At 40.4% G+C, this 144,179-nt stretch overlaps 1 long non-coding RNA gene across 1 annotated transcript; it reads left to right on the top strand.

The window, feature by feature from the left end:
- The first annotated feature begins 39,386 nt into the window (after nt 1–39,386).
- Nucleotides 39,387–113,178, top strand: LOC125162417 (uncharacterized). Its single transcript, XR_007151035.1, has 3 exons — nt 39,387–39,502; nt 71,927–71,991; nt 113,073–113,178. It is a non-coding gene; the product is annotated as an uncharacterized LOC125162417 (long non-coding RNA).
- Nucleotides 113,179–144,179: the final 31,001 nt, after the last annotated feature.

Raw genomic sequence — 144,179 nt, 5'->3', positions numbered from 1 at the left:
ACTTTGTGATTGATTGGTTATGAGTGATAAGGAAGAAGATGGAATTTAAAAACGACTTGTAGGGTTTGAATGGATGAGACAAAGAAAATGGTGGTAATAAAACTGGAAAGTTAAGGAAGGAAGATGTACATAGTTTTAAACATTTTAAATTTAACTACTGAAGGTATCTGGATAAATGTTCAATAGGAGCAGGAAATTTGTGATTAGAGTGTGGGAGAGGAATTAGTATTGTAAAAGTAAAGTTGTTAATACCTAAGGAATAAACATGCCAGTGCCAGCACATGGATGGACAGAGGCTGCTGGTTAGTTTTCAAGACAATTCCCCAGGGGTGCCTGAGTGGCTCAGTTGGTTGAGTAGCCTACTCTTGATATCCACTCAGGTCATGATCCCAGTATCCTGGGATCAAGCCCCGCATTGGGCAGTGCACTGAGTGTGGAGCCTGCTTTCTCTCTCTCCTCCTGTCCCTCTCCCCTGTTCAAGCTCTCTCTTAAAAAAAAAAAAAAAAGACAATTCCGCATAAGTATCTTGCATTTCTGCACATCTCATGAGTGAAGTACTTACTATCCTTCATTCAAAATATCTTTTCAAGGATGTTTGTATAACAATAGCCTTGGAAGATAGAGATAGTGCCTCCATCTAGAGAAAAAGCCACAAATGCTTACTGTGCAGTATAATAAAGATAATGTCTTCCTACAGAGCAAAGAGCAGGCTTGTTTACTCCCCAGGATGAAATATTTGGTTTCCCTAAGTTCAGAGTTCCTGTATTGTAACACAACCCACAGCTTACATAGGCGTCTATTTGGGGCCATCCACATTGCTTCCACAGTACTAGGGAGCAGTGGAAACCGATGTAAATGTGCTAACACTCATGCTACTTACTGTGCTGTGAGTAATAAAGTCCTCTGTCTCAGGCCCAGAGTCTTCTGCCAGCATCCATGAAACTGTCAAGGTAAGTTGTTAGCTTGCTTATAAATTTGGTAAAATCTTAGCCCTCTTCACCGTTCTTGAAAATTAGATGAAGAGCTCTTATAGAAGGGACAACTAGACAAGAATCTGGGTCTCAGATGACACTAGTCAAGGGTGAAACATACTGAGAGCAGAGAAACTTAGGCAGATGGAGATTGGAGCAGTATATTCAAGAGCTCGGCTGTGATGCCTGCCAAGCCCATAGTCCTCTTCTAAGAGAAACTACCCCATCTATAGCTCTGCTGCTGAGGGAAGGCTCCTGAAAGTGATATTCTCCACTATATCACCCTACATATCACCTTTTATCAATCTTATTGGCCCATAAAATCCATACCATAGACTGAATGTTTGTGTCCCCTGTCAACTCCATATGTTGAAATTCTAACCCCCATAGTATTAGGAAGATGATTAGGGGAGGTGATTAGGTCATGAAGGTAGAGTCCTCATTAATAGGATTAGTGTCCTTATAAAAGAGACCCCAGAGAGCTCCCTCACCCCTTCCACCATGGGGGTCACAGTGGTTCCAATGAACCAGGAAGTGAGCTGTCACCAGAACTCATCCATGCTGACACCCTGATCTCAGACTTCTCACCTCCAGAACTGTGAGAAATAAACTTCTGTTGTGTATAAAAGCCACTCAGTCTACAGTACTTAATATAGCAGCACAAACTGACTAAGACAATCCCTTTGGCTAAAACTTTTCCTACTGGGCTACCTTATAGGTATAGTCTAGCTCCTACTTTCAGACTAAATGTCCCCCTATTGTCCAAACAGCATGACCAGAGAGGTCACAATGTATGTTGGGCCCTTCATCTCAAGGTCAGGGTAGGAAGGAGTGAGGACTGAGCAAGAATGGGCCAGAGGAAATTGGACCCAGCTGTAGGAGGGTGCTCTATGCAATCCAGGGGGTCTGACAAATTCAGGCTTGATTTTGGGTGAATAGCAGAGACCCTGAAGCAGGAAGTGCAGACAATAACACAAGCCATGTAGACTGAAGTACTGTGGTCCTTAGAAGGTAGGCATAGGTAGACCCTGGCTGGGTTATTATTGTGTTGTGTTATTATAAGTGGGGAGGAGTGAATTCAGTTCAACACTTATTAAATGTCTGCTCTCTGCTAGGGTGTATGTAAGCTAGTGGGGAAATGACAGTATCTCAAAGATACACAAATAAATATTATAGAGCATAATGCATACAATAATAAAAGCACATGCCAGATATAGAGGAGATGAGCAAGTCATTGATTTGGGGGTATCCAGAGAAGGATCATTGAGGAGCAGACCCCTGTGTAGCATTTCAAAGGATAAACAAAATGAACGAGATTTTTCCTAAAGGTATGGAGTCTTTTGGAATACATGGCTCAGTCCAAAGTTTGGAGGAACAGGAAGGATACAGCAGGAATTAAGCAGGTGACAGAGGCATGACCAAGCGTTCCAGGATTCAAGGTCAGACTCTGAGCCCAGGATAGAACTAATCCTTTTTTTTTAAAGTTTATTTTTATTTATTTTGAGAGAGAGAGATAGAGAGCAAGTAGGGGAGGGGCAGAGAGAGAGAATCCCAGTCAGGCTCCATGCTGCCAGCTCAGAGCCTGATGTGGGGCTCAAACTCACAAACTGTGAGATCATGACCTGAGCCAAAATCAAGAGTCAGACACTAAACTGACTAAGCCACCCAGGCACCCTGAGAACTGATATATTAAAGAGGAAACTGGGCTCCAGGGTGGCTCAGTTGGTTAAGCGTCTGACTTCAGCTCAGGTCATGATCTCGCGGTCTGTGGGTTTGATACCCTCATCAGGTTCTGTGCTGACAGCTTAGAGCCTGGAGCCTGCTTCGGATTCTGTGTCTCCCTCTCTCTGCTCCTCCCCTGCTCACACTCTGCCTCTCTCTCTCTCTTTCTCTCTCTCTCTCTCAAAAATAAACATTAAAAAAAATTTTTGTTTTTTTAAAAGAGGAAACAGAGGCAGAACCTAGGCATGTGACAGGGCAGGGCAGAGGCAAGGAATAAGCAGGCATTAGTGAACCTGACAATACCAAAGCTGAGCACAGGCATGTGGGTAACAGGCTTCTGGTCCCGTGATTAATTCAAGACTTTCTTGGGTGGAATGGCTGATTTTGAAAGCATCTGCTTTTTGCTCTGTGCAGGCTCAGGGACAAGAAGACCACGCTTGATAGGGTGTCTCTCCCCAGTGAGTTTTGCTGAGTGAGGCCGGGTTAATTCCTTCTTCGTGAATTCTGCAATGTTCAGACTCTTGGCTCTCTGGATTATGAAAATAGCTTCCTAACTGGTTTCTCAGCTGTCTAACACAAGCTCCTCTGGCCCATCTTCCAGACAGCCCTAGGGGTGTTTTCCTAAATAGCAAATCTGATGATGTCATTTTCCTGCTTAGGATCCTTTGGTAGCTGCCCATTATCTGCCCCTGCTCTTTAACGAGGCCAGGGCAGATGTTCTGGGAAGATAATGAAGTTGAAATGTCAAGGCTCCCCACCTTCAGGTCCTGGGGGGCCCCTATTAGTGTGTTTACATGGCCATTTTATATTTCAGTTTTGTAAAGAGGGTCCCCCAAGCTCCAGCACCCACAAAACCCTCATGGGCCCTCCTATGCATCTCCCGAACTTCATCTGATGGCAGTTCTCTCTCTCTCTCTCTCTCTCTCTCTCTCTCTCTCTCTCTCTCTCACTCCCAGTAGCCTGAGGGTCTCTGGACACACAGTCTGAAACATTCTCCACCAAGCTGTTTGTTCTTCAGCAGCCTGATGAGGCATCTCTCCTGAGAAAAGACCGCCCTCATCCCCTCCCCCACCCATATCACCAAAAGTTCACAACCTCCTTCTCCATGCTACCCTGCACCATGGGTATACTGCTACATTCCTGCATATATCATGTCACCTGGCAGTTGTCTGCCCCACTGAACTAAAACCTGCCCTTACCCAGGTACTCCCAACACAAAAGCAGCATCTGGATGAAGGAGTGTCTCACATCAGTCTTGATGAACTGACATGAATTAAATGCCATTGCTGCCTCTTACAATTCATATTAGTCACCATTTATGGTGGACATACTAAGTATTATGGAATAAGTAAAGCATTTCAAATACATTATCTGTTATCCTCACAATAACTGAAGGTTGACCAAAGAGAAGATATCAGGTCTATCCACATGAAATTGCCAATATTTAGCTATCTTTGGTGTATACAAACAGCAGTTTCTTATGGTTCAATCTAATAGATTTAAACCCAGTCATCTGGCTCTAAGGTCAGTATTCTTTCCCAAAGAGAGGAAGAGCCATCCTGACTGGTTGAGGTAAAGAGGAGAGAGTAGAGAGCCGTACTTGCAAGATAAACCCTGATGGCTCACTGTTCCATGTGTAGGGAGATATGCATGCGATAATCCCTTTTAATTCTATGTTTTCTATGGGCCATACCACAGTCAAAACAATCAAAAGATTTTTTTTGTTTATCTTCTTCCTCTTCAAGTAAAAATATCCAAAAGGGAAGCACTCATTTTTTTTGGAAGGAGGAAGAAAAAACAAAAAACAAAAAAAAACCAGGAAAACAGAATGGATAGCATAGTTTTCTCTGTTAAGATTTTTAATAACAGCTCCTTGCTGGTCTTATAAATAGGAGAGCTCCCCTTTATTTATTTTACAAGATCATATTTTAAGTAACAGCAGCTTTCACATGACACTCCTTGCATAATGATTTTAAGAAGAGGAAATTGTGTTTATGTTTTGAGATAGCACTTAATTGCCAGGAACATAAGTAAAAAAGCCCGAGGCAGCATTACTATTGAAACCTGAGAGAAAATAGAAAGCTTGAGGTTCCATTACTGCAGTGTAAGGCAAAGTCATAATTAATATAATTTATAAAGAAGTTATTATCAAAGGGTACCTATGTCACCGAGCCCCACCAGCCCAAATTGTTGATCTAATTTAGTTAATAACTGCTTTGCCATAACCACTCCCATTACAGGCAGAAAAAAATTTGATAAATTCACATGGGCCACACCACAGATCCTTCATCAATTCAGCAAAGGCATTTTACACGTTGCCTGAGGAAGGATTTCAAATTGATTGTCTAGAGCAGGATGAGAGAGAACAAGAAGCTAAAATGGAAATCTGCAATTACAGTTCAGAATACCTTTAGGGAAGCTGAACCATTTCAAAGTACGGGTCAGCCATACCGGATGACAAATGAGAATGGCGAAAGACTTCTGACCACTGGCACCCTTCACAGTTCACAGAATGACTTTCACTTTTCCCTGGTCCCCCTTCTCCTTTGTCTTCCATTGTACCCCTAATGGGCACTGTTCATTTCATCCCCAGATGAAACCTTCCACAAATAGAATCACTCCCAGATCTTTCTCCCACCTGGTCACAAAATGCTCCCCTAGCAATCAGTCCCCAAACATGTTTGAATGCAGCTCTGAGGAAGACCAAGTTAGGCAGCTGCTGCCCCTGCCTTCACACTAATTCGGAGATCAGGGACCACAGGTTTGGTCCTGTGAGGAAGGTTTACTCTTTCTCCTTTGCTGCCATCCTTTATCCTTGCTTCTTCCTCCTCCTCCTTCCCACAGTCCCAGTCCCAAGCCAAGTTTCCTCTGGAGCAGAAGGGAAAATCTTGGTTCACAAAATCTAAACTCTGAAGACCAAAAGTGATGGGCACAAAGATTTGGCAGCTAAGGGGAGACAGATGAGTGAGGATAGCTAGATCCCACATAGTCAGTGATTTGCTTAAGGTCTTCAAGACTTGCATCGTCCAGGAAACCTGAGTGGTGACATTTTGTTGTACAATGGACTGCATCCTGCACTGGTAGATGTGGGTTCTAACCCCCTCTCTGTTACTAAGTAGCTAAGTGGCCTTCAACAAGCCACGTTGTTTCTTGGAATGTCTGTCTCCTCACCAATAAAATGCCTGGGTCAGACTAGATCGATAATTCTTGATCTTTCTTCTCTCTGTGACATGACATATTCTGTGATGATATCTCAGAAGTTGAGGTTACTCTTATGGGATAGAGCTATGTTCCTTAGCATCTTTTAATATCATGCCATCTTGTGTGTTTCTGTACCTGGGTGTGTCTCAGCCTGCCTCCTAGAAAATACCGAAATATCTGCTGAATAGAATCAAATTGGGTGACTCAAATGTCATTCCCTCTTTTGGGTGGGAAAGATTGCTTCTTTTCTCTCCCCCTCTTCATTGCCTTTTGTCTCCCTTCTCCTCCCATTCCTCCCATACTCCAAGAGTGCTTGGGCATTGGGACAGGTGCAGTTTGGCATAGAACCTATACTCATCGCTTTAATCCTTAGCCCATGAAGCACATCAAACCCCCAGGAGATCTGGGCTTTGCTTAGTGAGAGAACCAAATGTCAGTTTTCCTTTCCCTTTTCAGCAAGTAGCAAACAAGAATGTCCTGCAGAGGGCAAAAGCCAGATAGGCTTACATGGAGCACACTGGAGTCTTTTTGTTCTTGTCCTGCCTATATTTTGGAAGCTCCAGCGGGAATGTGGCCTGAATTTAAACACTCAGGGCCATGACCATTAACAGTGAGCACTTTTGTAGATTCATGCAGCCTCTCCTGCCTTTCCTCTCCCATGGCCTTGAATGATCTGTTGTTTGTGGACAATTCACTTGTTGTACTCCAGAGAGCAGGCTGATCCTGGCTCTCCCATTGTCTCTTATATGGGCAAACAAAAGCAGTCTTCTTAGGCCAGAGCACCAAGCTGATAAAAGACTGATTAAGGCCTCTTTTGTGGTGAAATTTAATAGGTCTGGGTTGGGCATTATATTTGATTAACCCCAACCAGTCATTACATGGAATTATATATACAGTAGGACTATGCCAACTGCTCTCAGCTGGGTGGAGCCTGTCTCAACTCCTGAATGGTGCCACGATACTGTAGGCAGAGCTGGTCATCAGCAAAACGGAAGTCAGTAAACTTGTCTCTGGGGCCTGCAGTTTTCCCTTTCACTATCTGTCCTTCTCCACCAACCTTTATATTCCCTCTTTTCCAGGCAAATTATTAGGTCCTTTCTGACAGGCAGGAAGACATCTGACAAATTCATTCACACAGAGTGATTTCATGGGTTATCCTTTCCAAGAGTAGCTGCAGTTCAAAGGAGGAACTTGGACTGGGAATCATGGTATTTTGAGGGGATGAAGCTCTCATGGTGGCTCAGAGGATGCCAGATTCCTTGGCCCACACTCTTCCTTCTTCCCAGAATTGGTCCAGGTGGTTTCTCCAAGCAGGCTCCCCACGGCTGGCCTCACCCTGGAGAAATGAAAGTAACTCTGGTTTGACCCTCAAGCCTCCCCTCCTGCCTGGCCCACCTTTTAAATTTCCTTTCTTTTTCCTGTCTAGGATTACCTGATTTTTTTATTACTTGATTTTTTAATCCATTATTGTTTCTCCAGCTACTTTTTAATGAAATGCATCTTCTTCAGAATGAGAATTCACCTGGTTTTGGAATGAAGATATTTTCTGGCTTATTGCTGTATAAGGAAGGTGAATGGATTAGTCTCTCCTTGGGTGCAAATAGCTGAATCTCTGATAATCTAGTGTGTGATTTAATCATTTATTCTTTTTCTGTTAAAAGTATGAACTTGTAATGGAAATAACAGCATGAATATCAACTATTCTTTAATTTTGAACACTTAGAAAACAAAGAACATAGAACAAAGTTCCAAGGAATATTACAACTGGACCAGTCCTTTATTCAAAAAAACACAAAATCTTGCCAGTCAGTCATATCAGTTAGATCTCTTTAGATTACAAATGACCGGAAGATCCAACCCAAACCGACTCAGGCAAAAAGCGATAGCTTTGACTCATGTCACTGGGGGCGCCTGGGTGGCTCAGTCAGTTAAGCATCCGACTTCTGCTCAGGTCATGATCTCGTGGTTTGTGAGTTTGAGCCCTGCATTGGGCTCTGTGCTGACAGCTCAGAGCCTGGAGCCTGCTTCACATTCTGTGTCTCTCCATCTCTTGGCCCCTCCCCTGTTCATGTTCTGTGTCTCTCTGTCTCTCAATAATAAATAAATGTTAAAAAAAAAATTTTTTTTTTTAAAGGGACAGCTTTGGCTCATGTGACTGAAAAATTCTTTTTAATGCTGGCACTGGAAATGGATGGGTGCAGGGACTTAATATGTCACCAGGACTTGGGTTTTCTCTCACTCTGTCTCTTGAGTCAGTACTCCTAGGTTTTAAAACATGAGCTCCTTGGGGCGCCTGGGTGGCTCAGTCGGTTAAGCGTCTGATTTCAGCTCAGGTCACGATCTCAGGGTCGGTGAGTTCGAGCCCCAAGTCAGGCTCTGGGCTGATGGCTCAGAGCCTGGAGCCTGCTTCCGATTCTGTGTCTCCCTCTCTCTCTGCCCCTCCCCCATTCATGCTCTGTCTCTCTCTGTCTCAAAAATAAAATAAACATTAAAAAAAAAAATTAAAAAAAAAAAACAACAACATGAGCTCCTTTCATAGTCAAACGAAGCCAAAACAATTTCAGATCACACATTCTCTTAGGTTTAAGTTCCACCTGGGAGAACTAGAGTTTGTTTCCCCAGAAGTCCCAGCAAAAGCCTTGTTTTTTCTCCTTGGCTCTGATCAGGTCATGTGACCACACCAGGAACCGTATAGGATACACTTATGGGTTCCTCCTCTGACATGAGAGGGGTTGAGGGGGAGGTCCTCAAGTGCATAGATGAAGAATGAGGAAGAATAGATACCTAGGAACTACAAATAGGATTGGAGTAAATAGAGGCCAACTAGCAGCATCCACTGAAATCATTCCTTCATTTTACTCTGCTTTCCCTTACTAGGGCTAAACAGAGAGCAGCTCTCTTACATTTTTTCTTAGGGTCAAAAGATTCCCAGGTGTTACGTGTTCTCTGAATCGGGCATTGGCTTCTGAGCTATACCAGCTTTGATATGAAAAGTCTTTGCAGAGTTGTTTTTTTTACTCCGGGGGTGGGGTGTGGAGAGTGGGATAAAGAAGGGGGTAACAGAGATGCTACTAGTTATAGTCACTCTTGTGAAGGGATATTGTTTTTCAGTTTTTGCTAATCTCAATTGAGATACCTGGGTTCTAGTCCCAGCTCTCTCATTAATTTCCTTTGTGAATTAGTGGTTTTCAGACTCTTTTCTTTTACTTTTCAAGTCTCTTTGCTAATGAACTGTTACTTTGAACCCAATAAACATGTGACAAAATAAGATTTTATTAATGTGCAAATGTTTCCAGACTCTCTTCCCTCCCTACTCCCCCTCTAATTGAAAGGATACTTTTTCATACTTATATTCCCCAACTCAAGAAGGGTTCATTTTTACCAGACTTTTGTGATTCAGGACTAGAACTAGAGTGAGGAAAATAAGGTATTGTATTAGCTTCTGGTACAAAATTAAGGGAGCTCCCAAAACTCAGTCATCAAAATAAATAATATTTTTAAAAATCAATATTAGTGCTGGGGCGCCTGGGTGGCTCAGTCAGTTGAGCGTCTGACTTTGGCTCAGGTCATGATCTCGCAGTCTGTGAGTTCAAGCCCCGCATCTGGCTCTGTGCTGACAACTCGGAGCCTGGAGCCTGCTTCCAATTCTGTGTCTCCCTCTCTCTCTGCGCCACTCCCCCCCCCCCCCCCCCCCGCCTCACTCATGCTCTCTCTCTCTCTGTGTCAAAAATAAATAAAAACATTTAATTTTTTTTCTTAAAATCAGTATTAGTGCAAAAAACGAAAAAATCCTTACAAGAAAAATATAAAAATTTTTTAAAAGACAGGCTCTAACAATGTTGAGCCAACTCATATTGGAGCCTGAGGCAAAAGGAAAAATGTGCGCCTTTATCTTAGTTCTTATGTATTTATTTTATTTTATTATCATCATTACTTTTTTTTAGAGAGAGCATGTATGCAAACAGGGGAGAGAGGCAGAGGGAGACAGAGAATCTTAAGTGAGCTCCACACACAGTATGGAGCCTGAGGTGGGGCTCAATCCCACGACTCTAGGATCATGACCAGAGCTAAAATCAAGAGTTAGACACTCAAACAACTTGAGCCACTTAGATGTCCCATATGTATTTATTTTAGTGGTTAATTTTTCCCCCAGAACACTAAAGTAGTTGAAAAAATATTGGAAAATTTAAAAGGTAGGTGTACTAAAACTCCATTATTTTAATTTTAAATATTTTACTTATATCAAAACCAGAATTTATTATAATTTTACCTTCTTCATTTTAATGGCAGAAAATTCATCAATGATGTTTTCATTAAAATACATTAACAATTAAAATTATATAAAAACATGTATATAGGTAGGGTGTACATTTTTAATTCGTGAAGCTGTTAGTAAGTAAAACCTGTTTTTCTAAAATTGCTTAACGTCTCCAGACGATTCCTTATGAACCTTTTAATAGTTTTTAAAACTAATTACATCTTAATTAACTTAATTTCATTAAATTATTATAGTAATATGTTAAACTGGAAAATTGAGTTAAAAAATCACTCAAAATCCTTTAACACTAAAATAATTGTTTTAGGGTACTTCCTTTAGTCCTTTTTGTATGTCTTTGTTTTCTATAATTGTAATCATTATATACAAATAATTTAGGTGTTTTTTTTTTCACTAAACCACTTACCCATGTTGCTAAATGGCCTTTATAATTATCACTTAAAATGACGGCAAAATATACCATTGAGTAAATTTCATAAGTTATCTATTACCCCATTATTAGACATTTGGATGGTTTCCAATTTTGCACTGCTATAAAAAGTGCTATTGCTTTTTCCATATATTGTTTATGCATGTTGCTTTTTCTACATTTTTTTTTTTTACTTTAAGATGGAATTTGTGAGCATTTGAAAAATACAATTAATTAGGCTTCTAATCAAAGATGGGGAGCTGAGCTGATGCCAAAAGTCCCTCTTCTTCAACCCAAACATGAGAAATGCTGGTCATTTGTGTAGCCAGCTCTGAAAACAAGAAAGGGGAATATCTATACGCCAGAAATAAAGGAGGAACCCACAACAATGTGAAGGATCTTTGAAGATGATGAGGCAGGGGACACAGAGTAAGAGTTGAACACAGGCTGTTTGAAGCTAAACTGCAGACTGTGTGCAGTACAGACAGCAGAGAATATCGGTTCCCTATAAGAAAAGCCTTCACTCCAATTCAGAAGTGAAGATTAATTTAGAAGTTAATTCTGAATTATTAGAAATAATTTTCAGGGGCATCTGGGTGACACAGTCAGTTAAGCCTCCAACTTCGGCTCAGGTCATGATCTCACTATTTGCGAGTTCGAGCCCCATGTTGGGCTCTGTGCTGGCAGTGCAGAGTCTGCTTGGGATTCTCTCTCCCTCTCTCTCTGCCCCTCCCCCACTCACACTTTTTCTCTTTCAAAATAAATAAATAAATAAATTTTAAAAAAGAAATAATTTTCAGTAAAGGGAAAACCATGACTTCCAGAGATATAAAGATCATCTGGTATCAAGACCCTGGTTGGGAAAGATGGGAAGAGCAAGATGGATGGAGAGGATCAGAGTATTAGACGGATATTTTTAAAAGGACCCGTACTTTTAAAATGTGTCAGATACACATTATATAATGTAGAAAGTCATACTTTTGGGGGCACCTGGGTGGCTCAGTCGGTTAAGCGTCCGACTTCAGCTAAGGTCACGATCTCGCGGTCCGTGAGTTTGAGCCCCGCGTCAGGCTCTGGGCTGATGGCTCAGAGCCTGGAGCCTGCTTCCGATTCTGTGTCTCCCTCTCTCTCTGACCCTCCCCCGTTCATGCTCTGTCTCTCTCTGTCTCAAAAATAAATAAACTTAAAAAAAAATTAAAAAAAAAAAGCAAGTCATACTTTTTAATATCTAGCTATAAAAACATATGCTGTTATTGGGGTCACTCTGACCTTTGGAGCTGTGCAAGACTGACTCATTCTGCAATTTGTTTAAAGTTCAGTGTCTTCCTCAAATTTTCTGGAAAAGTCCCAAGGGCAAATTTCTGGTCAATTTTAGTTCTCATCTCCTGCTTCTACAGAATTAATTGTGGGGGGATCATTTTGCTACTCCATACATGCTACCTTGATGACTATATAGACCCAGACTTCGAATCAGGTCTTCTTTTTGATTCCTGTTACCCCACCCCCAACCCCCACTGGTCACCACGGACTCATAAAGGTCATTGTGTGGATAGCAGACCGTAACGAAGGTTTGGAGTGGTGAGGGGTTATATTGCAGCAGTGCACAAAACTTATGGTAAATAGGTTATCATTCCTGTTTTTGAAGGTTTTTCACTCTGCTATGGCACATAGCTCAACCCTCTCTCTTCTCTACTCTCTGACACCCAAATTCCTATTCATTTCTATGCTCTCAGGACATGAATTTTTTTTTTTTAACCACAAGAGGCTTCCCAGAAGCAGTACTGTTCTTAGACCCAGATAAGAGGGGCCCCAGCTCACTGTACTTTAAAGGAGCCTGTTCCCTGCCACCCCTGCCCCACCTATACTACGAAGCATTCGATTGGCCAAGGAGACGTACCTACCCCAAGTTTGCCCTCCCTACTTTCCTGATGAGATATTGGGCTTCATGGCCATATGTCTTCTATGTTGGCTGTGGGCAGGGGTATGTTCAGAACTTGGCTGTGAAGGCAGAAGGGTTGTCACAAGGGTGCCAAAGTCTCCCTCCATGTGGGTTGTAATTGAGGTAAGAAGAAAGCCCAGGAGGTAGGGGTGGTTCATGGGCCGGGAGCCAGGATTGGGACCCAGGCCTCCATAGAAAACTGTGTTCTGGTTTAGAATTCTGAGGAGTTCATGAGGTCCAAATTCAAACCTGGCCTTCCAGGTTGTTAAAAAGAAATATTTGTCAAGTTAGGTGAGTAGAATACATTTTGTTTAACAGTTTATTAATTTGATTTATGACTTTAAGTCTTTACACATATAATATGAGTCTCCTTTGTCATTTTACCCAGCCCTTGCCCCACACTAATGTCAAAGCAAAAATTTGATTCCATCTTGAAGAATTCTGATTTTTTAGATATTTTGTTTCATTCTGTTACAATTACTCACAAACACAAACACACACACAGACACGCACACACAGGCTCTAAACATTCAAAGTCAAGACCAGATGAGTAGCTAATATGATATGATATTAAACCTGAGTTTGGGCAAGAGCTTCTTACATACCTCCAAGTTCAGGAGTGACCAAATAGGGATCTCAGCTAGTGGGAGTCCTGAAGTATACCTGTGGGAAAAGATATTATAATGCCAAATGTAGAAACCAGGCTGGGTGTGACAGACCCAAACTGCCTGAAGCCTCATTTGGTTTAGAAACCAAATTTCCCAATAGCTTGTACTGCTAAAAATGGAACTACCAGGGTTTGTACTTGCCTTGAGAATAAACACCATGAGAAAGATACAATGGGGATAATGAGCTTCATGTCAGCTCTGAGCTGTTAGGCTAGCAGGCTGGAAAAGGGACACTACAGCTGGTCGGGAGGGCTTTTCCCTCGAGTTTCTCTTGGCCATCTGTTCTGAACCATGCCATCAGCTTCCCATTGGAAAGGTCAGAATGCGTGTGTGGGTAAAGCCTAATGTTGTCTCCACATGCCCCGTTAGATGCAGCTGCTCTTGGCTTGGTCACGCCTGGGTTTGCACCCAGGACCCTCAAAAGCTCTGCGCATTATGGTAATTAGCCATCTGCTGCAGCCTTTCCAAGAGCGGCTGATCACAAAAGGAAGCCAGGAAGCTCTCTGACAACAGCAGAAATGGAGGCGGGAGTAGACGCCTCAGGCCACTCGCCCCCTCCTCCACTCCTCTCCAAGACCCTGAAACCTGAAGGGAACTGGTTCATCACTCAGCACAACCCCTCATCTCCTAGGACCCCAGGGAAAACAAGCAAGGGGTCTCCTCATTGATGCATGGCTGTCACCCATTCAAAGAGAGGAGCTGAACAGGGAACACGAGTCTGCTGAGACAATTACACTCTCTGTGTCGGTAGGCAGACACACACACCATTTGTTTGACAAGTGACTTTCTTTGGGGACTGGGTGACTAGAGATAGCAGGATTGGAAATTTTTAGATGATCGGTTCTTATTGAAACTCTAACCTTGTACTTAGGTATGTAGCTATATTAGTCCCTGATTAGTAGTAGTTATTGAGATCCTAAAATAATTTATGGTATATATATTTAGCAATAAATGTACAGTTACATAGGTGTGCAGTGAGAGCCAGATCTGTATATACCTGTGGGCAGAAATCTTGTTATGTATAAACAAGGATTTATACTTGTTTTTATATTTATACTTGTATAAACAAGTACTTCGAAGGATGGAACTTTATTATATATATATGAGTATGTACATATATAAGCTATAAGATAGCTCTAGGATACATAAGGATATATTTAGACATATCTATGTAGTACATATAGTTTAAGGTTTTTTGAACTTTAAATATGCATAAATGTATCCATAAATAGAGAGCTACATCTGCATGGGGAGGGGGTAGCATGTAGTACTCAGAACTTGGGAATTGGTTCAAGCCCCAATTCTGTCACCCCACATATATATGGTGGTGCTCATGGGAGGATTGTCCTCCTCCTTGTCATAGGAAAAGTGGAATAAAACAAATCTCAGACCTCAGTGGCATTGGCTGGATTTGACTGTGGCTATTTGAGAGCTCCAGGGGAGAATGGGAAGCATGGGTATGGTCTGGCAGCATGATAGGTAGGAGGTAACAAGAGGCTGGAGACCTGTTCTGGCAGGTGAGAGCATACGGGATTGGCAGGGGTTGGGGGCGGGGGTGAGTGGTCATGTTCATTATTATAAGGGCAAACCCAGAGCTGTGTGTACACATGCTCGGGGCACGGAGGGTGAATGGCTTAACTGAGAAAGTCAGGAAGAGGGAGTCATGGTAGAGTTCCCTTGAATCTGGTCTTGAAAAATGCACAAAGGAGTGAGGGAATGCATTTCAAGATAGAAATGGCATTTACAAAGGCATGGGAATGCAAGGTGTGTCCTGGTGAGGGTGAGATGTCTGGGGTGGCCAGAGCGTGGGGTGATGGAGATAAGACCAGAAAGGGGAGGTGAGAGTCTGAAGAAGGGCCTGTGAGCCCCCTGAATGAGCAAGGGCTTTATCCTGTGGCTGGTGGGGAGCCACCAAAAGGTTTTATTTAAGCAGGGGAGTTATGAAATCAGACTTAGGTTTGAGAGAGATCAGCCTTATAGCCAGGAGGGGACAGACTGGAAGTGGAAGGCTGGAAGGAGTTTTTACAGTTTTTTACAGGCTGGATGGGAGCTGATGGAGGCTGAGGCACTGGAGTTGGAGAAAAGGCAGTGAAGTGAAATCAAAAGCCTGTGGGGAGAATGCGTAGGACTTTGGGGCCTGAGATAAAACGAAGAAACATAAATGACTTGGGTTTCTAGCTGGATTGGTAGGGTAGAAGTTTATGCTCTTAACAAGACAGACAGTGAATACAGGAGGGTGGCTCTGGGTGATTGGGGGTTTCTGTTCTGGATATCCTGCAGAACAGCCAGGGAAATACTTCTAGAGTGGAGGAAAAGAAGTTCACACACACACACACACACACACACACACACACACACACGATCCCCTACGAAGAATAATTGGATAAGAAGTATGAGAAACCCATACCAGGAAAACACCAAAATACCTCCTATAATCCAGCCCCTGGTCTGCCTCAGACCTCTCTCCTGTTCACCCCACCTGCGTTCTCTGCTCTGGCTACATTGGCCTCCCTGCTGATTCTTGAACATGCCAAGCATGCTCTCATCTCCAGGCTTTAGTTCTAGTTGGTTCCCCTCATTCTTCTCCATTTTCTTATTAAAACAATTTTTTTAATGTTTATTTATTTTTGAGAGAGAGAAATAGAGAGACAGAGTGTGAATGAGAGAGGGGTAAAGACAGTAGCAGGCTCCAGACTCTGAGCTGTCAGCACAGAGCCCAGCATGGGGTTTGAACCCACAAACCTCAAGATCATGACCTGAGCTGATGAAGTCAGACTTTTTACAAAAGATAACCCCTTTTATGGCCATACCACGAAAGTCAAATAGGAATCGGTCTAAGTTATATCATTAAACAACTTTGTCAGAAAAATTATACACCTCCCCAAATAAGAAACACTTGCTTCATTCTTTCCTCTAAGGATCGTAATTGTTGTAATTATAAAGCACATTTTGTGAAATACCCATTAAAAATATACATTAGCTGACTGAGCCACCCAGGTGTCCCCTCCATTTTCTTATTTTATGTATTAATTGTGTGTTGCTTTGTTTCCCTGGGAGAACATACACTCACAAGGACAGGGATCTTTGTCTTTTTGTTCACTGATAGATCCCAAGCACTAAGAACCATGCTGGGGCACGTGGTAAACTCTCAATAAAAACTTGTTGAGTGAATTAATTTTAAAGTGAGTCCACTTAAAATGAGAACCACAATCGGATTGACAATTTATCTTTAAAAAGAGAAATGCAAATTATGAGTTTTTTAATGTATATTTCACAAAATATGGTTTATAATTATACACTTATGATCCTTAGAGGAAAGAATGAACCAAGTGTTTCTTATTTGGGGAGGTGTATAATTTTTCTGACAAAATTGTTTAATGATACAATATAACTTAGACCGATTCTTATTTGAGTTTTGTGATATGGCCATAAAACAGGTTATCTTTTGTAAAAATATTTGAGGCTTTATCAATTTTTCCCAAGTACTCCCCCCACCTTAGTATGCCATAAATAAATAAATTATTTTAAATTGAGATATGCTTTATATATAATGGAGTGCTCGAATCTTTTTTTTTTTTTTAACGTTTATTTATTTTTGAGAGAGAGAGACACACACAGCACAAGTGGAGGAGGAGCTGAGAGAGAGGGAGACACAGAATCTGAAGCAGGCTCCAGGCTCTGAGCTGTAAGCACAGAGCCAGATGTGGGGCTCAAACCCACAAACTGCGAGATCATGACCTGAGCCGAAGTCGGATGCTCAACTGATCGAGCCACCCAGGTGCCCCTGAAAAGCTCAAATATTAAGTGTACCATTCAACTGGATTTTGGAATTCATATCAGGACAGAACACTTCCATCCCTCCAGAAAGCTCCTTCACGCACCTTCCAGTCAGCAGTCCATCCCCAAGCAATATACAGTACATGGTTTTTTGAGTGTGTCAGGCTTCTTTCACTGAGCATGATGTATTCTGAGATTCTTCCATGTTGTTGTGTGTATCTATAACTCATTTCCTTTTATTCCTTAGTAGTGAGCCAAGGACTTCTCATATTTCAAAGGGCTCATTCTGTGGATTTTATCAATTGCTACTTGCTGTAACTCTGGCAATGGCTTTGCATGTGGTTCAACTAGTCCTTTTTTCATTTTTTTTTTCAACGTTTATTTATTTTTGGGACAGAGAGAGACGGAGCATGAACGGGGAGGGGCAAAGAGAGAGAGGGAGACACAGAATTGGAAACAGGCTCCAGGCTCTGAGCCATCAGCCCAGAGCCTGACGCACGGCTCGAACTCACGGACTGCGAGATCGTGACCTGGCTGAAGTCGGAAGCTTAACCGACTGTGCCACCCAGGCGCCCCTCAACTAGTCCTTTTAAACTTTCTTTCATTTGATGAAATTTTGTGTCTTTCTCTGTAAGACTTGCCACTTTGCTTTGCAATTAATTTCCATATATTTGCAGTGTGTTTTCAAGTGTATATCTAACAATGCATGAGAAACTGACCCAAAAAATTTGACCAAAAAAAATTAAAAAGAAGAGTATGTAGTAGACATCAGACATTACCAGTAAAAAAGGACGCTTACAGTAGAGACTAATTTTATTTTATTTTTTATTATTTTATTTTGTAAAGTTTATTTGTTTATTTTGAGAGAGAGAGTGTGTGTGCTCAGGGGTGGGGCAGAGAGAGAGGGAGAGAGAGAAAATCCCAAGCAGGCTCTGAGCTGTCAGCACAGAGCCAGATGCAGGGCTTGAATCCACCGACTATGAGATCATGACCTGAGCTGAAACCAAGAGTTGGATGACATTCAACTGACTGAGCCACCCAGGTGCCCCAGTAGAGACTAATTTTATAAGTGGTCACATTATTATTGTTTTGATCACTTTTCGTATTTTGATCACTTTTGCTTCACAAGGAAAAGTTGTAAATATAGGGACCAGGACAATGAACACTCTTATGTCAAGGACCCTTATTCCTTGTGAGCATGTGTGCACGGACACAATACAAATGAGTCCATACCTGGGAACTGAGGAATCACTTGTATGTACACTTTCACTAGCTTGTTGTTACTGTTCATTTGAGACTATAAAGTTGAACAAATCAGGCATAGATGTCTATTTGATTCAATTATGTGAAATTGCTGATCTTTAAGCATTTCTGATGTACAAAGCTAGCAATTTCATGGGGTTCAACTTCAGTTTTTATACTGCAAATTGCTACCCATTAATGGGTAATGAAATCAATTTAATAGACTAGGATCAGCATTTTTTAAAAATGAAATAAATTAGAGTAGAAAATATCAGAGGGCATCTCATGTTGTAAGAATAGTTAAGGCTTATTGAAGATTTATTCTGTGCCAGGCACTATTCTAAGTGCTTGTAAGCCTAAACTATTTATTATCATGATTATTATCAACATCATGATTATTAGCTGTATGCTAGCCTAGTGGACCAGGAAAGACTGATGATACCATGTTAAAACTCCACCTAGAAAATTCAAGACACCTGCAAGTCAAATTTTCTCACCATAGTACAACCACAAGACTAGTCCCAAATATTGCCTAGGGAAATTTCCAAAGCTGTGCTCTCATCATGATTCCAGGAAAACTAAGGACACAGTGTCTAACACATACTCTGTATTGTCTCTCCAAAAACTCACAAAAGGGTTTACATAATGGGTGGGTTCCTGAAAAGTTGAAAGCTTTTAAGAATCCAACTCGATAAGCATGCCTGATATATCTGCTTCTACTTCTGAGATAAGCAGGCTCAAATCAACTCCTTTACAGTACAAAAACCTCTCCAATTACATAAAAATGTGATAGTAAGTTCTTACAAAAAGTGAAGAATTCAATCCCTGGTCTTCTATCCCTACTATATCTTTCTAGAGAAAAGTAAATCTTTCCTGTCTAGTAACTGGTTAACTCTAGAAGAAATGTGTGCTCTTCATCCATATTTCTTAGGAAAATGAGAATAATTCAATTGCCAGTTTGCCTTTTCCACATTTTTCTAAAGCTGTAGGTTAAGTTTTTGGCTATGCAAGTAGCTGAGGGTGTGTCCTTTCTTCTTTTACTGTTTTTGTTGTTGTTGTTGTTGTTGTTGTTGTTAAAAGAAAATCCACCTCCACTCCCCACGCCCAGCAAAACAAAGAGAAAACACCCAACAACAAATTGAACAAATTGTAACCTGAAAACTTTTTTTTTTTTTTGTAGTAGGCTTCAGGGGCGCCTGGATGGCTCAGTCTGTTGAGTGTCAGTTACTTGATTTAGCACCAGGCACTTGATTTCAGCTCAGGTCATGATCCTAGGGTTGTGGGATTAGGCCACGTGATGGGCTTGGTGCTGAGTGTGGAGCCTCCTTAAGAGGCTCTCTCTCTCTCTCTCTCTCTCTCTTTCTCTCTTTCTCTCTCTCTCTCCCTCAGCCCCTCTCCCCTGCTCACTATAAATATAAATAAATAAGTTAATTAATTAAATAAGCTTCACACCCAGTGCAGAGCGCAAAGCTGGGATTGAACTCAGGACCCTGAGATCACAACCCTGAGATTAAGACCTGAGTTGACATGAAGAGTTGGACATCTCTGACTGAGCCCCCCAGGCATCCCTAACCTATACAACTTTAAATGTCTTTGTCGTTCTTCCCTTTATCCTGAACCCAATTTCTATTACATTAGCATATTATATTATTGGAGAAGAAGAAGTTCAGTGTCACTGTGACTACAAGGGAACCAAAGTACTTAACACAATATAGGAGCGTGAACTGCTACACCCAAAATACTGGTGTTTACAATGCAGGCCTCCTGCAAGCCTGGTGCCTAGAGCTGACAATGTAAATTACTGCCACTATAAAGCTTCTCTGCAAAGGGATTAGTCCTGCGGAGGTCGCTGGTGCTGGAGGAGCCTTTGTTGGCTAAGACAAAAATCCATCAAGTTAATTAGTGTTTTGAAAAAGACAATCCAAAACAGTAACAATCATGGTCAACAAGGAGGGCTCGATTTCTTGGGAACAAAAGCCTGGATGAGGGAGATGCCTTGCTATCTTATCATATGCACTACTTACAGAGGCCCTTGGTCAGTGGACTGGCCATTAAAGTAAATTCCTCAGTGGTTTTGGGTAGACTAAGTAATTTTTCTTTGATGCATATCAATTAAAGCAAATATTTATTGAGCACCTACTCTGCAATGTCCTGTCCTCTGCCTAACAGATTAAATTAAAATTTCAGGGACCTATTTTCTTCATTCCCAATAAACATTTAACAGAAGCCATGTCTCAGTACTTTATTATTTATTTATTTATTTATTTATTTATTTATTTATTTTTAATTTCTGAAGGATAGAGAGACAGAGTGTGAGCAGGGGAGAGGCAGAGAGAGAGGGAGACACAGAATCCAAAGCAGGTTCCAGGCTCTGGGCTGTCAGCACGCTTAACTGACTGAGCTACCCAGGGGCCCCTCAGTACTTTAAATTAATCCCCTTCATGCATACCTCCTTAAAAATCTGTCAAATGTGTCAAGTGGTTATTCTCAAACACTTCTATGACTCAGTATGTTTAGGCTGTTCCTGACTTTGGGACACTCAACTTTTGTACAACTCCTAAACAGCCTGTATTATACACTGAATTCAAATCATTTTTCATTAACCAGTATGTGAGCTAGTTTAAGTTTCTGCTTGCACCACTAGCCTCTCAATGGCATAATTCTGACAGGGGTCTCCTTTGCTTATCCAGAACTGTGTTGCAATTATTCAAATACTTCTTTTGCATATTGCTTTTATTTTATAAAAATAATTGATAAGTGGGAACAAAAAAAAAAAGAGCGATAAGAACATAGATCTCAAAACCAACATAATGGAGAAAGATGGAAATCATTAAGAGTACTAAAAGCTAAACATTTTCAGCCTCAATCTAACATTTACTGAACTTAAGCCAGTATTTTGCATGTTTAAATGGGAAGAACAAAATTAAACAGCATGCATGAAACCAGGAAATAGCTGGAAGATTGTATCTGAAGAAAAATATATAATTAAATATTTTTCTCATTTTTCCGGCCTTCTGCAAACAATCCTTCCCTTAGAACATGTAAGATGATCAACTTTCTAATATTCAACTTGCATATATATATTTTAGACATGCTACATGTACATGGAAAGGACTGCCTACCAAGAATCCTGCCTGTAAAACTTCTGTAGAGCAAAAGGAATCATTGTAATGGATGAAAGTCTTGTTGAGAGAATAAGTACCGGGTTTGCTTCTTGTCCTTCTGAAACCCCATTGAAGTAAAATGTGCTATTTACAAATCAAAACAAAGCAAAATTTAAAAGCCAGAAGAATGGAAGGGGCAGACTGAGCCCAGATGAGAGTTTTCAAGAGACTTCTAAAAGAGAAGAGAACTGACAGAGGAAACTTGTAGAGCAAGTTTGGAAAGCAGGAGCTGCTCCAAGACAAGGGCCCCTCCTGTCTTGTAAAATCGTGAATGAATTGAAGAGACTTTGCAAAGTACCTTTAATGGCAATAAGACAGGAGACAGAGAGTGCTTCCTTGGAGAATGAAATGAGGTCAAGAGAGCAAAGGTCAGATGCTGCGGGGATGGGAAAACGGAGAATCCCTCTGACCTTGAGGAAGGAGTAAGGCTAGAAAAGCAGAGAGGGTTCCTGCACTGTGACTCTGGGTTGACTTTGTCCCTGAGTACAAGGGTCCCCACACTGGGGAAAGGGTCCTATACTGCTGGCGTAGAAGCAGAAAGCCATTGGGCCTCATGGGACGACATTTTCCAGCCAGAACAGATGTCTTCAATGCTGACTGCAGTTACGAAGCAAACTCACTGTGAGACATGTCCAGAATCGATTCAATTGTATTGAAAGGAAGTAAAGAGATAGACATTTCTTCAACACATGAATCTTTGAAGAGCCACAGCCTCTACATTAAGAGGAGCAGGAGGAGTTTTAGTTGTACTTTGAATAATAGTAATTTTGAGTAACCTGTAAACCCATGAAAGAGAAGTTTTTAGCCAAAGGGGCCTTTTGACACTTAAATTTTAAAGAAGTTAGCAACTGTTATGCTTAGAACCAGCTTGCCTTCCAGGAACTTTTCCTCTCCTGTAAGCACCACCTGTCACTGCTAGATATGGTGTGGGTTCTGTCTGAGTTTCCCTTCCATGAATCACATATATTCTATCAAGTTACTTGGTACAGCTCAGTTTTTGCACCCTTATTGGGATGGGGGTGGTGGGTGCACAGAAAGGATAGAGGGCAGTGGCTGGCCTTCCTGAAAGGCAGGTTGGGAGACCAAGAAGTTCATCTTGCCAACTTTGCAGTCAACACGTGAGGCCTGCATTAACTCTCACTCCCTCTGGAACGCCTTCACCTGTGAGTGGACCCATCCCACACGCTGCCTCTTTTGTCTTGTCCCATACTGTACTTACTCAGAGTCGTCAATGTGCAGCCCATGTCTCTGGACTTGAAAGTTCCCAAGGGCAAGGGTGGTATCTCCTCTGATACCCAGTGTAGGACTGGCCTGCAATAAGGTGCTCAAGGAAAACACTCAAAAATTTTGATTTTATGGAAGTAATATTTGCAAGTAGCTGAATAATAGTCTCACCCCCCAGAGGTTTTATTTCTTCTGGTGGTGATCCCTGTTTCTTCACTTATGCTTATACTATTGTTCCTGATTCATGAACCTTAGGTGGTGTCTGTTGATTGGTTGCTATGTCGGATGAAGACTCAGCTCATTCATACACCATGCACCCCTCCAACCGCCCCTATAGCCTGCCTCCCAGTGTTCAGTTTCCCCAGTGGCTGCATCTTCAACGTCAAACAATGTATTTGGACCTCCATTTATTATTCCACTTAGACAGTATCTCCTGACTTCCTGGTTTTGACAGGAGGTTAATTATGCCCAGCCTTTCCCTCTCTACTCCCCACCCTTTCTGTTTCCCTATTTCTGCCAAGATTGATCAGATTAACATTCTCAAATTTGGTTAACATTAAAAAAAAATTTTTTTTAATGCTTATTTATTTTTGAGAGAGAGAGAGAGAGAGAGCACGAGCAGGGGAGAGGCAGAGAGAGAGAGAGACACACACACACAGAATCTGAAGTAGGCTCCAGGCTCTGAGATGTCAGCACAGAGCCTGACACGGGTCTCGAACCCATGAACTGCAAAATCATGGACCTGAGCCAAAGTCAGACACTTAACCGACTGAGCCACCCAGGTGCCCTGAAAATTTGGTTAACATTTACATTCTGTTCTGCCGCCAGACTGTCTTCAGTGATTTGCCCATTAGTTAATTCATTCATTCATTCTTCCAGTAAGTATTTATTAAGTGCCAAGCACTGTGGTAGGCACTAGGAATAGAGAAGTGAATACTGTTATGGAACCTGGTCTGGATCACCTGGCAGAAGAACCAAGTGGCACTCAGAGATCTTGGAAGGCAGGAGGTTTATTTCACACTGGTTGGCTCAGTGGAGATCACCCTCCAGAGGTCTGAGTCCTGAGTGTAAGCAGAAGGAACAATTTATACTCTGTTACTTCCGCATTCTGCCTTAGTAGTAATTTGGTGCGCGTGGCAAGCGGGGTAGAAGGAAGAACCCAGAAGGGGAATCTTTGGTTGGGGACTGGAATTTCCCTATCAGTCCTATCTGCCATCTTAGATTTTCCCCTATCACTGCCTCCTTTGATGCCCTTTTAAACAGATCTAGGCTGTATTAGAGGGCATCATCTTTATTCATTATGGGTTGGTCCTTTCTCTTAGTTCCCTGACTTTGGTTGTGACTATTCCTGACTGGTTGACAAAGTAACAGCATTCTTCTTGGAGGAAGATGCAGGTGCCCCCTTTCTCAGCAGTGAGGAGGTCAAGTACCTGTCTGTTCTGGAAGGCAACTCTTGCCAGGGAACTTATTTGGCTCTGCAGGGACACTAAGGAGTCGGCCACTTGTTAGTCCCACAGAAGAGCCTGTGCCTCCTATGCCAGTCCCTGTCCCCATGGCTATTCCTGCCCCTAGAAGGATAAGTAGTAACACTACTCATTTAGTCTGGGCCTTAGGGCTGAAGGTATATAAATGGGACCCAGATCGGAGGCAACCAATACCAACAAAACATCCTACCCATAAGAGGAAGGTGAGTGTGAACAGGAACCTCTCGCCGTTTTCCCGGCTTTCTGGGGCAACCTCTGCCAATCTGATGGCAAGGAGTAAGGACAGTCTATTTTATCGGACTGGCGATTCCTCAAGCTTCTGCCATGTGTAGACCAGCCAGCTTCCAGGGTGTGGCTGGAGCAGGGCTGAAGATCGGACTTGGGTCAGTCTTCCAAGTCTGGGTCTCCTCAGGATTGGCTCTCTTGACTTTGGAGTGGTAGACCCATGGAGTGATTACCTGTGACTTTGAGGGCAGTAGGGATGGTTGGAATAACGGTATGAGACCCAGTTCACTGTAGTTTGAGAGGGTCTTTTTTCCCAATCTTTGACCCAGCCTGAGTCCCCTAGTGAGAAAGGGTGTGCAGGGGATCCTAAAGAGATTGGGGCCATCTCTATCGTTGTAACTCATTTAGGGTGGTCCCTAAAGCTTGAAGTTGTTTTCTTATTCCCTTATCCCCTGTTTGGTGTAGGTTTCTGGGAGGCTCCCTAAACATGGAGTGCGGGGCTCCCATTTATTAGTTTAAAAGGGGAGAAACCTTGAGTTCGTGGTGTGCAATGGACACACAGGAGGGCCAGGGGCAACAGGTCCAGCCATGGGAGGTCTGTTTTCTGACAGAACTTGGCTAAGGTTCCCTTGAGGGTGCAATTCATCCACTCTGCTTTCCCTGAGTTTTGAGGCTGGTAAGCAGTCCACCACAAACGCAGGCCCGTTATTGTTGTGGATTGTGGCCAGTAAGCCGAACCAGGGGACGATTTCTTCTTTGAACTCCTGGTGCGGGGTCGCGGTGCAGAAAAGGGAGAAAGCTATGGTCTACCTCCTTATTAGCTGCTATCTTGGCCACTTTATCTTTTAGAAAATTCCCTTGTGCCGTATAGGGTTGTCGCCCTTCTGGTATCCTTTGCAGTGTAGAACTGCAACTTTTTTTGGAAGGCAGACAGCCTCAAGGAGCTTTAGTATTTCCTCCTTGTTTTTGATGGTCTTCCTTGCTGCGGTGAGGAGGCTCCTCTCTTTGTAGATTGAGATTGTTTGCCCTCGCTGATGGTGAGGGCCCGGACTAGGGCATGCAATTTAACCCATTGTGCTGACCATCCCACAGGTAGGGCATTGGCCTCTAGGACTTCATCTTTGGTTGTCACTGCATACCCTGCCTTTTGAACGCCCTCTGTGATGAAACTGCTGCTATCACTGAACAAGGTGAGGTCTGGGTTCTGTAGGGCCTGGTCATGCAGATCTGGACAAGCTTGCAAATACTTCATCAGTCACCTCAGAACAGTCATGATCTGTTTTCCTTCCTCAAAAGGTAGGAAAGTTGTGGGGTTCAGTGTGACCCGTGGATTCTCACAGAGAAGCCCCTGGTATTGTGCTAGCTAAGAGTTGGAGAGGAAGCAGTGTCCTTGAGTGTTCATGAGAGATCTTGTCCCAGGGTGAGCTTAGAATTGTTGCTGCTAATGCCCTAAGACACGGCAGCCATCCTGTCACAACTGGGTCCAGCTTCTTAGACAGGTATGCTACTGGCCATTGCCAAGGGCCAATGGTCTGTGTGAGAACCCCGAGGGTGACCTTTTCCTTCCCATGCACAAAGAGATTAAAAGGCTTTTCTATATTTGGCAGGCCAAGGGCTGGTGCCTGCCCCAAGGTAGCCTTTATCTCTAGGAAGGCGGCTTCAGCCTCCTCTGTCCAAACAGGGGGTTCTCGATCCAGCCCTACCAAGAGGTTACAGAGAGGTCTTGCTATTGCTGAGAATATGGGAATCCAGATTTGGCAGAATCCTGCAGCCCCCAGGAATTTTCATAGTCCTCTCTTAGTTTGGGGCTAGAGTAGAGAGGTGATGACATTTTTTTCTCTCTGGACCTAGTGCTCTTTTTCCTTGGGTGAAAAGGAAGCCTAAGTATGGGACTTGTTGTTGGCATATCTGTGCCTTTTTCCATGAGACTTGATACCCTGAGTCTGACAGGAGTTGGAGGAGGGCCCCTGTGCCCTCTGTGCAATTCTCTCAGGTATTGCTGGCAAGGAGGAGGTCATCCACATACTGGAGAAGGCTGCAGTGTGTGGCCTTCTTTGGAAAGCTGGCAAGGTCTCCGGCTAGTGCCTCCCCACAGAGGGTAGGCGAGTTTTTAAAGCCTTGTGGGAGGCACGTGAAAGTCATTTGACACCCGGTGTCTGGTTCCATCCATTTGAAGGCAAACAAAGGTTGGCTCTGGGGGGCCAAGCGGAGGCAGAAGAAGGCATCCTTTAAGTCTAGGCAGGTACACCAGCTGGCAGAGCCTGAGATCTGGCTGAGCAGGGTGTACGGGTTTGGGACCACTGGCTGTAAGACTTGAACTGGTCAGTACCCTCCTCCAGTCTTCTTGACTGGCAAGAGTGGGGTGTTCCAAGGCGATTGGCATTTCACCAGAATGCCTGCTTCTTGGATGCCTGCCTTTGCTTCTTGTGGGAGGGGGTATTGCCACTGTCTCTGTGGTGAAGCCTCTGGGATTAACTCTATAATGACAGGGACCTGGTAATGGGCAAGTCTGGAGGGGTTGTCCTCAGGCCACACAGTGGGGAAAGCAGTCCTGAATTCGGGCGGGCCACTTGATTGGGACTGGGCACAGAATAGCCTCTATTCTTTCTCTCTTGGTGTAGTGATTGCCATTATAAGAGGGCCTGATTCTTCTTGTCTTGGATCCATTCGGAGGCTTGTGCATCCTGTTGGCTTAAAGGTTATTTGGGTTCCCAGCTTGGAGAGTATGTCCCGCCAAGGAGAGAGATAGGGCACTCAGGTAGGTAGAGGTACTCATGCCGTACCATGTGGCCCCTGAGTTCACATAAAAGTCATAGTTTGGCCCCCTAATTTTATTTTGACCGTGGGCTCATGAGGGCCAAGAAGAAGTGAGTCCCCCTCAATCTGAATCTATTCCTGCTAGGCCTATGAGGTCTTTTTTGCAGGGTTTTTCTCTGTACCAGCTGGGTTTGGGACTTTCCCTGGTTGGGACATTTATTCTTTCAACATCCTTTCTCCTAGGAGTAGGTGCATTGATCCCTTGCTAAGGAGGTTCTAGGCCTCCCCTCTTTTGGTGGCTGGACTTTCCCTGTCCTTTTGTCCTGGCTCTCTTGTGCCTTGGGATCAAACGGGGTATAAATGCAGTAAGCTTCGAGTAGCCTCTCATAATAATCCCTGGGGGATTCCCCTTGCTGCTGGGCATATTCATGGGCTTCTTAGCCCCTGCTCGGATCTCCCAGAGGAGAGCCTCTTGGTATAGGTTGATGTGGACTGGTATCTGGAGAGCGCCTGAGCCTAGCTGAGCGTGCAATCTGGCCACTGGTCTGGGAGAGAGAGGATCTGCTGAGTCCAGAGGTGGTGGGAAGACTGAAGGGACGGAGTGGGGAAGATTGCAAGATTGGTTCCTCCTCCAGATCACTGGCTAGAATTTGTGGAGGTCAGGACTTCTGTTGACCTTCCTTGGGCTACTTTGTCAAGGCAGCTAAAACCCTAGCCTGTCCCTGTTTGTTGTAGGTAAATCACACCCAAGGGGGAAGGGTTTGGGCAATCTCTAACGAGGAGTCTGATACATACAGGATATACAGGATACATACAGGAACTGATTGGGGTGATCTGGGTCTCTGGTGACAGAGTATAACACACCAGATGCAGCGGACCATTGGGACATCTAAGGTTCCCTCTGAGGGCCATCCTACCCCAAAAGTGGGCCATTCTAACTCACACAGGGTCCTTAACTTGCCAGGGGTTATCTTAATTCCATAGTCTCCTGAAAACCTCTTCTTTGGTCTGTCCTGACCCCATAATGTTCCCATGAGACAGAGTTGCAAAGACAGACAGAAAGGTAGGAGCACCCCCTCTAATGAGGAAACCAGTCAGATGCCCATCTGTCCGTGTCCTGAAGGAACTTAGGTGACACTTAGCTGTAGTGGTCTCAGCTTTGTGACTTACGATCAGAAACTATTCCGATGCCGCCATGGACTGTATGTGGTTCACTACGGAATCACAGACAGGCCCACTCTGTGGACTTTTGGGGACCTTAAAGGTGCCTGCCCATGGAGCCACAGAATCGAACTTGGCAGGCAAGCCAGACTGAGTTGCACATTCGCACTCACATACACACCAGAGGTTATTACATTTCTTCCCACAGAATTCCTACCTGTGAGATCTCTGAGGTCTGTGGGGAGTGATCAGGTCCCCCTTCCATCCCTATGCATGGGTCGGACTGAATTGGAGACCCAGGCCTTACCGATATCTGATGTCGGGTCCAGGTCCTCACCTGCCAAGTCTCCTCGAGTCCGGCGGGAATGGCAGAGCGGGACCAGCCTGAGGCGACCAAGTGGGAGACTGCCAAAAATCAGGTAGGGTGCGCCTTCTCCATTTCGATTCCTTACCGCCTCTCCGTTTTCCCAAACTGGTGGCAACAGTGGGCCAGGGCGGTTGGGTTTCCCGGTCAGGGAACCAAATGTTACGGAATCTGGTCTGGATCACCTGGTGGAAGAACCAAGTGGCACTCAGAGATCTTGGAAGGCAGGAGGTTTATTTCACACTGGCAGGCTCAGAGGAGATCACTCTCCAGAGGTCTGAGCCCCGAGCATAAGCAGAGGGAACAATTTATGGTCTGTTACTTCTGCATTCCGCATTAGTAGTAATTTGATGTGTGTGGCAAGCGGGATAGGAACAAGAACCTGGAAGGGGAGTCTTTGGTCGGTCAGGGACTGGAATTTCCCTATCAGTCCTGTCTGCCATCTTATAACAGATTTTTCCCTATCAATACAATAAGCAGCATTCTCCATGGAGCTTTCCTTCTCATAATGGGAGAGAAGTAAGTAAAATATATATTATGTTATCTGTACAAGTCCTAAGGAAGATAAGAATGTAGGGAAGAGAAAAGGGAGTGATGAGTACATAGATGTATGCACACACAGTCACAGTGACCCAAAGGGACTGAGGGAATTCTGGGGCAGGAGTAGGAAATAACAATGGTCCTGAGGCAAGAACATGCCTAGTTAGTTGAAGAAACAGAAAGAGAGCTTAGTGAGGTTGAAGGACAATAACAGGAGGTGAAGTCAGAGGAGCAATAGGGAGTGTGTGTGTGTGTGTGTGTGTGTGCATGTGCGTGTGTGTGTTAGTGTATATGTGCACTGCTCACATGCAGCTTGGTACAGCTATACAGCCATTGTGAGGGCTTTGGCTGTGATTCTCAGTGACATGATGTAACTGCTTTACCAGGGTCTCAGGAGAGACTGTAGAAGACCAGGGTGGAGGCAGTGAGACCAGTTCTCCAGTTCTCTGACATCAACAGGATATCCAACAGCTCAGTTTAATTCTGATACTAACTACCCGGAGTTAGCCCAGAGACCACACATTAAGGGCTCAGTCCTGTAACACCGCCCCACTTCAGTCCCAGGCCACAGTAGAGTACCCAGGCTACCATGACCTCCTCACCTCAGGTTCTAATTGCTTAGAACAACTCACACTTTACTTACTATTACCAGTTTGCTGTGAAGGATACAACTCAGAAAAACCAAAAGGAAGAGCTGCATGGGACAAGGTATGGTATAGAGAAGGGCACAGAGTTTCCATGCCCTCTGGGACTGGTCCCCTTCCAACTCCTTGATATGTTCACCAACTCAGAAGCTCCCCCAAACTCATCTTTTAGAGGTTTTGGGAACTCTTTGGACAAAGACTAAATGAATGTATTTTTTATTATACCACGCTTTGGTTTCAGTGTCATAATCCTTTGGGTTACTACAAAGGAGAATATTCTCAAATCCATGCTACCTTTTAGTTTGCTTCAGATTATTTTCTGAATAGATAATATGTTTATATGATCCAAACCCCAAAACGGTATAACAGTTATATGGTAAAAAATCTTGCACTCACATCTGTCTCATCTGCTTCATGTATAGACCAGGCATTCATTCATTCATTCATTCATTCACTTATTTTAATTTAGTTTAGTTTCTGCTTTTTTTCCTGGGAGTTTCTGAATTGCCTTTCTTTTTTTTAAAAAAAAGTTTTTAATGTTTATTTACTTTTGAGAGAGAGAGTGAGACAGAGCATGAGTGGGGGAGGGGCAGAGAGAGAGGGAGACATAGAATTCAAAGCAAACTCCAGGCTCTGAGCTGCCAGCACAGAACCCAATGTGGGGCTCGAACTCATGAACCGCTAGATCATGACCTGACAGAAGTTGGGCTGAGCCGACTAAGCCACCCAGGCACTCCTGAATTGCCTTTCTTTTTGAGGAAAGAAGGAATATGTGCCTTCTTTACTATGTATTAAACATTTTTTAGCTTCTTATTCCTTTTATTTATTGTTTACAATAGCTAATTCCACTTATATTAGGCATCTACAATAGTCAAATTTATAGAAATGGAGAGTAGAATGATAGTTGCCAGGGACTGGGTGGTTGGGGAAAAGATTTCCTGTTTAATGGATATAGAGTTTCTGTTTTGCAAGATGAAAAAATTCTGAAGATTGGTTGTACAACAATGTGAATATACTTAACACTACTGAACTGTAAACTTAAAAATGGTTATTTTATTTGTAATTTCTGAAAATTAAAAAATGCTTTTTTAAAAAAGGTTAAAAAACAAAAGTTTTACTAATATCTATGAAAGTTAGGACTCTAGGTTTAAATAATAATAATAATATAATACTATTATGATAAATAATAATTAAAATAATTATTATAAAGTTGCAGCTATTAATTATTGAGCATTTACTTAGTTACAGGATCTCTTTCAATTCTTAACACAACTCCCTGTGGTAGGCATCACCACCCCCATTTTAAGATGACAGTATTGACAAATGTTCCAAGGCCATCAGAAGGTCTCCCCACACTTTGAGATTGCTAGATGGTTTGGGTGGCAATAAAAAGCAGAAGAAAGAGGGCCACATTAGCAGCTAGGACCTTGGGCGCTTTGCTCAACTTCAGTGAGCTCCTCTGGATCAGAAATTTCCCCACTGTGCCCTGAGGAACTCCAACAGTTTCACAGAGACCCCCATTCTCACCCAGAAAGTGTGGGGATAGAGAGGTCAGGTGAACAGAGCTAAAATCCTGCTGAACCAAAGCAGTTTGCATTTTTCTGTTTTCCATTTTCACCCTGAAGAATGGGCTCTGCTGCTAAAAAGAAATTTGAAAATCACTGGATTCGATCATCTCTGAGCTCACATTTTATAGCTCAAATGAATCTTCCTAAACACTGCATCTCTGGAACTTGTGGGTGGGCAGTGTGACATAATTTGCAGGGCTCAGAGCAAAAGGAAAATGCAGGGCCCCTTGTTCATCAAGCAGTTAAAAAAAAAGTGCCATTAAAGGCACCAAAACATGAAACTTCTTCCTTTCTTCCGTGGTCTTTTCTCTCAACTTGTCATGGTGTTTTTATTTGCTATTTTATGGCATTTTTTAAAAAAAAATTTTTTTTTAACATTTATTTTTGAGAGAGAGACAGAGCGTGAGCAGGGAAGGGGCAGAGGGAGGGAGGCACAGAATCCAAAGCAGGCTCCAGGCTCCAAGTGTCAGCACAGAGCCCCACACGGGGCTTGAACCCACAAACCGTGAGATCATGACCTGGGCTGAAGTTGGACGCTTAACTGACTGAGCCACCCAGGCACCCTGCTATTTTATGTCATTCTAAGTAAAGAGAAATTAAAATTTTAAATTATTGACATAAAATTTACCATTTGTATTTATATTGGGAAATACTAGTTTCAAATGCAAATATGAGTATTCGACTCATATGCAGAATCGCTGAAATTATAATTTGTATTTCATAGCTCATGCATGCATATGTGTTTTGTTCTTACCAGAACAGTAGAAACACTATACAAAACTAACTCAGCTGTTTTTATTTGACATCTTGAGAGGCACACATTCTACCACCACTTACTCCCTTCTGATAAATAGGAAAGGACTCAGAAGAAGGGGAGCTGTGGGTTGCCCAATCTTTTCCTTCCTCCTTCTATGTCATCATTTTCAGCAGCAGTGGTTAGCTAATACAAGATAACAGGAGTAAGAAAGGATGGGATTAGGTTCCTTGGTGATTGGTGTTTCATAGGCTACCACTGCCTTCTTTTTGAGTGCAGAGGAAGCTCTGATAGCCTCTTGGGGCTGTCAGCACCCCTGTTTATTCAGTTGCTTTGATTTTACTTGCTTTGAGTCTCAGTGAACACATTGTGGGCCCACTGGAATCCTGTGCTCATAAGGGTGTGAGTACTATATTGCAAAGGAGGTGGTAAGGAACAGCAGTGGACATACATAATGTGTCTATCTCCTCTGTTCACATATGTGCTCCACTGTCCCATTGGACTGCATTTAAGAATACAGGTTCAGAGATGCCTGGGTGGCTCAGTTGGTTAAGGTTCCGATTCATTGATGGCTCAGGTCATGATCTCATGGTTCATGGGTTTGAGAGCCCAGCATTAGGCTCTGAGCTGACAGCATGGAGCCTGCTTGGGATTCTCTCTCTCTCCCTCTCTCTCTCTGCCCCTCCCCCACTAGTGCATGCACACACTCTCTCAAAATAAATGAATAAACTTAAAAATATATATAAAGAATGTCCATGTGACTTTGGTTAATAAGATGTGCATAAAGTAACATATGTCTCTTCTGGCCAGAAGCACTTACGAGCTGGTGTGTGATTAATTATTTATCTCCCTTTCCACACCACCGTGACTAACAATACCCACATGGTGGAGTCTCCACCAGCCTGGGTCTCTAAGTGAGAACAGTGTGAAGCAGAGCCCACCCTCCCACTACCTTCCTGCTGACCCAGAGTGGACCTGTAGCAAAAGAAAAACATAAACCTTTGTTATAAAGATTTGGGAGTTGTTTGCTATTAGTCTGGGCTATTGCCTTAAAATTATCTTTGGAATAGTTATAAAATGTATATTAAAAGCCAAACACTATAGCTTTTTTTAAAGTTTATTTATTTATTTTGAGAGAAAGAGAGAGGGTGAACGGAGGAGAGTTAGAGAAAAAGGGAGAGAGAGAATCCCAAGCAGTTTCAGTGGTGTGAGCACAGAGCCCGGTGCAGGGCTCGATCCCACGGACCATGAGATCATGACCTGAGCTGAAATCAACAGTAGGAAACTTAACCGACTGAGCCAGCCAAGCTCCCACTCCACCTTTTTAAAAAGGTGACTCAGTTTTCTTCTTGAAATAGAAATTACCTTTGGTAAGTTTTGTATTTGTTGAATATTTAATCATCATTAATTTTTATATGTGTGCTGTTTGAAGGGCAAAACACAAGGGTAAAATTCTAAAGGTTGAACCTAATTTTCCTTTGTATCTAAGGATCTCCACTAATATCCCAGAGTCACTGTAATATCCTAGAGTCCATATTTCGTGCTGTTGGGCAAAACGTTTCCTTTTAGCAAACTTGGGTGAATAGAGAAGATAATAACTCTGAGGAATCTTTTCCCTGGCTTCACTTCCAGTACTGGAGTGATCAGAAGTATTTCCCCCAAAATAGATACAAGGAAAAACAACAGGCCTGGATGACTGGGGCCTGAATAACTCTATACAACTGAAGTTCTCCCAAAGATATCACATATATGGTGCTTTTACTACTGATATTAAACTCCTCTTCTTTCTCTGATATCTGAAAGGATATACACTGCATCATTGAGGAGAGCTATTTATAAGAACATGGAAAACTTGTTTTAAAAGCAACTATCAAAACTGGCAGGGAAAGAGATTTGATGGATTCTTTTGTATTCAGAATTAATGCTCCAAGGAGAGAAAATGCCAATGAATGCAAAGGTCTGAGCAGCAAATTAACAATTCTCATGGTTGGTCTTGATATTTGATGGCAGATAAATTTCAATGAACTGAGTCTCCAGTTTCTTTCATAGAGAAACATAAAAGTCTGCTCTCTATAGACTTTAACAGATGGAAAAGAAATATACTGAATTATGTAAAATGCTAACTCTGAGATCCAGTTATTTGAAGGCTCATAAAAGTCCAAGTATACTCCATATGTTTGGAAATACCTGGTCACTGAAATTCGTAGACTTAATGTTTTCTGACTTCACTATCTTTGGATGGCCCTGAAGTTTCGATACAAGCAGAACCTTGTAGTTTTGTGAGAGCACAAATGTGAATAAATTGCCACAAGTCTGAGGTATCCAAGTCACTAACACCAATCCAGGAGGTGTGCCTAGCCTGCTGCCCACCAGCCCCAGCTCAGTGCAGTCTTGCTGTTCTCCATCATCAGCTGCATATGCAGTAAATCTCAAGAAGTATAAGAGGTATCATGTGTGTGTGTGTGCGCGCGTGTGTGTGTGTGTGTGTGTGTGTGTGTAGCCCTGCAAAGAAAAAGAAAGCTAGTCTCTCGTTCTAATGTTGTTGAAGAAAAGGTAAAACTCTCAGAAAGTAATTATTCTTAGGCAGAAAATACTTTGGGGATAATTACAAGCCATTGTTAAAATCTCTTTCATTTGAGGTTGATGATGTGATAAGTCACCCATATTCTATCTAAAGACACACAGACTGTGGGGAGGGGGTTGCGGGGAGAGGTTAGTTTACAACACTATTTAGCATCTTCCTGGCCAGGGCACAACTACTTTTCAAGTGAGAAATAAAACAATAAAAATTCAGTGAGGAAATGCACTGGAAATAATTACCTTTTATAGAAATGGGATTCAGGAGGTCTATAGAGGCATGTCCATGAAGCAATAGGCAATGTAGCTTCTACTACTGCAAAGAAAGCATCAAAAGTAAAAGTTGACTCAACAGTCTGGATAATGTGACACTAATAGGGGAGGTGGCCTCAGCTGACCCTCCTCTCAAGCTGAAGAAATTCATGCCCTAGCATAAATTCCTTATTCAACTCACAGGGAATCACCCTACATTCAAAGGCAATTACTTTGTTTCAGAAATACATTAAATGTTCATGCCAGGAAATGGATAGAGTTGCAAAGGAGACAAAAGGCAGTTGTCAATCATATTCTTTAATTTTTTTTTAAGTATTTATTTATTTCTTGGGAGACAGAGAGACAGAGTGCAAGCAGGGGAGGGGCAGAGAGAGAGGGAGACAAGAATCTGAAGCAGGCTCCAGGCTCTGAGCTGTCAGCACAGAGCCTGATGCGGGGCTTGAACCCACAAAGTGTGGCATCATGACCTGGGCCAAAGTTGGACACTCAACCGACTGAGCCACCCAGGCACCCCGATCATATTCTTTAAGGAGGCATTTATAGCATCAAGAATACCTTCTGAGGTGGGTCCTTGGCTTTCTGCATTCATATTGTATCTTCCTCTACGATCTCCTCACACTTCTTCCAGCTCTGAGGCTGGATAATCACTCAGAAGGGCAGGGGAACCCTGCCAATCTCCTGTGACTTGTCATTCTCCACTGTTCACACTTTTGAACAAGCACAATTGAATGGTCTCATCAGCATAGACTGGATTTTGCAGTTTCAGACCACTTTACAGATAATGTTAAATCAATCATTGTACAAGGTAGAATAGGTTTATTTTAGTTTATCTTGATAGTTCTATAAAAGACTCTGTTCCTATATTTAGACAATATTTAAAAGTTTGAGGGAATTTAAAACTTCAGTGATAATATAGTGCAGTTCATGGGGAAAATTGTATCTTGTGTTGATATTTATAAACTTACTTATTCACAACAAATGCATGACTTTAGGTGTCCAGACAGATACGAAGGACCTATGTTTTTTCGGATTAAACAGTTAACCATTTACATATATTTTTCTCTGCTTCATTCTGTATATTTTAAAAACCATTCTGTTTAAATAATGTCTCATTTTCAAGTAACAAAAAATTTTACAAAGTTGCAAGGAGAGAAAGAGTCAATGTAAATCAACTGTAACTCAGCTCTGGTGCTATGTGCCCCTAAGCCTAACAGAGCATGAAGGACTTGGAAATTAAGTCACTGTTTGAGAGTTAATCTTGTAAAGAAAACACTTATTAGATTGGAGTTCTAAAGAAGTTGGCTAAAAAGACAGACTGTCTCCCAAGTCAAAAGTTGGAAATACCTGGAAATCTAATAAAGATTTGCCCACTGCAGCTTTATCACCAATATTACTACACCTGAAGAAATTATGTCCATTTCTTGAAGTATGGCAGACTGGTCAACCCTTCAGGTAAAAACAAATAAAAAATAAAATAAAATAAAATTTACAACCATCTTTTTTAATGCATTAGTGATCTAGCAAGAAAGTGAGGAATACTGAGGCCAAAAACTGAGTGAAAAGGGATAAAATAACCCAGAGATATAAGCTGAGTAATAAAATTGATTTTTTTCATTGAGGGCATTTGCTGAACTAGGTAAACACAAACTTTGGTTTTTATGGCTTCATAGGTACTAAAGACAAGAGACAAAGTTCAGGGACCCCAAGAGTTGGGAGGGGACATCTATAATGAAATTAGGACCTTAAAAGCCTCACCCTTATTCTAGTGTAAGACGAGCAAGCAATAAATCTATTCACCCCAGAGAAACCACAGAAGACTGCAAGGAGAATTTTCTGCCTCAAATCTTACTAAGTAAAAGGGGTAAACAAAATCTCACTTGAGAATTTATAATCAAATGAATTTGCTTTATCTACATGATCAGGCTGAGGATTTAGCTTAAAGTGTTCTTGGGGAGAATGTGCCCTCAGGCACCTGGCAGAAGGAAACCTACCTTCATTCCAGACCTCAAAAATTCCCAGAGATAAACTTCTATAGAATGTAGTATATAATAAAAAACTAGGATATACAAAAGAAAACAAGACAATATGATGAAAGCCGGCAGAAATCAGAGTTAACGCCATCAGCTCATCAAAGACTTCAGGTACAGGAATTATCAGAAACAGAATATCAGAAACATAAAAGAAAATTATGGAGGAAATGAATAAAGAACAATAACATGAGTGAATCTCTGGAATCTAGTCCTGAAATCATTATTGCACTACTGCACTATATGCTAACTAACTTGGATGTAAATTAAAAAACAACAACAACAACAACACTAACATGAGGAATGACCAAGCATATTAGAGAATGAACCAAATAAACCTGATAGAAAGGAAACTTGGTAGTTGAAATTATAAATCAAATGGGTTTAACAGAAGATTAGATATAAAGAGAATTAGTGAAGGGGCGCCTGGGTGGCTCAGGTCATGATCTCACAGTCTGTGTGTTTGAGCCCCGTGTTGGGCTCTGTGCTGTCAGTTTGGAGCCTGGAGCCTGCTTCGGATTCTGTGTCTCCCTCTCTCTCTGCCCCTCCCCCACTCATGCTCTGTCTCTATCAAAAAATGAATAAATGTTTTTAAAAAATTAAAAAAAATTAGTGAAGCAGAATGTAGATCACAAAAATCTGCCATAATTTTACAGAAAGAAACAGGTATAGAGAATAAAAAAGAGAAAGACACAAAGTGAGAAGGTTTAAAATGTACCTGAATAGAGTTCTACAGTGTAATAGTTGGTGTTACTGTGTCAACTTGCCTAGGGCATGGTACCCAGATATTTGGTCAAACATTATTCTAGATATTTCGGTGAGGGCATTTTTTAGGCAAGATAAACATTTTAATCATTAGACTTTGAGTAAAGCAGATGACCCTCCATTATGTGGATGGGCCTCATGAAATCAGTTGAAGGCCCTGAGAGAAGACTGATCTCTTCAAGCAGAAAGGAATTCTATCAGCAGACTGTCTTTGGACACAGACTGCCACTCTTCTGTAAGTCTCCAGCCTGCCAGCCTACTCTGGATTTTAGACTCACCAAGCCTCCACAATCATATGAGCAAATTACATAAAATCTCTCTCTCTCTCTCTCTCTCTCTCTCTCTCTCTCTCTCTCTCTCTCCAGACACAGATGCACACACACAGACACACACATGCAGTGTTCATTCTGTTTTTCTGGAAAACCCTGACTAATATGTGCAAAGAAAGAGAGTGCAGCAATATTGAAGACATAATGCCTGAGAATTTCCCATAACTGATGAAAGACACCAATGTACAGATTTAAGAATATTCATGAATCCCTATGCATGATAAATACAAAGAAATCTGTAACTATACATGGCATAGTAAAGCTGGAGAACACCAGAAGCAAGGATAAAATCATAAAAGCATCCACAGAAGACAGAATACTTTCAAATGAATGACAGTGAGACTAACAGCACAGTGCTGGACAGCAACATTGGAAGTCAGAAGATCATGGAAGGATATCTTCATCTACCAAAAGGAAATAACTGCACCCTAGGATTCTATGCCTGAAAAGATTCCTTTTAAGAGTGATGAAGAAAGGGATAGAGATATTTTCAGACAAACAAAAGTGAAAGAAAGAAGTGAAAAATGAAACCATCAAAAAGTGAAATCATCCGAAGGGCCTTAGTAAAGGCTAAAGGATAGATTTCAGGGAGAAGGAAAGCAATCCTTTCTTCCATGTAGGGAGAGAACCCATACAGACAGGGATGCCTGAAGTGGGTGTGAGATGCAAGAAGAATGAAAAGCAACGGAAGTAATAAACATGCAGGTAGACATAAATAAACATTAACTGGGGCACCTGGGTGGCTCAGCTGGTTAAGCGACCAGCTTCAGCTCAGGTCATGATCTCACGGTTGGTGAGTTCAAGCCCCATGTCAGGATCTGTGCTGACAACTGGGAGCCCGGAGCCTGCTTCAGATTCTGTGTCTCCCTCTCTCTCTGCCCCTCCCCTGCTTTCACTGTCTCTCTCTCTCTCAAAAACAAAATGAAAACATAAAAAGTTAAAAAAACAAACATTAACTGCAAAAAATAGCACTAATGACATGTTATAGGATTAAAAACAGGAAAAGTACAAATAACAAGATATCTTCCCTCTGCTAGGTTGATAAAGACATACTTCCCATATCATCTTCTAAAATTGTTATTGTTTTTGCTTTCATATTTACATATTTCACCCACCTGGAACTCATTTTCATGTAAGATGTGAACAGGATGTCTCTATTAGTCAGCTTTGCTGAAGTAACAAACAACCCTCAAAATTTTAGTGGCTTGCACCAACATATATTGCTCTTATTAATGTCAGCAACTGCAGATTTGCTACTTCAGCTCTACCCTACGGTGTTTTTTCCTTGCAGGTCCCATGTGTCTTCTCATTCTGGAAACCAGGCAGAAAAGACAGCCCTTTATGAGATATGCCATTCTTGGGGCAGAAGGAAAGAGCTAGACCCTGTTAACTTAAATAACCTCCATGGATGTGGCATACGCAAGTGCTCAAGCCAGACACAGTGAGTTGGGAACATATGCTTCTTGTACAGGGAGGCATTACAAATCATATGGCAATGGGTAGAAGTATATAATCCTCTAACAGGAAAGAATACAAATCTAATTTACAAAGTTCCTCATTTAGTTTTTTCCCTATGTGATGCCCAGTTGTCCTGCTATGATGTACTGAAAAGTCTATTCTTTCCTCAGGGATTGCTTTGCCAGCTTTGTTCAAAGACCAAGCTTCCCACTTAGCTGTGCTCTTATTTTTTTCAATTTCTTTCTTCTTGTTCCCAAACCAGATCATCTTATTACTATAGTCTTTAGCAAGTCTTCATAACTGATTAACCAAATCTACTCACTTTGTTCAGGTGTATTTTGGCTCTTCTTGGATCTTTGCCCTTCCATAGACCTTTGTTGATTTCTGTAAACACCTGTTGGGATCTTGAATGGGTTTACATTTACATCTATTGATCAATTTAGAAAGAATTGGCATCTTTACAATATTGAATCTACTAATTCATTAACATGGCTATTTTGATCTTCTTTAATTTTTTCAGTGACATTTTATAGTTTCCTGAGTAGAGGTCATTATATTTTGTCTTAGATTTATTCCTAAGTGTTTTATGCTTTAGATGATTTTTTTAATTATATATTTCCTTTCATTTTGTTTTCAGTAGTGTTTTATGCCTTTAACTTTTTTGTTAATTTCTTTTTAATGTTTATTTATTTTTGAGAGAAAGAGAGAGAGAATAAAAGAGAGAGAGAGAGAGAGAGCATGAGCATGGGAGGGGCAGAGAGAGAAGGAGACAGAGAATCTGAAGCAGGCCCCCCTGCTGTCAGCACAAAACCCCGTGTGGGTCTCCAACCTGTGAACTGTGAGATCACCACCTGAGCCGAAGTCAGATGCTCAACCGACTGAGCCACCCAGGTGCACCACCTTTATTAACTTTTAATTTATATGTGAGATCCTCTTGAGTTTATTTTGTTGCAAAAATAAATCATTTTAACTTTATGTTTTTTGAAATATTAAGCCATCTGTACCAATAGTGCTTATTAAGAGTACATCTTCAGGGGCGCCTGGGTGGCGCAGTCAGTTAAGCGTCTGACTTCAGCCAGGTCACGATCTCGCGGTCCGTGAGTTCGAGCCCCGCGTCAGGCTCTGGGCTGATGGCTCAGAGCCTGGAGCCTGCTTCCGATTCTGTGTCTCCTTCTCTCTCTGCCCCTCCCCCGTTCATGCTCTGTCTCTCTCTGTCCCAAAAATAAATAAACGTTGAAAAAAACAAAAAAAACAACAACAACAACAAAAAAAAAAAGAGTACATCTTCAGGGTGTCTGGGTAGCTCAGTCAGTTGAGCGTCCGACTTTAGCTCAGGTCATGATCTCACAGTCCGTGAGTTCGAGCCCCGCGTCGGGCTCTGTGCTGACAGCTCGGAGCCCGGAGCCTGTTTCAGATTCTGTGTCTCCCTCTCTCTCTGACCCTCCCCCGCTCATGCTCTGTCTCTCTCTGTCTCAAAAATAAATAAACATTAAAAAATAAAAAATAAAAAAAAATAAACTACATGGTGATCTTAAAAAATAAAAGAGTACATCTTCTCCCCTTTGAATGCCATCTTTATCATATACTAAATTTCCATGAATGCCCCAGTTTTTTTTGCCCCTATCCAGTTTTCATGTATTTGGCCCATCCACCAATAATCTTTAATTATATTTTATTTCCCAGGCTCTATGTCTTTGCTGGTATGTAGGCTTTTTCTTTCTCATCTCTCTGTACTTTTTCTTAGATTAAGAAATTTTTGACTCTTATTCCTGATGCATAGACATGCAATTGATTTTTGTGTATTGATGTATTTACCAACCTTGCTGAATTCTAATAATTGTAATTGTTAATTCTAATAATTTACCAGGATGTTCATTTGGATTCTCTACTGTACAACAATATTATTTACAAATGAAGTATTGCCTACCAGGAAAGCTCACTCGAGCTTTGGTGTCCAGGGTTTGTTTGTTTTTTTTTTTAAGTTTTCTTATTTATTTTTGAGAGAGAGAGAACACACACATGGCAGAGAGAGAGGGGGAGAGAGACAATCCCAAGCAGGCTCCGTGCTGTCAGCATAGAACCCAACAGGGGGCTCCAACTCATAAACTGTGAGATCATGACTTGAGCTGAAATCAGGAGTCAGATTCTTAACCAACTCAGCCACCCATGAGCCCCAGAGTCCGGGGTTTTTATTGGGGTTCCATCATGTAGGCATAGAACACTTGTGTGACCAAACTTAGTTATTCAGTGGTCAGTGTCTCTGAAAGTCAGGTGTGGTGTGGGCCAATGCCCTCACCAAAAATCACATTGTTTTGAGCCCAAGTCTGGCTCTGTGCTGCACATGGCGCCTGCTCTTTTCTCTCTCAAAACAAAAAAAAACCATTAAGAAATCACATTGTTAGTGTACCCTGTTGGGTGTGGCCTGTGGCCCCAGTTATCAGGCAAGATAACTTGCCTGTATCAGATACTTATCATGCAAGATATTCTAAAGAACTGGTCAGAGAACAGCCCTTGGTTTAGAATGTAGAGGGTTTGGGCAGCTCAAGCCAGCTGAGTTAACCCCTTACTGTACATTTTATAGAGAGGGTTTTTGTTTTTGTTTTTGTTTTTTTCAGGGAGAGTTTGTTTTCAACAGACTCCCAAGTCACTTCTAGTTTAGAACTTATGGTTTGAGACTTTTGGGATTACCTAGGTCATATGAATTTGAGTTTAGCTCTGCTTATGGGTTGGCTCTCAGTTTTAAATGATCAGTGATCATTTTACCCCTCTGTTCTGCTCAGTGCCAGTGCAACACTCCTTGAAGTCATGTGTGTGTGTATATGTACATGTGTGTTAGGGTAGTACATTTAAATTTTTCCCCTACAATGAGGGCATAATGCTGCAACAAAGGATCCTAAATGGAATAGGCAGGTTTTCCTATTAGAGTTACCAATTTTAGGGGTCTCTAGGTCTTGTCTTCTGTCCTCAAGCTTCAACAAGCCATGACTATCAACCTAAGCTTAAGTTTGCCAAGTTAGACAAATGTCCTTGAGGGAAATGTGACTTAGGTACTCTTTGAGTCCCTTTTTTCCTTTAGATATTGCCCTGGTCACTCCTTGCTGTTTTACAGTCCTATTGAGTGCTTTTCAGAATGGGCTTTTAAGGGGCACCTGGGTGACTCAGTCAGTTCAGTGTCCTATTTTGGCTTGGGTCCTGATCTTACTGTTTGTGGGTTTGAGCCCTGCATTGGGCTCTGTGCTGACAGTACAGAACCTGCTTGGGATTCTCTCTCTCTCTCTCTCTCTCTCTCTCTCTCTCTCTGCCTCTCAGTCTCTGTCCCTCCTCCACTTGCACTTTCTCTCTTAAAAATAAATAAATAAATCTTTTTTTTAATAAAAAAAAGAATAGGTTTTTAAAATATATTTAATTCTGTACTTTAGATTTTTCCTTTTTTTTTTTTTGCAGGAAAATTTAGGAGGCTAGGAAACACCTAGACATCTATACTACTGTGGTACAAGACCAGTTCATTTGTTTTCATATTTTCTTTTATAAAATAATAAAGATATTGGGATGCCTGGGTGGCTCAGTCAGTTAAGCATCTGACTCAGGTCACAATCTCACGGTTCATGGGTTCGAGCCCTGTGTTGGGCTCTGTGCTGACAGCTCGGAGCCTGGAGCCTGCTTTGGATTCTGTCTCTCTCTCTCTCTCTCTCTCTCTGCCCTTCCACCACTCATGCTCTATATCTCTCTCTGTCTCTCTCTCTTAAAATAAATAAACATTAAAAAAAATTTTTTTAAATAATAATATATTTAAGGTCATAAATTTTCCTTTGACTATGACTTTTGCCATTTCCCATAGGTTTTATTATAAATTGCTATCCTTTTGTTAATGTCTAAATACATTGTGATCTCAGGTTTTATTTCCTTTTTGATGAAGGGGATATTTTAGAAAGCATTCTTTCATTTTAACGCGGTTAAGTGTTTCTATTTTGTTATGTTTTTATATTCTTCTGTTGATTTCTAGCTTAATTGAATTGTGGGCAGAGAATGTGGCTTGTACAATCTTTATGTCTCTGGAATCTATTAAGATTTTCTTTGGGCCAAGTACATGATCAATTTTTATGGATATGCTGTAAGCAATCAAAAAGAACGTGTTTTCTCTGTTTATAGAAACCCTGTGTAAACAGGGATAAGATTTGTGCTTTAAATTAATGTGCTTTTCTCTTTCACATTTCCATATTTGTGTTTTTCTTCCACTGCCCAGAGTAATCTGTTGCCTTAGGTGAAAATTTGGACAGTTACAGCAGGGTAAAAAGAGAGAGTGGTAGTCTATGTTCAGCTTTTGAACCAAAATAGAATTTTTTAAAATCTAAAGTAGAACAATATTCTTAAAAATCAAGCTTTCACCAGAGAGAAAAGGATTTTCTAAATTCCTTATGTTCATTAGCATATCCAAATACAGGCCTCAGGGATTTTTGCATGCTGCGGTTAAAGTAAACCACAAGTAGACAGAACTCAGTCTGTGAAGTCCTTGTTAGGAGATCACTTTTTCTGTCTTGCTCTTGTCTGCTGTAGTGGAAAAGGGAAAAGACTGTGTTCTGACCACCTTATTCTGGCTATCATCTTGGACAGAGTGGTTTTGAGGGTGATATTGGTCTTGATGGTAGGGCATAGTGGCTTCAAGCAATAAGATGTCAGAAAAGCTGGAATAAAAAAAGAAGGAGGTGGCGCCTGGGTAGTTCAGTCAGTTGAGCTTCCGACTCTTGATTTTGGCTTGGGTCATGATCTCATGGTTTGTGAGTTCGAGCCCCGCGTCCAGCTCTGCACTGGCCATGTAAGCCTACTTGAGATTCATTCCTTCTCTCTCTCTCTCTCTCTCTCTCTCTCTCCCTCCCCCACCTCAAAAATAAATAAATAAACACTTTAAAAGAAAAGAAACGAGAAAGAAAAGCTGTCATCAGAGTGGACTTGTACCTCCCTTCCATTTAGAACTGTTAGGAGCGTCTACCACTTAAGAGTGGCCTCCTCACCGTCATGTGGGGACAAGCCAGACTGTGATAATATAAGCATGGTCCTGTGGTGAAGGTAGGCAGAGAAAGGGCACAAGTTGGACCCCTTGTCTCCCTCAACCTCTGTGTGGTGTGGAAGCAGTCAGAAGTTCCCATATCCCCTCCAAAGTGGGTGGCTGGCTTCCAGAGTGAGGGTTGAGCTGACCTGGTCCCAGAAGCTGTAGGTGGATGGCAAAAGCTAGAGGTCTGATGTTAGTTTGGCGTGGAAGAACGTGCAAACCAGGCTTCCAAATCCTAAGCAGGGCTGTTAGAGCCTGCCTGAGTTCAGAGGAGGATAAGGAGGCTACCAGCCACAGACCTAAGCAGTGGATTCCCCCTAATTAGGTACATCAGGGACATCATTACAGAAACCTGGTGACTCTGAAGGCAACACCGGGTCCTGCCCACATAGATCCAAGCCCTCTCTGCTGAACCGCAGATATCCTTTTGAGAATGGTAGGGTGTGGAAGAAGAAATGCAGAACTCTGAGTATACACCCCAAAGAGACTAAAAGACCCAAGACAGACTGAGGTACCATTAGTTAGCAAAGGTAAGAACCACTCCTTTTAGTGCCAATGAGGAAAAGCTGGTGAGGAAGATTCGCTCATTATAAGGAATTGAGAAGCTACAGTTTTTAGACATAACTAAGTAGTTGTGAGTGCAAATGTGTGACTTCCTTAACACCCCGTTTCTCTGGGGCACATCAGATTGCTGCTTGTCTTATTCAAGTCCCTCATCTACCATTTGTCAATGTGAGCTGTCAAATTATTAAAGAGAAGTATTACCCCCTCCCCACTGAGAGTAGTTTTATCAACATTTCCGTTTCTGAGCAATTTTGCCATAAATACTTTTCTGTGTTGATGTTTGGTAACAACATATCAACATATATTTTCTTTGATGGGCTCTATTATTTATCCTTATAAAATATTCATTTCTGTCACATTTAATGTTTTTGGCTTTGAAATCTATCCTATCAGATGGTAACTTAGGGAGTCCTGCTTACTTTGTGTATTAGTTTCCTAGAACTACCCTAACAAAGTGCCAAATACTTGGTGGCTTAAAACCATGGAATTTTTTTTTTAACATTTATTTATTTTTGAGAGACAGACAGAGTATGAGTGGGGGATGGGCAGAGAGTGAGGGAGACGCAGAATCCAAAGCAAGCTCCAGGCCTGAGCTGTCAGCACAGAGCCCGACACGGAGCTCGAATTCACAGACCAAACTGTGAGACCATGACCTGAGCTGAAGTCAGACGCTCATCTGACTGAGCCAACCCAGGCACCCCCACAGAATTTTTTAAGATTTTTTATTTATTATTTATTCATTTATTTATTTTGAGAGAGAGTGTGTGTTCACGTGTGAGCAGGGGAGGGTAAGAGAGAGAGAGAATCCCAAGCAGGCTTAGCATGGAGCCTGAAGCAGGGCTCAAACCCACAAACTGTGAGATCATGACCTGAGTCGAAATCAATAGTCGGGACACTAACCTGACTGAGCCACCTAGGCGCCCCAAAGATTTTTTATTTTTAAGTAATCTCTACACCCACTGTGGGGCTTGAACTCACAACTCTGAGATCAAGAGCTGCATGCTCTTCTGACTGAGCCAGCCAGGTACGCTACAAACCACAGTTTATTGTCTCACAGTAGTGGAGGTTGAAAGCCTGAGATCAAGGTGTCAATAAGGCCATGGTCCTTATCTCTTCTAGCCTCTGGTGTGTGTTGGCAATTCTTGGCTTATAAATGCATCACTGCAGCCACATGGCCATCTTTTGCCTTTGTGTCTTCACATGGTCTTCCCTCTGTGCGTGCCCATGTCTGCTTCCAAATTTCACCATTTTATAAGGATACCTGTCCTACTAAATTGAGGCCCACCCTAATGACTCCATTCTAATTTGATTACCTCTGTAAAAACTCCATATCCAAATAAGGTCTCATTCTGAAGAACCAAATACAGTATGTTCTGAGGATTAAGACTCCCACATATCTTTTGAGGGGTTTATGATTCAAGCCATAACGCTTTGTGTTTGCATGATCTATTTGACTCTTTATTTCCAATTTTTATCATTTTGTTCCTAGTACATTTTTTTTGACAGAAAATATTTAAGAGTCTATTTTTATAGAGAATTCAATCCATTTATATAAATTTTAATGCTTTCATCTTATTTTACATCTACTAATATACTTTACTGTTACCTCTTTTCTCCTTTCCTGAATTCTGCTGGGTTAATCAACTCGTAACTATACTTCCCATCAAGATGAAACTGTTTGAATGCTTAATTTTTTTACTTCTTTCATTCTCTCCTTCCTCTTTGCCCCCATTTCTGTTTTTCTTTTTATTAAACTAATATAAAATTTTAGTTTCAGATTATTTTTACATACTTCCTTATAGAATGGCTCTTTCTGTTGCCAAGAATCTTTTCTTAATCCTTACACAGCAGTTTGCAATCATATCAGCATCAGCCATTTAGATTTAATTGTGTTTAGTTTATGGTTTACCACTGTTTCATATATTATAGTCTAACCCTATTTTGAGATCTTTGTTTTGAATTTTATTTTTATTTGGTTGGAATACTTCCCAAGCAATTTCTTGGAAATTTCTTCAGAAAGAGCATATGTCTATATATTTTTTGTGCCATTGTATGTCTGAAAAAAGTCTGTCTTTTGTTTTCATATATAATAATAACTTGGCTCAAAATAGGAATCTCAACTCATGGTCCTTTTCTTTCAAATGCATCTAAATGTTGTTTCCTTATATGCAGATGAGAAATCTGAACCTGGCCTGATTATCTTTTCATTTGGGCAATTACATCTCTGTCTGAAAGCTTGTAAGATCTCCTCTTCATTCTTAGGGTTTAGAAATTTCACTGAGATGTGGCCAGGTTGGTTTTTTTTCCTGAATTCTGCCCACCACTTTATGAGTTTTTTCTTTCTTTTAAAAATTTTTTTTAATGTTTATTTATTTTTGAAGGAGAGAGAGAGAGACAAAGCATGAGTGGTGGAGGGGCAGAGAGAGAGGAGGACACAGAATCCAAAGCAGGCTCTAGTCTCTGAGCTGTCAGCACAGAGCCCCGTGTGAGGCTCCAACTCATGAACAGTGACATCATGATCTGAGCTGAAGTTGGTTGCTTAACTGACTGAGCCACCCAGTCAGTTTTCAACTGAAAACTGACTTTTCAACCTGAAAAAATTTTTTAGTTCAGAAGAGTTTTTTCTCTATTTTCTTTTCTTTCTTTCTTTCTTTCTTTCTTTCTTTCTTTCTTTCTTTTTATAATTTTACCTGCTACAATCATTGTTTTTATCCATCTGGAACTTTTATGATTCCCAGGACCTTTGGCTTTGCCTTTCATGGATCACCTTTTTACTTTTGATTTCCCTTTATCATTTTGCTCAAGGATGCGAGATAAAGATTCCATTTATATGTTCAGATCATTCATTTTCCTTTCATCATCATCCATTCTCTTTTATACCTCTCTTGAATTTTTTGGTAACTTTTGTTTCAATATAGTTTTTAAAGTACAGAAAAGTTTCAAGAAAAGTATAAGACATCCCTCTTACCAATTGTTTATGGTTTTGCCCCATTGTCTGTGAAATTTTTAAGGAATCATATTTTAAATTTCTGTTTATTCATAGATAGTTTATAGTATTTGTTGCTGTCACAAATAAAGAAATTTTTATTATGTTTTCTGGATGGTTATGTTTGGCATATATGAAAGTTGGTGGGGGAATATTTATCTAGTAATCAGACTTGTTATTAAACTTTCACATTATTCCTACATTTTTCAATTCGTTTTTTTGTATTTTCTTAGTGGATGACCATATCAACTACAAATAATGACAACTTTATATTTTTCTTTCCTATAATTGAATGTCTTCCTACTTCCTTATGTTATTATTTTGACAAGGGTCTTCAGAATAATGTTGAATAACAAACACCCTGATCCTCCTGGTCTTATTCCTGATCTTAATGGGCTTTCCCAAGAAATTGAGGAATGTCCCCTGGCATTCACACACATAAAGAGTGATATTTGCTATTAGTTTTTGAAAAATGTCCCTTCTCAAGTTAAAGAAGTCCCATGTATTTTTAGTTTAAGAGTTTTGATTAATAATTGATGTTAAATTTCATCAGATCTCTCTTCTGTACTTACTATAATGAGCACATAATTTTTCTTATGCAATCTATTAATATAGTGAATCACATTAATAAATTTCCCAATGTTTAACCATCTTTACATCCAGGGCATACTGCTCATTGCTCAAAGCATATTCATCCTTGTGACATTGAGCTATGGCCTTCCTTTCCCCTGACTGTCCTGGTTTTACTGTCATAGTCACATAAGCTTCCCATCTTTTCCTATGCCCTTAAAAACATTTAAAATCAACTAAGAATATAAGGTGATAAAAGTTTGAGGAGTTAATAAATCTCTTGAAGGCCAAATCTAGAAAGTTAAAGTGAAAAGTAATGACAATAAAAATGTCCTTTACTCTTCTTACTTTTTGAGAACAAAATCTTTAAACATATCAGCTGATTTTCAGACATCCACTGGTCAGGGCCTCATGGACACCAAACCAAGGAAAAAGCATTGTCATTTCAGAAGTGTCAGAAACTTAGATTGGCCAAGTACTAAAAAATGTATGTAGCTTATAAAGTCTAATAGTACTAAAAGTGATAGAAGCAAAAACAAAAAACAATCACTGTCCTTCCTTCCTCTGCCTCCTCAGCCCCAAAGGCATCCTTTGATGTTTCTTCTGTTGTCACCATATTTCCAAGTCAAAAATTGAATGCTGCTTCTTTTGGTTCTTGTATATAATCTATTGCTTCCCTATTATGGTAGCTGAAGATCTTAACTTTCAAAAACTTTCTACTCTTTTCCCCATTCTTTGAAAATAGCTGTATCTTTTTTTTAAAAGAAAAATCCATAGTCATCTTTATGTTAAGTAAATCTTACACACTGCTGAGCTGAATGGTAATGCTCTTTTTTTTTAATTAATTTTATTTTTTAAATTTACATGCAAATTAGTTAGCATATAGTGCAACAATGATTTCAGGAGTAGATTCCTTAATGCCTCTTACCCATTTAGCCCATGCCCCCTCCCATAACCCCTCCAGCAACCCTCTGTTCTCCATATTTAAGAGTCTCTTATGTTTTGTCCCCCTCCCTTGTTTTATATTATTTTTGTTTCCCTTCCCTTATGTTCATCTGTTCTGTGTCTTAAAGTCCTCATATGAGTGAAGTCATATGATATTTGTCTTTCTCTGACTAATTTCTCTTAGCATAACACCTTCTAGTTCCATCCACGTAGTTGCAAATGGCAAGATTTCATTCTTTTTGATTGCCGAGTAATACTCCATTGTGTGTGTGTGTGTGTGTGTGTGTGTGTGTGTGTGTGTGTGTGTTACATACCACATCTTCTTTATCCATTCATCCATTGATGGACATCATTTGGGCTCTTTCCATACTTTGGCTATTGTTGATAGTGCTGCTATAAACATTAGGGTGCATGTGCCCCTTCGAAACAGCATACCTGTATCCTTTGGATAAATACCTAGTAGTGAAATTGCTGGGTCATAGGGTAGTTCTATTTTTAATTTTTTGAGGAACCTCCTTAATGTTTTCCAGAGTGGCTGCACTAGCTTGCATTCCCACCAGCAGGGCAAAAGAGATGCTCTTTCTCCACATCCTTGCCAACATCCGTTGTTGCCTGAGTTGTTAATGTTAGCCATACTGACAGGTGTGAGGTGGTATCTCATTGTGGTTTTGATTTGTATTTCCCTGATGATGAATGATGTTGAGCACTTTTTCATGTATTGGTTGGCCATCTGGATGTCTTCTTTGGAGAAGTGTCTATTCATGTCTTTTGCCCATTTCTTCACTGGATTATTTGGTTTTTGGGTGTTGAGTTTGATGAGTTCTTTATAGATTTTGGATCCTAACCCTTTATCTGATATGTCATTTGCAAATATCTTCTCCCATTCTGTTTGGTTGCCTTTTAGTTTGGTAATGCTTTTATTACATTTCCTTTCCTGCAAGTTGCTTTGATTTTTTTGTTGTTATTCTTTGCCTCATCTTTTCATTTGCTTACTTTTCCCTGAACCTATTGCTAAGTCTTCTAATATTCCCCAATAGCTCTGTAGAGTGCCTCTCAGTACAATTTCCCACGCCGTCAAATCTATTGGATAACCTCCCTTTCCATATGCCTCCTGCCAATCTGCTGTGATGCTCCCCTGGCCAAGGCACAACACTCAGCCTGTGAGTCCCTTTACTCCTTTCCTGCACTGGGTGCTCTGCTTTGTGTTTTCCTGTCTTCTTTCTTGATTTAGTCCCTCCTTTTGATGAAACACATATTCCAGTAGCTTCCTGTGAAAGGCCCTGGTAGTTTTAATCCTTTCCACTTGGACCTAGTACCTGAAACTCTGCTGAAAAGTTTTGAGACTTTGCATGACTGGCAATATCTTTATTATGTCATCATGCTCAATTTTCCAGGCCATAGCATTCTAAGTGGAAATTAATTTTGTGGGCATTATTCCTTTTCCTTCTGGCTTCTAACATTACTACTGATAGGTCACCATGATAATCTACTTATTCCCAATGCACCATATGTGATTGTTTTTTCTCTCTGAAAACTTTTAGGATGTTCTTGTCTCCAGTAAGAATAAGTAATATTGTGAAAAACTTCTGTGTGTCCAGAGACTACTCTTCCACTCTGATGTTATTCAGCCATGTGATCCTCCAACAACCCTATGAGGTTGTTGCTACTATAATTATTCTCATTTTACAGAAGTGGAAAACATGACACAGATAGATGAGGTTATTTTCCTCCTAGGGTTTATATCCAGCCCAACTCTACATACTCTTAACCACTATTCTTAGCTTCCTACGAATGCAAAGTTTCAGGCACTAGGTCCAAGTAGTAAGGATTAACACCACCTGCAGTTTGGCCCCTTGATCTATGCACAAGGTCAACTAACTAGGAAGCGGTTTCTCTGTATTAGCCTGCCTTGGACGTTTCCTAACAGGAACCAGCCAGTAGCACTTTTTACAGCCAGCAGGCAGGGAGCCTCCAAAGACAGAGCAGGTATCATTTTCAGCACGGTCTTTTACTACTTACAGCCAATGAGGAGCCTTGCAGAGGGTGAATCACTACTTGTAAGGCTGATGCAGCACCAGTCTTGACAATAGCAAGCACTCCCCTTTGTGACGTCCTGAGGTGTCTTGCACCCAGATGCTGCTAGTTGTTCATGCCTTATCTTCTGTACCTACTGTAGTCCTAGTGATTTTCCTCTTCTTATCTTTTAGAATACCACTGTAGGTGTCCATCATTGGCACATGGTTGATCTGTGTGTGATATTCTTTGTATTTTTTTGTTAACTTTTCCCACATTTGCATCTTCCTACCTAGACTGTGGACAGAACTATCTTATACATCTTCTAAGTCGTTGTAGCGACAAAGAGACAACATATATATACACATACATGCATATGTGTGTGCACTTGCCTTTTAAAGGCCTTTTATCATAGAACTAACATATCTTCATGCTAAAAAAATTAAAACAGTAAAGAAGGGTAGAAAATAAAAGTTACATTTTCTCAATTCTTTTGAGTCTCCCAAACTCCTGCTTGTATCTCCTGCCATCTCACTGCCTATTTCCACTCCACAGAAACAGCTCCATCCAGAAATTTTCTATGTATATAATAGCATATATATGTATTATATCTTTTAACATAAATGGGATCATGTGATGCATACAGTTCTGAAACTTGGCAGTTTCATTTGTTGTATTATTAACATCTTTCTGTAGCTGCAAATTCTTCCCCTTTCAAACAGCTGTGTAGTATGAATGAATCAATTTTTTAAAATCAGTCATCTATTGATGGGCATTTAAGTCCCATCTAGGTTGGGGTTTTTTGTTGTTGTTGTTTGCTTTGCTATTACAATCAATCTTGCAATGAGCTTCCTTGTAAAAACATCTGTAATCACTAATGCAAGCATATTTATAAATGAATTCATTGAAGTGGAACTTCTGGGTCAAAAGGTATATGCACTTGAAACTGTGATAAGTACAGCCACACTTATTTCCATGAAAGCTATTCCAAATCTGCTCTTACTGTGTCTAAGAGGGCTTCTTTCCTTCCATCATATCCAATTCCAGATCACATAGCTTTTTAATGTTCCTTTATCTACTTTGGAGAGAAATTTGCATCTCTTCGTCATTTCAATTTCTCTAATAATGATTGAAATTGAGCATATTTTTGGATATTTGTTGGCTACTGGTCTCACTTTTTTGCACTGGGCTGATTTTCATGTTCTCTGGCCATTTTCTAGTGGGCTATCCATTGGTTTGTTGGTTTTACAAGAAGTTTGTTCATTGTCTTGTGGCTTTTTTTGTTGGTGGTGTTGTATTCATGAAATTAGTCCATTACCTGTTATGTGTATTGCCAGTATTTTCCCTAGTTTATTGTCTATGGTTTAACCCTGTTTTTTCACTTTGTTACTTCTTATGCATGTATGGACATGGGGATGTATATGAACTAAGGCAACTGAAAAGAATAGAGGCTTGTTGAAACTCCCCAAGCTCATAGGAGTAAAGAGGATGAGGGGGCAGAGAACTTTCCAAGCTCTATTGCTCATGTGCATTTGCTCATTTTACGAGAATCTGCCTTACAGAGCAGCTAGGAAGCAACCATTATCTAAACTTAAGACTCCTGTTTACATAGTGTTCAGTAAAAAAAAAAAAAAAAAAAAAGGCAATAAAATAATCTACAAAAATACATTATGAGATAAAAACTAGCTTTCTCCTCCTCCACCCTACCCCAAGAAAGATTCTGGGATATCCAGGATTGAATGACATATTACTGTGAAACTTGTCCATGCCAACTCTTGGAACCAACTTAATTCTCATCAGCCACTATAATTTATTAACAGTGAGGTGAGAAAAGACATGAATCAGCTTAATGTGATATAAGTAGGGCGTTGCCATAGCAACAAGATGCAGTCTGTTTTCTACTATTTATGTATGGTTTATTTTCTCCAGAGCCTCTGAGTTATTGCTTGAAACAAATGGAATGAGAAACATCTTGTTCTGAACACCGTCCCCCACCCCTTAGAGTGTATGTGTATATAAAACCACATTTTTTTCCATGAGAGAAAAAAAACAAAAACACAAAATTAAAAAAAAAATTATGTTTATAGCAAAAAACTAACTACATAGTTTCCAATTCACTGTGATTTTACAGAACCCAAATGCTTTTTTTTAATTTTCACCTCTGAGACACACTATTCCTCACTGAAACCTCTGGGAAAAAACCCAAAACACATGCTAGAAGCAAACCCAAAGCTAATATTGTTTCTCAAAGGAAACATTCATATTTTCTACCCAGACCTCAGGACTGGCTGGAACCAACTCCCCACTCCTAAAAGAGCACACTAAGAGTGAGCAGACTAAGCCTAGTGACAAGTTTTTATTTCACTTGATCTCAAAAATTCAATAGAAAAGTCCAATCCAGGGAGGAAGCAAGGCTTGAGTTAGTGAGTCAGTCTACTTCCAGAGGGCACCACGGATCCTTTAGGAAGGAATCTTACCAGCCAGTAAACAGCCCCAACCTTGCCTGAAATACCTTGCAAGGAACAAGCACAGTTCATGAAGGATCCCTTTCATTTCCCGTGCTTTCCACTTTCCCTTGAGGATATAGATTCAGTTTTTAATTTTTTTAATGTTTATTTATTTTTGAGAAAGAAAGAGAGAAACAGCATGTGCGGAGGAGGGGCAGAGGGAGAGAGACACACACACAGAATCCAAAGCAAGCTCTAGGCTCTGAGCTGTCAACACAGAGCCCGATGTGGGCCTCAAATTCATGAGCCACGAGATCATGACCTGAGCCGTGGGGCTCAAACTCATGAGCTGTGAGATCATGACCTGAGCCAAAGTCAGACACTTAACCACTGAACCACCCAGGTGCCCCATAGATTCAGATTTTAGATGGAGTTGGTTATCTCCAGGCCATGGAAGAAGTCAGGGTTGCAGCTGAGCAGAAAGGGAAACAGGAATGAAGTCCTTTCATTGCCCTTTTTCCTCACCCTAACTCCTGGTTCCTATCACAATTGCCCCCATGCTCTGTAGAGACAGAAGGAGGCCTAAAACACAGGAGAAATTTAACTCTCAGTATCTTCACTCAACATTAAACATGAATTGATGTTTATTTGGCTATTTTATTTGAATCTTTCTGTCACTTCATAAGTTTAGCAAATCTTCCCAATCAGATCCTCGTGGCTGCCACCAGGCTTCTATGCTTGGCTGGGGGTTCTGCTGAAGAAGCCCAGAAATGACCAGTAGCACTCACCTTTCATGTAGATGCCTCCCAGATCTCAGATTCTAACATGCTCACCTTCAGGATTTCCAAATCCTACTGCTCCTCAGATACTCCTCTACTGCTTAGGTCTGGGAAGAAGGGAAATGGTGGGAGAATATTATAACCACTTCGGTGTCTGGGAAAGACCCTTCTCCCCACCCCATCTTCTGCTGGATTTAGGATGTCATTCAAGTGAATTCAAGCAGTTCTATGTTAGCCAGGCTCATTAGTCCATAGGTCCTGGATATCACCATATGACACCCTCGTCATTGGTAACCCACTGTGATTTACCACTAAGAGAGCATCTAATTCATACCATACTAGAATCTTCCTTTGAGTCATTTTCCTTCAAGGTTTGAAGCACTTTTGGCTATATTGAGCAGTGGAGTATCTTATTTATTTTTTAGGTATAATTTACATACAGTAAAGTGCAAAAATCCTAAGTTTGAAGAATTTTACTTATGTGTATACGCATAACCACCCACCAGGCCAATATACAGAACATTTCCAACACTTCAAAAGCTTCCCTATGATCCCTTCCAGTCTCAGCCCCTCCAAAGGTATATGCTATTCTGATTTCTATCATCAACACTTAGTTTTTCTTATTCTTGAAATTATATAAATGAAGTCATATAAACTTTTTTGTATCTGGCTTCTTTTACTCAGCATAATGTCATCTGTGAATGATATTATATGAGTCATTCATTTATTTTTAGCTGCATAGTACCCTACTCTATGAATATCCCACATTATATTTGTCCATTCTCTTACCGATGAACATTTGAGGGTTTCCTGTTTCAGGCTATTGTGAGTAATTTGGGACTTTATGGATATTCTTATATATCTCTTTTGATGGGCATTGCAATTATACAGAATTGAATTGGTGAATCACAGGTAGGTTTAGGCTTGGTAGTTACTATCAAATTTTCCAAAGTTGTTGAACCAATTTACACTCCCAACACATCCTTGGTAGCATGTAGTATGGTTAGTCTTTTAAACTTAAGCCATTCTAGTGAGTAGTACCTCACTGTGGCTTTAATGTGAATTTTCCTGGTGACTAGTGACATTGAGCACTTTTTCAAGTGCTGGGCCCAGGGCAAGTGGAGCACTCTGAGGCCTGCATTTGCTCACCACATCCCTGTGCCTGAGGGAGTGAAACCTTAAAGAACAACTAAAGAACACCATGACAGATGGAGAAAGAGAACACATAAGAAAGGATAAAGCACTTTTCCTGCTTTTTAAACAAGGGGCCCCACAAATTATGTGTTTGGGCTCCATCTTCAGTCTACTGAATTCAAATATTCAGGTAGGGTCTGGGGTCCTGCATGTTCATTAAGATGCCAACATGGTGGCCATGTTCTGTAGACATTTTTCAATCATCACATAAATATGTTCAGTTCTTGCAGGACTAGACAAACAAGTGAAGAAAGAAACAAACAAACCCTCAACACCCGCTCTCTGTAAGGCTCTTCACTGTGGCCTTGAAAGAGTCCTCTCTATGCATTGACTTAACTTTTATTTCAACCATCTCTCAGCCCACTGCAGATTTAAAGTCATTCCATAGAAACTGCTCTTGCCAAGGTCAACAAGTACATTTTAGCTTCAAAATCCCAAGATATTTTTTAGTTCTTGTAATAGAAACCTTAATTTAGATTATTTGCCTATCTTACAATATCTCTTTTAACCACCCTTTTTCCCAATCAGGACAGACCCCTAGGAGCCTAGTTTATATTTTGAGATCCTTCCCTCTGGCCACAGATAACTAAACCTGAACCTGTTCTAGGAAAATCAGATTCTTTCCTTCTTTCTTTCTCTGCTTTTCCCTTCCTCTCCTTCTCTCTACCCCCTTCCTCATATCCTACTTTCTTCTCTTCCCTTCCTCTCTCCTTCCTTCCCTCTTTCTGTCCCCTCTCTTCCCTACCCTGTCTCAAGAACTGAGATTCTAGTTTAGTCTGGGCAAGTCTTTAACTAGACAATCTGTACCCTCAAAACCATATGGTGACCATCTTCCAGTTCCTATGTAGCCTCATGAGCCAAGGAAAGAAAGATATCTGCAAAAAGAGAGGACATCAGATATGCTGAGAAAAGCTGCAAGGATGGTAAAAGCTTTAAGTTCTTACCTGCAGACCTTCCTGCTCTTGAGTCTATGTGACACTCCTGTTCTCTTATAATCTATCCTCTCCTTTTTCTGAGCTAACTTAAGTTGATCTCTGTTATCTGTAGCCAAAGAATCCTAATTAATACCACCCTTGTTCTTTTCAGCTTCTTGGAAGAGAAGACTCTTCTTGACTACTTTCTTCTTTATATGTGGATGACTCCACCCTACTGGGCTTCCTACAGTTTCAGTCCTATCTTCTTATTCTTCCATGCTGGATCCTTTCCTGCTTCTGTCCTAAATATGCTGTTCCTCGGGTTTGTCTCTGTGCCTTCCTTGTTTTCATTTCATAACCCCCTGTCTCAGTCATTCTATGTGTCATCTCTGTATGGAGGTTCCAGGCTTCACCTGTCCCCTGAGTTCTATATCCTGCTTGATTGCTGCTGACGTGGCCCACGAGTGCCTTAGATTCACAAGTCCAGAACCAGGGTCCTTATCATCCACTCCTCCCAAGCCCCCTCCTGGACATGTCCCTAATTCCTCCCTTTTGCTCCCTTACATCCACTATCACCCAGTCAGCAAAGCCCCTAGTCCTGTTCATTCAATTTCCTAAATATCTCTTGAAATCATTTGCTTTCCTCCATTTTCCCTGCCTCTAGGCTGGTTTACACATCCTTTCTTCCCAGCTAACCTGCTAATTGGTCATCTTCTAATATTGCCCTCCTCCCCACCAACCCAACCCTCTTTCTACTTTATAGCCAGAATGATCTCCCTAAAACAAAAGTCAAATGCACATGCTCCTCATCACCACTTTCCTGCAGCTAAAGGCTAGACTTTTTAATATAGTTCACAAGGCCCTGCATGATCTGCCCCCTGCTTGCTCTCAGACTTCAGCCTCTAACCATAGGAGATTACTCAGTGATCCCACATGCTGTCTCAGTGAAGATTCACATGCTCTCTGAATCCTCATGCCCTTGCACAGGCTGCTATCCCTTCCCCAACTCTTCTGGCCTCTCTGCCCCCTTCTCAACTTAGCTGACTTACTCATCATTCAGGTCTCAGCTTTAAAGTCTCTTCTGTGGTAGTCTTTCTTGACCCTCACCCCATAACTGCCCTCATCACACTCTCATGCTCCATTATAATTGCCTGTTTATGTATCTGCCCCTCATTAGATCATGAGTTTTATGAAGGCAGGGCCCATACCCTCACCTTCTAGCCAGTGCCTGGCACATGGTAGGGATTCAAATCTGTTGACTGAACAAGTGAATGTTAAAGCAATTCAAGTTCTTTAACATAAATGGAAGGCAGGTTTAAGGATGAGAAAGGTGAAATGAGATTAAAGAATAAGCAAGGCCCAGATATAGAGGAGATCACGTCTCAGGCAGAAGTTTGATTTTGATTCTGTCAGTAAGAGGGAGATGGATAAATCTTACTCCCCAAATTCACATTCACTCGAGATGATCAGTTGGTTTATCTCCCTATACCACATCACCTCTGAACTTCAGCTTATGCTCATTCCCTGCCTAAATTTCCACTCCTGTTTCAATCACATCTCACCTGCTCTCTGAAGCTTTCCCTGGCTCATCCAGACCCTCCCATTTCCTTAAGATTCCACAACATCCTAAGCAGGTACTACATAGTCTGTTACTTGATCGCATTCTCTGTTTCACTGTGTGCTGTTATCTACTATGGGTTACCTTATCCTTCTGTAAACCCAAATATAAGGAAGAGTGGCTACAAACAAATAAAAAAGGAGATGATGTTAAAAAAATAAAATAAAGTAAATAAGAAAATACAAAAATAAATAAAATATAAAAATAATTTAAAAATTTTTTAATAAAAAAATAAAATAAAAATAAAAAATAAAAAGGAGATGGTGTACACAAACATTGCAAAGAACATACAAATGAACATTATCCTTCCAAATTGTCTTTATTCAAAATAATCATAGAACTCTTCTCTGGAAAGGGCTTTAGATCTATCTTATGAACTGTATAAGAAATAGATTTGTTCATTATAACCCAAACAAATTTGTTTGGGCCCAAACAAATTTATTCAACTTGCTCACCCATGTTCTTTTTCAGACTCTGCCTCTGAATGACTTTTATATGTAATTGTAATAGCATGTTCGATCAGAAAAGCAGAACCACTATGAGTGATATAGATTGAGGGACTTAGACTTTACACAGTTACGAGAGGTGAAGATGCCTGTTCCTGTTGCCTCTGCATCTGGGGTGGGCCTGAGTTTCTTTAGACCAGCAGGGCCAGCAGTCCGGAAGGAAATCTGACATGAGGTGTGAGAGAATGAGGACAAACTGAACCCCATGTGGGTCTCTCTCTACTGCCACCTGCAGAAGGAGCTTTGCCCCAGAGCTGTACCTGTGTCTGGTGTCTGACCCTAGAGTCAGAGACCTGGGGCAGCAGTGCCTTGGCAGCTCCTCTGAACCCTGCTGCTGCACCAGGTCCACAAGGGGAGCCCCATGGACCAACAACAATGTGTGCAAGCTGCAGTGACACTTGATACCCTATGCTAACCTGCAAATTTTCTCATGACCAACCCTGAACCAGCAGTACCCAGAAGGCCATTCTGGGAAATGTAGTTCAGCTTACTAAGTTGATGGAGAACATAAACGGCGCAGTTATAAAACTCAAGCTGACCTCCAAGAGACAGTTTGCCACCACTGAAAGCAAATGCCAGTATAAGAGTTCCTGAAGAAGCCGGACACAAGCAAGGGTAGAATTTGTGGAATGAGTAGCAAATGCATCCAAGAAGTTCAGATTGATTTCTTTCAAAAAGGACAATGTTCATTTGGATATATAACGTTCTATTTCTTTATGGGGGGGGGGGGTGAGTCATAGTATTTTATAGTCATTCCTTCTATTTTCATTATTTTCCCCTTTGGTTCTCAAGTATACAAATCTTTTTTGGTGGTGGTGGTGGTGGTAGTGGTGGTGGTGGTTATATTTTAGCTCAAATGAGTATTGTGGCTCATTCATAAGTTCAAAAATAATGCAGAGGAATGAGTAGGTCCTGGGAAAGTATCCTAGAGCTGGCTAATTCCTTCCTCCTACCCAGGATATTCTTGCTACTTTCTCTTCTTATGGGACTTGTGGCCCTCTGGCCTTTCACCACTTGTGTGCAAGTTGTTATATGGCATATGTCAGCTTCCTTATTTTAGCTCTTTCTAAAGTCTTTCTTCTTTTGCGTTGATAATTTTAATACAGATGATCTTATTCTGGTCACCCTAGGCAAATCCAGAGGTCAGCAAAAACTGTCTGTGTGTGTAAAAAAACCCTAAATAACAGATGACATGGTTGATGCATCACACTTCAGTCAGCCTGATCCCAGTTTCTTTTTTTCATTTCTTGAACAAAACCCAGAGGCTTTTGATACCTAATATGATTACTAATGCATCTATCACCTGGACCACTGCTGCTGAATTTTTAAAAATTGTATTAAAATACATGTACTATTTTAATACAAATGTACTATTCTAACCATTTTTGGGCGTATGGTTCAGTAGTGGTAAGTACATGCACAATGCTGTGCAACCAATCTCCAGAGCTCTTTTCATCCTGCAAAACTGAAACTCTGTACCCATTAAATAACTCCTCATTCTCCCCTCCCCCCCAGCTCCTGGATACCACCCTTTTACTTTCTGTCTCTATGAATCTGGCCACCCTAGGTACCTCATGTAAGTGGAACCCTATAGGATTTGTCTTTTTGTGACTGACTTATTTCACTTAATATAATGTCCTCAGAGTTCATCCATGTTGTAACTGATGAGAGAATTTTCTTCATTTTTAAGGCTCAACACTATTCCATTTATTTTGTTTACCCATCCGTCCATCATTAGACACATGGGCTGCTTCCACCTTTTTGATCTTGTGAATAATGCTGCAATGAACATGAGTATAGAATATCTCTTTGTGACCCTGCTTTCAGTTGTTTGGGGTATACACCCAGAAGTGTAATTGTTGGATCATATGTTAATTCTATTTTTAATTTCTTGAGGAACTCCCATACTGCTTTCCATAGCACTATTTTACATTCCCACCAAAAGTGCACAAGTGTTTCAATTTCCCCACATCCTCACCAACACTTGTTATTTTCTGTAAATTTTTCTTTTTAATTTTTTTATCTTTATTTTTTGAGAGAGAGAGACACACAGAGTCAGAGCAGGGGAGGAACAGAGAGGGAGACACAGAATCTGAAGCAGGCTCCAGGCTCTGAGTGTCAGCACAGAGCCCGACACAGGGCTCAAACCCGTGAACCGTGAGATTATGACCTGAACCAAAGTTGGACGCTCAACCGACTGAGCCACCCAGGCACGCCTAAGTTTTTCGTTTAATAGTGAACATCCTAATGGGTGTGAGGTGATATCTTCTAGCAGTTTTGATTTGCATTTCCTTTTTTTTTAATGTTTTTATTATTTTTGAGACAGAGACAGAATGTGAATAGGGAAGGGGCAGAGAGAGAGGGAGACACAGAATCTGAAGCAGGCTCCAGGCTCTGAGCTGTCAGCACAGAGCCTGACATGGGGCTTGAACTCATGAACTGCTAGATCTTGACCTGAGCTAAAGTCAGAGGCTCAACCGACTGAGCCACCCAGGCACCCCTGATTTGCGTTTCCTTAATAATTAGCAATGTTGAGCATCTTTTCATGTACTTACTATCCATTTGTACATCTTCCTGGTAGAAATGTCAGTAACTCATTTCATTTTATTGCTCAATAATATCCCATTGTATTAATGTGCCACAGTTTATTTATCCATTCACATACAGAAGGACATCTTGATTGCTTCTAAGAATGCTTCTGTAACAATTGTGTCCAGGTTTTTGCATAAACATAATTTTTTAACTCATTTGGATAAATATCAAGGAGCATGACTACTTGGATCAAATGGTAGAGTACATTTAGTTTTGTAAAAAACAAAACAAAACAAAGAAACCAAAACTGCCAAATTGTCTTCCAAAGTGGCAGTACCATTTTTTATTCCCACCAGCAATGAAGGAGAGTTACTGTGGCTCCACAATCCTGTCAGCATTTGGTGTTGTCAAAGAGTAGAAGTTGGAATAGATGATATTAGGCCCACCATTTCCCCCAAGCCATGCTTTGGGGCTCCTACTGCTGTACTGAAATATATGTTTTGATGTCTTTCTTGAGGACAAGGACTGCTTCTCATCTTGGTATAGGAAGAAATATAGGGTCTGGCAAAAAATAAATGTTCACTATTTGTGTAAAAAGGAAGGAAGGAAGGAAGGAAGGAAACAGCCAGAAACACACATTTTGTATGCACTTTGCATCTGTGATTCCCCTATGCCTCATCCCACCTTTCAGCCTGGCCCCCAGGCCACATTCTTTTTCTTTAGCTCATAATTCCCCAACTCAAGGGAAAATATCCTTGCTGGACCGTGATTCTCAAAAGGAAGATTAGAAGAGTCCCAGTGACTTAAAAGGAATAATACTTGGTTAGCCCCTGAACAGATGCTGGCACTTTCTAAGGGAAGAATCTCATTGTAGGTTGTGCTGTTCTACGAACATTGGCCCTTGGCCAACCCAGAACTGAGGAACTTTCCTCCCTTCACTGAACATTTACAAATATATTTTTGGGTTGTTTTGTTTATTTGTTTTACAATAAGAATGCATGACTTTAGTAAGCAGAGGGACCCAGGATTTTTTAACTATAAAAATACACTTTATTCTTGGTAGAACATTGGTGAGAATGTTACTGTGCTCTATTTTTGTTGATTATTGTATTGAAATATGTATGTATAATGTGAACAATATTTTGGAATATTTTCACCCTTTATAACCCATAGTTCCTAGTTTTATTGAGGCTCCCATATTAACCAGAGTTTCTTCCATAGTGTAGAGAAGACAGATACTCCTTCAGCCATTTAGCCATGAAGCATGGTGTCCCCGAGGGCACTTTATTATTAGCTATGGCTAATAGCTAGGATAGGAGACTATGATAAGGATTGTTCATTCTTAAGAGGTAGAAGTGTGTGAAAGGAGAGACATAAGATCCAAAGGGAGATAGAGATGGTCAGAAGCCAATGCCAGGGATCTAAACTCTCCTTCCCAGCTGAGCCTCAAGATGAGGAGACTGTAGAGACAACTGGTTAGGTGCTGAGGTGCTCAAATCACTAGGATTCAATTACTCCATTCTTCAGGCATGGTATAACCCTAGGCTTCTAGGAGCCCAGTCTTTATCTTCTCTACATCCAACAGGGAGGGGGCATGATGGTGTGATCTCAGAGAGGACAGGCGAGCAGAGAAGCATAATTGGCTCCCTACAGCCTGTGTGTGGCATACGGAGAATCTAGCAGTTCCCAAGCACCTTAGCAAGGCAACACAAAGGGGCAAAGGCCTGATGGAATAACCAGTCTCAAGTCAGGATGAAGATGGCTCAGTAGGTAGTGCTTTTAAAAAATCAGACTCTAGGTATGGGTGCCAGTGAGAGACAAAAGACTAGATGAGGCCAGTCTAGGGGCCAGGCTAGGAAGCAGAGGTCACTCAGTGGATCTGAGTCTTCTCTTCTGGTGCCATGAAGTCATATAAGCTTCCACATAACCTGAAACATCATCTTGAAAAGGGGTGGGAGAGGAAGTGGGAGAACTAAGCATTTATGTAAACTTGGGGTCATTCAAAAGAGATTATTTAGATGGCACAAATAGAGATACTGGTGATTTGCAAGTTTAAAGATTGTTTCTTCCTCTTACTATTCCTGGGTAGGGAGCTTGATGGGAAAATTAGATCAGCTAAGGGAAAATAAGAAGTTTTCTTTCCTTTATACAATTGAGTGGTACAATGTATATATGCTGCCCTGCACATGTGGTGGTAGTTTGATGACTTCAATTGTTTTCCCCTTGGCTTTGTGTACTTTCTTGATTTGCACAATATTCAGTCCGAGGATCATTGGAAAACAAAGTACACACACACACACACACACACACACACACGTTGTAATATTGTAACCCAGTTACTACCATGACCACTGCTGATTTTGAGTCACCAGGCTCCACACCTGGTCTGAGGTCACCCTAGGTTCTAAAATCACCTGGAACACTTCTGTGAGCTGTCACTAAAATATTTTGCTGACTTTCTTCATCCCAGCTTTATATCCTTCTAGCAGAAACGTCCAGGAATTGTGTTATACTACCAAATTCTTAGAAGTAGTTTTCAGAGTGTTTTATTTGTATTGTCTCATATAATGCCAACAACTCTGTGAGTTAGATGGAAGAAATGGTAGTAGTTCTATTTTACAATTAAAAACAAACGAACAAAAACAAAAAGACTAAGCTCAGAAGCTTAAGTTGGGGCCCAGTCATAAAAACAGAAAGCAAACTAGGTCCTTCAACAGAGAGAATTTATTATAGGGAATTGGCTGCAGGCATTTGTATACTGGAACTGCTCATACTGATGTGGGGTCGGGAGGGAATGGTCAAGAAAGGATTCTTGAGACATTTTTGGTGCAAAAAGGTGTTTTCATTATGGCACAGGGATAGGACCAGTGGGCAGAAAGAGTTGCACTTTTGCTGTATGAACCTGGTGGTTATATGCTTACTGCTCAAGGGGGAGGGGACGTGCAATGAGTATTAGATCATAAATGTCTTCTGCGAATTTCTACTCTTAAAACTACTTTTGCAAGATTTCTCCACTGCTTATCATTCAGCTGAATGTTAACTATGGGTGAGATGTACAGGCAGTCATGTGACCCTTTAAGAATGTAGAAGCCAGCAACTATTTGATCATTATCGCAACTACAAGTCAGACTTCTGGGCTAAAGGTAAATGTTTTTCTGCTTCTATCCCTCATCAGTACCAGCTTAACTCCAGTGATGTCATGTTGGTAGTTGAAAATTATCCACAGTAAATTATTTATTTATGAAAATCAGCAATCATGAAAATTACAAATCAGGGTTCTTTTTGTTTTTGTTTTTCTGGAGAGCTGGTTATTAAATATTCACCATCACACCACTGGTTATAGGATTGGAGGACTGGGGTGGGGAGTGGGGGGAGGGAACATTGCTCCTCATCAGGCTCTGCCCTGGCAGCACAGAGCCTGCTTTGGATTCTGTCTCTACCTCTGTCTGCCCCTCCTCCTCTCATGTGTGCACAACTTGCTCTCCCTCTCTTTCTCTCTCTCTCTCTCAAAATAAATAAATGAACTTAAAAAGGGGGGAAGGGAACATTAAAGTAACGCAGAAATAGTGAATGGAGAAAGCGGCTACCACCCCAGGACTGGGAAACAAAGGAAAGAGGTAGGCTTATGAAAATCTAGGAGCTCAGAGGAGGGGCTCAGAGCCTGGGCTCAGACTATGGCGGGAGGGGGCGGGGGGGGGGGGGGGGGGGGGCGGGTAGTCACCTTCTTGAGGGGACGCAATGATGCTGCATGGGGGTGCTGAAAGCAACCGGAGGCCAGAACCTACCACCAACGCTTTGGGGGAGGTTGACAGGAATAGCGAGCCAACCAACGAGTGTGTCCTTCCTCCTCCTACCTTAAGCCCCCTCTAGCGCCCCTATCGGCAAAACTTAACAGGAGCAGCAACAAAAGAGAAATGTTTGCAGAGTTCCAGCTGCAGCATTTCATTTTTTTTTTTTTTTTTTTTTTTTTTTTTTTTTTTTTTTTCTGAAATTTATTGACAAATTGGTTTCCATACAACACCCAGTGCTCATCCCAAAAGGTGCCCTCCTCAATACCCATCACCCACCCTCTCCTCCCTCCCACCCCCCAACAACCCTCAGTTTGTTCTCAGTTTTTAACAGTCTCTTATGCTTTGGCTCTCTCCCTTTCTAACCTCTTTTTTTTTTTTTTCCTTCCCCTCCCCCATGGGTTCCTGTTAAGTTTCTCAGGATCCACATAAGAGTGAGACCATATGGTATCTGTCTTTCTCTGTATGGCTTATTTCACTTAGCATCACACTCTCCAGTTCCATCCACGTTGCTACAAAAGGCCATATTTCATTTTTTCTCATTGCCATGTAATATTCCATTGTGTATATAAACCACAATTTCTTTATCCATTCATCAGTTGATGGACATTTAGGCTCTTTCCATAATTTGGCTATTGTTGAGAGTGCTGCTATGAACATTGGGGTACAAGTGGCCCTATGCATCAGTGCTCCTGTATCCCTTGGATAAATTCCTAGCAGTGCTATTGCTGGGTCATAGGGTAGGTCTATTTTTAATTTTCTGAGGAACCTCCACACTGCTTTCCAGAGCGGCTGCACCAATTTGCATTCCCACCAACAGTGCAAGAGGGTTCCCGTTTCTCCACATCCTCTCCAGCATCTATAGTCTCCTGATTTGTTCATTTTGGCCACTCTGACTGGCGTGAGGTGATACCTGAGTGTGGTTTTGATTTGTATTTCCCTGATAAGGAGCGACGCTGAACATCTTTTCATGTGTCTGTTGGCCATCCGGATGTCTTCTTTAGAGAAGTGTCTATTCATGTTTTCTGCCCATTTCTTCACTGGGTTATTTGTTTTTCGGGTGTGGAGTTTGGTGAGCTCTTTATAGATTTTGGATACTAGCCCTTTGTCCGATATGTCATTTGCAAATATCTTTTCCCATTCCGTTGGTTGCCTTTTAGTTTTGTTGGTTGTTTCCTTTGCTGTGCAGAAGCTTTTTATCTTCATAAGGTCCCAGTAATTCACTTTTGCTTTTAATTCCCTTGCCTTTGGGGATGTGTCGAGTAAGAGATTGCTACGGCTGAGGTCAGAGAGGTCTTTTCCTGCTTTCTCCTCTAAGGTTTTGATGGTTTCCTGTCTCACATTTAGGTCCTTTATCCATTTTGAGTTTATTTTTGTGAATGGTGTGAGAAAGTGGTCTAGTTTCAACCTTCTGCATGTTGCTGTCCAGTTCTCCCAGCACCATTTGTTAAAGAGGCTGTCTTTTTTCCATTGGATGTTCTTTCCTGCTTTGTCAAAGATGAGTTGGCCATACGTTTGTGGGTCTAGTTCTGGGGTTTCTATTCTATTCCATTGGTCTATGTGTCTGTTTTGGTGCCAATACCATGCTGTCTTGATGATGACATTGGATGAGATGGACTTGACAGATATATTTAGAACTCTGCATCCCAAAGCAACAGAATATACTTTCTTCTCGAGTGCACATGGAACATTCTCCAAGATAGATCATATACTGGGTCACAAAACAGCCCTTCATAAGTTTACAAGAATTGAAATTATACCATGCTTACTTTCAGACCACAATGCCATGAAGCTTGAAATCAACCACAGGAAAAAGTCTGGAAAACCTCCAAAAGCATGGAGGTTAAAGAACACCCTACTAGCGAATGAGTGGGTCAACCAGGCAATTAGAGAAGAAATTAAAAAATATATGGAAACAAACGAAAATGAAAATACAACAATCCAAAGTCACATACAGAGGGTGGGTTGGGATGCGAATCAATTACTCGCACATTAAGCAATTTGCCTAAGGTTACATAGTAAGTGTGGTCTGTCTTGCTCACTGCAATGTCTCGGTGCCTAGAAAAGTGCCTAGTATATAATATACACTCAGTAAACATTTGGGTGAGGAAGGAAAGACGGCAAGCTAGACTAGTCCAATTCTACAGCACACATTTAAAAGCAAAGAGTCCAAAATATCCCTGGTTGTCTGCCCCACTGTGTAAGCACAATCATAGCACCAAGTATGTCTATACTTGAGCCACTCTCTCCCAGTTTGGCTGTAGGAACTAACTAAGGAGGTACTACTGCCTGGTGCTTTGGAGAAATGTAGATCTGGATTCAAATCCCAATTTCACTAGTCAAGAGTTGTGTAGCTTTGGGCAGATTACTCAGCATCCCTAAGCCTTGGTTTTCTCATCTGTATAATGGAGATGGTAATGATGTGCGAGCTTTAAATGAGGTAATTGTGCGTGGCACCTGCTCAATCAGTGCTCACTGTTACCATCACCCCCACCCCAACCCCAGAAGGGTGAGCAGGTAAGTGGTAGGCTGAGGCCAGTCAGGGACTAGCGAGCCTGTTGTTCTCGGCTTCCCACCCGGGCTCGTCAGAGCTGGCCAAGACCTGGGCTGGAGGAGTAGGGGGTCTGACCACGGCTGACACAGTCAAGCCTAGGGTTGGAAGATGGAGGCCAGATTGGCCAGGCCCAGGGCTCTGCAGCCCAGCAGGGTTCCAAACACCTCGCTTGGCACCTCATTCTCTGGAACCTGGAGATCCGAATCTGTGTTTCCCAATAGTTCCACGTTTCAAAGCAAGTTTACTCTAGCCCGAGACAAACGCGGGTGTGGCGGTTCCTTACATTCAAAACGAAACAAAAGAAAAGAAAACAAAGAGAACCCCCGCCCCCAACCCAGGAAGGCCTGCGGACTTTTCCCAGGCAAAAGTGCAGTGGGAGAGGAGCGGGTTCCTTTGCGGCTGCTGCCCGGCTCCAGAGCTTAGGAATACAGCCTCTTGGTGCTCCGGTTCGGGGTCCTGAGCCTCCAAGGCACCGGGGCCGCAGCAGTGGGGTTCGCCCTGCCCAGCGCAGGTCCCAACCGAGTGCCCAGTCGGCTCCAGGGCCGGGGAAGGCGGGAGCACAGCAGAGCTGCCTGCGCCCCGCCCCGGGAAGCACCCGCTCCCCCTGCCGGAATCCCGGGAATGTCGCCGGTCCGGAAAGCAGCTGGACGGCCTCTGGGCAGAGGGAGAGGTCAAACCTGGAATTTTCTTGGGCGCTTTTTCACAATATCCCCCCAAGCGTTTCAGTCCCATGACGTAGAAACCCACGGGGGGACGAAAAGGAAGCTGCCTTTTTCTCCGGGAAGACTTAGTTGCAGCAAAGGCACTCAGTCCCGCTCGTAGTCCCCCCAGATGCCTTTTTCAGGCTCGAAAGATCCCTTTGTGTCTGAGAGAGAAGCCCTTTCTCGCTTGGAAACCGACAGGGCCATCCCCGGGCATGCGTTTCCAGCTGGATTGTCGCCATCTCGTGGCAGGATTGGGTGGCCACACTGGTGCATAGGCCAGACCACCCTGCCTACGACTTTCTTGGGTCTCCAAGTACCTTTCCTTCTTTCCCCAACCAGTTAGCAATGGACATTTAAAAATCATGTTCTCAGGGCATAGGAGTTGAAGTGGTAATGCCTGTGTCCTCTCCACCTTCCAATTGCGTGTGCATGTGTCTTCCTAACGGCAACCAAGCGTTACTGGAGACTCCAGGAGAGAGCAGATGCCTTACTGAAGGGTTCTGCCTCCTGAGGCACCATGAGCAACTAGAACGAGGGGCCAATCCCCCACCAATTTCCCATGATACAAACTAATGATTAAGAAGACAGAGACGCACACTGTCTTGTTCCCACTGGTTTGTAATGTTATTATACTTGATGAGTATTATTAAAGGACCCCTGTTATTAAAGACTCCCTATTATTATTGTTGTTATTATTATTATTTAGCATTTATAATATATTCTGTATTTTCAAAGCACTCAAAGACTATTATCTCCGCCAGCTTTCCAAACACTCCAGAGAGGCAGTCTTCACTTTATAAAATAGGGAAACTGAGGCACTGTAATTAGTGCAAAGTTGATGGATTGATGAGTCAACAGTAGTCATTTCTTCCCAGATGATTATTGTCTTACTCCAAAGTGTCATAGATGCCAGTAGATGGTAAATAGACACCCTAACTTGGGAAACTAGTTCTCTCACCCACTTTTATGACCCATTGTAATCACATTAGAAACCCAGTCCCAGGAGTTTAAAACTTCCAAGTTATGTGTTCATTGCATTGAGCATATGGATGATGTTAATTGTATTTTATTTTATTTTTATAAGTCAAACACAACCCATTAAAAAAAAAGCAGGGATGTTGCAATCAATAAACCAGATGTATCTTGATTTGGAGAATAAATTGGTTTTCAAGACAAATACCCCATTCATTAGACACAACAAGCATAAAAAAGACCAATAAAAACCAATCATCTTATTTTAGTGTCTATTATCCTTTCAGAGACAAGAAAAACTATTTTCTACTTTCAGATTTTGTTTCTTCTTTCCAAAGATTTCAGTCTTATCAGTAGCCACACTCATATTACCACAGTACCTTAAGTTCCTTCAATAACAGCTTTCTCTCCAAAAGCAACAACAAAATAAATTACCTTGCTCTGCTCATAGAAAGTGCTCCTCTTCTTCCTCCCACCCCCTCAAAGAGAGAGAGAGAGAGAGAGAGAGAGATCCTGTCATTCTAGAAGTTTCCAATGGAAAGCTTTAGGCTTGAATTCAGAGCTGTGTCATGGTTGAGGCGAAGGAGAGTTTGAGAGACTTGTTCTACCATCAGTTGCTGAGTTAGCCTAGCCCCCCCCGCAAAGATACAATGTTGAGGAAGCTTGTCCTGGGAGCCTTCCCATAACCTTTAATGTTCTCTTTTTACCCAGTTCTTACCCAAAATAATAAATATCTAGATGTGCATCTTTTAAAGAAGTTAAGGGAGTTATTTGTTAGTTTGGGGTCTATCAGGTCGGCCTTCTCAACCTTTCTTTATATTCATTCAAGGGGTTCATTTTCTCAGAAGGAATGTATTTATAAATTGTATTAATAAATAGCTACAGTTAGTAGACCTATGATAAATTATTAATCCTCTGCAGCAATCCTTTGAAGTAGATTTTCATTATCACCGTTTTACAGGTAAGAAAACTAAAGTTCGAAAAAGCTCAGATAACCTGCCCATAGTCCCACAGCTAGGGAAGAGCCAGGATGGGTATACAAGGCTGCATCTTCTGTACACACAGAAATATGGAATTACTTACACTCACGGGAGTCCTTCAGGCAGGAAAACAAGACGCAGGAGTGTGATAGGTATATAGGAAATAAATTAAAAAATAATAGAGTGACAAAACATTCCCAGTCAGTAGGGAAAGAGTCCTGTGTACATACCCACCATTTACTGTGTCTATAGAGTGGACTCCTATAGGGCCAGATTGTAGGAGTTCAGTTTGCCAGCCAACCTCATCTTTTTGCTTTCCCTCTTAGGCCAGCTGGACAAGGTGGGATAGAATGATTAGTCAATGGAGAAGCACATGACTCTCCAAACTCTTTCCGACTCCACCTTCCAGCCAGTGGGGAGGAAGGTTCTTCAAGGAGATTCCAGCCTTTGCCAGATACAAAGAGAGTCCAAAGCCCTAGGCAATCCCAGTTGAAAAACAAATATATAGGCGTTTACTAGTGTGGTAAATGGGATTTTTCTGGGGGGAGCAGGATACACTGAGAAAGAAAGGTTGACATAACAATGGGGGAGGCAATTTCCACTCAATCGTGAGATTTAAAAAATTGGTTGGGAATTGTTAGACAATATAGAATGGTGTTTGAGAGTAGTTTTCTGGAGCCAGGCTGTCTGGATTGAAATACCAGCTCCATCATTTATTAGCTGTGTGAACTTCAGCCAGTAATTTGGCCTTTTCTATGCCTTGGTTTCTTCATCTGTAAAACAGGAGTGATTATAGTATCTGCCTCCTAAGGTTGATGTGAAGATTATGCAAATTAATGTATATGCTTAGAACAGTGTCTGGTCCATGGTACGCACAAATATTAGTTTCTATTATCATTATAGTGGAAAGAAACTTTTCAGCCAAACTTATCTGTGCTCCTAACACTGCTGGGTGATCCTAGGTAATTTATGCAACCTCCCAGAGCTTTACTGTCCTCATCTATAGCATAGGGTAATAACACGATCTTGTGAGGCCATTGTGAGGATTAAGTGAGTTATGCATAAAAATATTCATCATAATTTTGGTAATAAGTAGTGATTTAGTAAATTCCCATTTCCTTCCTTTCTTTGATTTAGCATTAATGATTTTTTTTTTTTGGTGTGTTTAGTGGTGGGAAGAGAATAGTAAAATTGAAAATATGCATAATCGAGAAATATATCTTATAATTAAACTAAATTGAAATATAAATTGAAATATATTTTATGATTAAAAAAAGAACTCTTTGCCTTATAGGGGTGTCACAGCACCTAGATACAACATGGCAACCAAGCAAGGCTATTCCTCAGGAAAACTGTAAGGTATGTCAACAGCAAGTCTATCTTCCCTTTTCCGTGCAGTGTTTTGGTCAGGTTCAACCTTGCCTCTTTCCAGACTGTCTGACAGCAGAATCTTGGGGAGAAGAGGGGGAGTAGGGTGAGGAAAGGGACTTGGAATGACTCACTGAGGGACTACGATGTTCACCATTGCTTTAGCTCCTTTCCCTTTTTCCTGAAGCCACAGTCAGCGGGGCTGAGGTGGAAGGAGAGGTTCAGTTTGGGCTAGTGACTCTCTGAGAAGCCCTGGGTCAGGGTAGGGTAGTTACCTACATCCCTGTTCCTCGGAAGACAGAATCAGCAACATCTAGGAGCTTGTTAGAAATGCAAAAGCTCAGGTCCCACCCCAGGCCTACTGAATCATAACATATGACAAGATTCCCAGGAATTTAGATGCACATCTAAGTTTGAGAAGGACTGAGCTAGAGCCTATGGAGTCTACTGTAGCTGCTGATCTGATTGGATGGCTGGCATTGGGACTTTTACTTCAAATTGTGTATCTCTTTTTCATTTCCTTTTTCCTGAATCCACACTGTGTGCTTTATAAATGGAGATGACAATGGCCTACTATGGCAAAAGTGGCTACTTTAATCGATCAGAACTCTCAAGAGGCCCAGAAGTGGAAGATGGTCCAGATGACAATTGAAAACTCACTTTGGAGGCAAGTAGGGTGGAGAGGGCAAAGATCTGTCAGTCAGGTGGTATCTATGGAGTACTCACTGTACACCAGGTCCCTACTATGTGCAAGCACTCTGGGTGACACAAACAAATAGCACGATGCCATGGAAAGCACTGGACTGGAAGTGTTCAGGAGATTGGGGACCGGGTCCAAACCTCCCTTTTAAGTAGCTGGGCAATTCCCCTTACCACCCCCCCCCCCCGCCCCCAGCATCTTTGTTTCCCATCTGAAAAACCCACGAGTCGGATTAGAAGACCCTAAATTCCCATCCAACTCTAAAAGCTCTGTGATTCCAATAATTCCAGCCCCAAAACCTTAGTCTAATTTGGTGGACAAAATGATTTTAAATGATTACACATGAAACAGAGGGCAACCCAGGACAGGATGTGATTAAGGGCTGAGTTGTGCGGAACTGGCAGCGTAGGGATTAAGGACTCCTGGAAGCTGTGTGTAAAGAGCAGGGTCTGGAACCTCCCTAAACTCCTCCCCTCGGTCTCAGAGCCAATACAGAAGGGGGCGGGCTGGACTTTCACGCTAGACCACAAGGTGTCGCTGTCATGATGTGAAATCCATGGCTGGCAGGGATGCTTCCTGGGAAAACCTTTGCTGCCCATCTGGGTAAAGGGACCAACGCTAGCTTCCAGACCTGAAAACACAGGTTTCTAAGGGTGCTGAGCAGCTTAGAGCACACGGTTGTCTTTTGTCTAAGCAGAAATCAGTGTGTACCCTCTACCCTGCCCAGATTGACTCAGACACCACAAAAGAAGTGACAAGCAAGAATGTCAGTGCAGGACGCATAAAGGAGCCCGCCTCCTTACACACGCGTGCGCACACACACACATACACACACACACACTTTTTGGACATCGAGGTATCAGGACCACCCCCCTTCCTTCCCACACTGGGTCTCTACCCCACAGATCAGCTCCTTGCTTGCCCAGAAGGCAACAAGGAATACTAGCCTAAACTAGAAGCCTTCGCTTCACTTGCTCACCCCCAGGAGAGTTTGCCCTGGCGGTGGAGACAAGAGGCTTCAGCACAGAAGCCTAAGACTCTAGGCTAGTCACTGCCCTGGAGTGAGCAGTGTCCACCCCAAAGCCAGCAGCACTCAACATTCTCTCCATGTCATTTCCCTCGAAAGGGGGATGTGTGTGAGTGAAAAGTAGTGTTTTTTAAGGCTCTACTATGTGCTGAGCTCTGACCAAGGTGCTTTACATATATTGCTCATGGGTCCACTTCCTCTGCACTGGTTCCCACTACTCACTCTCACTTTGCCCCCCTGAAAAACAACACAAACAAACTGAAAACCTCTAAATCTCCTAGGGAAATAACCAACAGTTACTCTGATGTGTAGGCGAAAGTGCACAGAACTTGCAGCCCCCACACCTTGGACATTTTCAGTTCTGTTTCTTGACAATCATGTGACAATACATATATCATTTAACCTTTCTGAGCCTCAATTTCCACATCTGTAAAATAAAGCAAAGTTATATAGAAACAACTTTTTTGTGTTTAGTTTTGTTGTTTTGATTTTTTTTTCTTGAGGTGTAATTTACATACTACAAAGTGCACATATCATCAGTGTATAGCCCATTGAATTTTCAGGCTAACCATCCCAACACCCAGACTAAAAACAGAACACTGCCAGTATCCCAGAGCCCATTACCCCCTCTTCCAGTCACTAACCTTCCCCCCTCCCTCCCACCAAGGTACATACTAGCCTGACTTGTAAGAATACAAATTCGTGTTTGCTATTTTTATATTTAATATAAGTGGAATCATACAATATGTACTCCTTCATTTCTGGTTTCTTTCACTAAACATCTTGTTTTTACAGGTAGCAATAGTTTGTTTTTTATTTTTGGAAGTGGCGGTGGGGAACATAAGCAGGCGAGGGGAGAGAGAGAAGAGGAGAGACAAGTGGGCTGTGCTGTCAGCATACAGCCTGACGTGGGGCTCAGACTCACAAACCATGAGATCTTGACCTGAGCCAAGGTCAAGAGTCAGATGCTTAACCAGCTGAGCCACCCAGGCACCCAATGGTTTGTTCTTTATACTTGCTGTATAGTACTTCACTGTGAATATACAACAATTTATCCACTCTATAGCTGATGGATATTTGGGTAATTGCTTGTTGGGGGACTATCATAAATAGTGCTTCTCTGAACATTCTAGTATCTCTTTCTCTTTTTTTTTTCAATTTTTAAAATCGTGGTTAACATGAAATTTACCACCTTACCAATTTTTAAGCATGCAGTTCGGTGGTATTAAATACATTCATAATTTTGTGCAACTATCACCAAAAAACATCTCCAGAACTCTTTTCATCTTATAAAACTGAAACTCTATACCCATTAAACACTAACTCTATTTCCTCCTCCCTCCAACTTCTGATAGCCACCATTCTATTTTCTGTCTCTATGATTTTGATTACTCTGAGTACCTTATATCTTTTGGTGAACATTTTGTATTCATTTCTGTTAGACACAGTATCTGTTAGACTAATATCTCTCATGAATGTAAATGCAAAAATCCTCAACCAAATATCAGCAAGTCAAATCCAACAATGTAAAAAAGAAAGACATTCGGCAATTAAATGGGATTTGTATCAGGTATGTGAAGCTGGTTAAACATTCAAAAATCAATGAATGTAATAAATCGTATCGGTAGGTTCAAGAAGAATACATCACATGATCATATCAACAGATGCAGATAAAGCATTTGACAAAATCACATTCATGATAAAAACTTTCAGTAAATTAGAAATAGAGGGAAACTTCTTCAACTTGATAAAGAATAGCCACGACAAATCTATAGCTAACATCATACTTAATCGTGAGAAGCCCAAAGCTTTACCACTAGTATCAGGAACAAGGAGCAACGTTGTCCTCTCTCACCCTCTCCCACTACTTTTCAACATCATACTGGAAATTCTAGCTAATGCACTAAGACAAGAGAAGAAAAGGAAAAATATGTATGTGTGTATATATATGTATATATATATACATATACATATACATATATATATATTGAAGAAATAAAACTGTCTTTGTTTACAGATGACATGATTGTCTATGTAGAAAATGTCTATGTAGAAAATCTGAAGGAATCAATAAAAACAATCCTGGAACTAATAAGTGATTATAGCAAACTTTTAGGATACAAAATTAGTTTACAAGTCACTTTTGTATATACCAGAAGTGAAATAGTGGAATTTGAGATTAAAACCACAATACCATTTCCATTAGCATCTCTCAAAATGAATTGCTTAGGTATTTATCTAACAAAATATGTATAAGATCTATATGAGGAAACCCATGAAACTGTGATGAAAGAAATCAAAGAAGAGCTAAATAAGTGGGGAAATATTCTATATTCATGGGTAAGAAGACTCAATATTGTCAGTATATCCGTTCTTCCCACTTTTATCTGTAGATTCAATGCAATCCCACTCATAAGCCCAGCAAATTATTTTGTGGATATTGACAAATGGATTCTAAAGTTTATATGGAGAAACTGAGACCCAAAATAGCCAACACAGTATTGAAGGAGGAAAACCAAGTTGGAAGACTGACAAGACCCAAATTTAAGACTAACTATAAAGCTACAGTAATCAACACAATGTGGTATTGGTGAAAAAAATAGACAAATTGATCAGTGGAACAGAATAGAGAGCCCAGAAATAGATCCACACAAATGTAGTCAATTGATTTTTCACAAAGAGCAAAGACAATACAATGGAGCAAAGACAGTTTTTTTCAAAAAATCATCCCAGAACAACTGGATAGCCACATACAAAAACATGAATTTAAATGCAGACTTTACACACTTCCTAAAAATTAATTCAAAAGGGTCACAAACCTATGCATGAAACACACAACTATAAAACTCGTAGAAGATAACCTAGGAGCAAATCCAGATGACCTAGGGTTTGGCAACAACTTTTTAGATGCAGCACCAAAGGTGTACTCTATGAAAGAAAGAAATGTTAGGCTGGATTTCATTAGAATTAACAAAAAAATTCCACTATGTGAAAGATATTGTCAAGAGAAGCTACAGACTGGGAAAGATGATTGGAAGAGACATATCTGATAAAAAACTATTACTCAAAATATAAAAATGATTCTTAAAACTCAACCGAAAGAAAAGTAACAAACTGATTTTAAAAATAGGCCAAATATCTCAGAAACACCTCACCCAAGATGTACAGATGGTAAAGAAGCATATGAAAAGGTGTTCTACATCAGATGTCATCAGGGAAATGCAAATGGAAACAACAATGAGATATCCCTATACTCCTGTTAGAATGACCAGATGAAACTGGCCCAAACTATATTACAAAGCTATAGTAAGCAAAACAGTATGATATTGACATGAAAACAGACACATAGATCAGTGGAAGAGAATAGAGAGCCCAGAGATAAACTTATGCATATATGGTTAATTAATTTATGACAAAGGAGCCAAGAATACACAATGGGGAAAGGATAGTCTCTTAAATTGTGTTGGGAAAACTGGACAGCCACATGCAAAGGAATAACACTGGACCCCTATCTTACACTATATACAGAAATCACCTCAAAATGTACTAAATACTTAAATGTAAGACCTGAAATCTTAAAGGTCCTAGAATAAAACATAGGTGATAGACTCCTTGACATCAATCTTGGCAATGATTGTTTGGATCTGGCCCCAAAAACAAAGGCGCCTAAAAGCAAAAGTAAGTAAGTGAGACTACACCAAATCAAAAAGTTTCTGCACACTTTGAGGCACCTGGGTGGCCTCATTTGGTTAAGTGTCCAGGTCTTGGTTTTAGCTCAGGTCATGATCTTATGGTTTATGAGATTGAGCCCCATGTTGAGCTCTGCACTAACAGTGGGGAGCCTGCTTGGGATTCTTTCTCTCTCTCTCTCTGCCTCTCCCTTGCTGGTGTTCTCTCTCACTCTCTCTCAAAATAAATATAATAAACATTAAAAAAAAAGCTTCTGCACAGCAAAAGGAACCATCAACAAATCAAAAGGCAACTTACAGAATGGGAGAAAATATTTGTAAATCATATATCTGATAAGGGTCTGATATCCAACATATGTAAAGAACTCATACAACTCAACAGAAAAAAAAATCTATTAAAAATAGCCTGAGGACCTGAATAGACATTTTCCCAAAGATATACAGATGGCTAGCAGGTAACATAAAAAGATGCTTAACATCACTAATCAGCAGGGATATGCAAATTAAAACCACGATTAAATATCACCTCATACCTGTCTGAATGACTAGTATCAAAAAGACAAGGAATAATAAGTGTTGGCAGGGTTATGGAGAAAAAGGAACCCCCATGCACTTGTTGCAGCCGCTATGGGAAACAGTATGGAGGTTCCTCAAAAAATGCAAAATAGAATTACCACATGATCCAGCAATTCTACTTCTGGGTATTTATCCAAAGAAAGTGAAATCACTACCACAAAAAGATATATTTGCACACACCATATTCCTTGAAGCATTATTTACAATAGCCAAGACATGGGAACAAATTGAGTGTTCTATGGATGACTAGACAATGTAAATGTGATATGTATAATGGAATATTATTAACCCATAAAAAGAAGGAAATCCTGCCACTTGAAACAATATTTATGGACCTTGAGGACATTATGCTAAGTGAGATGAGTCAAACAAAGACAAATACGAATTATCTCACTTATCTATGGAATCTAAAAAAAAGTAACTCATCAGTACAGAGAACAGATTGGTGGTTGCCAGAGGTGGGGATAGAAGATGGGAGAAATGGGTGAAAAAAAGAAAAAGGAATAGCCAACAGAACACTGATATTAAATTCTTGCAGGGATGTGGAGCAAGAGGAACTCTCACTTATTACTGGTGTAATGCAAAATGGTACGGCCACTTTGAAAGACAATTTTGTTTGGTGATTTCTTACCAAACTAGACATACTCTTACCATATAATCCAATAATCACGTTCCTTGATATTTACCCAAGGAAGTTGACAACTTAGGTTTATACAAAAACCTGTATATGGTTGTTTATAGCAGCTTTATTCATAATTGCTAACCTTGGAAACAACCAAGATGTCTTTCAGTAGGTGAATGGATAAACAAATTGGTACATCAGACAATGGAATATACTCAATCTAAAAAGAAATGGCTACCAAGCCATGAAAGGATATAGGGGAAACTTAAATGCATATTACTAAGTGGAAAGAAGCCAATCTGAAAAGGCTGCCTACTGTATGGTTTCAAGCATAATACATTCTGGGAAAGGCAAAACTATGGAGACATTAAAGAGATCAGTCATTGCCAGGGGTTTGTAGGGAGGGAGAGATGAATAGGTGGGGCATAGAGAATTTTTAGGGCAGTGATACAACTGTATTTTGCTGTAATGGGGGATATATACCCTTACAAATTTGTCCAAGCCCATAGAATGTACAGCACCAGAAGTGACCCCCAATGTAGACTATGGACTTTGGGTGACCATGATATGTTAATGTAGGTTCATTAGTTGTAACAAATATGCCATTCTGGTGTGGGAAATTGATAATGGGGGAGGCTAAGCACGTTTGGGGGCAGGAAAGTATATGGGAAATCTGCATACTTTCTGCTCAATTTTTCTGTGAACTTAAAACTGCCCTAAAAATAAATTAAATATATGTATAACACTTAATGCCTGGTAGGCTTCATTGCACATGGATAAGGTGGGGGGAACCAGCTATTTCTCTGGGAAGTTCCCAGATATCAGTCTGTGGAGCAGTGTTTCTATAGTAAGTTTCTCTAGAAAAGAATCCCCCAATCTCCCATTGAGATGGGATTATGCCAGCTGTCAGAGTTTTGAAAGTAGGAGGAGGGAATGGAACTGAGGATGGAACTACTCTTTCAACTTGTCCTCTTGTTTTCATTGTCACACCTCACACTCGCCTTCGTGTTTCTTGTGGATTTCCAAGTTTTTATCCCCTTCTCCTCAGTGTTCCTTTCTGAGAGTCACAGCTTTCTGCACTATGCAATCAATTATGTTTCCTCCATTATCTTTCTAACTTGCAAGAAATTGGTGGAATCTCTTGTGTGCTAGTCCCTCCACTTCCTCTTTTTTTTGAATCTTTATTTAACTTTTATCTCAGTGGCATAATTAGCCAATCTTCTCACCCGCCATAAATCAGTATGTCACTCTACATTCCTCTTTTTCCCCTCACTCTCACATCCAGTTTTTCATCAAGTCTAATTGATTGTTATATTTCAAGTATCTCCTGCATACATATCCACCAATACCACTTTAGATCTAGCCCTCCCCCTTGGACCATTTGAAAAAAAGAGATTGTAATCTAAGGGTAAGAGAAAGTCCTGAAGTGAGTATTTGCCTTTGTGTTTCAGTCCTGACCAGGAGAATGTGCACCAGTGTGAATGTTCCTGGCCATTTATTTGGCTGGTGTTCTCTAATAGAGAGATGGTTGTTATGGCAAAATAACAGTATTTCTTGGGATAACTCCTTCCTTTTATCCTGACCTTCTGTGCTTATCAAAGAATTTCCTGGAATGAATGTTATTTCTCATTTTCCTTCCTTCTGAGAGGAGTCTGGGTTGTACTATTGGTAACTATTACCGAAAAATAACCAATAGGTCTTGTGATTGGAAACCATGGAACCTGATTACCGTTGAGAGAACTGCATCTGTTTGACGTGATAAGCGAAGGGCCAGGTCCTAAGTCCATGATCACCCCAGAAAGTTCTGATGCTCTGGGGAAATGCAACTGTCCAGCCTCTCCCTCACCCTCTACGATATTCTGAAACAGTCTCTCCCTCACCCTCCACCATATTCTGAAACAGAACTCACCATACTTTCCGTGTTACCCAATATATTATCAAAGGATAGGCAGCATGGCTGCAATACAGGCAATCGAGAAATAAGCTGAGAAAATCTCATTATGTCAGACTGATGACTTCTTCTTTAGTAAGAAAATAGGTAGAGCCAAGCACTCACACACACACACACACACACACACACACACACACAAATGCACACACCGTATTATCTGTGTATATACACATGCACATAGAGAATTCATATTTATATTTATATCTCTAAGCTCTTCCATCACAACACATTCCTAAAAACTAGGACTCCTTTGGCTCTACTGGTTGCCAAGGTGATTCTTGCTGGAGTAAACACAGTTTTGCTGGTCGACTCAAACAGAGAGAGCTTCATTTAGGACACTTCGGGCTCTCTGTTAAGATCCCTCCCCTTTCCTGAGGTCCTTCTTCCTGCCCACTCCTTCCCCAGTGCCAGGAAGAAATGCACACTGCCAGCTGCAGAGCTGGCTCAAGGTCTGAGGAGCTCTGTGTGGGAATCCTCAGTTAACACATGAGCCCAAAAAGCAACAGGAAAAAAATCTCAGTGCTCAGCTGAATTCCAGAAGCCTACTCATTCCAATACTAACAGATGAGTAGGAGAACAGGAAGGCAAGTGTCATGATCCCACCCCTCCCATTTTCCCTGGCTCCCTCTTCTGACCCTTCCAGCCTCCTCCTCCTCTTCCCCCAATTCCTACATCTGAGGCAACTCTGATCCTTCAGTCTGGAGACCCGGCATCTTTCACTTCTCAGTCTTTCAATGTTTTGGTCTTTGAGCCAATGAAGGCTGTACTAAAACTCAAAGCAATTTTTTGAAAAGGATGTGATAAAAGAGCTTTGGAAAAGTTTAGTGTACCTTCCCAGGAAGACAGCAGTGCCTTAAAACAGCACAGTCTACATAGCCAGGGCATCCCTGTGAGTCCCTCTGACCTGGCCCAGGTGGCCAGAACAAGAAAGAAGGCCAACAGGGCCAGCTCCTCTCACATGTCATCCCTGGGCACAATTTTTGTCTCTAAACTCCAAAATTTTCATTTGTTCTTTTCTTTTCCCTTCCTTCCCCCTTCCTTCCCTCCCCCCTTTTCCTCCTTTCCTTCCCTCCCCTTTCTTCTTTCTTTCTTTCTTTCTTTCTTTCTTTCTTTTCTCTTTCTTATTTTCTCTGTCTCACTAATATGAAATGAAACAAGGGGACTTTCATTTTGAGGTCTGGCTGGGCCTTTGAATGTGCTCTGTTTCTCCCTAGATCACCCCAGAGGCAAAACTGTCTCTGCTGGTTTTTCCAAGAAATCCACTCATGCCAAATCTTGGTGAGTTTAGCCGAATTTTTATAAGATTTGGTGGGGTTACAAAAGAGGATCACATCACAAAATGAGGACTCTTTTCTCCTCTCACCAGCTGCTTCTTCCCTCTGCTCTCCCTCCTCTCTGCCTACCATCCCTCCAAATTCTTCCCATTCTCTTGTAGTGCTGACATCTGCCCCTGGGTGAGGATGAGGTGCTTGGGGGGAAGGTAGAAAAAGAGTTACAGGTATATTCTACCCCAAATTTATATAAACATATCTGTCAAAGTGCTCAGAAGAACAAATGCCTCTTTATTAACACAACTCACTCTCTTTAGAGCACAGTCATATTACAGATAGCAAATCTTTCCCCATGATATCAGGATATCTATGTATGTATGTATGCATGTATGTATGTATGTATGTATCTATCTATATCATGTTAGTAACACTAGAAATCACTTTTTCTGGGGGGCATCTGGGTGGCTCAGTTGGTTAAGCAGCTGACTCTTGATTTTGGCTTAGGTCATGATCTCATGGTTCATGGGATTGAGACCTGCATCGGGCTTCTTGCTGAGGTGGAGCTTGCTTGATATTCTCTCTCTTTCTCTCTCTGGCCCTCCCCCACTCACACACACTGTGTCTCTGTTTGTCTTTCAAAATAAATAAACTTAAAAAAAAGAAATCACTTTTTTTTTTTGTAGAGAAAGAGAAAATGAGAGGGTTAGGGATAGAGAGAGAGGGAGAGAGAGAATATCAAGCAGGCTCCATGCTCAGCTTGGAGTTGACCTGGTACTCAATCTCATGAGATCATGACCTGAGCCTAAATGAAGAGTCAGATGCCCACTGACAGCCAGAAATCACTTTTGACTCCAGACCCAAATAGACACTGTAAGCCTCTTTCTTTTCTGGGGGCTTGCTTTTGTCTCCTTGGAGAATATTGTTGTTTTTTGGTCAGCGCTGCTGCTCTCCACTCTACTTCCTGGTAGCTGGAGCCACCTCTATACCTCTTTCTTGTCACCAAAGGCTGTCCTGCTCCCTGGGGCTTGCCTAGTGGTAAACCATGTGGCCCTTGTAGCCAGTGATATTTTCCTAATGTAGAGGGGGTTTCTCTGTCTCGCATTCAGGTTTATGACTTTTATGGCTCTGGTTCTTAGACATAGGCCCTCCTGCTATAGCTCTTGTATGTGGCTCTTTTCTTTGAAGGATATCCCTCAATGTTGCACACAAAATATTCCTTAATACCAATCTATATGCACTATTCCAAGGCCAAATCCTACTGCCCTGACTCTCTTCTAATTCAGTGTCATCCATGGCTCTTCTTGGTGTGTAGAGTGGGGGTGGAAGGATATAATACTGTTAATTCTTGTATCCTGGGCATCTCCCAAACCATCTACCTCAAAGCCTCCCTGCTTCTCCCAGAACTCCTGTGTTTGTTGGATCTTCATGCAAATAAAATTCTTTTTATTTTATTAAAAAAAATATTTTAGTGTTTATTTTTGAGAGAGAGACAGAGCACATGCAGTGTGAGAGGGAGACACAGAATCAGAAGCAGGCTCCAGGCTCTGAGCTGTCAGCACAGAGCCCGACGTGAGGCTCGAACTCACGAACTGCAAGATCATGACCTGAGTTGAAGTCAGACGCTTAACTGACTGAGCCACCCAGGGGTCACATGAATAAAATTCTTTAAAGCCTATCCTGGCATTCTAGAACAGGGCTGTCTAATAGAAATGTGATGTAACTCCCATATGTAACTTTACATTTTCTAACAGCTACATTAAAAAGAAAAGAAACAAGTGAAATAATTTTAATAATATTTAAAATACTATCATAGTGGGGCGCCTGGGTGGCTCAGTCGGTTAAGCGGCCAACTTCAGCTCAGGTCACGATCTCGCGGTCCATGAGTTCAAGCCCCGCGTCGGGCTCTGGGCTGATGGCTCAGAGCCTGGAGCCTGCTTCCGATTCTGTGTCTCCCTCTCTCTCTGCTCCTCCCCCGTTCATGCTCTGTCTCTCTCTGTCTCAAAAATTAATAAATCGTTAAAAAAAATTAAAAAAAATACTATCATAGTAACAAATTATCATCATAAAAGAATTTAGTGAATATTTTTGGTAATAAGTCTTTGAAATCTAGTATGCATTTTATACTTACAGCATATCTCAGTTCAGACTAGCCACATTTCAAGTGCTATTGCTGTCATATTGGACAGTACAGTCCTAGAGTTTCAAGGGTTGGTATAGAAATAGGTTCCTCTCTTGGGGCGCCTGGGTGGCTCAGTCGGTTGGGCAGCCGACTTCGGCTCAGGTCATGATCTCGCGGTCCGTGAGTTCGAGCCCCGCGTCGGGCTCTGTGCGGAGCCTGGAGCCTGTTTCAGATTCTGTGTCTCCCTCTCTCTGACCCTCCCCCGTTCATGTTCTCTCTCTGTCTCAAAAATAAATAAACATTAAAAAAAATTAAAAAAAAATAGGTTCCTCTCATGTATACAAAATATGTACAGATGTATCAAGTACAAACTTCTCAGCTGAGCTTTTAAGGCCGTCTGTAATGGGCTCCACCATTCCAGCCAGGCTGGTCTTCTTGTTGGTGCTCTTTACCTCTATTTATTTCTGCCACTATGCTTAACCTTTGGTATTCTCCTAATGATCCTCTCTCTTTCCTCTTTGCTGTTCTAACTCCAAACCCGCTACACTTCCATTTCTTCCTAGACGACAGCAGTTCCAATTGCTCTTTCTCACAGCTTTCTAAGTAAATCTTTGTAGGTGGAACCATCCTCTCCACTAAAACTGGAAGCCTTTTTAGAAAAGTATCCATATTATTTATAATACTTTTCAGTCACCCATATGGTTTGTCCTAGCACAGTACACACTAAAAATGCCTTAAGGCTTAATAGGCTATTAGATATAGTTTTTATACCATTTCCTATGTACCTTGTCTCTCTAGTTAGATTGAAAACTCCTCCCAAATCATATGTTGGTTCTTTGTTGTTGTTGTTTTTTTTCAAGTGAGGTACAGTTGACACATAATGTTACATTAGTGTCAGGTATACAACATTGTGATTCCACAAGTCTGTATGTTATGCTGTGCTCACACAAGTGTAGCACCATCTGTCACCATACAACCCAATTACCATACCACTGACTATATTTTTATACCGTACCTTTTATCCCTGTGACTTACTCATTCTATAACTGGAAGCCTGTACCTCCCAGTTTCCTTCACTCATTTTGCCCCTTTCCCCATGGCAACTGTTAATGTGTTCTCTCTATTTATGGGTCTTTTTCTGCTTTTTGTTTGTTTGTTCATTTGTTTTGTTTTTTGGACTCCACATATAAATGAAATCATATGGTTTTTGTCTTTCTCTGACTGACTTATTTCACTTAGCATAATACCATCTAGGTCCATCCATGTTGTTGCAAATGGTAAGATCTAATTTTTTAATGACTAATATTCCATTATATATGTATACATATATTTATGTATATATATATAAGTCTCCCATCTTTTTTAAAAAATTTTTTTAACGTTTTATTTATTTTTGAGACAGAGAGAGACAGAGCATGAATGGGGGAGGGGCAGAGAGAGAGGGAGACACAGAATCTGAAGCAGGCTCCAGGCTCTGAGCTGTTAGCCCAGAGCCTGACGCGGGGCTCAAACTCATGGACCGCGAGATCGTGACCTGAGCTGAAGTTGGCCGCTTAACCGACTGAGCCACCCAGGCGCCCCTATAAGTCTCCCATCTTTATCCATTCATCTATTGATGGACACTTACTCTGGCTCCATATCTTGGCTATTGTAAATAATGCTACAAACAAACATAGGGGTGTATATATCTTTTTGAATTAGTACTTTCATTTTCTTTCAGTAAATACCTAGTAGTAGAATCACTGAATCATAAGGTAGTTCTATGTTTAACTTTGAGGAACCTGCATACTGTTTTCCACAGCAGCTGTACCAAGTTACATTCCCACCAGTAGTGCACGAGGGTTTCTTTTTCTTTATATCATCACCAACACTTATTATTTGTATTTTTGATTCTAGCCATTCTGACAGGTGTTAGGTAATATCTCATGGTGGTTTTGATTTGACTTTCCCTAAAGATTGTGATGTTGAGATCTTTTCATGTGTCCATTTGCCATCTGAATTTCTTCTTTGGAAAATGTCTATTCAGATCCTCTGCCCATTTTTTAAACAGATTATTTGTTTTTTGGTATTGAGTTGTATAAGTTCTTTATATATTTTGGATATTAACCCCTTGTTAGATATGTCATTTGAAAATAACTTCTCCTATTTAGTCGGTTGCCTTTTCTTTTGTTGATGGTTTCCTTCACTGTGCAAAAGCTTTTTATTTTGGTATAGTCTCAATAGTTATTTTTGTTTTTGTTTCCCTCGCCTGAGGAGATATATCTAGAAAAATGTTCCTAAGACTGTTGTCAAATAGATTACTGCCTGTGTTCTCTTCTAGCATTTTTGTGGTCTCAGGTCTCACATGTAGGTCTTTAAACCATTTTTAACTTATTTTTGTATATGGTATTTTAAAAAATGGTCCAGTTTCATTCTTTTGCATGTAGCTGTCCAGTTTTCCCAGAACCATTTATTGAAAGCGTTGTATATTCTTGCCTCCTTTGTTGTAGATTAATTGATCATATAAGCATGGGTTTACCTCAAGGGTTTCTATTCTGTTCTATTTATCTATGTGCCTATTGTGTGCCAGCACCATACTGTTCTGATTACTACAGTTTTGTAGTATATCTTAAAATCTGGAATTATGAAACTTCTAGCTTTGTTCTTCTTTCTCAAGATTCTTTTGGCTATTTGGGGTCTTTTGTGGTTCCATACAAATTTCAGGATTATTTGTTGCAGTTCTGTGAAAAATGCTATTGGTGTTTTGATAGAGATTGCATTGAATCTATAGATTGCTTTGGGTGGTATGGACATTCTAATAATATTAATTCTTCCAACCCATGAGCATAGAATATCTTTCCATTTGTTTGTTTTAGTTCTTTTTTTAATCTGTCAAATCACTTAGCACAAATTCTTCCAGGATTTCAATATCTAAGTTTAGCCAAAATTGCAAAGTATTTCACAGATTAGTAGGTGCTTTTGCATACATAATCTTATTTGATTCTCAAGACAACCCTTTGAGATAGAACTTACTGATATTATCATCACTTTATAAATGGTCAATGTGAGGCTCAGAGAAGGTGATTAATTTGCTTGAACTCACACAGCAGGGACATGCTAAAGAGTCCAAACATCTACTTACAAATGAGAAGCCTTGCTTTTCAAATCTGTGGTTATCACCTCTACCTCTGTCACACCCCACCCCTACTCCTTCCAAATCAAGGTGGAACCAGGAGTTTGGTTTTGCTTTATTTTAATAATTAATGTTCTCCAGGATATCCTTGAGCATCTGGTCCTGCTGTGTTCAAGAATAAACATTTGGGAACTACTCCTCAGACAATGCTATGTAGAGGGCAGCTCCCTTTTTTGCTCTTACGGGGAGAATTTCCAGGGCAAGACATCCTTGTAAGGGATCTCCCCACCTGCTTCTCTTCCCTGACCTGAAAAAAGAAAAGAATGTAAAGATTGTTAAATATGTGTGAATGAACACTGTTCAGTAATAGTTCTACCTAAATGTAAACTTTCATGATTATTGCTCCAACAATCCAGTGATAATAGTTCAGAACTTTGAGCCCACACATCCCCTTTCCACACAGAATGCCCCACACCCATTAAAAGCAGCATTATTAAAAACAGCAGCTACTGGGCGTGCTTGGAAATAAATCTTCTCAAGTAAATAACTTGGAATGTTTTTATTTTAGAATATCAAAGGGAGCCTGGACCACATTATGGCTAATTGACTACATATTTCCATGAGCAGAAATGAAGCTATATTTTAGTTATAAGGATACCAACCACATTGTCTTTAATGCTGGTTACCAGCTTTTAAAAAAGAGATGAGAGAGAGAAGCAAAAAGTGAACTGCACACAATTTCAGCCTAACTTAAATCTTACCCCTAGTTCCAGAACAAGTTGGTAATGGGGGAATGTGGTGCATGCATTTTGGCCTAATTATAGCATTTGTAACCATGCTGCCATGGCCCTACCTTTGTGTAGATCTCTTCTGATAAGGAAATGTTCTAATGGACAATGTTCTCTCTCTCCTTCCTGGAGGGAGCTGATTAAAGTAGCCTAGGATGACTAGAAAAACAGTGCGTTCTGAAAGCTGAGCATACTGGAAAGAAGAGCCATTCCTGAAGAAACATTTATAACAAAGTTGATCTTTTAAAATGATTTGCATAATTGTTTTTGCGTTACATGTTAATTAGGCTTAACAAGCATTATTTATTTTAGAACCTAACCAAACATATCTGGGCTTAACTGAGAGAGAGAAGTCCAAGAGGAGGGTGGAGAATTCCCAGTGTGGAGCCCTCCCTTGCAGCCTCTCACTGCCCATCTGTCTCAGGGGAAGGTCTGCAAATGAAGCCTCACCTAGCACCTTATCCTCCCTGTCTATCTCCTCCCTGTTTACTGTTAAGAAAATGGCTCAACTGGGGACTTCTAAAACCTCTAGGCTGTGGGTGGCCTTGATTAAATGCTCAAGGAAGACAAGAAGAGAGAGGAAAATCTTGACTGTCCAGAACACTTGGGTAATGAGTCTTACTGGGTGGTGGAAATTTCCCAGATAACTGAGCATTTGCTTCTTCAAGGCCTGAAGTTAACCATTTCAAATGGCAGTCTATATAAAATGTGTCACTCTTCTCTGAGTTTTTAAACAATAGACATAATTTAACATTTTCTTGACTGAGTCACAACAATTATACATTAACTTGTAATAGAAATACAATAGAAAGATGACTTCAGAGGTTGCTGAGCCTGTATGATGGTTTATTCCCATATTAAATGACTCAGATTTGTATATATGTAATTCCTTGTAATGACTTTTTGTAGTTTTTGTGAAACCTCCCTCTTTCTAGTCAGAGTACTAACCATGAGCAATCCTTTCCCCCTCTTTGAAGGGATAGTTTCAAAGAATAACTAGAATACCTGGAATAATGATGGTGTCTATATTGGGTGTAAAGTGGAGGTAAATAGGCTTTGATGGAGGACGTAAGATAGCAAATAGGACTTTCTGCCGAACTTCCTCACTGAGTTTTCTGTATGGTACGTTCTGTGTGGGAAGATTGTCAGAAAGCTGAATTCTGGAAAGGTGAAATGTTATTATAGCCACTCCAGGAAGTTGATTTGAAAACTCAGAAGGATGCTAAGGTGAGGTATGAATCTCCCTCACAGAATTTATAATAAAAATGATTTTTCCGAAGACAAAAGCAACATGTGCCAAGTTTAAAATATTTAAATCTTATAGATATACACAATGTGAAAAAGCAAAGCCCCTCATATTATCTATATTTCTACCACCAAATAACAACTTGTGAAAAGTACCTCAGTGTTTTTTTTTTCTATCCACATCCTAGCATATTATTATGACTTTTTTAAAAGATAAGTTTAGTATCATACACGACTTTGCTTTACAACTTGACCTTTCAACTTACCAGTTTGTCTTGGCTATCTCCTGAATTCTCTGCTGTTGGATATTTGGATAGTACCCAGTGTTTCAGGGTTGCAGGCAACAAAGAAATGGACATCTTTGTATACATAGAATTGAGTATTCAGGGAAAATAAATTCTTAGATGTAGAATTTGTCCTTTGTATTAATTTCCTAAGGCTGCTGTAACAAAGTACCACAAACTGAGTGGCTTAAAACAACAGAAATGTACTCTTTCACAGTTTTGAAGGTTCAAAATCCAAAACCAAGATGTCAACAGGGCTGGGCTTTCTCTGAAACCTATAAGGGTCCTCTTTCTTGCCTCTTCCTAGCTTCTGGTGGCTTGCTGGCAATCTTTGGTATTCCTTGGCAGAGATCGAGACTCTGATCTCTGCCTTCAATGTCACATGATATTTTCATGGCGTGTCTCTGTCTTCACATGGCAATCTTCTCATAAGGACACCAGTCATACTGGATTAGGACACAACCCCACTCCAGGATGACATCATCTTAACTGATGACATCTACAACCACTTTATTTCCAAATAAGGTCACATTCGGAGATGCTGGGGGTTAGGACTTAAAAAAAAAAAAGAAACATATATATACATATATATATGTATAATATATATATATATTTTAAAAAATATCTATCTATCTATCTTTTTTTTCCTACGGGGAGGGGACACAGTTTAATCCATAACATCCTCAGGGCTTTCAAAATTTTAGTACATGCTGCCAAATTTTTTCCAAAAAAATTATGATTTTTGGATTTAGATTCTTACCAATAGTTGATGAGATAAGTCACAATAATTGTCAGTTATCTCATCTTTTCATCCATTGGATATTATTATTTTTATTATTTTCTAATTTATGTGGAAAATTATAACTCATTATTTTATTTTGCATTTCTTTCATTATTAGTGAAGTGAGGACATTTTTACTTGTTTTACTTATTGCTTGCATTTTTCCTGAGATTTGCCTCTATTATCTTTTGCCCATTTTTCTATTTCATCTTTTTATTATTGATGCATAAGTGCTTTTTGGTTAGTAGAAGAATCAATAAACTCTTTGCTTGTATGTGCATTCCTTCCAACTTTTTACTTCTGTCTTTGCACAGAAGTTTATTTTCTTATTCAGATATAATTGACATGTACATTGTATTTGTTTTAGGTATACAACATAATGATTTGGTGTATGTATGTATTGCATAAACAATAAGTTTAATTAACACCCACCACCACACATAGTTACAATCTTTTTTCTTTCAGTGGGAACTTTTAAGATCTACTCTCTTAGCAGCTTTCAAATATAGAACATAGTATTGTTAACTATAGCCATCATGTTTATGTCTCAGGACTTAATTATCTTGTAATTGGAATTTGGTACCTTTTGAGCACAGAAGCTTATTTTATGTAGTTACTTTTCCCTATAAAGTCTAGGAATTTTTTCTTTTTTCTTTTTTTTAATGTTTATTTATTTTTGAAGGAGAAAGAGAGAGAGAGGGGGGGGGAGGGGCAGACAGAGAGGGACACAGAATCTGATGCAGGTTCTAGGCTTTGAGCTATCAGCACAGAGCCTGACATGGGGCTCGAACTCATGAGCTGTGAGATCATGACCTGAGCCAAAGTCAGACATCCAACTGACTGAGCCACCCAGGCGCCCCTATAGTCTAGGAATTTTCATGCTTAGAAAGGCTTTATCCATCCCAAGATTATAAAGATATATACCCATATTTTCTCGTAATAAAGTTATGACTTCATTTGTACATTTATATTTTTGGTCCCTTCAACATGTATTTTAGTATAAGGAATGAGGTGACAGGCTAGTATTACTATTTTCCCAAATGGCTACCAGTTGTCTCAAAACTATTTACAGATCTATTTTCCCCATAGATTGGAAATGATACCTACATCACATGTTGCAGCATGTGTCAATCACCACATGTTTGGGGGCCTATGTCTGGGCCATCCTATTCTCCTTCACTGTCCTGCCAGTTTCTTGTTGAGTGGGACCACACAGTCTTGGTTAACTCCAATACATCCTAATACCTGGTAGGGCTTGTTTCCCTCCTTTATTTTTCACAATTTTCCTGACTTTTCTCACTAGTTTATTCCTTTAGATTAAGTTTAAGTTTTATCAAGTTCTTTTACAAACCCTGTTAGTATTTTGATGGCACAGCATTGAGTTTATTACAAAGACAGAATTGGCACTTAATATTCTTTTGTTTTTCCACTCAAAAATGGAGCCGTCTCTTGATGAATTCAAGTCTTCTTTTATGTCTCTCAATGTTGTACCTTTTTCTTCATATAATATGATACATACAATTTGTTAACTTATTTGTAAGTATTTCATTTTTCATTGCTTTTGTGAATAAGATCTTTTCTTCCATTAAATTTTCTACCTGGTTGCTGTTTGCATGGAAGAAAGTTACTGACTTTTTATTAATGTTAATATGTGACTGGCTACCTCCCTGAATTCTCATATTGTTTCTTATGTGTTTTCAGTTGTCTCCCTTGGGTCTCAGGTGTATTGTGATATCATCTGCAGTAAATAGAACTTTGCCTCCATTCTTACAATATTTATACCCTTTATTGGTTCTCTTTTATAATTGCATTAGCTAGCTCTTCCAGGAAAATGTTAAATAATAGCAGTGATAGTGGACATGCTTGTCTTATTTTTGATTGTAGCGGAAATGTTTCCTTTGTTTTCTCATTAATCATGATGCTGAATTATAATTTGGTTTACATGTCTATTGTATTATGAAAGAATTCCTACATTCCTATTTTGATACAGTGGTTAGGAATATGCTACATACTAGCTGTATACAACCCACTTCCTACCTCCGTGACCTGAGGCAAGATCCTTAACCTTGCCGAGCTTTAGTTTCCTTATCAGTAAAATGAGCATGAGAGATAGTACCTTCATCACTGCTACCTTCTCATTTCTCTAAATGAGGAAATGCATGCAAAGCAAGTCAGACAGTACTCAGGACGTAATGAGGGCAAAATAAATATTAGCTCTTATTATTGTTATTGTTTTACTATAAATGAATGTTCAATTTTTTTACATGCCTTTTCTGTATCTTCAAAGGTAATCATGGCTTTTCTCCTTTGACTATTAATAGAGTGAGCTACACTAATAGATTTTCTAAAATTGAATCACCCTGAAAAGAACCCTACTTCCTCACAGTTTATTTTTTTAATGGACTACTGGATTCTATTATTAATATTTTAATTAGAATTTTAATATATTTAAAAGTGAGAATACCTTAGTGTGGTGTGTGTGTGTGTGTGTGTACATGCACATGTGTGTGTATGATATGTGTGGTGTATGTGTGGTGTAGGTATAGTGTGTGTGTGATGTAGGTGTATGTGGTGTGTGTGTGTGTGTGTGTGTGTGTGTGTTCTGGGCAATGCTCGTATGAAGTGTGTGGTGTGTATGTTTGATCTCTATGAGGTTTTGCTACCAATTATGTGTTGGCTTCATTAAACAAGGAGGAGGCTTTTTCCTTTATGCCCTAGGTGAGTTAAATAGCATTGGAAACATCTCTCTCTTAAAGGTTTAAAATAACTAACTTGTTAAATTATTGGGATCTGGATAGTTTTTGATAGCATTGCCATTTTTTCCATAGTTTAGGTTTTTAAAAACCTCTTTCTGAGTCAATTTCAATAAAAATTTCTTTGAAGATCATCCGTTCATTCTCATTTATTGGAGAATATGGGAACAACTGTTTTTCATACGGTGTCAAATAAGAGTGCAGTATATAATTAAAATGTTTTCTTAGCACTTAGTCTGAAGAGAAAGGGTAAAAAGAGGTGAGAGGTGATTTGGCACCAAGAGCAGCCCCAGGATGGTCAAGTGGGAAAGATGGACTCCCTGTGAGGTTGGATCTTCTCTGAGTAATAAAAATGGGGAAATATGTGATTGACTGGTCTGCCATGATTAAGTAAGTAGTAAATCAACAGCTACAAAATAACTGATCAGTAGACTATGTCCTTCCAAATATGGTGGCCCCTGAGGAAAATATATAAGGATTCCTTAGGAGTGGAAAGGTAGGAGGCATTAGACTAGAGCTCAGCCAAGTGTCCACCTGCTGCCAGTTGGTAGAACAGGGAGAACTTCCTGGAGGAGAGAAACAGAAACTAAGCTGAGAAAGGACACAAGGTTCAGAAAGGCCAAGGACAGTTTAGTAAGAAGTGTAGGCACAGGATCAAAATGCCAGAGTTGGGGTCATACCCACTGGCGTGGGAAGGGAAACACAGGTGCAGAGAATAGTGAGGCTTGGGGTTTGCTGGTGGGTGTGTACAGTGCACCAAGCTAAGGAGATCTGGCCTGACCCATGTGTCTTTCAGAAGTTGGCTGACCTCTTGTTCTTACCGGAAGGGTTATTCATGTTTGTACTGCCTTGCCTTCTTTCCTCTTGGATTTGAGGAGAGATGATAAGTCAGTATGCTCAGTGACATGGCCTATGCTTGTGTTGTTGAACTAGGTGTGTCTGTAGGCCTTCTCTCCTCCAACCCCCTCGAGTCCTGTTCCTTTCTCAGTTTAAAGGTATTGCTTTCCTGTCCAGGGTTTTCCCAGAACACAGAAGGCTCTGCTCTGCTTGTGGGCTCCATTTCCCCAGAAGTGCCCCTCTCTGGCCCAGGCATCTGCTTCTTCCATCTCTACACAGAACCTAGAAGAATGCTGAGGAAGAAGGGAGTATGAGGATGAATCAGTGACTCTGTCAAGGGCTCTTTCAGAGGAGAGATGGACTCCCCTTTCCCAGCAACATTCTAGTCACCCTCTTTGTTCTGAGAGGACATTTCTGTCCCTGGACCTCAAGGGAAGGTTAAAATGAAATTAGATTTATTCTGTTGGCTTTGTGTTCAATTTGGAGCAGTTAGGACTGCAGAGGACTTTACACCTGAAGAATAGGGTCCTAGAGGATCTGCAGACAATGCTTTGCACATAGCACGTTCGCAGAAAGGGCCTGCTTGTTTGCATTAAGTGGCCTGCACTAAGTCTGGTGGGTGGTTAGTGGCAGAGTTCAGACCAGGACCTAGAGCTGGAGGCTCATCTTTGCGGGCTCCTTCCACCAGACCCGCCCAATTTGCCCTTTGCAGGTGAGGTTGGAGGAAGTATAATGGTGATGGAGACAATAGCTCTGTGGGAACCACCACAGAAGCTGTGCCTAGAGAATAGAAGCAAGCCAGGGAGTCACCCAGATCCAATCAGTATCAGGAACTGGAGGCTTCCAAACAGAGTTGTGTGTCACAGCAAAGAACAGGCACAAGCAAGAAACCAGGGTCACTGCAATCAAAGTGAAGCTTGCAGGGCCTGCCATTCTTCCTGCTGTTGCAGAATTCCATGACTGTCCTAAGAATGGCCTTCCCAGAGTCTGAAACCCATCAGATGCCACATGGGGCCTGCTGCTTTTTTCCACATCCTCCCAACAACACTCCGTAATATCTTTAACATTAAGGGTTGAACTTCAATATTGCTGGTCTGAAAATCCCTCTAGAGAGTGAACACCACCTGCTAAACAACACCCAGCATCTCCTGCAATGTTTCTCAATGTGGTCTGTGGGCCACCTGTTTCAGAATTACCCGGGATGCTTCTTACAAATGTAAATTCCTAGGCCCCACCCAGACCTACTGAATCAGCATCTCTGGGAGTGTGGCCAGGAGTCTGCATATTTAATAACCTTCTAGATGATTCTTATTTATGCACACTGATATTTGAACTCTACTGTGTGATATCAAAACACACACAAGTTCCCTTGAAGTGACTCAATGGTGATGCTAAACTCTGGCCCATATTTATTCCTTTGTTCATTTCTTTATTCAACAAATATTTTTAGAGACTCATGTTCAAGGCATTATGTTAGGTGCTATGAAAAGTTAAATTTAACTAGTTATACTTATTTCCAGTCAATTCAGCAAACAACTAATAGATGCTCACTGTGCTCTAGGCAAAGCACGAGGTGCTACATATCCAATATAAATAAGCAGTTCCTGACCACTAAGACCTGGGCAGGGAGAGGGGGCCCTCATAGAACCAATGTGACACAGCATGAGAGGTGCTGCTGATGTTACAAGTAAAACACATGAAAGCGTAGGTGGAGATGCCCTGTTAAAGGGCAGGAAGAAAGATCCCAAACAATTTCAGAGATGAGATGGCATTTGAAGTAGATCCTGAAGAACAAGTAGAATTTTGTCTAGGATAATGGGCAAGACCAAGAAGAGCATTTTGGCCAGAGGGAGAAACCCAAGCAAAGGCACAGAGACAAAAATATGCAGGGCATACCTGGGTCCAATGAGAGATTTTTGTATGATTGGCCTATCGAGTGTCTCCCAAGAGGAAACTGCCTGAAAATAAAGCCAGAAACAGGCAAGTGCCAAATCGGGAGGAAGCGTGAATGTTATTCCAAGCCTAGACTTGGTCCTATAAGTCAGTGGTTCCCAAACCTAGCTACGCAGATTCCTGAACCCTATCTACTACCAGCCTGATTCAGTCTGGGCTGGGGTCAAAGAGTCTCTTTTCACCAAGGTCTGCAGGCAATGCACAGACATGGTTGGGATCTACTGCAATGAAGATTGCTAGAAGAACTTACAGTAAAGGAAAGTCATTATCACAGTTGGACTCTGGGCAGGTCTAAGACCAGAGTGAAGTGAGTGAGGCATGGAGGGAGCAAAATTTAAGGAGGCCTTTGCTCTTGGCACCTCCATGATCCTGAAAGTAGTGTCTCCTTAAGTTCTGTGCCTTTGGCACCTTACTCAGAGCACATTAGTCCCAGGCTTGACTTGGGGACAATGGAAGAGCTTGGAGAAGAAGAGAGCATACATCAGAACAGGCCACAAGGAAGCCAGTACAATAGTCCAGGTGAAAGAGGATGGAAACTTCAGGGATGGAAAGAAGATCAGGGAGACCCTTCCAAAGTAGCACCATTAGCGTGGGTGTGACCCAGGGCAGCAGCCAAGGAGGATGTTAAGATTGACTGGCTTAGGGACTGGAGCATGGGTGGTGGGCACTGAAATAGAAGACATGAAGTAAGCTCAGGGATATTATAAGGTGGTCAGTTTTGGGACACACTATTTCAAGTTCTTTAAGAGACTCTGGGCAGAACTATACTATCACTTCTTCCCAAAGATATATTTAGGTACATCCTATTGCAAGAATCTCACCAAATTCAACAGCTAATTATTAAGCACCTACTATGTGCAAACTCCTGCACTAAATTGCTCTGGGGGTTGTGGGGACGCACAAAAAGTGAATAAGACACTACCCTAGGTCTCCAGACCTCATACATACAAATGGATACATCCAGTGTGCATTAGTCTATATTAGATGCAATGATAAAAGTATAGAGATAGTATCACAGGTATCTAGAAGGATTCACAAGATTAATTCTGGCAGTGGGGATTGGAGAAGACATCTTGGAGATGGGGTCTGAGCTGGCTTCTGGATGTAGATACAGAAGAGAAGGGCTAGCCATACAGGAAAACTTGAGTGAAAGCACAGAAGTAGGAAGTGCACAGAGTATTAAAAGACTGATTTGGAGGCACCTGGGTGGCTCAGTGGGTTAAGCATCTGACTTTGGCTCAGGTCATGATCTTGCAGTTCATGGGTTCGAGCTCTGCATTGGGCTCTGTGCTGACAGCTCAGAGCCTGGAGCCTGCTTCAGATTCTGTGTCTCCCTCTCTCTCTGCCCTCCCCTTCTCATGCTCTGTCTCTCTCTCTCTCTCTTAAAAATAAAATAAACATTAAAAATTAAAAAAAAAAGAAGACTGCTTTGGACACCATGTTGCCACACGCATTTATTAAGCATCATATGTATGCTCAGAACTTTGTTAATGTGGCAGCCATGAGAATGAGCCTTGTAAGCCTCCAACTCTGGGGTGTTCAATAGACCAAGGATCCAGCTGTCACACTCTGTAACCCACAGGGCACTCCTGGCCAGTAACCGAGCAGGACAGGAATTCTGAAAGAGGTCCATTCCTCGAGAAGATTCAGACTCAGCTGATGACCAATTTTGACTCAAGGACTCTCCAACAGCTAAGCTGAATCTTCCTGAGACTACATAGCCCGCTAGGACACCTCCACCATCCTCCCTTTGCTCACCTTCACTGATTAGAGGGTTAGATTACATTGTAGCCTGACTCTTCCAGGCTTACTAGCAACCTCCCCAGTTTCTTTTACACCATCTTTTTCAAGGGCCCAGACTAACCCTGTTAGGTACTATGAGAAGGGAATAATATCAAGATGATTCTTCTTCATAGTTCTTTGCATATTGGATCATACTTAAATACCCTAATAGGGCTATCTGTTCAAAGGAATTTAGCGAAGAGGTATTTTATAAAAAGAAAATAGTCCTGAAAAAGGACAAATCACTCTACACCTTTATGTTTTTATCTGTATCAAGATTCCTCAAAGAGGGATGTGGCTGGAATGAAAGCATGCTGGTGGCCCAGCAGTAGAATCCATGAGGGTAGTAGCTGGGTGCAATATTAAGCTTGCGATCTTTCACTGAATGCTCAGTCTAGCCTTGTTGGCTTTGTGCTTTCTTGGGCAGTCCAGTATGGATGTTTTCTAAGGTACTCTGATTTTCCAAAGATCACATGGGGTAGTGGAAAGAGGATTTGGAACCAAGCAGACCTTTGTTCAAATAGCAAGTATGCCCTTTTTTTTTTTAAACTTTCTGAGCTGCTCTTCCTCATCTGCAAAATGGGGCTAGCACATGGAATATGCATAGTTACTAGGACAATTGGAGATAAAGTACAGAGTGTCCGGCACTCTATCCTTGGGAGTTCTTGCATCTGTTAGCTTTATTGAAAAGTGGGGTTGAGTTTAGCAGTATAAAAATGAAATGAAGGAGTTGAGATCACACTGAAGAGTAATTTAGGCTAAGAATCCAGTGTTCCTCTCTGTCACTGCCAACATAAGGAAACACAGTTCAGAGATAAAATGAAAATCATCCAACAGCCTAATTCTAGGGATTACACTTTCAAAATTCTTCTTAACTTTGGCTATTAGAGCCAGAACCTTCTGCAGTTATTAGTGTCACATCTAATAGCACACAATCCTCTGCTCCATTCTGTCTAGTCACAGTTTTGATTCAGTGGACCCAGATGTTCCCATGCCAGGTATCCCTTGGCACAAAGAATCATAGATCCTCATTCTGCTGATTCCCAGCAGAGGGTAATCCCAGTTGTGTGTGCACTAGCATGCAACCTATAGACCCCTGGATGGGTTAAAGATGGCTGCAGATTCATTGATAGTCCTCCCTTAAAGAGGTGGGCTCTGTTTCCTTTCCTTTTGATTCTAACCTAGAATAGTTGTATTAGGGTTTTCACAGGAACAGAATCTATAGAGTACAGATACCTATACAGAGAAAGAGATTTGTCATAAGGAATTGACTCACATGATTATGGAGACTGAGAAGTCTCAGTATTTATCATGTGAAAGTTGGAGTTCCAGGAAAGCCAGTGGTGTTCTATTCTGAATCCAAAGACCTTAGGACCAGAGGCATTTGGTGGTGTAAGTCCCAGTCTTAAGGTAGGAAAAGACTAGAGTCTCAGCTCAAGCAGTCAAACAGAGAATGCAAATTCTTCCTTCTGCCTTTATGTTAGATTCAGGCCCTCAATGGATTGATTGGTACCATTTACATTATGAAGGGCAGTCTGCTTTATTCAATGTTCCAGTTCAAATGCCCTCATCCAGAAACATCCTCAAAGTACATACCCAGAAATAACGTTTAACCAAATACCTGGACATCCTATGGCCCAGTCAGGTTGATATATAATATTAACCATTAGAATACACTGAAAAAGATGTGTTAGTTCTGGGACTAGCCTTTATGAGAGTAGATCACTTCCTCCTTGCTCTTTTGGAGCCCTGAGTAGCTGCATAAGAAGTCTGGCTACCCTCTGGAGAGGCCTGTGGAAAGTACGTGAGATTATGTGAAGAGGGAGCAGTCAAGCTAACCTTGCAGTCAGTACCACTTCCATTAAGGTGCCATGAATGTGAGAAAAGCCATCTTGAATCCTTCAGATCAGACCAGGTGCAGCTGAATACCCTGAGCAAATCCAGGCAACTCTAGGTGGAGCAGAAGAATCACCCACCTAAGAACTGCTAAATTTCCAACTGACAAAATAGTGAAATATAATAAAATGGCTGTTGTTTCAAGCCACTAAATCTTGCAGTAGTTCATTGTACAGGATAGATAACCCTAAGGAAAGAGTCTGCACTTGGAACCCCCTTTGTATGGTGCTCAGGCAACCCTAAGGACTTGAGATGACTCAGCACCCTGAAGGCTTTCTAGGTCCTTAGAATTTGTTGCCTGTTCACCATCCCAGGGCTCAAGGTGAATGTATGCAAGGATACACAAAGGAATGCTCTCAGGCTCAGTCTAGAAATTGATTGGTTTCCTTCAACCCCAGCATTCTTTCCTCTTGACCAGTTTTTCAATGTGGAAGACCAAGGTTGTAGAAAGAAAGAGGAAAGAATGGAGTATAGAGAAGGAAGAAAATGCGAAGAAAAGGAAGAGGAGGTTTCAGATTGGTTGGCATCTGCTCAGGAATGAAATAAAAACCTTAAAGTAAATAAATGAGCGAATTTTCACTTACTCTTTGGAAACTCTGCCCATTGTTTAGCACCAGCTGCACCTTAGAGGATGAATCAAGACCAACAGCTAAAGGCCAGCAGAGCTCCTTTATCCTCAGTTTCTTGCTGACATCAGTTTCATTTGTTCAGTCAGTCAAAAAGCACTTATTGAATAACTGTAATCTGTGGGAAAAACTAAATAGAGTACAATTTAAATGTCCTATTTCACCCATTTGCAGCTCAACATGAGATCTTTCTTTTTCATAATCAAATCAATAAAATTCTGCACTCCCCTTCCAGGGGCAGGAAATCTATTCTCCTCTCCTGGGGTTTCCTGCCTGTGATACATTCCAGAAACCCATGGGTGCCTACCCAGATCACTTCAAAGAAAACCCATTTGTCTTCCAAAAGAAACCATTCTTCACCACCATTGCTGCAGCTATGGCTTCACTGTAGAGCTGCTGAAAACAGGGAGTCCCCTCAAACTCCTTAGCAAAAAGAAGTGCTACAGTGGCCGAGGTCTATGGCAAAAAGATTTGAGGTTAGTGTGCCTACTTTGCCACAAAAACCAGTGGTCCAGTACTAGTCCTCTACCTCAAGGAATCACCATTGATTCTGAAGTTTGCTGCCAATTTGGGAGTGGTTGCTGGAAGTTCAAGGAGGATGAGAACACTCCTCTTTCTCAAAACCTCATCAAATTTAGGTGTTTCAGAGACCAGTGATCTAGACCTTTAAGGAAACATCTGCATACCAAAAATCCTCCCCTGCTAAGGAACGCCATGGGACCTGGGTGACCCAGTCAGTAGAGGTTCCAGTGTAGCCCAAACCAGGCCCCTTCCATGAGCAATCAGATCTATTTCCCAGAGAGGAGAGGAAGTCCTGGTCCACACCTTCTCCATTTCGTGTCCCAGTGTTACCCATTTGTCATTCCCCATGTCCTGAACAGGGAGTCAAAATATGTCAAAAAATCCATTCCTGCTGTCCATGGCCACTTCATTACAATAAAGCATAGTCTCCCTCCATTAGAGAGGGTATACACAACCCAAACTTATGTGGCAATAGAGGAGAATAATACAGCAAATCACAGAACTTTAGAACTATAACAGACTCCAAAAACCATATAGATCCGCCTTTCTGTTATACCAGCAAGGAAACAGAGGCCCGGAGACTAAACCCATCTGTGCAAAGTCAGGCACAGCATTTGGTAGTTGAGTCCAAGTCTTCAACCCAACCTCATTCCTCCAGATTTTCATGTAGCTGCCTCTCTTGGCCTCTAAACTAAACCAAAAGATACTTAAATAATTTGGGGGCTTTACTTTTTTTTTCTTGTGCCTAAGAAAAACAGAAACATTCCTCATTAAGCCAAGGCAGGGTCTGACAGAGCTGGCAGCTGGAAGTGTCTTTCTAAATCTGGAAACACCACATCTCCTTTGAAAAGTGGGAGCAACAATTTGTGCCTCTTAAATGTGAAGAAACGTATTTCTTTGTGAGAAAAAAATAACTACAGTGAAATTGCTGAAGACAAATATTGGGCAAGGCAGTCGGCAAAGCAAGAGATACTGAAGTTGTCAGAACATTCCGTTTATTCGTGTGCCAGAAAGGGGGAAAAAATACCAGCAAATTATTTTCCATTTGCAAGTACGTTCTGTGAATTATCCCAGAAGATGAATATATAGGAACTCATAAATTACAAGAATCGAATGCCTAAGTATTTGATAAACAGGACAGACTGAAATAGGGTTCATGAGGAAAAATACTCTTTATTCACCCTATAGCAAAATCTTTCCACCATCACTATCCAGGATTATCGATGAGCTGAGTCATATATATGAGATCACTGACTCAGTTTAAAACACACACTCCTTTTATTCACATATACGATGTGAAGATGATGTAATTTGTGAAGAAATAGGTCTTCATTCATTCTCTTTCATTTCTTAAGTGCCTACTGGACATGGAGATTATAATAGTTTCTGAACATATAAGAAAAACTAAGACATGGGAGTATCCATGTTCTCACCGTCCAAGAGAGAAAGATAGATTAATAAACAGGTGAAAGCCACAAACCAAGTACTGTGTTGGGAGAATGTGTAAACAATGGGATGCCCGGGGCACTGAGACTTAAAAGAACTAATGATGTGCACTAAAATCTGAAGAGATTAACACTAAACTAAATCAGCACAAGTAGGATGGAAAGGAAGAGACAAATGAGAAATGAAAAGACACAGGTGATTAAATGACATGGTTATCAGTTGATATAGATATCTGTGGAAGAGGAAGGCAGTAGTATGATTCCCAGCAACACATCCTGACCACACACCTAGGATGTTGACAGCAGTACAGGCCTGCTGGTGGTGGGGGGTGGGTGCTGTAATCCCTCTTCAGTATCTGAGACACACAACAGAAGCAGCCAAGTGTCATTATCCCAAAAAAGGTGCTACATGCACATGACAGAATCTACCTCTGGCTAGCCCTTGTCAGCAACTCTCAGAGATTCTGCCTTCACAATACAGGAAGCTCTGTGACCTGTTGCAACTTCATCCCCTAGAGCCTAGGCTCTGCTGGATTGGTCCCCTGCTTGGCAATAGTGACTTCCACTTTGTGCTCAGTCTTTGGAGTCAGTCTTCATTTTTGCTCTAACAGATTTCTAGTCTGGATGGCTGGATGATAGTCAACCAAGTCAGGAGACTTGGAGAAAGGCTAATGAATTCCTATTTTCACTTTGCATTTTAAGTGTCCATGGGACCAGCATTCTTCCAATCGGTGGGTGGAATTATCTTTTACTTGTTTGGAATTTAGTGCATGGCTTGCCAGCCACCTTGGGTTTTGTTTGTTTGTTTGTTTGTTTTAGCTGAGGACCTCAGAATTTTGCTGTTCTTTCTATTTTCTCTCACTTTGCGGGAGTATCTTGAGAGATAATATGCCCTCATGATTGGGTGACTAACTCCTCTACTGGCATACACAGGTCTGGTCCAGCAGAATACGCACTGTACTCTCAGTTGGAGTCATTCCATTTTGTGTGTGCCCTGTACCACACTGTTGTACATTTGTGTGCACGTGCCCTGTACCACACTGTTGTACATTTGTGCGCACATTGTCTTGCATTTGTTTTCTTTTTTTAAACTCCCTTTTCCCTGACATAGCTCAAGAAACAGCTGCACATCTATGATTAACTGAAATGGGGTAGGACTGATTATTAAAGGAGTAAATACTAGAATTAGGTCTGTTCACTAGAATTGGGAACAAGAGGGAAAGTCATATACAAAGAGTCTAGACCCAGCTACAGATGTCAGAAATTCAGTCTGCAGGCAGATCAGGAGGGTGACAGACAGGGATGAGACAAGTCGACATTAGCACTACATGATGTAATTGTGTACTGGGGTGGTTCATGCCAGAGTGGTATGGGGAGATGATGACATTGCTCCTGATGAGGAGAAATCAGAGGCTTGTCCTACAGGTACAAGACAGAGTCCAAGGCAGTACTGAGGCACAAAGGAGATGGCGTCAGCATCTGGTTACCAGAGCTGGGCTCAGGCAGGAGGCAGACCAGCAGCCGGGGTGAGCCTGAAGCTCCCCAGAGCTTTCTTCAGCAGATCTGTCTCAAGTCCAGGAGCTGGGGTTAGGGCAGGGGAGTGGGTAGTGGAGAAGAAAGGCATGTGGAGAGAGAAGTGTGGCATTGAGGGAGGGGTGGCAGGTTGAGCCTGACATCTCCCAACTGGACTGAGATAAGCCGCCTTGAGGGCAAGGACTGTTCTGCTTCTCTGGCCTCCAATCAGGGTGCACATAATGGGTGCTTAATAGGTGCAAATACAGTTGAGTTGAATTAAAGGGCCATCTTCAGTTAATTATTCAGAATCCCATGGTAACAAACAGCCTCCTGGATTTAATGTACTGCAAGGATGTATAGGGTCTCTAGAAAAGGAATGGTTGCATAGAGAAATAACCTGATTGTGCATATGACAGTGATTGACTGAGAAATATCCTCATAGGCCCTGACAAAGGACACTGCCAATTATACAGATTACACAGATGGAGACCTGGCGATCTTCCAGGCTTCAGAGAGGCTTCCTTGGCCTCAGTGCCCAAGAACAGCCCCCTGCCCATGCTGTGATACCACTGGTTGCCTGAGGAGCCCATCCATGTATTCAGAAGTTCCTTTTCCCCATTTCCTTGGGAGGGGAGCGGGGTCCATTACTCTCTTAGTCCTCTACTCTGTTCTGGAGACTCTAGTTTAGGACATGCCTTCCCACCAGGCACAAGTAAACCTAACAACCTGACACATTCCTGAGTGCTTACCGGAAAGGTGAAGCACAGGTCAGTTTCCGAGGATGGGTTCCCAGGTGTACCATTCCTAAAGGGCCAACTTAAGGGATTCCTGCACTGGTTCAGCATGGTAATTTCTGGGTCCACTCCACACCCTCAGCACCCTAAATTAGGCAGGGTTGGGAATCTGCATTTAGATTCTAGATATTAGGTCACCAACATTTCCCAGAGAAAAATACACTCCTGTGGAACACACAGGAGAGATGCATTCTTCCTGCTAAGGTAAGGGTTAGCACCATCTACCCAGAGAGATGTAATGTACATGTGCACAAAAGTTGTATTTTTTCTGGACAGATATGAAGATAAACAGATCCTGCCTAAAGCAAAATTGTGAAACTGAGAAGTCAGTGAAATTTGCCTTGGGTGTCTCCCACCTCTCTTGTTTCTCCTTCAGTGACCAAACTCTCCCTCCCCTCCCTGCTCCTTCCTGGTTCGGGGTGCCTTTCTGAAGTTAAAAAAAAAAAAAAAAAAAAAAAAAAGAGAGAGGGCAGGATCTGATAACACAATTATACTTAACTCTATCCTTCATATTGCTGTGGTAACTGCTCCAGGTATTTATATTTTAAAACCTTTTATTATAGAATAAAATGGCTTTGTGGGTCTTCCCTGGAAGGGATTTTTAAGCAGTACTAAGCAGGTAGAGATTTTTTTTTTTGAGAGCAGGGTCATTTTTCATGATTTCCAAAGTTATAGTGCACTGTATCAAAGGTTGGCTGGCCCCAAGTGTCAATAGTTGCCTACAAGTTTGCTTTAGATGCATCAGGTGTTGGGAAGTTACTTCAGAAGGAACATTCTGGCCTTCTTCCCCCAACCCTTACCCCATATACTCCCATTCTCTGCTAAAGAGAACACCCTACATTAAAAACCTCTATGAATTACTAAAATATTTTTTTTGCATATGTTATCTCTTTTAATCCTCACAAGAGTCCTATGAGATAAAGATTATATTTATCCTAATTAAAACAATAATTCCACTTAACACTTCCTCTAAAACACCATTTAAAAAATTTTTTTTAATTAATTTTATTTTTTTAATTTACATCCAAATTAATTAGCATATAGTGCAACAATGATTTCAGGAGTAGATTCCTTAATGCCCCTTACCCATTTAGCCCATCCCCCCTCCCACAACCCTTCCAGTAACCCTCTGTTCTCCATATTTAAGAGTCTCTTATGTTTTGTCCCCCTCCCTGTTTTTATATTATTTTTGCTTCCCTTCCCTTATGTTCATCTGTTTGTCTCTTAAAGTCCTCATATGAGTGAAGTCATATGATATTTGTCTTTCTCTGACTGACTAATTTCACTTAGCATAATACCCGCCAGTTCCATCCATATAATTGCAAATGGCAAGATTTCATTCTTTTTGATTGCCGAGTAATACTCATTGTAAATACATACCACATCTTCTTTATCCATTCATCCATCAGTGGACATTTGGGCTCTTTCCATACTTTGGCTATTGTTGATAGTGCTGCTATAAACATTGGGGTTCATGTGTCCCTTCAAAACAGCACACCTGTATCCCTTGGATAAATATCTAGTAGTGCAATTGCTGGGTTGTAGGGTAGTTCTATTTTCAGTTTTTTGAGGAACCTCCATACTGTTTTCCAGAGTGGCTGCACCAGCTTGCATTCCAACCAACAATGCAAAAGAGATCCTCTTTCTCCATATCCTCGCCAATATCTGTTGTTGCCTGAGTTGTTAATGTTAGCCATTCTGACAGGTGTAAGGTGGTATCTCATTGTGGTTTTGATTCCCTGATGATGAGTGATGTGGAGCATTTTTTCATGTGTCGGTTGGCCATCTGGATGTCTTCTTTGGAGAAGTGTCTATTCATGTCTTTTGCCCATTTATTCACTAGACACACCATTTCTTTAGCTCAGACCTTACACCTCCCAGGTTTTCCTCCTCTTCCCATCTCTGTACCTTCTCAGGGACCTTTGCAGTCTCCATTTCTCCCTGCTCTTTAAATATGAGGGTTCCCTGGACTTTTGCTACATTCTAGCCATGGCCATCTCATTCATTCAGGAAGATATTGTAGCATCTATGTCTAGACCCTCACAGCTGCCTTCAGAGCCCAGCCCTCCCTGAACTCCAAGCCTTTCAACACTTCTGTTCATATCTCACAAGTCTCTAGAACTCTGTATGTCTAAAGCATAATGTATAATCTGCTCCCACCCACCCATCACCCACCATCACCATCAAAAAAATCTGCCTTTTGGACAGTGTTCATTGATTCCTGTCTCCAGCCCACAGTCATTGGCCAAGTCCTATCTGTTAGTCTCCTAATGGTCTCTTACTTCCCCCATCACCATCACCTCCCCACTTAAACTCCTATAGTGCTCCACCAATGGGCATCCACTTTGTCCCTCTTTAACTCATTTTCCAGGTTTTGTACATCTCTCATCAAGCCACAACTCTACTTAAACAATCAATAGTTGAAATGGGAGAAGATATTTGCAAATGATATACCCAATAAAGGGTTAGTATCCAAAATATATAAAGAACTTCTACAGCTCAACACCCAAAAAACAAATAATCTAATTTAAAAACGGACAGAAGATATGAACAGATATTTCTCCAAAGAAGACATCCAGATGGCCAACAGACACATGAAAAGGTGCTCAACATCACTTATCATCATGGAAATGCAAATCAAAACCACAATGAGATACCATCTTACAAGAGTTAGAATGGCTAAAATCAAAAACATAAGAAACAACAAGAGTTGGCGAGGATGTGGAGAAAAGGGAACCCTCATCCACTGTTGGTGGGAATGCAAACTGGTGCAGCCACTGTGGAGATCAGTATGGAGGTTCCTCAAAAAATTAAAATAGAACTACCATAAGATCTAGTAGTTGCACTAGTGGGTATTTACCTAAAGAATATGAAAACACTAATTTGAAAGGACATATGCACCTCTATATTTATTGCAGCATTATTTACAATAGTCAAATTATGGAAGCAACCCAAGTATTCATCAATAGATGAATGGATAAGAAAGACGTGGTGTGTGTATGTGTGTGTGTGTGTAATATATATGTATTATATATATTATATATTAATATAAATATATTTATATATTTAATAGTATATCATTAGTTATATATAATTAATATATAATTATATTATAATGTTAATGTATATTATAAATATATTATATATATTTATATTATAATATATAAATAATATATATATTATTTATCCAGAAAAAAAAGAATGAAATCTTGCCATTTGCGACAACATGGATGGAGCTAAAGAGTATAATGCCAAGTGAAATAAGTCAGTTAAAGACAAATACCATATGATTTTACTCATAAGTGGAATTTAAGAAGCAAAACAAGCAAAGGGAAAAAAAGAGAAACAAACCAAGAAGCAGACTCTTAACTATAAAGAATGAACTGATGGTTAGGGGAAGGGGGAAAGAGGGAATGGGGATTAAAGAGTACACTTATCATGATGAGCACTGAGTAATGTATAGAATTGTTGAATCACTGTACTGTACACCTGAAACTAATGTAACACTGTGTGTTAACTATACTGGAATTAAAACAAAAAAGCTTTAAAAATGAATCCATGATTAAATGATTTGCTCCAAGTTATTAGTGGAACATTTTTAAAAAGTCAGTAGTTGGCCTGACCATTGTTGTGAACCTGTAGATATCCTATCCTTAATGTGGACTCTGAGACTCAAGAGAAGTATGGTCTCTAGCCAGCTTTCCAGTCTCATCTCTCCCCACTGTCTCCTTCACCAGGAATATTCCTGCCCCTCTGACTTTCTTTTGTCTCCTTAGAAGTTCAAGGGTCTTGGTACCTAACAACCTTTGCATTATCTGTTCCTATCACCTGACTAACTCTTAATCATCCTCCAAATTTCAACTTAAAATGTCCCTTCTCCAAGGAGGTCTTCCTTTATTCCTTAGATAAGGCTAAATCTCCTTGGGATGTGCTCTAATAGCACATAACCCCCATCACAATTGAAATGGCTTATTTAATGTCTGTCTGATTAACCAGACTATAAGCACCACAAAAGTGAAATTTTTTTCAGCCCTCTATCCCCACTATCTAGTGCACTGCTTAACACACAATTAATACTCAAAAAAATTTATTGGTTTGAATAAAATGATTTGCCCAAGCTAGGTTAGAAATGTCAAAGTGAAGGTTGGAAACCCAGTCTATCTGACCCCAGAGCGCATTTTCTTTTTCCTTTTCCCCCTCACTGTTCATTCCTCTGTCTCACTAATTCTTAGATGTCCTAGAATAGTGGTCATGTAATCTCCCTTTATGGAGGTAAATTTCATTCTCTCGGTTCAGAATCTGCTACCTCAGATCTGCAAGTATCCTAGGTGGGTAAGGACCAGGTAACAGCTGCCCAAGAGCCCTGCTATTGTGGTATGTGTGTGTGTTGGTTTTAAACCATGTCCACAAATTCTTTAATACTTCTCTTTTGAAGAAATGGAGTTTAATTCCACTCCCCTTGGTTATAGACTGGACTTAATGACTCATGTCTAACAAATAATTTTGGCAAAAGTAACTGTCCATAAGTTTTGAGACTAGGTCTTAAAAGACATTGAATCACTTGCTCTTGGATCATTCATTCTGAGAGATGTAAACTACCATGTCCTGGGAACAATCAAGTAGCTTTATGGAGAATTCCATGTAGTGAGAAATGATGGTCTCCTTCCAACAGGAAGAAACTGAGGCCTTCTGCCAAATGGACTGTGAGGGCGCCATCTTGGAATCAGCTCTTCCATCCCAGTCGGCCTTCATATGATTGCAGTCATGGCCAACATGTTGAATGCAACCTTATGAGACCCTCTGAACCACAACTGCCCACCTAGGCTGCTCTCAAATTTCCAACTCACAAAAATGATGAGATAATGTTTTTGTTTTCAGCTGTTACATTTGTGAATTATTTGTTACACAGCAATAAATAACAAATACTGAGGAAAAAGGAGAGCAATGATAGGATCAGAGCTAGTAAGCAAACCACAGAGGCAGTTCTGTGGAATGAGGGAAAGACCAGCTATGTGTGGAAACTCTTTCTTTTTATGGGTGTGATTATGTTATGTTGCACATAACAATGCTGAAGTGGGAGGTGGGGTGCTAGGGTAGAGGGAGCCTGAGAACCCTGATGAGCAGTGAAATAGAAGTGGACATCCAAACATCAGCCCCAGGCAACCTGAGGTCAGTAACACAAGAGAGAAAATAGGAACCATGGCAAATCCAATGGCAAATGTAGCCTCCATAACCAAGCACTGAGCCACAGAGGGATATCTAGAAATAGGAGTCAAGACACCAAACTGCTACAGAATCAGTGGCATGTCTCAGGTCACAACAGAAACAAAGGGAGTAGAACAGAAGATTCTGTTGTGGGCCTTCTGTTTCAGCTGACTGAGTTCCCTCACGCTGTCTATATAGAGATTTCTGCTCCTAAAGCATCTTTTAGTGGATGAGATTGGGCTGCACTCCATCCCCTTTACAAAGTAAGTGTTGACTTATAACTGTCATAGCTGCCTGCTCTCTGGAGAACTGCCCTCAGCCAAATGCTTTGCATCCACCCACCACCCCACCAACAGACCTCAGCCAGTGACTGACTGGCATGAGAGGAAAAAGAGCCAGTGCCCTTGCCTTGAGATCGGGCTAGCTGGAGCAAATTATGCTCCAGAGCTTTTCCAGGGGATCAGATTTAAGCTTGCATCCAGTTGAGACCATATTCTTCCCTTACTCTAACCTGCTTCCCTCATTGCTTTTTCCTAAGAGTACTCCTGCAACAAATCACTTGAACAGGAATCCCCATTTCAGGATCTGCTTCTAGGGAACCCAATCTACAACACACCTTAAAGAAACCCATAACTTTCTGGTGTGTGTGTGTTTAGGTGTGTGTGTGTGCATGTAAATGTGTGCATGCATACTACAGACTGAATGTTTGTGTCCTGCCAAATTCATATGTTGAAACACTACTCTCCAATGTGATGGTATTTGGGATTGGAGCATTTGAGAGGGAGTTGGGTGTCAACGAGTTCATGAGGATAGAACTCCCTTATGGGATTTGTGTCCTTATAAGAAGAGAAAGAGACCAGAGTCATCTCTCTCTCCATTGTGTGACAGCACAGCAAGAAGGCAGCCATCTGCAAACCAGGAAGAGAGAGCTCTCAACAGATACTAAATCTGCAGTCACCTTACTCTTGGACTTCCCAGCCTCCAGACTTTAAGAAATCAATGTTTGCTTTTTTTTAAGCCATGTAGACTATGGTATTTTGTTACAGCAGCTCAAGTTGACTAAGACAGTACATATGAATATGATTGTGGTGATGATGAATGAATATCTAAAATCAGAGAAAACAACAAAAATTTTCCTGCATAAAGAGTCCATGAACTGAACAAGAAGGCAAAACCTAGCAATTTGGTTAAATGGCTTAAAAGAAATATAAACAAGTAATTTATCTAAATGTTTATTGAGTGTAATGAATTTGTACTGTACCAACCTGGCTAAACTAGAACAACTTTGTCCAGAATCTCTTTCCCTGGTTGGTTCTGTGTTAAAGTTGTCCAAACAAAAAATGTGGACAAGACTTAGAAGGCAGAAGTGAAACAGCAGCACTCTCTGAAAGTTGTGGTTCGATGTAGTGAGAGATGTTAGAAGTACTGATGTGTTCTAGCTTAGCCTGGCCCTCCCCACTGCATGTCTAGCTCTTCTTTCCAGCTGCTGACACTGCCAACCAACAGCAACCCAGGCCTGCCCTCAGATGCAAAGGCAATAGCTTACCATAGATTGCTCCACCACCTCTTCACATACTCACTTCAGCAACTGATGTGCCTGGCTCCCCAAATTCCCCAGTAGGCTGTAACTTGCTCAATCATGCCAGTGTGTCAGGAAGGTTGATAAGCAATTTTATCTCATCCTCTAACTCTGTATTTTAGGCTTTAGTTCTCCAAATTTTCCCTAATTCTGAAAGGTCTTATTGCTATAATAGATCTTTATTCCATAATATTTAAGGTGGTCTGATTTTCTCACTGAGCTCTCATACCCTGATGCACTCATAGACTGATTATATTTAACTGCCATACTGCATAGTAACTAGTATATATGTCATTAAATGGATGTTAGATTAATTTTGTTGATGTTGTTCTTCACTAGCAATGGTAAACTCTAGAGATATGCTCAGAATTTAGACCCTGCTATTCTTTTACCATGGTCACTTGAAGAGAACTTTCCAAAGTTAAAGGGAGAATTGAAAAAAAACAGTGAGATATTGGCTGGCATCAGTAGTAAAGAAACGATGGAGGATTTTCATCTGGGAGAATGTCACAATTAGACTTTCAATTTCATCATCCTGGTTGTAATGTGAAAAATGGGTTGTAGGGAGGTTGAGAGTGGAAGTTACAGGGAACAATTAATAGGATAGTACAGTCATCTAGGCAGAAATGCCTAGAGGTGGACTAAGGTGGTGGCAGTAGGATGAAGTGAGGAATCTTTTTCTGCCAGGAGAAGGCCGTCTAGAGCATGGATAACCATTTCAAAGGTAGCAAAAGTATCTTTGGCTCTAAACCACCATCACAGAATGACTGGGATATTTAACCTCCCCAATTCCCTCTGTTTCCTTGTGGAAATCCCCCCAAACTTATATGCTGTTTAATTTTTCTTGCTAGCACTATTTAATTTCTTATTGTTGAACAGCACTTGTATGGTCCTTGCTACCTAGCCACTATAGTAAGTGCTTTTCAAAGGTTGACTCATTTAATCCTTGTAATGGCTACTGGTGCAGTTTTCCTATGGTCTTCAGTTGGTAGCAAAATCTTCCATCATCACTGACTGCCATTGCTGTTTCTCTCCCAGATGTTGGTCTGGATGATGGAGTTTACTTCTCATCCTGTGGCTGCTGTTACTCTCTCTGATGTGGGGAATTATATCAGTTGGGTTTCTTGTTTGCAAGCAACAGAAATGGATTTTAAGCAAGAAATTAATTTTCCTATAGAATATCAGGTTCCACTACTCACTCCTTTGAATAGTCAATATCCACATACACCCTTGTTTCTATACCTAGACACACACAAACACACACACACACACACACACACACTTCTACTAAATATAATGCATCTTTTCTTCATAGTAACCAAAAATGTACTCACCTCCTCTCTGAAGGGAGACAATGCAAAATTTCATGCAGAATTTCTGGGTGTTACCCATTTCCTCTTTAGTTTAATACAACTTCATATTGATATTCAACAACCTATGAACTAAAATTTGTATTTAAACACCACAAACACACCTATACAGAACAGTGGGATAACAAAATTTGTCTTATATATTCAAGTTAGGAATTATGGATAGAGACTAGTGTTTTATAGCTGTTTTTTTCAAACCAGGATTTAGTCATAGTTCATTAATTGCATTTGATCACTAGTAGACCACTGCATTTTCAAAGGCTTCATCTCTCATTTTTTGGCATGCATATGTATCTAGCATACCTGCTACTTCTGAGTATGTGGCAGATTATATTTCCCAAATATATCCACACTTTATATTTACCCCACCCCACATGTTTTACTTACAATGTGATTGTCATTGCTCCTGCTAAGAGGTTGGTGAAGTTCCCTCCCCTCTTTAACCTGGGTAGGTGCTTGTGCCTCCCCCAACCAACGAAGTAAGTGATGCTATGTGATTTCCAAAACTAAGTTATAAAAAGGATGCAGCTTAACTCCCTCTTTCTCTCTCTCTCTCTCCCTCTCTCTCTCTCTCTCTCTCCCCATCCCTTCTCTCTTTCTCTCTCAACATTTGCCTTGGAACCTTGCTAGGTAACAGCCAGTGTCAGTTGCCAAACACATGAGTGAAGAAGCCTTCATATTATTCCAACTCCAGCCTTAGAGCCTTCTAGCTGAGGCCCCTTCATCACAGTAGAGGTAAGCCCTCCCTACCCTTTCCTGTTTGAATTTTTGATCCATAAAAACTGTGAGAAATAGGGGCGCCTGGGTGGCGCAGTCGGTCAAGCGTCCGACTTCAGCCAGGTCACGATCTCGCGGTCCGTGAGTTCGAGCCCCGCGTCAGGCTCTGGGCTGATGGCTCAGAGCCTGGAGCCTGTTTCGGATTCTGTGTCTCCCTCTCTCTCTGCCCCTCCCCCGTTCATGCTCTCTCTCTGTCCCAAAAATAAATAAACGTTGAAAAAAAAATTAAAAAAATAATAATAATAAAAAAAAACTGTGAGAAATAAATATTTATTTTTGTTTTAAGTCACTAAATTTTGGGGTAGTTTAAATACAAAGTAGTTAATTAAAACACAGTCTTATAAGCATGATGTCATCAATAGAGCAAAGCATAATAATGTCCTGTGGGATAATAAGATGGTCAAGGTTTGGTTTAGCAAATATAGTACAGTCGCAAAAAGTTGATGCATAGCTGAAGTAGGACAGTGAAATTGTACTGAAATTTTACTGTAAAGTAAAATCAACCTGTCTGAAGTGTTTATATTTATTGGGCTAGGAAATACAAAAAAATCATTTACTAGATGATTAGCTGTGTTCCAAGTGTCAGAAGCATGTTTGTTGTTGTTGTTCCAGTAAGAACACCGCACTTGGACCAAAGTTGCAGTTTGAAATGCCAGATCATTAAGTTTATGATTATTCACTTTTATACTCCAAGGCCCATCCATATTCACTTAAATAGAAATGTGGTAGGAATTACCACACCTGTATCTTTCAAATCTTTGATGATGGCATTGACTTCTGAAATCTCCTTCAGAAATTTAGTCATCTATGTAGTCAATAAATATTAATTGAATATCTATTATGTGCCAGTCATTGTCCTAGACACTGAGGATAGAGCAGTGAACAGGATAGGCAAAATATCTGCCCTCAAGGAGATTACATGCTAGGGAAGGAAAAAGACCATATACAAACAAACAATTGTACAATATATTGCTAGGTGGTAATGGGTGTAAGGCAGTAATATTGCTTTTCTGTAAGCATTTTGCCAATGAGGGGTTATTCCAAGAGCTTACACTTGGCCCTCTCTGTTGTAAAAGTCCATAGGCCCTGAGTAAAGGAGTCAATGTAAAGATGCCTGCAGTTGCTGAGATTGTCCAATTTTATCTTTATCTTTAAATCATGGGAAAATAGCCATGGGAAAAGAGTTTGGGGTCCCACAGGACCAACCATGAGTTGCAATGGGTTAAAATTCTATTTAATGACTGTCCCTTATAAAGCTCAGTGTTAATGTGCTTTTGGGCCCCCATAAATTAGTGTAAGTCCAGGGTGAGTGCTGAAGAGCCTGCGAATGTTTTGTGTGCTTTTCTCTTGATCACATTTACCCAGTAAGTGGTTTCAGATCTGTGGGGGAAGACAAGGGGAAGATTCACAGTTTGTTCCTGTGACATTAGTAACCTTGATCAAGTCTCCACTCTAGGTGTTCTGCATTGTGAAATCATCTAGGTCTAGTAATTGAGTGAGTGCTAGGACTCACTTTAGGGGTAATGTAAGCCAAGTTCTTACTCACTAGACTTCTCTTTTAAAAGATTGCAAGTCAAGTAGGGCTTTAGCAGGTTAGGCATCTCTTTCCATGCCAAGAATCCCCTAAACAATTAACCAACACCAGAATCTCTGTAGATCAAATCATTCTGGTTACTGTCTGGCCTATGGCCTATTCAGAGACCAACACACTCACTTTGCCTCTGGCAATTAAGTCTGGCACTTGGTGTCTCCTCCCCCTTCATCCTTCCATTCCCACACTCTGTTGAGTTAAACCTCAAGCATTGTTTTATGTACTACTAATTATCTTAACTAGTGGTGGTTAACTTCTGACCAAGGACAGAAGCCAGAATTTACTGAAGTCTTTGCAAAGAGCTGCAATAATGTTATGAAAAAGCTTTCCCCAATTCCTCATCAAATGAACACCTCTCTGCAAAGAATACCACGTAATGCTTAATCATTCTACCAATACAACTTTTACGGCAGAGATTTGCTTTGGACTTATGTCAAGGTCTTCAAATGAAGCTCTAAAGAACTATCTGGAACATTTTGCAACAATCTATTCTAACAAGATCAGAGTTTAGAGACCTTTCTAAATTCTTTCAAATGCCACTACCACTTTATTATTTGAGTGAATGTGCTTAGGGTGAATCCCCATAGTAAAAAATTCCTTGGCAGATCCTCCAGGATAGGTCTTCCTATCGGAGGTCTCCATTTTTCAGAAAGATACTTATCACTGCTGCCTCATCTTTAGAATGTGTTCACTACTGGTCTTTCCAGAAGAAACTTCTTATTCAGCATTTATTGCTTCTTTGCATTTCAGTGGTGGAGAGATGTACTAGCTGTATGAAAGAAGAGATCAATACTTTCTGGCACTTAATGTATAGTACACTTGAGAAGGAGCTCAAGATTTAGAGGAATGAGCCAACTTGGGGTTAATAACTGTGGAGTCCAAAGTGATTTCATCATATGCCATTTGAATTTCTAATTTCACTACCTTCACTTCTTTCCCTGCTTCTCCATTCTCAAATGGCAAGGCTGAAAGAATTCCTAGTGCATCCCATCTTCTCAGACTTGGGAAATATCACTCAGAGGGAACAGCACCTTCTATTGCAACTCCGGTCATTTGGAAAAAGGCACAGCATTCAGGGGATAGCTTCAATATGGGTCTGAGCCTTTCCGCATCTCCAAACACTTCTATTTCTTTTATGCCCGACTTTCTGTTTGCACTCTTTTTTCTCTGCTCTTTCTTAGAGTTGTTCATGACCCTAAATTCATTGTTCACCACCAGAGGTGCTCTGGAAAGCTGCATGGTAGGGGAAAGAGAATAGGCTCTGGAGTTACACCTGGGTTTAAATCCTGGCTCTACAGTCACTGGACATGTAACTTTGACTACATCCCTTAGCCTCTGTGAACACCACTTTCTTCATCTGGAAATGAAGTGAATCAATCCTACTTCAGAGAGTTGTTATTTGAATTAGAGAAAATACATGTAAAATAGCTACCCAGATACTTGGCACATGATAGGTAATATATTAATAAATATACCAAAACCACATTAGCATATATTATTATTAGTATATATTATTTATAATAATTAGGTGTCTTGGCTTATTCTTTCTGCTTTTCACCATAAAAATATTTAAATGTTTTGAGCCTTTACTGTATACTCACACTTTTAAATCTCTCCACATATATTAATTCATTTAATCTTCTCAACAACTCTGTAAGGTGGGCACTATTACTAACCCATTGTTGCAGTTGAGGATACTATGGCACAGAGGGGCAAATTAACTTGCCTAAGGTCATATATTTGGAAGTAATGGAGCCAGGATTTGATTATAATCTGGCACAAAGCTGGCACATTTTAGAAGCCATACAGGAATGCTGACTCTGATAGTGGATTAAAAGATCTGTAAGAGGGGTGCCTGGGTGGCGCAGTCAGTTAAGCATTCGACTTCAGCTGGGTCACGATCTCGCGGTCCGGGAGTTCGAGCCCCTAGTCGGGTTCTGGGCTGATGGCTCGGAGCCTGGAGCCTGTTTCCGATTCTGTCTCTCCCTCTCTCTCTGCCCCTCCCCCGTTCATGCTCTGTCTCTCTCTGTCCCCAAAATAGATAAACGTTGAAAAAAAATTAAAAAAAAAAAGATCTGTAAGAAAAATATTTCATATTTTTCCAGCTTCTTCATATTGTACTTTATATTAATTGAAGAGAGAGATGTTTAAATGTATCAGAAAGATCAGCAGAGCCATTCCTTACAGAAGTAAGCTGAATTTATTCTTAGCTATGAGGTTCATCCCTTTGTCCATGCTATAGGATGCTAAAGGTAATAGAAAATTCTCCTAAACTGGTCTCCAGAGGAGATATATTGGCTCACTTAACTACAAATCCAAAAGTAAGGCAAGCTCTAGGCTTCGTTGCTTTAGCAAGTCAGTGAGATCCTAAAAGACTCAGATTCTTTCTACTTCTCAGGCTTGTTGTCTCTGTCAGCTTCATTCCGAAGCTGTGGTCCTGTGGCAATTGGAACTGCATGATTCTTCATTCCTCCCTAGTAGGGAAGGAAAAGAGGTTCCAGTGTTTCTTCAGAAGAGTAAAGAAAGGCTTTCCTGATGAACACTACACCACACACATAGCTTTTCATCCCATCAAAATGGTCCAAGTAGCCTCCTCTTAAGCCAATCAAAGCCATCCCTAGAACTTGGGATTGTGGTCATCTTCCCCAAGGCACATAAATGTGGGAAGAACAAGAAACCTGAACAAAATTGTGGTTCTCTTAGGAAGAAGAAAGGGAGGGACAGACCACCAGCATATCCAGCAGGCTCCTAAGGACACATTATCTATTTTCCATGGATTTTCCTATTTTCTTGGTCCCAATTTTATCTTCACTACACTAGTGATAATAGTTACTTCTCATGGAGTGAGCTTACATGAGACAATGTATATGGTAAGTTTTTAACACAGTACAAAAACTGGGATTTTCTCTTAAAAGTGTGTTGTGTTGTTAGTAGTAAGGCCAGAACAGCAGAAGCCATGTGCCTGTCAGCCTCCATTTTGTCCATTCCTACCTCCTAGAATGTACTTTCTCCCACCCCCAGACACTCCAGGATGCCTCTCACTAGTGTGATTTGGGGCAAATCACTTCACCTCTCTGGACTCCACTTCGCTCTTTAGTGAAATGAGATCCTTGCACTAACTAATCTCTAAGGTACCTTCAAGCTTTAATCTTTTATGATTCTATGAATTTCAGGTAGCAAGTTAAAGAGAAGTGAAGAATTTCAGGCAGGTGGCAGGTTTTTGGAGTCAAAGGATTTTAAACAATCAAGTATCCAGTTAACAAGGCTACCCTGATTTAGGGGTTCTAAAAACATACCTACCTACATACATACATACATACATACAGACACACACACACACACACACACAGAGGTAAACATACACATGTGTAAGCATGCATACACACTAAGGGCAGTTAGCAATCTATAGTGAACTTCACAATAGGAATGAGGACCTCTAATAAAATAAAATGGACTCAACTGCAGGGCAAACCTGAGAGATGCAGATGTGGGGAATGGGGCAGTGAGAAGAGAATCTTTAATGTATCTAAGTTTGACAGAGGTGAGAATTCCACTGGGTGGAGAATTATCAGTGCTTTGAGCATTGCTTTTATAGGCCTATATGTGCCCAAATCTGAGGGGACCTCCGAAGAGATTAATCTGACCTTCCAACCACAGAAACATGTCTACTACCAGGTCCGACCTTGTTTTGCTTTTTTTTCCATCCCTGGTTTCAGCTGGGCCTCAAAAGCAGAAAGGCCAAAATCCAACAAGAAAATATGTTTCTGTTATTTTCTCTTGGCTGCTTAGGAGACCTCTCTTGGCAGGCTTTCTGGTGATTTGTCCAAGCCTAAGAGCCTCTCTTCCCTGGAGTTCCATCACCTTGTTCAGGGGAAAAGAAGCCCTAAGCATCACTATGCAGTGCCTGTGAGGCAGTTGCTCTTTTTCTTAAACTAGAGTCCTTCAGTCCTTTCTTTTCCTCTTTGTCTCCCAAAAGACAACTGTATACAGTGGGACCCAAAATAATAGCAGCAGCTACCATTTATTACCTGGGTACTATTATTCAGGCATGACACTAAGCATTTTTCATATTATTTCAATTACTAATTAAGTAGTAATGGAAGGTGATAAGATGGTATAAAAACATTAAAAGGGGTGAAAAATAGATATTTCATATTGATAAAATGTATGGTCCATGAAGAAGTTAAATCACTCATGAACTTTTATGCACCTAATAATATAGTTTCAAAAATTTATAAAGCAAAAATACCAGAAATACAAAGAGAAGTTTACAGGGCCACTGTCATAATAAAAGATGTTAACAGGGCCACTGTCATAATAAAAAATAGACAAAATTGACTAAGTGTATGCAGAATTTATATAGCATAGTAACAAGTTCTATAGAACTTTGAACTCAACAGAGACTACACATTGTTCTGAAACATATGTGAAAACGGCTTCAAAAAGTGGCCTTGTATTATGTCATAAAGAAAACCTTCACAAACTCTAAAAGGCAGTATTCATGCAAGAACTTTGAACAAAATGCAATAAGACTTAGAAATGAACACTAGAAGGGACACCTGACTGTCTCAGTCAGTAGAGCATGCATCTCTTGATCTCGGGTTTGTAAGTTTGAGCCCCACATCGGGTATAGATATTACTCAAAAACAAAATCTTTTTTAAAAAAGAAAGAAATTGGGGCGCCTGGGTGGCTCAGTCGGTTAAGAATCCAACTTTGGCTCATGTCATGATCTCGCGGTCTGTGAGTTTGAGCCCCGCTCCGGGCTCTATGCTGACAGCTCAGAGCCTGGAGCCTGTTTCAGATTCTGTGTCTCCCTCTCTCTCTGACCCTCCCCCCATTCATGCTCTGTCTCTCTCTGTCTCAAAAATAAATAAACGTTAAAAAAATTTTTTTAATAAAAAAAATTTAAAAAAGAAATAAATTAACAACAGAAGGATAGAAAAAACAAATATACCTACTTAATATTTTAACCTTTATAAATTATTATTGGGCATATCAGTTAGGGTTCAGTCATATGAAATATCTGTACATAATGGATTGGTCATCCATATATACAGAGGTTTGACCTGATGCAGTTGTAGGATCTAGCTAAACAGTCTCTCTAAGGTTGTTGTCATTGCATCTGATACTGGAACTTGAAGTCCACAGGGCAAACAGTCGGGATGTAAAGTGGGAAGAGTACAAGCTGATGCATATGAGGACAGGCTAAAACCAATGTCAGTTCTTGCTTCTGACCTTGGTCATACAGAAGCCTCAGCCTTTTGTCATGGAGCTAAACACACACATACACATGCATGCACACACACACAAGCACAAGCATGTGTGCACACACACACACACACTGATTACACACTAGCAATCAATAGTGAACATCACAACAGGAATGCAAACATCTAATAACTCCTCTGAATGAATAAGAAGCTGAAAGAGAATCCAGAAGGAGACAGAGCAGTTCCAATCTTGGCCACTGTCCCACACCAAGGAGGGCCAGGAGACAATGTATGTAACCTACAAAAAAGTGAGCTATTGCTTTACTTACACTCACCAAATTGCCCACGAGAATCTTGTGGTCCAACCTAACTGGAAATATACAAGAAAGGGAATTCTGAGAAATGTAGTTCAATCTGGCCAAGATGACACCTTATAAAGCCACCACAATCTGTTCTTCACCAACTTGACACCCATGCTTATCTCCATATTTAATCCCCAATAAAGATAATAATGAAGTCATCCTTCTGCCTCATACAATATAACTATCCCCACAAAACCAGTAGCATGCTAACCCAGAGGTCAAAAAACTCTTTCTTAAAGAGCCAAATAGTAAATATTTTAGGTTTTGCAGGACACATGGTTTCTGTTGCAACTATTCATTACTAACATGGTAGTATGAAAGTAGCCATAGACAATATGTAACTGAATGAATGTGGCTATATTCCAACTAAACATTATTTACAAAAGCAGATGGCCAGCACTTGGGCCATAGTTTGCCAACTCCTGTGTTAATCCTTTGAGCAAAGGAGAATAAAGATCCTTTTTATATTGAGTGATCTTTATCCTTCTACCATCTAATTCACACTTCACTCTTTGACATCTTATAGCTTAAATATTGAGATATGATGTTAATTATACATAGCACATCTTAGATAAGGAAGTGGAAGAGAAGGAGGAAAACAAAAATATTTTCTCTATATATATGTGTGTATATATATATAATACTCATAAAAGATTACAGTTCTTTTTTTGCAATTGGTTACATTTATTTGCCTGTTTCCAAATGTTATTCCTGAAGGGTCTGGGCTATTAGCAGTCCTGCGTGAATTGGAGTTTGTTGGAGTTTTCCATTGTCTTAATAATCATAAAATATTGGTATACTAAAAGTTGCTCTATAGGATTTCCCACATTCCAGAAATACTGACTGTACGATGGCAACTCAATTATCTCTTGATAGTCAAGATCAGTCCCCACAGCCATCTAGTAAATCCCTTGTTTGCCTGTTGATTCGGTGGCCTTAGGAGCCCACAGTGGCCAGGTGGCAGTCTCAACTTCCAGTTCATTGGAATCACTGTTGTGTCTCCCGGTAGAAGCATTCCTCCCTTTGGAACTAAGACTTCCAGAGCAGCAGAGCCTAACCTTGTGGTAATGGGAAACAAAAATTGTACTAGAAGATCACTAGGGGTAATAATGATAGCAACAACTTCACTTTCTATCCCCTTAATTCCTAGACTTGTGAATCTCACTATGAGAGAGGCAGCAATATAATGGATATTGATTTAGAGCATTTATCACAATCTGAAGGACCTTGCTCCAGCCGCACAAAGTGTTGCCACCTACTTGGTGCCTTAACTGAGCCTTTGAAAAGTGATTACACCATTCTACTACATCAGTTGCTTCAGAATTATAAATAACATGGTAGGACCAGTGAATCCCATGAGCATGGACCTATTGCCTAACTTCATATAAAGTGAGTTTCTTGATCAAAAGTGATGCAGTGTAGAGTACCATGCTTTTGGATAAAATATTTGGTCAGTTCACAAATAGTACCTTTGGCAGAAGCATTGCAGGAAGATAAGCAGAAAAGGCAAATCCTATGTTATAAGAACAAAATGCTATTCCTTTCATGATAGAAGCAGACCAATGTAATTAACCTGCAATCAGGCTGATCCCCCAGGAAATAATGCCATTTGGGGGTCTCCAAGTTAGTCTCTGCTATTGGCAGATTGGGCATTCAGCAGTACTTTTATCCAAATAAGCCCTGGATGGTGAAGGTTCATGTTGCTGAGCCCAGCATAACCTCCATCCTGATTCCATGGCCGTTTGTTCATGAACCCATTAAGCAATAACAGGAATGACTGGAGAAGAGGGCTGACTGACATCCTCAGAATAGGTCACCCTATTCACCTGATTATTTAAATCCTTCCTTGGTGATCATTTGTATGGGGCACAAATATTTTCATATTCTGTGTCCATTTGGAGAGGTTTATCCACATATATCTTGCCCAGATATCCTTGTCACCAATTTTCCAATGTGTCCCTTCCAAGTCCCTGACCATCCAGTCAAATCATTAGCCCCAGCCCATGAGTTAATGTAGACCCATATGTCTGGCTGTTTATTAATCCAGGCAAAATGAACAACTATATGTCCTGCACAAAGTTCTGCCCACAGGAAAGATTTTCCTTCAACACTGTTTTTCAGGGCTGTCCCAAAATGAGGCTATAGTGCTACAGCTGTCCACTTTATCTTGAAGATAAAGCAGATGACCAGCCCTGCTTTATCTTGAAGAGTTAATTGGGTTTAAAAAAAATTTTTTTTTACATTTATTTATTTGAGAGAGAGAGAGAGAGAGAGAGAGAGAGAGAGCGCGCACAAGTGGGGGAGGGGCAGAGAGAGAATTTGGATTCTGAGACACAGAATCCAAAGCAGGCTCCAGGCTCTGAGCTGTCAGCACAGAGCCCGACGCAGGGCTCAAACTCACCAACTGCAAGATCATGACCTGAGCCAAAGTCAGACACTTAACCAACTGAGCCACCCAGGCACCCTGAAGAGTTATTTGTAAACCAACTTCAAGTGTTTTCTTCCTCAGTCAACTAATCCTAGGGAACTCATCATGAAGCCATCAGTGTGGTTGAGAGAAAGAAGGAAATGTAGCAGGAGTAGGGGGGATGGACATCTGGGCCACTTCCTCATGCAATTTATTTGTGCCTTCAGGATCTGCATCAGATGATATTGATGGTGAGCATCTCAGGTCATATGATAACCTGGTAGCTCATGGCCAAGCATTTAGTCTCTACTAAGTCCCAGTAACAAACCAAAAACTGGATCCCAAAAGGGGAAAGCATTGCTTTGCTAAAAAAAAACTCTTAGGGTCTGTGCTGTGATTCACCTGTAGGATAGGGGCCTGCTAATGGCTCCAAACAGCATCCCTATGTGACACTAATACTTCAAGTACTATCTTATCTTCTGAGTCATATGGCTCAATTAGAAGAACAGCTTGCATAGCAGCTTGACCTGTTGCAGAGCTTACTCTTATTCTGGGATTCACTCAAAATGGACAGCTTTATAGGTCATTCAGTAAATGGGTCAAAGTAGCACATCCAAATGAGATATATGTTACCTCAAAAATTAAAAGAATTTCAGTAGGCATGGTGCCTCTTTCCTCATGGTAAGAGGAACCAGGTGCAGCAACTTGCCCTTCATCTTAGTTGAGAAATCTCTTCATATCTCAGATAATTGGACCTCTACAACTTTCACCAAGGTGGCAGGTCCTTGGATTCCTGTGGAATTTATTTCCCACTCCCTGGCACACAAATGTCTTATTGATGTGTCTAGAATAGTTGCTACTTTCTGCTCACCATGTCCAGTAAGCATAAAATCATCAAAGTAACGGACTAGTGTGATATCCTATGGAAGAAGGCAAGCAAGGTTCTTGTAGGTTAGATTGTGACATATGATTTGAGTTGAGAGACCCCCAAGGTAGGACAGAGAGGGTGGATTGCTGCCTTGCCAGATGAAAGCCACCTGCTTCTAATGGTCATTACGAACAGGTACAAAAATAAAAGCATTTACCAGATCTATAACTGCATACCAGAGATGTATTGATATGCTCCAGCAACAAAACCACATCTGGAAATGCAACTACAATTGGTGCCACCACCTATTAAATTTATGACAGCCTATTGTCATTCTGGTTGAGTCACAACCCCTGCATCTTGTAAGTCCTTCCAAGTAGCATCAATCTCTGCAATTCCCCCAAGAATGCAGTATTGCTTTTGGTTTACTGTTCTTGTAGGTACAGATAGTTCTAGTGGCTTTCACTTGGTCTTTCCTACCACAATAGCCCTCATTTTATGTGTCAGAGAACCACTGTGGGGACACTGCCAGTTGCTACATATATCTATTCTAATTATACATTCTAAAACTGGAAAAATAACCACAACGTGAACACAACTGGGCCCACTGTGAGATAGATATGAGCCATGTATCAGTTATATATTGCTGCATAACAAACTATTCCAAAACTTAGAAGCTGAAAACAACAAATATGGTCTCAAACATTATCTATGGGTCAGGTATCTGGGAGGAGCTTAGCTGAACGTCTCTAGTTCAGGGTCGTTCATGAGATTGCAGCCAAGCTGTTTCCTGGGGCTCCAATCAGCTCAAGACTTGATTGGAAATGAAAGACCCACTCTTGAACTCACGTGGTTGTTGTCAGATTTCAGTTTCTCTGTATTGTTTCACTGAGGGCCTCAGTTCTTTACCACACCATGTGGCCATCTCCATATAGTTGCCCACCACGTGGCAGGATACTTCCTCAGTGAAAGTGATCCGAGAGAAAGAGAGAGGGAGAGAGAGAAAGACAAAGAGAATGAACGAAAGACAGAAGTCAGTCATTTTATAGCCTAATATAGGAAATGTTATCCCATTATTTCTTCTATACTCTGCTCATGAGAAACAACTCACTAGGTCAAACCCACACTCAAGGAGAAGGGATTACACAAGGCTGTGACTACCAGGAAATATGGGTCATTGGGGACAACATCAGAGACTGTCAACCATACTGGGTTATTAAAAGTGAAAATGATGAACTTGTTTAGAAATAAACATTAAGAGCCAATGTAGCAAAATTCACCAGGTCTTCACATAACACATCCCATTTTACAAATTGGGAACTCAAGGCACAGAGTGGTTAAAAATATTTGCCCAAGGTCATTTAGTGAGTGGCAAAACTGACACTCAAATCTCAGTCTAATTCCAAAGGCTAATTCTGACTCTGACCTTTCCTCCAAAAGTCCTTTAATGAGATCATTTATTTCAGATGGCTTCTATTCCCTTCTGTTTCTTCTCTTTCTGCCTACTTTTCTTTCCATTTCTCCCCCCCACCCAACCCCAACAGAAAGACTATTCAGAGACTGATATATTTTACCTTATTGTACCAATTATGAGATACCCTCAAGTGTGAGGTCATAGTTTTTCAGAAAAGAGATTATTTTTAAATGATAACCCATGGCCTATCCCACAGAACTGTTTCTTCTCCTCTGATGCCTTCTAAACAGAAGCTGGTGACATTAAGGCCACAATTTCAGCACACCTGCTCCTTGGTAACAACTGAGTTTCCTCCAGGTACCTCCAGTTTCATAGCTGCTCAGAACTTCCCCTCTAAAAGGCCCAGAGTCACTCTCAGAACAATATATCCATAGTTTAAAATATAACTTGAGTGGTTTAATCACACCCCGACCCCCACCCACTCCTTCCACTTCCCTTTCCCTCCCCCCTAGAGGCCCAATCAGTGAGATTTCAGCAATAATTTCTGTAGTCTGGGAAAATGCTAGGTCACACTTGGGAGTACCTGGCTGCCCAGAGGACAGTTTCAGTTCCCACTGCCCACCTACAAATAAGAACCAACTTGCACATTTAGAATGATCATTTTCTTTATGTAGCTGAAATAAATCTCAGACCACAAATTAAAGGTTGAAAGAAATAAACTTTATTTTTTAAATAATAATTTAATAATTTAATTTTAACCAAACATAATTTATTTTATGAACCTCATTTTATATAGGAGTAGAAACATAGTATGTCAATTCAAAGAGCCGTCTTTAGGGTTGACTTGAGATCTGGGTGTGTTGGAGAGTGGGTTGGAGAAGGGGACTTTGGCCTTCAGTTGTTATCTGCCTGTACCTGCATCTATTGAGATGTCTATCTTCAGTTGAGACATTGAGATATCTATCTTCAGTCCTAAAGTCATTCTCAGCCTCTTGCACCTGACCATAGGCCCCTCCAACCTGGCTGTATCTCAGGTACTTGGCCATCCCTCTCAGAGGTAGAGAAGACATTTAGTTGCACTTCTACCCCTTCTGGACAGGAAAATCCTACAAGTCTTGTGACCTCCCTGGAAACAAGGTACAACCTTACTCTTCTCCTAAATCCCTAAACTTTCTTAGAAAGGTTTCACTTCCTTCATTGGCCCCAGGAATTATCCCTGAGGATAAGCCACAGGACCCCTGCTCAGGAACCAATAACATCTCGCTTCCTCTCAGATGCTCCTCTTCTTCCCTGACCAGTTCTGTAGATTTTAATCTCAGGTTGACAGAAGGGAAAAGGGATGAACTGGCTTTGATGAACCAAATATTATTCTAAATCCTTTTGTCTTCTTCCTGGACCTGAACTTTTAAAACTTAAAAGGTAATATTTTACTCTTGTTCTCTGATTTTTCTGTAACAACCTTCTCTAAGACAATCCATATCTCAAAAATGGGGAAAAAGCCATAAGACAAATAAAAAGAATTCTAGGAAAACATATCAATTAATATCAAAATATAATTTCACTACAATTAAATACATTTTCCTGCCTTACATAAAATCCGTGTCATTTCTTTTTATCATAGTCCTTCATTTTATTTCACATCTGCCCAAAGCAGGAAACTTGCTGAATGTCCTGAGTTAAGTGTCCATGAAGCAAAAAAAGTATGAGACACGGCCCTACTTCTTACGGGAGGTTGTTACGGGTTGAATTGTGTACCCCAAAGAAATTCCCAGTACTTCAGAATGTGACTTTCTTTATTTGGAAATAGGGTAGTTGGAAATATAATTAGTTAAGATGAGGTCATACTGTGTCCTGAATAGAAGAGAAGAGACACAGAGACAGAGACACAGGGAAAAGATGGCCATGTGGTGACAGAGGCAGAGTTTGGATTGATGTAGTTACAAGCGAAGAACTCCAAGATGGCCAGCAAACACCAGAAACTAGAAGAGGCAAAGAAAGATTCTCCCCTACAGATTTCATAAGAAAATCTGGCCTTACATTAGAGGATGTCTCATAATTGATCCAATAAAGTAACTATAGCAATCTCTGAATGGTCTTGGAACATGGCCCTGTCAACACCTTGATTTTGAACTTCTAGCATCCAGAACTCTGAGACAACAAATTTATTATTTTAAGCCACCCAGTTTGTGGTAATTTGTAATGGCAACCCTAGGAAACAAATATAGTAGTCTAATTAAGGATGTAATAACTCAGATATCACAAAGTAGTTATGGAATAATGCACTGTTAAACTGTGTGACACTAAAGAGAACAGCAAAAGATCCAGAGACTCCCAGACTTACCACCACCACCCCGCCCCCGAGTCTCTTGCCTAGTCTTAGGAGTGACTGGGTGCTTTATTCATAGCATTGACACAAAGAAGTTTATATCTCCCTGGCCTTTTGGGCCCTGTGCTCCAGGATCTCACACAATAAAGCCTCCATCTAAAGGTCATTACTCCCAAAGGAAGTGACTCTTCTTTTGAACACAAATGCCATAGGCTTCTGAGATTAAACAGGACAACACTTCACATCTCAGAAAGTTATACTTGCCATGATGAGACCCCAGATGGGACCAGCCATGTGGCTCTGAGCTTCACCTAGCCAGAACCTCAACCAACAGGAGAACTCTGTCTTATGAGACCTATTCTGAATGGTCTTTGTTTGCCTGAAATCTTGCTATTGGGTTATAACAGTGGATTCTACACATCTTGCTCGACCTGGTTCTGTTAAGTCCTCCTTTTTTTGGGAGGGGGGCCTCTTTGTTGTAGGCCACTAAATAAGTTGTCTCTACTGAGTCTCAATGCCCATGAGGTACATAACCAATAAATTATCCTTTCTATAGTTGCTGGATTGACTATTATACATTTTCTGTTTCAGAGAAGGAATCAAGAAACAAGGAAGGGGATTGGGCTCAAAGGGCAGAGTGGTAAGGGAAGGATGAGAAGTTAAATTTGGGGTTTAAAAAAGGATAAAGGAAATGAAAGTTGGCTGGGCTTGTTAGTCAGGAATCATCCTTGTGTCCTCATTTCCCCTTATCTCTTACATCTAAGTAATCAGCAGATCTTATCCATTTTATGTTCAAAATACATCTCAAATCTGTTCTTTTAAATGTCAATAACCACAACTTCTTTAGACCAGGCAACCATCATCTCTGCCTTAGATGACTGCTAAACCTCGTAACTGATCTCTCTTTTTCTAATCTTATCTCATATAACTTACTCTCTACAAAACAACCACAGTGATCTAAAATGATGAATAAAATAACTTCTGTCCTGTGATTAAAATTCTTTAACTTTCACTTTCAGCCAAGATGGACTAACAGATGACATCTATCTTCCTTCTCTAAGTAATTAGAAAAATGGACAAAAATGTATATAATAAGTATTTTTTCAGACATGTGGTACAGGACTATGATCCCCGAGAAAAAGTGATGAGGTGAGCCCTACAATTGCATGAACTTACTTCTTGGAGGCAATTTTCTGTCCACATCACTGAGGGGGTAAACTAAGCAGGTCTCTATGAGTTGCAGAGATAGAGACTTAACCAGGGGAGGTTAGGGTGGCTAGAATTTGTGGAGCAGAGTACCAAAGAAGAGTGAGCAGCAGCAGCGGAGAGAGAGAGAATGAGAGAGGGTGCTCCAAAGGTCTGAGAGGGATCTCATTGAATCTTTGGCTGAGCACTGATCTGTGTATGTATAAGAGGAATCTACTCTTGGTCAGAGAAAGAACCACCTGAGAGGAATAAGCAGGATAATTCACAGACCTGGGAATATTTTGTGTTCCTACCAGCCAGAGTAGAAAGACCTCATAATATATGGGGCATTGGGTAGTCCTCAAAAAAAAAAAAAAAAAAAAAAAAGAGTCCTTAGTAGTAGCACTAAATTAGCCCTAGATTAAAGGTTACTCTAGACCTGCTCTAACAAAGCTTAAAAGCAAGTCTTGAAATAAGCCAAATGATCCCAAGTAATTTAACAGTTCACCAGAACAAAATATAACTGTAGTTAAAGATATAGAACAAAATCCAGCAAAACAATATAAAATGCACAATGTCTGACATCCAAAAATAACCAAGCATGCAGACAGGACTTTTGGCTATGACAGAATAAAGAGGTATGTGATGGAACCAGAAAAGACCCTGAATAGCCAAAGAAATCCTGAAAAGAAAACTAAACCTTGAGGCATCACAATTCCAGACTTCAAACTGTATTACAAAGCTGTAATCACTGAGACAGTATGGTACTGGCACAAAAATAACACATAGATCAATGGAACAAAATAGAGAATGCAGAAATGGAGTCACAAATGTATGGCCAACTAATCTTTGACAAACCAGGAAAGAATATCCAATGGAAAAAATACAGTCTCTTTAAGAAATGGTTTTGGGAAAACTGGACAGCAGAATCATGTTGTGATCACAGCTGGGGCAAACAGCCTGACTAGACAGAATTGTAATAAGGAGATTCTGAAAAAGAGCCAGAGCCATAGAGCGCTAGATTAGCTCTCCACCTATTCCTAGATGACTGGGAAACTACATACATGCACAGGGGGTACTGAAGAGAGCCCAGTGGAAAGTAAAAACCTAGGCATACTTGAGAACTAGCTAAAATTTGAAGTTACTCACTCTTTGGTCCACACATAGGTAAGTTAGCAGAGGAGTGAGTTAAAGCCCTATGGATTCAAGGTGTTTGAGCAAAATCTCTGTTCAAATCATTGGCTGACTACTAGGCTATGTTGACACAGAGATAACTTCTAGCAAGCCAAGACAGAAAAAAAAAAGAAAGAAAGAAAGAAGGAAAGAAAGAAAGAAAGAGGAAAGGAAAGAAAGAAAGAAAGAAAAGAAAAGAAAAGACAGAATAAAAAATCTGGGCAGAGACATCAGCAGGGGTCTGCAAGTCATGGGAGAGGAAGATTCCACCATTGAAGCCAAACAATTTTTTTTTTAATCGGGGGAGGGGGGGGATCAGAATAGAGACTTGCTACAATGCATTATTGAAATGCCTGATGTCAACCAAAAATTATGAGAAATGCAGAGAAACAGTAGAGTATGATTCACATTCAGGAAAAAAATCAGTCAATAAAAACTAACTCTATAAGCCCAGATGTTAGCTTGAGAAGACAAACACTTCAAAGCAACTATTATAAATATATTTAAATAATTAAAACTTTATTCAAATAATTAAAATAAAATATGAAAATGTTTGATAAGTAAGGAATGTCAATACAAAAATAGAAACTATAAAAAAGAACCAAAGGGGAATTCTAGAGTTGAAAAGTACAATAACAAAAATGAAAAATTCCCTAAATGGGCTTTATAGCATATTGGCAGAAGAGTAAATTAGTGACTTTGAAGATAAAATAGTGGAAATTTTCCAATCTGAAAAATAGAAAAAAGAATGAAGAAAAATGAATAGAGCCTCAAAGACTTGTGGGACAGCATCAGGCATACCCATGTACCTATTATTGGAGCACCAGAAAGTGAGGAGAGAGAGAGAGTTAGAACATTTTTGAAAAAATAAAGGCTAAAAATTCTCCAAGTTTTATGACAAACATTTATCTTCAAATCCAGGAAATTCAACAAACTCCAAGAATGATAAACTTAAGAGCTCCACCCTCAAACACATCATAGTGAAAAAGTTGAAAACCAAAGAAAAAAAGAAAATCTCAAAATCGGTAAAAAAAAAAAATGATTCATCATGTACAAGGGAACAAAAATGTGATTAAAAGCTAACTTCTCATCAGAAGTAATGGAGCCAAAAGGCATAAGAGTGACATATTCAAAGTGCAAGAAAAACCTTTTAATCAAGAATTCCATATCCATCAAAATTAAAAATAAGGAAGTTTCTGATGGTCAAAATTCAGAGAATGTGTTATTAGTCAATCTGTCATACAAGATATACTAAAGGAAGTTGTTTGGGCTTAAAGAAAGTGATACCAGGTGGTAAATACAATCCACAGAGAGAAATGAAGAGCACAGAAATAATAAATTGTGGGTAAATAAAACATATAAGCAAATATAATAAATAAGAAATGTATTTATAAATATATAATATATAGTTTATAAATAAATATATTTTCTCTTTTTTCTCTTACTTTCTTTAAAAATATGAGACTGTATAAAATAATAATTATACTAATATATTGTTGGTTTTATAACACATATACTAAATTATATGACAATAATAACACAAAAGAAGGAGATGGAGATGGAGTTATATTGGAGCAAAGTTGCTATATTTTCCTGGAATTAAGACAGTATTAACCTGCAGTAGATTGTGGTAATTAAAATGTACATTATAATCCCTAGAGCAACAACAACAAAAACTTTAAAAATAGTAATAAAGGGGCACATGGGCAGCTCAGTCAGTTAAGTGTCTCACTCTTGATCTCAGCTCAGATCTTGATCTCAGGGTCCTGAGTATGAGCCCTGCATTGGGCTGTATGCTGGGTGTGAAAGCTACTTAAAAAAATAGTTATAAAAAGTCAAAATAGGAAAAACAATTATATACTAAAATGTTTGTTTGACACAAAAAAAATACAACCAGGGAGTAATAGAGAAACAAAATAAAAGCCATGAGATCTATTGAAGACAGATAGGAAAATGGCATATGTAAGTCTAACCATGTTACATATTATGTTAAATGTGAATAGACTAAATATTCCGATCAAAAAGCAGAGTGTCAGACTGGAGAAAAAACAACATCCAATGATATGCTGTCTACAAGAGGAAGTTTAGATTCAAAGACACAAATGGATTGAAAGTAAAAGGATGGTGTGATTGTTCATTTCATGTGTCAACTTGGCTGGACCATAGTGCCAAGATATTTAGTCAAACATTATTCTGGACATTTCTGTAAAAAATTTTTTTTGGATGAAATTAACATTTAAGTGAATGAACTTTGAATAAAGGACATTATCCTCCATAATATGGGTAGGCCTTCTCCAAATCAGTTGAAGGTCTTAATAGAACAAAAGCTGACCTCCCCTGAGCAACAAGGAATTCTGCCAGTAGGTGGCCTTTAGATCAAACCATGACTCCCCTGGGTCCTCACTATGCCAGCCTACTCTGTAGATTTTGACTTATCAGGTGAGCCAATTCCTTAAAAATAAATGCGTGTGTGTGTGTGTGTGTGTGTGTGTGTGTGCGCGCGCGCATGCACGCACATGCACTGTTGATTCTGTTTCTCTAGAGAACCTTGACTAATATAGATGACCAAAAGTATACAGTAACCATAAGGAAGCTGGAGTGGCCATATTAACATCAGACAAGTAAATACTGAAACAAGAAATCCTACTAGAAGAGGAGGGGGAAATTTCATGAGAATAAAAAGAGTTAAATTTCAAGAGGATAAAGAGTTTTCTTCAGTGAAGAAATATAAAAATTATAAAAGTATATATGCACCTAACAGCAGAGCTCTAAAATACATAAAACAGAAAGTGACAGAATTAAAAGGAGAAATACACAATTCAACAATTATAGTTGGAAACTTCAACACTCCCTTCTCAGTAATTGATAAAACTAAGTGGTAAACAAGAATATAGAGGACTTGAACAACACAACCAACTTGACCTAACTGGCATTTACAGAACACTATACCCCCAAACAACAAAATAGACCTTCTTTTCAAGTATCCATGGAACATTCGCCAGCATAGACCATATGCTAGACCATAAAAACAAGTTTCAATAAATTTATTTTTTTAACTTTTTAAAAAAGGTTTTTTTATGTTGAGAGAGAGAGAGAGAGAGAGAGAGGGAGGGGTGGAGAGAAAGAGGGAGAGAGAGAGAATCCCTATGCAGGGCTTAAACTCACAAACCATGAGATCATGGGACATGAGCCAAAACCAAGAGTCAGACACTTAACTGCCTGAGCCACCCAGGTGCCTCTCAATAAATTTGAAAGGATTGAAATTATTTAAATTTCAATTTAATTATTAAATTATTTTTGACCACACCAAAGTAGTTAGAAGTCAACAACAAAAAGAAATGTGAACAAATCAGAAATAGTTAGAAAATAAACAACACATTTCTTTTTTTTTTTTAAGTTTATTTATTTATTTATTTTGTTTAATTTTTTTTTAACCTTTATTTATTTTTTTGGCACCGACAACGGACGGGAGAGAGTCAGACGGCAGGCACAGAATCGGAAACAGGCTCCGAGGGACGGGCACAGAGCCTGACGTGGGGCTCGAACTCACAGACCGTGAGATTCGACCTGAGATACAGTCAGACGCTCAACCAACTGAGCCACCCAGGCGCCCCTAAAGTTTATTTATTTTTGAGACAATGCGAGAGAGCACAAGCAGTGGAGGGGCAGACAGAGGGAGACACAGAATCTGAAGCAGGCTCCAGGCTCTGAGCTGTCAGCCCAGAGCCCGACGTGGGGCTCGAACTCACGAACTGCAAGATCACGACCTGAGCCGAAGTCAGACGCTCAACCGACTGAGCCACTCGGGTGCCCCATAAACAACACATTTCTAAACAAACCATGGCTCAAAGAAGTCACAAGGAAACTTGGAAAATATCTTAGATTGAATAAGAATGAAACATGACATATCAACATTTATGGAAGGCAGATAAAGCAGTGCTTAGAGGGAATTTTATGTCTTTAATCACTGATATTAGAAGGCAGACAGATCTAAAATCAATAACCTAAGCTACTGCTTCAAGAAGCAGAATAAGTCTACCGTGCCAATTTTCTGAAAACTAACCATAAAAAAATTGTAAACAAGTTCAGAGGAAAACATATGGTACAATATGGGACCAAGATAAGAATGATGTCATACTTCTTGTTGAAAACTATGCAATTAGAAGACAATGGGGCTTCTTTACCGCTTTACTTCTTTACTGAAAGGAGAAAGCTGAAATCTAGAATTCTTTAACCAGCAAAAATATATTTCAAGAATGAGAGTGAAATAAAGTTATTTTCAGACAAAGCAAAGACAATTTATTTACAGGAGATCTTTCCTATAAAAATATGATAAAGGAAGTTATAGAGGCACATAAAAAATGATAACAGATGGAAATTTGGATATACACAAAGGAATGAAGAATACCAGAAATGATTACAAAGTGAGAAATGGTAACTTTTCAGTTGAAAAACGTGGTGGACATCACCTTGACCAAGTGATAAAAATTATCAACAAGACAAAATTACCAATAAGACAAATTGACATGCTGTTCTTCCTGATGTGATATATTGAAGAGGACACAATATCACTTATACAATACTCATGCCAAAAATGTCTAACTTGAATGCAACTGTGATGAAATAAACAAAACCAGCTGAGGGATGCTCTATGCTCTATTTTATTTTATTTTATTTTATTTTATTTTATTTTAATTTTTTTTTCAACGTTTCTATGCTCTATTTTAAAGAAGACTAGAAAGATATGACAAGTCAATGTAATACGATCCTGGACAGAATACGGGATCAGAGGGAAAGGAAAATGACTATAAAGGACATTATTGGGGAAACTGGTAAATTTTAAATATGTACTGAATATTAGATAATAACATTATATCAGTATTAAATTCCTACATCTGATGACTGCATGGTTATTATGCAAGAGAATATCAATATCATTTTTCTTAGAAAACACAAACTAAAATATTTAGGGTAAAGGGTATTATGTCTATATGATATTCTTTTTTTTTTTTTAACGTTTATTTATTTTTGAGACAGGGAGAGACAGAGCATGAATGGGGGAGGGCCAGAAAGACAGGGAGACACAGAATCTGAAACAGACTCCAGGCTCTGAGCTGTCAGCAGAGCCCGACGCGGGGCTTGAACTCACAGACCGTGAGATCATGACCTGAGCCGAAGCCGGGCCGAAGCCGGATGCCTAACCCACTGAGCCACCCAGGCGCCCCTCTATATGATATTCTTAAATGATTCTACAAATATATATATATATACACATATATATACACATGTGTATATATATAATGTGTGTGTATATATATGTATATGTATACACACACACACGTATGTAATAAGCACAGCGACCCTCTATGCATACACACCACCTTGACATTTAGCATTTGCAATGAGGAGATGGGTCTAGAATCTCTTACTTTTTTCTGTCTCAAAAATTATGACTCTGATTTCTGTCATCTTTTGCATCTCAGTCACTTCCCTCAACTTACCCCAAAGCCACTCCATAATCGATTTCCCACTCCCTCTCCCACAGAGGACAGCTGTTATAAATAAGCTCTGTTCATTTAAGGAAGTAGAGAAAAAACATGAACATAATGGAGAGAGTAATGGAAAATATAAAAACACACTAAACTTCTAGAGATGAAAAAAATGCACTGCAAAATATTAAACCTTGTGGGTTTTTTGCCATTCAATTGACAAGCCCTTTCCCCATATTGTACAGCAACTCCTGAAACATCATTTCCTTCAGGCATTCTTCCCAGATTGATTCAAAGAAAGAGACTACTCATGACACTCCTATAGCTACTTCCTTTGTGCACATTTAACTTGGATTGACCTGTTCTAAAAGGCAATCATCCTTGACCTGTAATAACATATGCATTTGCCTGTTTATTTGTGGCTTGACTTAATGTGCTAAATCAGACTGTGAATCCTCTATATGCATATCCATGTCAGTGAATCTGTCTTTGATTTTAAAGGGACTGTCTTCTCATAGTTTAAAAGGACTGGCCTTGGGGCACCTGGGTGGCCCAGTCAGGTGAGTGTCAGACTTCGGCTCAGGTCATGATTTCATGGTTGGTGAGTTCAAGCCCCGCCTTGGGCTCTGTGCTGACAGCTCAGAGCCTGGAACCTGTTTCAGATTCTGTGTCTCCCTGTCTCTCTGCCCCTCCCCTGCTCACACTCTGTCTCACTCTTTCTCTCAAAAATAAATATTAAAAAACTAAAAGGACTGGCCTTACTATCAAAAAAAGTAATCAAAATAGAAATCTGATGCCCCACTTTCTTTCATCAGACTTTATCCCTAAATCCCTAATAGAAAGTAAATACAGGATTTCTGCTTTGAGGAAAATAGAGGAGATATACATCTCTCTAGTCTTCCTACTAAGTACAACGAAAAACTCTAGATGTTATATTTGAAGACTAGAGACCTCAGGACCCAAGGAATGACATAGTGGTGGGTTACTTTAAATTTTTTTTTGCCTCATATACCCAGACTGGGTGTTGAAAGAAGATGGCAACTTGGAAATGCCAACAAACATAGACATGAAAGTCCCAATAAAAGCTTACTTTCTCTAGCCAACAACCAGAAAGATGAAAAACTTTGAGGCAATAGCTGTTTTACCAAATGCAACAAGAGAAAAAATACCTTGGCCTGAGCCTAGGACCCTCCAAAGCACAATCCATAAAAGGAAAAATTGATAGGTGAGACTTAGCAAAAGTTAAAATTTTTTGGTCTGTGAAAGACCCTATTAAGTGGATACAAAGGCAAACAAACTATAGTCTGGGAGAAATTATTTCAAAACACATATCTGACAAAGGACTAGTATCTAGAAAATATAAAGAGCTCTCAAAATGCAGTAGTAAAAACCAAACAATCCAATGAGAAAATGGGAAAAAGACATAGACATTTTACTAAAAAGGATATACAGATGGCACACAATACCTGCAAAGATGTTCTATTTTATTAGCCAGTAGGGAAATGCAAATTAAAACCACAAGCAGATATCATTACACAACAATCAGAATGACTAAAACAAAAAATAATGACAACACCATATGTCAATGAAGATGAACTAGATCCCTCACACACTGCTGGTGAAAATGCACAATGGGAAAGTCACTCTGGAAAATAATTTGGCAATTTCTTCTAATCAACAACAACAATGGTATGCAACTACCATATAACGAAGGAATGAAACTCTTGAGCATTTATCCCAGAGAAATGAAAATTTATATTCACCCAGAAACCTGTACATGAATGTTTATTGCAGCTTTATTTACAGTAATCAAAAACTAGAAGAACACAAGTGTCCTTCAATGCGTAAATGGTTTTAAAAACTGTAGTACATTCATACCACGAGATACTACTAGGTAATAAAGGAATGAGCTATAGATATATACAACAACTTGGATAAATCTCCAGAGAAGTAGGCTGAGTGAGAAAAGCCAATTCTTAAAGGTTACATACTGTATGATTTTATTTATATAACATTTCTGAAATGACAAAATCATAGAAATGGTGAGCATATTTGTGGTTGCCAGGAATTAAGGAAGTAGTGGGGGTGCAAGGAAAGTGGATAGTGCTATTAAAGGGCAACATAATCTTGAATATCAATATCAATGACCTGGTTATGATACTGTGCTCTAGTTTTTCAAGATATTATCATTGAGGGAAACTGGGCAGAGAGTGCACAAGATTTCTGTTTTATTTCTTACAACTACATGTGACTCTACAATCATCACAAAATAAAAAGCTTATGTTTAAAAAAGTAAATACATTGGATGAGATTACATTTGGCTGTTTTTAGTTTTTTAGACCTTAGCGTAAAAAATATTTTTATTAGAGGAGCCTTCAGGGAGAACAGGATGACCCCAGGTGCCTTGGCCTTGTGAAAAGAAGGTGGGCACACACTAGAGGCTTAAAGGACCAGAAGCCAGATACAGAAGTTAAACTTCATCAACTTCTTAATTAAGTCCAGGACTGGCATTAGTCATTTAATGATTTATCATTAAAAAGTATTAGTCTATTACTGATTTCCTTTTATGCATCATACTATTTATATTTATGTATTTTTTTTTACTCCACAGGATCATTTCACAATTCACAAGCACCCAGTACCAGCCAGCAACAGGACATATCATTCTTAATATTCCTTCCTCTATAAGACAAAATTATTTCAATAATAACCATAAAATTAAATAAGTGATCATGATGGCCAGAAAACAGACAATAAAAGTTTTCTTTTATTTAAATGTTTGTATGTTTACTGACATATATGACAGTAAAAAATATATAAATATAAATAGTATGATTCACATAAGGAAATCAGTAATAGATTAATACTTTTTAATGATAATGCATTTTTGGAGTCAAAGATTAAAAGCCCTTATATTTACATATTAGTATGTTATAATAATGAATAATAACAGCTTAAGAACAAATGAGAAAGAACAACAACTGAAAAGAAATTTTCATTTTAGAGATATTAATATGCAAAAAAACTATTTTGAATGAACTAAAATTTGCCCTCACTAAACAAAAATATTACATCTCAAATTTTACATTCTGTCTTACCATTTTAAATTTCAAACACAAGTAAAAAGTCTAAGCGGTCATACAGAAAGATGGAATTTTAGTAACTCAAGTTGTGTGTCCTTGTTTTTACAAGCACTATGGTATGAGGGTTTATTTCTAATCTTCTATTTAAATTTGGAAATACATGATACCTCTAGGGTTAGAGACAGAAAGCAAACTCAAATTATTCTGTCCCGTTACTGACTTACTCTTGAAACAAAAGCATGTGGCTAAGACTTAATATTTTGGAAGCTGACTGTGTAACTGGGAATTTACCATATTAACTTTCAGGAAGAATGCAGTATTTATTAAAGTATAAGGAATAAAAATGTGCTAATTTTAAGTTTACGTCTATTATTAAAATGTGAGAGAATGTCAACAACTGTTTAGAAGTTAGACCAATCAAAGATTTTATTGGGGATGAGTATGTTATCACTGACATTATTTAGAATTGCTGGAACATGGTGATAATCAAAAGCGTATCTACTTTAACTTGACTTTACAATTGTTTTTAGAACCTCCAAAGAAAATGCAGCCCCTATTGCCTGCACCCAGGGGTGATCACTTCCATTATCTCATACCTATTTTGCCATATGTGAACCAACTGGACCTGTAGTGTATACCCTGATTGGTCTCTTCTACCAACGATAAACTGCTTCTTAGATTTGTAGCAGGAAAATAACTAAATCTGTTAAGGATAGCCGAACAGAACTTCCTTTCCCACCTCCCTTTCTATTGCAATGAGAAGTCATTCAACATATTCTTGGCAACTACGAGGAAACCTTTCACAGGATGGAATAAAAGAGATTCCTCCAGAGAACAGTGTTCTGGCAATTTGGTGGGGGAGATGTATTTGTAATATTTAAGAAAGTGCTTCTTGCCTCCTGTTTACCCCTTTTGCATTTGGTCTCCTTTGTATTGAAGAATAGCTTACTAGTTCTTTCAGAGAAGATTTGTAAATACTGACCTCTCTTAGCTGTTGTAAGACTAAAATTTCCCTGTTTTCACTGCTCTCATGCAATGGTTCAGCTTGGTGGTTCTCAAGTATAGTCCCTACAACAATAGAATCGGAAATATGTAGGACCTTATTAGAAAGTGTGTTCTCAGCCCACCTAAAACCTCCTGAATCAGAAACTCTGGGGGTTATGTTTTCATAAACCCTCCAGATGATTCTGATGCACACTAATGTTGGAAAGCCACGGATTTAACTAGGTAAAGACTCTTAGGTTGATACTAATTTTTTTCCTCGGTGTTTCGAGAATATAATGTTACAGCCTTTTACCATCTACTATACTGATAAAAAGACTACTGTCATTCTGTCTTTATATTATATCCAACCATATGAAATTTCCAGTATTCAACCATATTTTATTGAGGTATATTTACAAATAATAAAATTCACCAGTTTGAAGTATATAATTAAATGAGTTTTGGCAAATGTACAACAATGTAACCACCATCACAATCAAGATATAAAACATTTCCAACACCCAAAATGTTCCCTCAACACCCATTACAGTCTATCCTCTCTTGCTATGCTGGCAATCTACTCTTGGTCACCATAGATTACATGGAATTTTCTAGAATTTCACATACTTGGAATCATACAGCATATGCTTGTTTGTATCTTGGCCCTTTCATTTAGCATAATGCTTTTGGGCTTTATTCATTTTACTGTATTTGTCAGTAATTTGCTCCTTTTTTTTTTTTTTTTTTTTGGCTGGCTAACATTCTACTCTATGGATAAACTGCAATCTGTTCATCTGTTCACAAGTAGTGGACATTTGGGTCAGTACATTTGTCTTGCTTTCTAGCTATTTACAGAGGGAGGGCAATTCCCATAGCAGTTCTCCTTCATAAGCAGAAACAGAGTTCCTACTCAGTCATTTTTGATCTATAGTGATCTTTATTTCACCTGGCCTAATCCAATAGATAATCTGTCCTATTTTTTTTTAAACGTTTATTTTTGAGAGACAGAGAGAGGCATGAGTGGGGGAGGGGCAGAGAGAGAGACACACAGAATCTGAAACAGGCTCCAGGCTCTGAGCTGTCAGCACAGAGCCCAAAGTGGGGCTTGAATCCATGAACTGTGAGATCATGACCTGAGCCGAAGTCAGATGCTCAACTGACTGAGCCAGCCAGGTGCCCTATCTTGAAGTTCTAAGATTATCTCTTTCACCTTGACTTTTTTTTTTAAACTAATTTCCTATATTTCCACTCTACTATATCTAGATTTGGATTTGTTTTTATTTATTCTACTTAATTCATTTGTACAATTTCTGCCTGAAGACTCATATCTTTCTTTGATTCTCAAGATTTTTAGCCATTATCTCTTTAAATATTTGCTCTCTTCCTATCTCTGTTTTCTTTCTCTGCAATCCCTACCAGACCTATGATATAACTTCTTATTTCAACTTCCACAACTCCTAATTTCCCTTTTGGTTTTTCTGTTTTTTTCTCTCTGTGCTCTGCATTCTGCGTAATTTCTTTATATGTATTCTGTAATTCTAATTCTGTAAGTTTCTCTTTAGCTACTCTGAATTACTATTTAACCTTGTTTTCTCAATAAGTTTTCTCCATATTTTAACTTCCAGGGTTCCTGTATGTTCTAGTTATTTATTGCCACATAATAAACTATCTCAAAACTTAGCAGCTTAAAACAATCTTTTTATTTTGCTTGTGATTTCATACATGAGGAATTCAGAAAAGATTCCGTCAGAGGTTCTGGCTTAGGGCCTCTTCTGCAGTTGCAGTCAGACAGTGGTTAGAGCTCGCACAGCAGTGACAGAAGACATTGCATATGGCCAGAGATCTCTCTTTCTTTAGTCACCCGACCTCTACATGTGGTCATTTTGCATGGGCTAACTTGGGCTTCCTCACCCCTGCCAATTCCTAAGCAGTTGAACTACTTACATGGCAGCTCAGGACTCCAGCACAAGTGATCCAGTTAGCAAGGCAAAAACTGCGCCACATTTCTGATATAGTCTCAGAAGTCACACAGCATCACTTATACCTCAATTTTTAAATAGTTTTTTCAATGTGCATTTGTTTATTTTTGAGGGGGCGGGAGAGAGACAGAGGGAGTGGAAGAGAAAGGGAGAGAGAATCCCAAGCAGGCTCCACACTGTCAGCATGGAACCTGATGCAGGGCTCGATCTCATTAACCCTAAGATCATGACCTGAGGTGAAATCAAGAGCTGGTCACTTAACGGAACTTTGCCACACAGGTGCCTCCACTTATACCTCACTGTTTTCATTGCAAGTGAGTCACAATCGTGTCCCTCAAAGGAGTTGACATAGACCTCACACTTTTTGATGGAAAAAGTATGAAGGAAATGTTGTAAGAGAAAAGCATGAGGGATGGGAAACATTGCCGTGGCCATCCGTGTGTAACCATTTTGGAAGATACAGTCTGCCGTGCTACACGATTCTTTTCAAATTCTTCCATTTTAAAGAAGTATGTCCTATTTTTTCAAGTTCTATTCCTACCCTCCCCTACTTTCTTAATACTTTTAAGCATACTTAAAGTCCCTTTTGCATTTGTGCCCTTGATTGTGGATAAGACCCCATCACGCTTTTCCAAGGTTGCCATTGCTGAGCATTCAATGGGATTCACTGATCACACACAAATGTTTAACTTAGATTTTTGGCACAGGGCTGCTATGTGATGAGGTTATTGTGAGAATTCGAGCCCTGCATAGGCAACACAGAATAAGAATCTTTCTTTCTTTCTTTCTTTCTTTCTTTCTTTCTTTCTTCTTTTTCTTTCTTTCTTTTTAATGTTTAGTTTTGAGAGACAGAGAGACAGAGCATGAGTGGGGGGGGGGGGCAGAGAGAGAGGGAGACACAGAATCAGAAGCAGGCTCCAGGCTCCGAGCTGTCAGCACACAGCGTGACATGGGGCTTGAATCCACGAACCGAGAGATCATGACCTGAGCCGAAGTCGACGCTTAACCGAATGAGCCATCCAGGTGCACCAAGGACCTTCATCTCTTAGCTCTGTTAGTATCCATGTCCCAAGGATAGGAGCCTGGCCCATGGTCTGTGGGGGGACTAACTATAGGCTATTCCCATGTGCAGAACTAGAGACTTGACTGCCCTTTCCAGTTGTTAAAATCCATACCCCAAGATACTGGGTAGCATTCATCTCTGTGGATTCTCAATTTTTGACACGTGGAAATTTCTATTTCTTATTTAGTAGCTCAGACACTTTTTTTTGTTTATTTTTGAGAGAGAAAGAGAGAGAGTGCATGGGGGAAAGGGGAACAAAAGAGTGGGAAACAGAGGATCTGAAGTAGGCTCTGTGTGGACAGCAGAGAGCCCAGTGCGGGATTCTAACTCACAAACTGCAAGATCATGATGACCTGAGCCCAAGTCAGACACTTAACTGACTGAGGCACCCAGCGCCCCTCAGATATACACTTTTTTAAAAAAATGTTTTTAGTGTCTAGCAATTTTATGTGCCAGGGGTGGAAAGAGGATTTCCCGTGTTTTCTTGGTCCTCATTTTGATGAAAGTTAACTGTGTTTCTAAATATAGAGTTTTGGATTGCTTGCATTTAATGAACAGATAAGCTCTTTTTTTTTTATGGATTGCCTAACCTCATTTTAGGAGGAAATGAGAGAATAAGGCTTTTGTGTGGAGAGACCAAGAAGGCATAGGTGTGTATTTGAAGAATAGACACGTTCGGAACCTATTGGATTCAGGTCACAGATGTCAAGGACCCATTCTTGAAGAGTTGTTTCAGTGTAAGTCTGCTCCCCCCATAAAATTCCAGAGGACTCTAGAGACAGTCACTATTCAGTGACCTTTCTATCCCTATCAACTGACTATCCAGTCATCAGTTGAGTAGGAACTCCAAACTGTGTATTCTCAGAACCCTTGACCACAGGCTTTCCACTTGAGAGATGAGGCATAGCAACACCCTGCCCTGCCATGATCCTATCCATGCCACAATGTTTACCAGCCCCAGGAAAACTCCTCAGAAAACTGAAGTGACCATTCTGGGAACCCAGCAAGGTTTGGCTTACTTTACATCATGGAGAAATAAAGCATTATAGAGCACCAAAAACCAAGGCAGCTAGAGGGCTCATCCATGTCACAAGTGCAGATTTTAGACACAGGTGAGATAGGAGGTAATGAGAATTCCTAAGGAAATGCAATCTAATCCAGCAGAGTCAGTTCTCAGGGGGAAAATGGGATTTTACTAAAATTAGTCTTCAGGGCATTTTCTCCCATCTCCACCTCTTCTTGATACTTATTCAAAGGGAATTATTTTCAGACTTCTGAAATTGTCCTTTATTTTATTTTATTTTTTATTTTTATTTTTTTGTATTTATTTATTTTTGAGAGACAGAGAAAGACAGAGCACAAGTGGGGAAGTGGCAGAGAGAAATCGAGACACAGAATCAGAAGCAGGCTCCAGGCTCCAAGCTGTCAGCACAGAGCCCGATGCAGGGCTTGAACTCACAAACCATGAGATCATGACCTGAGCCAAAGTCAGAAGCTTAACCGAGTGAGCCACCCAGGCACCCCTGAAACTGTCCTTTAAAATGGATACTTGGGAGGGTTAATATTTATACAACTGCTCTTGTATAAGCAAAATGATGATGATAAAGATGACTCACCAAATACTACCCATTCCCCAAGGTCCAGTCAAATTCTGGCCCCCGTTGTGAAGTCTTTTCTGTCAACACCAGTCCATTCTGACCTCTCCTTTCCTCTGAGCTCCAATTTACTGTCTATTCCACTCACTGGTCATCTCACACATGCCTCAGGATTTTTCCTGTCATTGTCTGAAGTTATTTACTTCTAATGTTTTTTGTAAACTTCTAAT

This window comes from Prionailurus viverrinus, chromosome A3 (genome assembly GCF_022837055.1).
Source record: "Prionailurus viverrinus isolate Anna chromosome A3, UM_Priviv_1.0, whole genome shotgun sequence".
In the NCBI taxonomy this organism is placed as follows: domain Eukaryota; kingdom Metazoa; phylum Chordata; class Mammalia; order Carnivora; family Felidae; genus Prionailurus; species Prionailurus viverrinus.
This window is presented reverse-complemented; position numbering and strand designations above follow the sequence as displayed.